Raw genomic sequence first — 119559 nt, forward strand, 5'->3', positions numbered from 1 at the left:
TTCTTGCAAACTGTGCCCAGCAGACCTTCTAATTCTATCTTTTAGTCTTATTCTTTGCTCCTAAAACTTCATTCTAACTCTGTTAAACATAAGAACATAAGAAATAGGAGCAGGAGTAGGCCATCTAGCCCTTCGAGCCTGCCCCGCCATTAAATAAGATCATGGCTGATCTGTCGTGGCTCAGTTCCACATTCCCGCCCTCTCCCCATAACCCTTAATCCCCTCTCTTATCAAGAACCCATCAACCCGCTTCTTAAAAATATTTAGCGAGGCAGCCTCCACCATTTCAACGGGCAGAGAATTCCAGAGATTCACCACCCTTTGAGTGAAGAAGTTCCTCCTCAACTCCGTTCTAAACCGCCTCCCCTTTATCTTGAGGCTGTGCCCCCTAGTCCTACTGTCTTTTTTGAGCGGGAAGAGTCTCTCCACCTCTATCCTATCCATCCCATTCATCATCTTATACGTCTCAATGAGATCTCCCCTCATTCTTCTAAACTCTAACGAGTACAAGCCTAGTTTATTCAGCCTCTCCTCATAGCTCAACCCCCTCAACTCCGGCATCAGCCTAGTAAACCTCCTCTGCACTCCCTCCAAGGCCAAAATATCCTTGCGCAGGTGCGGTGCCCAAAACTGCACACAGTACTCCAGCTGCGGCCTCACTAATGCCCTGTACAGCTGCAGCAAGACCTCCCTACTTTTATATTCAATCCCCCTCGCTATGAAGGCCAGCATCCCATTCGCCTTCCTGACCACCTGCTGCACCTGCAAGCTGGGTTTTTGCGACTCATGCACAAGGACCCCGAAGTCCCTCTGCACCGTCGCCTGCTGCAGTTTTTCGCCACGTAAGTAATAGTCCTTCCTACCATTCTTCCTACCAAAGTGGACCACCTCACACTTACCAACATTAAATTCCATTTGCCATTTCCTGGCCCATTCACCCAGCCTATCTAGATCCTTCTGCAGACTCTCCACACCCTCCGCACAATTTGCCTTTCCCTCAATCTTGGTGTCATCAGCCATTGCCTCCCCTGAACTCCCCTGTGTAAAAATTTATATAATGGGGTCATGGTTAGTCAACGAGCCCAATTTCAATCTTACAGCCCACTGAGATGAAAGAGGGCGACTAGTGCAGCCAACAAATTAGCCTGGTTTGCCAGTCACTTTGAGTCTGGTGCAATACTGAGTGACTGCTTCTCTGTCGGAGGTACCCCATGAAGTCTGCGCTTTCAGAAGACGTAGACGATCCCATGACACTATTTCAAAGGATTCTCTCTGGCGTACTGTCCAATATTTATGCCTCAACCAACATCAATAAGACCAGATTATCTGTCACTACTATAACATGTTTGAGAGTTTCCTGTGTGCAAATTGACTGCCAGTTTCCTGATTTACAACAGTGTCTAGACACAAAGCTCCTTCATCAATTATAATGTACTTTGGGTTATCCAGAGGTCAGGAAAGTGGGTATATAAATGCAAACTCTTTGTTTCTCTAATTTGTGCAATATTTGACGATGTGATGCTAAAGTGCAGTGTGCAAATCGAGTTGCATTCTGCATTACTAACTTGTTTCCCCACAGGTTAGTTCATCAAAAGGACAACGGTCAGGAATTTCCTCAGCGATACGCCCTCTCTGCGGATGTTACACCACTGGAAGCATGGCAGGAACCCTATCAGCTCCAAGAGTTGCCTGGCTACATGTACATTTTCTGCAAAAGGGCAGCCCTTCAAACAGAATTAAAAGCTAAAGCCATCTGGAATGTAAGTTGTTCCGAACTAACTGAAGGCTTCAGCCTATGGCTGAGGTTAAAGGTAGATATTTCAGGCTACATATAACTTGCTAATCCATCACACTCGGCTAATCCCTTCCAATTTAATGAAGACGGTATCTGGTTTCACACTTAAACTCCCGGGAAATCTTCAGTGAAATGAGATTTGTGGGCCTTCATATATACAAGAGAGCAGTCCTGCCAATGGAGTCTTATGCAGCTGTAAAACTATACACCATTTCTCTAATTGTGCTGGCTACACAAAGCCAAATTTTCTCATTCTGCCTGCCCTGGGAATCATAGCGGGCGAGGGTTGGGCCATGAAAGGTCCATTGACCTGGGGCAGGATTTTCCAGCCACATTGGACCCGAAACCAGAAAATCATGCCCATAGAGTCCTAATAAAAGTGTGATGTGATTGTCTCTTCAAGGGCAACACAATAGAGTAAGGGGAGTAATTGGGATTGAGATTAGGTAATCACCCCAGAGGTTGTAGTCCTGTCTGGGGAAATAAATATGTAGGGTACTGGGGCTGCTGACAGCTGTACAGTTTTTCTTATTAATAAATACCTTTTTGTTTCCTATTACAGTATGTGGAAATGCATCATTTCAGAGTGCAGGGATCTTCTCAAACATGTACCCTACCCTCTGGCACTTCAGACGTTCCAAAGCGCGGCATTTGAAATTGCCCCGATTGATTTTATTTAGAATCATAGAATCCCTACAGTACAGGAGGAGGCCATTCAGCCCATCGAGCCTGCACCGACAACAGTCCCAGCCATGACCTTTCCCCATAATTACCCCCAGATATACTCCAATCATCCCCCTGACATTGAGGGGCAACTTACTATGGCAAATCCACCTAACCTGCACATCTTTCCACTACGGGAGGAAACCGGAGCACCTGGGGGAAACCCATGCAGACACAGGGAGAATGTGCAAACTCCACACAGACAGTGAGCCAAGGCTGGAATTGAACCTACGTCTCTGGCGTTGTGAGGTAGCAGTACTAATGATTTATTCCTCATGGGATTAAAAAAAATCTTCAAATGAAGGAAATCTGGGAAAGTAAAAAAGAAAATGCACATGACGTGAAAGGGGAAGAAATCTAACTGGAGTGATCCTTTTCCTTTCCTGATATTACGTACCATCTAAAAGGCATCTCCTTCTCGGTTTCAACTTTCTCTGTAATTCCTACGTTTGCTTTTGAATTTGAATGTAGCATTATTTCCTAATCCTTGCACAATTGAAATGGTGGCAGTCACGGTGAGATCAAAAGACTCAACGTTTTGAGTGTTGACCTTTCGGCAAGACATTGATGAAACACCCAAATCCAAAATATATTTCAGTTTTCTTCAATTTATCAACTACCCCACCCCGCAACCACCCCCACCACCGCCACCCCAGACCCTCCTGGACTCATTTTTATTGCAAGTTTAGCTTTCACTATTTTAACAAAGTCAAGATCCAAATACAAATAAATATTTAAGAGCAATGTGTGAGTCCATAAGATATAGGAGCAGAATTAGGCCATTCGGTCCATCAAGTCTGTTCCGCCATTCAGTCACGCCTGATAAGTTTCTCAACCCCATTTTCTTGCTTTTTCCCCATAACCTTTGATCCTCTTAACAATCAAAAACATATCCATCTCTGTCTTAAATACACTCAATGATCTGGCCTCCACAGCTTTCTTTGGCCATGAATTCCATAGATTCACCACTCTCTGGCTGGAGAAATTTCTCCTCAACTTGGTTCTAAAAAGGTCATCCCTTTACTCTGAGGCTGTGCCCTCGGATCCTAGTCTCTCCTCCTAATGGAAATATTTCCCCCACGTCCACTCTATCCAGGCCTTTCAGTATTCGGTAAGTTTCAATGAAATCCCCCTTCATCCTTCTAAACTCCATCGAGTACAGACCCAGAGTCCTCAAAGGCTCTTCATACATCAAAACAGTAACTGTGCTGAAGGCATTACATTCACAGGATTAAAAGATTCCTTAAATCAGGGGAGTGCTGGCCACTATTTCAAACCACAACTTTCTGAAGAGAAGAATGGAGACCTGAAAGTAAGAAGTTGCCAGATGGATTTCACAAATGTAACTTCTGTTGTTCACATTCCAACACCGCTCTTTCTTCCATCGGGTTTTTGTTCTTCCCGTCTATGGACTTTTCAGTGCTTGCTGCCCTCTGGTACCATTCCCAAGTGACCATTCTTCATGAGTGCGTGCCAGAGGTCAGCAGGGCATTACAGGCAAAAATCAATTCCTGCCCTCAGCACACATTTTCAAACAGAACTCACTGCGTAACAGTCAAGAAATTTCATTGTTCCTTTCCCTAGCCTAGCTTGCTGAAAACACTGCTATTGAGATCAAATGTCTGTGGGGGGGCTTCTTGGGAATTGTGTTTTCCAACTCAATTAACCCCTAACTCTCTGACACACCACCAGTAGATGTAGCTTTATACTAGTCATTAACAAATGAGTGCCTCCAACCTGTAGACACTTAACCTCAATTTATACAATTGACACAGTGATGAATAAATCAATTGGAACTCAATAGAAATGACAATTGGCTAGAATTACTAAAGTGAGATTGGATTTATAGATTAGAAAACTCAAAGTAGGACATTCCAATTATTGGGGACTGATGGCTCTTCCTTCATTCCTCCTTCTGATTGATCCCTCCACGGAGGCAAAAAACATGTCACCACAGAGCTAGCGCTCCTGGTCATTTCCAATTATTGGATTGATAAAATAAAGCTGGGGGAAGGGGGATGGAGAATGAAGAAGAATGGTGCTTACTATCAACCACCTGTTTGTCCTTGAGAGGTTAGTGATGTATGCAAATATGAATTAGCTCTTCAGGTTATGATTGGGCAGCACAGTGGTTAGCATTGCTGTCTCACAGCTCCAGGGACCCTGATTAAACTCAAGACTTGGGTGACTATTTGTGTGGAGTTTGCATGGGTTCCCTGCGGGTTTCCTCTGGGTGCTCTGGTTTCCTCCCACACTCCAAAGATATGCAGGGTAGGAGGATTGACCGTGCCAAATTGTCCCTTAATGTCAGGGGGATTAGCAGGATAAGTATGTGGGGTTATGGGGATGGGAGCTGGATGGGATCATTGTCAGTACAGGCTCAATGGGTCAAATGGCCTGCTTCTGCACTGTAAGAGTTCTATGATATATTATCGAGGCTGCCTACACTGCCTAATGACCTTTTTAGATGATTACTTTCAGTGGTTTTTTTTTTAACTTTCGTTGAGTAACGACAGCTGAACTTCTATTCATCGTGCTGCTGTTTGCCATAAGACATATACACACAGTGTTAATGTACAATCCCAGATAATCCTTTTGTGATTGTAGTTGTTTGCATTACGAGTACACATTGGATGTCAGCCAAATCCAATCCATTGTGACAAACACATCCAGGGATGTGCAGAAACATTTCTGCAGCGTATCTAAGATTCTGACTTCTGATTTTTTCATTAACTGACGTTGCAGGGGACCATTGCAAATCTTCCCAAATAAATTATTTTTAAGATTTGCCACAAAACAAATCACAGGCAGCAGAGGAAGACTGGATGAAATCCCATGGTTTGTCCTCAGTTATAAGCTGTGTCCATAATTGAAATAGCACTTTCACCCTCCCCCACTCCCTGATACCAATGTGTATTTTTAACACTGGTAACTTTGTGCATATCCAAGTATAACTCTCCTACTGTCCAGATAATAGTTCATTTCAAAGTTCTCTGGTACCCTTAAAACAGGATGAGTGAAGGGCATTCTATCCTATTGACTAAGGATGTGATGAAAGTTCATTGATCTGCATTTTAACACATCCAAAACCCATTAATTCACACTGAGTTAAAATCAGGCCTGTAGCTTCCTTCTCTGCAATTACTCCCAGACCTGCTGAGTAAAAAAAATCATAGAATCCTGCAGTCCAGAAGGAGGTGATTCAGCCCATTGGTTCTGCACCAACTCTCTGACAGTGTGTCTTACCCAAGCCCTCTCCCCCTGCCTTATCCCTGTAACCCTGCCCATTCACCATGGCTAACCCATCCAACCCACACATGTCTTGGGACACCAAGGGCAATTTACCATGGCCAATCCACCCCACCTACACATCTTTGGACTGAGGGAGGAAATGGGAGCACCCGGAGGAAACCCATGCAGACATGGGGAGAGTGTGCCACATCTGCATAGTGTTACGCAAGGCTGGAATTGAACTTAGGTCTTTGGTGCTAAGAGGCAGCAGTGCTAACCACAATGTCGCTCTTTTCAGCTTTTTTTGTTTTAATTTCAGGCTTCCAGCTTTTGCAGTGTTTTGCTTTTGTATTAAGATATTCACTTTTTGCCAAGCTGATTGTATTATGACAGTAAACAAAAGTCTGTGTGTTAAACATATCTGCACTTAATGGATGAAAATATTGATACACGCACGTACTCGGTTCTTTTCAACTCCAACACCACCCTTCTGTTCAATTTTTTTAATAATTGGGAACAGCGTATGTGGTCATCTCAAATTTTTTTAAATACATTTAAGTTTTAAGTTTATTTATCAGTGTCACAAGTAGGCTTACATTAACACTGCAATGAAGTTACTGTGAAAATCCCCTAGTCACCACAGTCCAGCAGCTGTTCGGGTACACAGGGATAATTTGGCATAGCCAATCCATGTAACCAGCACTTCTTTCAGACTGTGGGAGGAAGCTGGAGCGCCTGGAGGAAACCCACACGGACACAGGGAGAATGTGCAGACTCCACACAGACAGTGACCCAAGCCGGGAATCGAAACCAGGTCGCTGGTGCTGTGAGGCAGTAATGTTAATCACTGTGCCACCATATGGGATGTGGGCATCACTGGCTGCCAGCATTTATTGCCCAACCTAGTTGCCCTTGGAGGGCAGTTGAGAGTCAACCACATTGCAGTGGCTCTGGAGTCACATGTAGACCAGGCCAGATCAGGGCAGCAGATTTCCTTCCCTAAAGGACATTAGCCAACCAGGTGGGGTTTTTTCCCAACTATCAATGGTTTCATGGTCATGATTGTTAATTTGATTTTTTTTTGTTGAATTCAAATTCTATCATCTGCCGTGGTAGAATTAGAAACCAGGATTAGCTGAGTTTCTGGATCCCTGGTCCAGCGATAATATAACTAAGCTTTCACCTCACCAGATTGATGATCCAGTTCGAACGTGAATAAGCAGGCCACCTTCTATTGCTCTATACATCTGACCTTGACATCTATCAGCTTAAGGTGCGTGTATGTAAGTCATGAGAAAGAAGTAAATCTTACTTTTCTGAAAGAATGATTAACATTTTGGAGTAGCACTCGAGTAAATAACTGCTCAAGATTAAAGTCTTTCCCAAAAGTTATAAATAAGACACAGAATCTTTCACATGGAGAATAAATTAGCGAACATTATTATCCATGACTTGTGCTATTTTTCACCGGCAATGTAAATTTATTTACATTTGCAATATGATCATCCCTAACAGACCCACAGGTGGGGAGGGTAACTTTTCAATACAGACTGTTTGAGTTGTCTGAAAGTTTTCCATTCAGGCAATAACATTTCCTTAAAAGTATTAAATTTGGGCCAGAGAGCCAGTCCAAGTCCAATTAACTGCTGTTTGTCAGAGCCAGGATGTTCCCTCTCGAGGGAGTGCAGCAAAGGTTTTCCAGGCTGATTCCGGAGATGGCGGGACTGATGTATGAGGAGAGGTTGACTAGGTTAGGATTGTTTTCACTGCAGTTCAGATGAATAAAGGGGAAATCTCGCAGAGACTTATAAAATTCTAACTGGACTAGAGAGGAAGATTCACACTGCAACGAAGTTACTGTGAAAATCCACTAGTCGCCACACTCCGGCGTCTGTTCAGGTACATTGAGGGAGAATTTTGCATGACCAATTCATCTAACCTGCACATCTTTTTACTGTGGGAGGAAACCGGAGCACCTGGAGGAAACCCAGGCAGACACGGGGAGAACATGCAAACTCCATACAGTCATTTGACCCAAGCCGGGAATGAAATTCAGGTCCCCAGCACTGAGACAGCAGTGTTAACCACTGTGCCACGGGGGAAATCGAGAACCAGGGAGCACAGTCTGAGGATACAGGGTAGACCATTTAGCACAGAGATGAGGAGACATTTCTTCACCCAAACTATGGTGAGACTGTAGAATTCATTACCCCAGGAAGTAGTTGATGCCAAAACATTGAATGTATTCAAGAGGCAGTTGGATATAGCACTTGAGGTGAGCAGGATTAAAAGGTTATGGGGAGAAAACCGTATTAGGCTATTAAGTTGGACAATCAGCCATGATTGTGATGAATGGCAATGCAGACTTGAAGGGCCTAATGGCCTCCTTCTGCTCCTATCTTCTATGTTTCTATGTAAGCCAAGCATCAGGAGAAGTAATCATCAGATATAGGCTCCAAGGTGAAAAATATACAATGTAATATTCGCGTTGGCATCCTAAATATCTCTTCCATGAAATTATTTTGTTTGCTAAATTGTAGAGTAACAAGATGGCACAGTGGTTAGCACTGCTGCTTCACAGCACCAGAGTTCAATTCCAGCCTTGGATGATTGTCTATGTGGAGCTTGCACATTCTCCCAGTGACTACATGGGTTTCCTTCAGATGCTCTGATTTCCTCCTACACTCCAAAAGTGTGCAGATTAGGTTGATTGATTGGCCATGCTAAATTGCCCCTTAGTGTTAGGGGGATTAGCAGGGTAAATACATGGGGTTACAGGGATAGGGCTTGGGTGGGATTGTTGTTGTGCAACAATCAATGGGCCAAATGGCCTCCTTCTGCACTGTAAGGATTCTCTGATTCTAACTTGCACGCACATTGTATTGAGCCTAAGGAAACATTCTGGAGGTGCTTTACAGGAGCTTTATTTAACAAATTCTGACACCAAACAATATAAGGAGGCCAGAAAAGTAGGTTTTACGTGAGGGCTTAAAGGAAAGGAGGAAGGTGGAGGGATGAAAATGTTGAGGAGGGAAATCCAATGTTTTGGGCCCAGGCTGCTGAAGTGGGTTAAAACTCCCCATCCCCTTGCAATAGTGGGCAAAATAATTTTGTACAACTGATCTAAAGGGGGTACATTTTGGGTGGGATGGTTCTTCTGATCTTCCACTCTTTGTTGGAACAGCAACCCTTCGAAAACATTGAGGTTTCCATAGCTGTTCCTGAAAAATTGGGACAGACAATTATTCGTAAGCTACCACCAGACAGAACAATGTTCCAGTTTACAGCGACGTCGGAATCAGTTTTCCTATTCAGCCTCAGTTCCTTCCACAGTATCCCCACCCCCTCTCTTAACACACATCACAAAGGATCAGTAACTCAGACTGCACAGCTTCTCATATTATGCCTTATCCACAAAATTGGAATAAGAATTAGATTATTGGAACTGTTTATTATGATAGGATAATTACTGTGCTGGTCTATGTCTGGACTAGCCGCTGAGAATGAGACCCACTGTCAACACTGGGTCAGATCCACAAGATTTAAATATCTGCTTCCTCTCGCTCATACTAATTCGGAGAAACTTGATTCCAATCCTAATTTCTATTACTCTCTTGGGGGCAACAAATCAGTTTTCTCCAAGAGGAAACAGTTACATTTTATTTTGCACACTTCCCTGTTATCAGTAACTGTTGGAAGGCATTCCATATGGGCTCTTTGTACAATTTCTAACAGATCGGATTTAATTCATCGTTACATAGAGTCAGATCACAGGATAGTTTTGTGCAAGTGACACATTTTTGGATGTATTTCTTTTTCCCTGCACATTCACCACCATGTAGGCAATGGAGAGATTTAGCTTACATCAGATAGGGAAAGATTTTCCAATTATGGCTGAAATTCTCTGACCTGGCCTGAAGCTGTGATTTTCCAGTTCCGCTGCAGAGAATGAAGATTTGGCTGAGCGCCAAATTCACTGTTCTCGCTGGCTGGGGAAATTACGGCCTTTAAAAACTAATTTTTAAACAGGGGAGTAAATCTGAAGACTCAATTTTAGATTGGTGCATGTGAAAAAGATTCCCTCTTCATTTTAAAAGGAGATGCCCAATATGGTAAATATTCCTGGTTCATTCGCACTCAGGTGAAAGCTGGCTAGATTCCTTTGTTGCTGTTACTAATGACAAATCAGATCTTTGCTTTTCACTTTGACAGCCACTTTGAAATGTTAAGCTGTGTGTGTCTGGACAGTAAAAACTGCAAGCTGTCAACCACAGAAATAGCCAGTCAGGGGTATAACAGAATGAACATAGGTAATATGTCAACAGGAAAATGTGTCACAAAGTCATTCCCCAAATTAATCTGTTTCTAATTTTGACACGTCTCCAGAAGAAACCAAATCTCTACAAAGTACGTTGGGAAGCATTCCCAGCACGTGTTGGAACCTCAGTAATTAAGCACAGACAAGTTCCCCTCCAACTCTCCTGGCGTTGGCAGCTAATTTATCTGCCTGCCCAGCATCAGCTGATCAGTTTGATCAATCCAGCACACTCATCTCACTCTCTCCAGCCCACCTATCTTCACCAGACTGTGCAGGGTGTCAAGAACCCAAGGAAAATGATAGTAAGAAATGTGCCCCTCGATTCTACCACCCTCCCCACTGAGCCCATCACCTGCAAGATGTCCTTGTGCCATTTGGACCTCTACCCACCACTTCTGGAGTCTTTGTGCCATCTCGTTGGCCCTTTTGCTTCGAAGCTTTTCATGCAGCCTTGTCAGGGTCCATCTCCCATCTCCTCTATCTTCCATTGTTCTTCCTCCTCATCCACCTCCTTGCCCCCCGCCTCACCCTTGCCCCATTCCTTGCATAGCCCTTCTTCCACAATGTCCCCCACTCCCAACAAAAGTCCTCATCAAGCCACCCTCCACCAGTCACTTCACACTCCAGCCCCAGTTGAACTTCAAGTCTTTGATGTGGTGGTTACACAAGTCCCGCAGCACCGTGCTGTCCAGATAGACACTGATGCGTGGCACCAGGGGGAAGGAGTCCCCAACTCCAGGTACAGGGCTGATCCAACTCAGGAACACTGGAGGATCCGTGGAGCTAGCGGCACAGTGGTGTCCATGATGACCAGTCAGTACGGAGATGGAGAGCAGGAAGTGGTCTGCTCCGGCAAAATGGTGGACAGCGCATCAGGAGCAGGGCAGCACCATGACAGCAAATTGTTACATTCAGCTCGAAGCCTCTGGTGAATTGAGGACCACATTGTACGCTGCATCAACTGGCCTTGAGGCCAACGTGATTATCCACTGGCATGACACCAGATTGGAAGGATTGATGGGAGGTCAGAGGGCAGCTGTTTTAATGAACACTCATGGATGCAAATGACATTCATGTCACCAGCCAGTGGGAAGACCAACTCACCAGTGGGAATATTGCAATGTAAATTTACACCAAGGGGCTCCTGGCTTTTTGGCTCCCAATATAGTTTCTCCATATCCATCCGCCACCATACCTGCCTCAGGCAGAATGGGAGAATAACACCAAACATCTCGGATAGTGCGGCATTTCCTCAGTTCTGCAATGGAGTAGAAACCTAGATTGTTATAGTGAATTCTCAGAAGAGGTCTTTCATCACGCAACCTTCTGAATCTGAGGCAAGAGTGCTACCAACCCGAACCACAGCTGATGCTGTAATGCTGGCAATGACATTATTAAAAATAGCTGTAACACTAGAATTCCCCTCTATAAAAATACCTCAGCCAAAAAGACACACAGTGTAGAATTACCAATGCGCCACAGATTGTATTCATTACAACTGCAAAGTGGTAAAATGGTATATAGTCAGAAAAATTAACACCAGGCAGGGTGAGAAGAGGGAATTAAAAAGGAGAAAAAGATAGGTCGTTTTACCTCAGCACCGGTAAATCCAAACTGAGAAGCAATGTCATAGAACAATGGAAATTACAGCACAAGAACAGGCCTTTTGGCCCTCCAAGCCTGCACCGACCATGCTGCCCAACTGAACTAAAACCCCGTACCCATCTCTATCCCTCTACTTCCATCCTATTCAGGTATTTGTCCAGATGCTCCTTAAAGCTCACTATTGTATCTGCTTCCACTACCTCCCCCGGCAGTGAGTTCCAAGTACCCACTGCCCTCCGTGTAAAAAAAAACTTGCCTTGTACAGCTCCTTTAAACCTTGCCCCTCACACCTTAAACCTGTGCCCCCTAATAATTGACTCTTCCCCACTGGGAAAAACTCTGACTATCCACCTTGTCCATGCCTCTCAATCTTGTTGGCTTCTACTGCCCCTCAACTTCCGTCATTCCAGTGAAAACAAACCAAGTTTGGTTTGATCGAGAATGGTCAAGAATGCTTTGATCGAGCAGACGCAGCACAAATTCGTTAAGGGGAGGTCATGTTTGACGAATTTATTGGATTTCTATGAGGGTGTGACTGGTGCAGTAGACAGAGGGGAACCAGAGGACGCGCTGTTTTTAGATTTCCAAAAGGCATTTGATTAAGGTGCTTCAGAAGAAGGTTAGGGTGCATGGAGATGGGGGTAAGGTGTTAGTGTGGATAGAGGATTGGTTGTCTAATAGGAAGCAGAGAGTTGGAATCAATGGGTGCTATTCTGGTTTGGCAGTTGGTAACTAGTCGAGTGCCGCAGGGATTGGTGCTGGGGCCTCAACTGTTTACCATTTATATAGATGATCTGGAGGAGGGAGCTGAGTGTAGGGTGATGAAATTTGCTGATGACACGAAGATGAGTGGAAAAGCAAATAGTGTGGAGGGTGTGGAAAGTCTGCAGAGAGATCTGGATAGGCTGAGCAAGTGGGTGAGGACCTGGCAGATGGAGTATAATGTTAGCAAGTGTGACGTTATCCACTTTGGCAGAAATAATAGTAGGAGGGATTATTATTTAAAAGGCAAAAAGCTGCAGCATGCTATGGTGCAAAGGGACCTGGGCGTCCTTGTGCATGAGTCGCAAAAACCCAGTCTGCAGGTGATCAAGAAGGCGAATGGGATGCTGGCCTTTATAGCGAGGGGGATAGAATAATAAAAGCAGGGAGGTTTTGCTGCAACTGTATAAGGTACTGGTGAGGCTGCAGCTGGAGTACTGTGTGCAGTTTTGGTCGCTGCACTTGCGGAAGGATATATTGGCCTTGGAGGGAGTGCAGAGAAGGTTCACTAGGCTGATGCCGGAGATGAGGGGATTAGCCTATGAGGAGAGACTAAATAGACTGGGTCTGTACTCGGAGTTTAGAAGGCCGAGGGGGCATCTTATTGAAACATACAAGATAATGAAGGGGATGGATAGGGTAGAGGTAGAAAGATTCTTCCAGCTTAGAAAGGATAGCAGGACTAGAGGGCACAGCCTCAAGATAAGGGGGGGGGTCAGTTTAGATCTGAGTTGAGGAGGAACTTCTTCACTCAAAGGGTGGTTAATCTCTGGAATTCTCTGCCCATTGAAGTGGTGGAGGCTACCTCAATACAAGAAAAGACTGATCAAAACATAGCTGCCACGTGTCACCTGTCCCATGGAATTTCACACCTAGGGGATGTCAAGGTTGACTACAAACAGGGATTCTCTTAAAAATGCAAAGTGTTGGACTTTGATCAGCAGAAATTCTATCAAGGCAATGAAATGCTCACCAACGAGATACTTATCAGCCATTCGAAGTCCCCTGAAGAGGACAAAGTAGCACCGCTTTCTTTTGAATACCATCTTGAAATGTGTCAAAAGTTTAGCGATGAAAATATTAAAAATGTGATTACTTGACCTACAACAATAACTGCAAGACGTACTAATCAAATTCCTTATTGTGAATATACAGACAGGAATTTTAAAAACTTTCTGCCAAGCAGAATCAGGAGGAAGAAAAGGAAACATCACAGTCATCTGATAACATTGCCGGAACAGAGCAGTAAAGATATCTCTCTCTCTCTCAAGCTAAAAGAGTGCCTTCACTGAAGTGTGGACCTGATCCAAGTCAACACAGGAATTCTACAGGAAACCAGTTGACTTCAAATGGCTGCAACACTCAAAAATCTTTGCCTCAAAGTCAAGCAAAGGACTTCAACATTCTTTAAACATTTTCTTGCACTCTAACTTGGGTGGCATGGTAGCACAGTGGTTCGCACAGCAGCTTCACAGCTCCAGGGATTCGGGTTTGATTCCCGGCTTGGGTCACTGTTTGTGTGGAGTTTGCACATTCTACTTGTGTCTGTGTGGGTTTCCTCCAGGTGCTCCAGTTTCCTCCCACTGCCCAAAGGTGTGTGGGTTAGGTTGATTGGCCATGCTAAAAATTGCCCCATAGTGTTCTGAGATGCTTAAGTTAGAGGGATTAGTGGGTAAATATGTAGGGATATTGGGGTAGGGCCTGGATGGGATTGTGGTTGGTGCAGAGTTGATGGGCCAAATGGTCTCTTTCTGCACTGTAGGGATTCTATGATAACTTCCTTACTTCTAAGGTCCATGTCATTGTATCATTATTTTTTTCTTAGCTTTAGAAACTAATACTTCTTTTTTGACTCAAGGAATCAAGTTTTATTTTCTCATTATCAAAATAACATTTGGATTGGAAAAGTATTTATAGGGAAAATAAATTTTAAAAGCTTTGTTGCAACTGATCAAGGAAATTGAATTGAAGGGGAGCCAATTCACTCCTGCTGACTGCACGGTGGCACGGTGTTTAGCGCTGCTGCCCCACAGCGCCAGGGACCTGGGTTCAATTCTGGCCACGGGTCGCTGTTTGTGTGGGGTTTGCATGTTCTCCCCGTGTCTGTGCGGGTTTCCTCCGGGTGCTCCGGTTTCCTCCCATAGTCCAAAAATGTGCGGGTTAGGTTGATTGGCTATGCTAAATTGTCCATTAGTGTCAGGGGGATTAGCAGGGTAAATATGAAGGGTTAGGGGAATAAGGTCTGGGTGGGATGGTGTTCGGTGCAGACTCGACGGGCCGAATGGCCTTCTTCTGTAGTGTACGGACTCTATACCTCGCTAAATATATTTAAGTCACGGGTAGATAGGTTTTTGATAGACAAGGGAATTAAGGGTTATGGGGAGAAAGCGGGAAAGTGGAACTGATCCACTTCAGATCAGCCATGATCTTATTGAATGGCGGGGCAGGCTCGAAGGGCTAGGTGGCCTACTCCTGCTCCTATTTCTTATATTCTTAAGTTTCTCCCACCTCTCCTCATAGCTAATGCCCTCCATAACCAGGCAACATCCTGGTAAACGTCAAAGAAGTAATCTTTAGAAATTCATGGCAAGGTAGCGGACTGAATTAATTTTTCATTGTATATTTATTGTGGTGTAACCTCAAGAGGTGAATACTTGTTTCTTAATACTCCTGTCTTTATTTTAGAAGATAATGCACAAAATTTATGGAGCACTATCACACTTCAGAGTGCAATTTGCCTTTGCCTTTCCAATAATGCAATAGTTTCAGCCTCTGTTCATTGACTCACTGCTGAGATTGCAAATAAGAGGTTGTTGCCAACCAAATTGACATGTGTTTTTATGGCAGAGTGATAGACATCACAAAGTCCACTGGGACTTAGAATGTGCTGCTCGTTCTAACGGTCTCTTCCTCCCCAGTCATCTCAAGCACTGAATCTCACCTTGGAGACCTTCCAACTGCTGAGGGGGGAGTAGGAACGTATGAAAAACTAATTAGACTAAAAAGATCTAAACACACAGCCCAAAATGATTACATTCCCAGTCTCAGTTCTCTAACAAGGCACACTGCAGTCATCTGAGCAGCCCTGGAATTTTTCTTTTGAATTGTGTGATCGAGGGAAAGGGTTAATTATGTGCCCTCACTTTTTCTTTAAAAGGAAAAGAAAGACAGCAAGCTGGGATAATGGGGCACTGAGCAGATGGGATAGCAGCGCACGGTCGACAGCTGGTGCACAGGCCTGAGGTTCACCCTTCAGCACCAATAAACAAGCAGCCTGCAAAATGCCTTCACCAGCCATGATGGATAGCCTCGCCTCACTAGCAAGAGGACACAAAGCACAGATTATTTGTTAAAGCCTAGAAGGTGGCAATCTTACCGTGGACAGCAAAATCAACCTGTGACACATTTCAGATGGTATCTAAATTTTAAACACCATTCGCCAGCCACTTTCGCATCAGAGCAAAAGAACAGAACACAAAGTTTTCCCGTTATGTGAAGGATACAAGTTACATTTGATGATTGTCCGTTTACCTTGTTTAGCTTCAGAAAGGAGAAAATTCCACCGAGAATTTGCTGAGGAATTGAAGAGAGGTCAGTTGAAGGACAAGATTCCAGCTCCTGAATGAATTATCTCACCCTCTTCATGAATAAATAGCCATGCAGAGCTATGGGTTCCATTTGCTGCTTTTTTTAAAAAACTCTTTTTAAAGTTGGAAGCCAAACCAGGCAAGAGAAAAGGCAGGGAATATTTCATGTATAAACCCTCCATCAGAACTGAACAAAGCGAAACAAGCATTTTAAATGTGGTTGGAAAAAGTGAGAAAGAAAAGCTGAAAAGTGAGTGATAAAATATTAGAGAGGGAGTTTAATGAGGAAAACCGGAAGAGGTGCGGGTTCGTAGAATCTCAGAATCCGGCAATTTGGCCCATTGAGTCTGCATCAACTCTGACAGAGCATCTTACCCAGGCCCACCATCTGTGACCCCACATATTCTCATACTAATCCCCCTATCTACAGATATTAGGACACTAAGCTGCACAGCACCACAGTGGCTCACATTGCTGCCTCAGTGCCAGAGTCCTGCATTCCATTCCTGGCTTGGGTCACTGTCCGTGTGGAGTTTGCATGTTCTCCCCGTGTCTGTGTGGATTTCCCCCCCGGGTGCTCCAGTTTCCTCCCACAGTCTGAAAGACATGCTGGTTAGTTACATTGACCAGAACAGATGCCAGATTATGGCGACTAAGGGAATTTCACAGTAACTTCATTGCAGCATTAATGTAAGCTTTACTTGTGACTAATAAACTTTAAACTTTTACCTTGAGTGGCAATTTAGCATGGCTAATCCACTTAACCTGCTCATCTTTGGACTGTGGGAGGAAACTGGAGCGCCCGGAGAAAACCCAAGCAGACATGGGGAGAATGCTGGTGTGGGGTTTGCACAGTCACCCAAGGCCAGGTCCCTGGCACTGTGAAGCAGCAGTCCTAACCACTGTGCCACCCTCCAACTGCTTTGGAATTCTTTAGAACCTAACCTGTGTATCACCATTTGCTTACTTATTCCACCCAAATACCTTCTAAATTAGTGCCACCCACAGACATGGATATACAGTTTTCTATCTTTCTATCCAAGCCAATGAGATGAAAAACTATACAAATTGGTGGGAAATACTGCTGATCAAACTGCAAATTACTTAGATTAAAGACTTTTATTAAAAAGTTATAAAAAGATCATTGAGGTGATAGATAAACTAAGAACATTGTATGCTCAGAAATAGTGGAATCACAGAATTGTTGACACACAGGAAGAGTCCATTCAGTCCATCGTGTCTGCACTACTTCCCTGAATGAGCAATCTGCCTCGTACCTCTTTCTCCCCACAATGCTAGCACATACTTCCTTTTCAGGTAATCCAAATCCCTCTTGTATTCCTCAATTGAACCCGACTCCACCACGCTTTCAGGCAACACATTCTTAACCACGCATCATGTCAAGAGGTTTTTCCTAATGTTGCTTTTGCCAATCACTTTAAATCTGTTCTTAATCTCAATCCTTTCAAGAATGTGAACAGCTTCACCTCGATCCATTGTCCTGAGATTTTGAATGCCCTTATCAAATCTCCTCTCTTCTCCAAGGAAAACTGTCCCAACTTCTCCCATCTATCCTCATAAGTTCTTCATCTCTGGAACTCTGCACTCTCTCCAATGCCTTCATATCTTTTCTAAAAACCTGTTGTGTTACTTTGAATCTACATTTGTGTTTAAAACCCACAACCCCCAATATAATTAGGACAATACAGCATGGTACCCAGAACTGGACTCAATACACCAACAGAGGCCGAAATAGTGTCTTATATAGGTTCATCTTCCAAAAAAGAAAAAAAAGGGACATTTTAATGGCAAACACCCATACTATATATTACTAATTATTCTAGAGAGCGGAATGCCACATTGATGATCGTGTATGAGTTTAGAAAGTAATTGCGTCTTGCAATGGTAAGTCTGATGCTGGGTTGCTCCAGGGTCACCAATTCACCAAAGAAGAATTGGCTGATGTGCCCTTTTCAGGGCACCACTAATGCATGATGGTCCAATCAAAAACATGCCAGAAATGAACATTGAATGCCAAAATAAAAAGGAAACATTCCCAACTAAACCAAGATTTCATTATTGGATGTCTGTAAGATACTCTATACTCAGCAGTTTCCACATTTCATGGAAGGCATAAAGCTTACCAGTAGACACAGCCGCTCCTTGGTCACCCTGAGGGACAAGACCGTGGAAGGGCACCAGGCCACCAGAGCAAATATCCCTCACGCTCATCCCTGACTAGTAGACCCACAAGAAAATCCACTGACTTGTCCAGCCCCACCACGACTAGAAATCAAAGATTGGCAGAGACTAAACATAGCCAAAGGATGTGAACTAGCTCCCATGGGCAACTATGCAGGGGCTGGCTCATCCATAGAATTGGGCAACAGAATTAGTTAGAACACAAAAAAAATGCACATAGCTTTGGAGATTGTGGAGGCACTTAAAAATCTGTTTCACAGTACTCCATGCAACAGCTCCCACCCCAGAACCCCATGGTGCTAAGGAATTACTTGCATTTAGCAGAGATGTTTCCTTTGCAATACCATGCCCACCAGAAGGCACAGGGGCTCTTATTAGGATGAGTGAAGGCAGCAAGGAAATGAAGAGTGTGCTGGAGTAAATTACCTAAGTGTGGAATAGCACAGAGGATTTCTGGAATATGGTTTATCTTGAGACAGTTTTCCAAAGGGAGATTACACGACTTCATACCATTGAGATATTCCACCTAAACAGTAAAATCCAGTGGAATTGGAGCCTCCTTGATGCAACCAGTGAAGTTTGGGGGGGGCGGGGGGGTGCGTGGTGATGGGTGGCACAATCTTACCAAAAGTTTTAGTTCAGGACAGGCATGAAAATGAGATTCAATTCTTTTTTTAGGCAAGGTCTTATGCACTCAGTGCATGAAAAAAAAGTAGAAAAAGGTGTTTCTTGCCTGTACTGGGCATGGTTAGGACTTAAGTCACCTGAATGCTGGCTGAGAGCAGCAGAGTGCACCATTGCACATGTCCAGGTCTCTGGAACAGAGACATGCCTCTGCTAGGCTCCACAGCCTATCGCAACCCCTCCAACCCAGAATGATCCCCCATGATCAGCAGCCTGACATGCCCACACCCCCTCCACCGATGGCAAGCCCCAATCATCCTCCTCCCTACCAATGCCTAGTGCAGAGTGGCAGCACGGCTCCCTCCCCCATCCCTAATGCAGAGGTCCTTCCTCTCCCCAACTGACTGCCACACCCTGGTCTAGCCCTGCCACTCCATAAGCCCTGCCTGATGCACTAAATTGACTGCCCAACAGGCACCACCCCCCACCTTCCCAGGGGGATCTTAATGGCCTGTGGTTCTACCAGCAAAGCCATCACAACTGGTCCCCGTTGCTGGGGACTGGCTATGATTCTCACCAGACAGAACCTTTCCTGGCAGGCTGGCCTCACACAGGCAAGCTGTCCTGGGACAGAAATCAATGTAAAAGTAGGTTTCAAACATATTTGAATTATTTATTCAGCCTCACATTGGAAATGGGCGTAACGCAGATTGACCAGCCATCCGGTGCTGGTAAGAACACGAGAGGCGAGAAACCCGAATTCTCTGCCCTTTTGATTATACTGCCCCGTCCTGCCCATCGGCCAGCAAAAGGTAATGGCAAGATTGTCCCCAGGGTCTAGCACAATCGTCATTTCCTGCAGGGTTTCAGCCACTGCCAGAACTTCTGGCACACCAGCATATATAAAAATAAATAATATATTCTAAAAATCTTACTCCATTTTTAAAATCAAAGCTTATTTGCTCCAAAAATCAGTTAAATTGAATCCAATATATAATCCTTGCATGCTGGTCAATGGACTTTTGAACAACTCACCAAAAACTTCAGCCACCCTTTCCCACTACAGTTGGATAGTAAAATTCCACCCATGTTTTGTGGTTTAAATTCAGCAAAATGCATTTGCTGTAATGTTGTTCCTTCCACTGCCATCCCAGGTATCTGACAGCTGGCACAATAATTTTAGTTAACTGGAGCAAAGTTTATGTAGCAATTGTCAATGAGCTCCAGCTTGTTTTAATTAGTGTCCCACCAGTATTTCTGGCACGTTTAGACAGATACAAAAAGGGAAAGACAGGAAGAGGTGGGCAAGAAATTTATCCTTTGATACTTGCTCATCTTCCCCTTTTTCCCCCCACCAACTACAATGTTGGACATGAAACTTTTTTTTTTGAAACCAAAATATCTCTTTTCAGCATCAAAAGTTACCACTAACTTTCCTTTACACAGTTTAATTGACAAAATTACCAAGACTCTAAAGATGAGATCAGAAATCCACCTCTTCTCCCCCACCCCAAATCAAAAACCATTTAATACCATGCTAATAATTTTGTCAATGAATAAAGTAAACATGTTACAGACATGAATAGAGATTCATGGCTCTGTCCCAGGGAAGACAAAAATATTATGGCCAGAATTTTACAGCCCCGCCATAGCGTGCTCCCACCAATGGTTCAATCGGCCATTTAAATTGCAATTTACTTCAGGGGGACTGTAATATCCTGTCAGGTGAGGGGAACTGTAAAAGCTTAGCCTAGGATTTATTAGATTATAAGTAGTCAGATTTTTATCATGGAGTTTTAGTTTATTTGCCTTCTTTTAATCTATGATTACACAGCTTCTTTGAGATTAATTGTAGATTCTGAATGAAGGTAAAAAAACACGAACATCTATTCAAGGGCACATCCATGTTTCTTTGTAAAAGTTCGAATTATCTACTCCAAATATATCCCCCTTAATTATTGGGGAAAATGTGCAAACATGTTGCTTTTCCAAAAAAAGTGAAACCCTTGAAAATGGCACTTTAAAATGAATAATTTTGGGGAAGCTGGGCTGGAAATTATACTGAACCAGATTAAAAGATTGCTTTGTTGTGACTGATGAAATAATGACTACAGGATCTGCATTCAATTAGTTTTCTTTTAATTATCCTGTTGTTGGTCCAACCGTGTAATAAAGTAAGTGGATTCTGTCTCACTGCCTCCAGTTCCCTCATCTGTAGTATCACGCTGTACTTGTAGCTGAGTTGTTTCCGTGGCTCCGGTTGTTACCATTACTGTCTGCCTCGTAGTTAAATGGTATATCAGCCATGACAATGATGTTACACCACACATCAGGGTAACTGGTGCACCAATGAGGATTGTGATGACCACAGCAATTTTGTAGAGACCATGCTTTTCGTTATTCCTTTCACTCATATTAGAACGTCTTGGATAAGTGGGAGGTGAACAAGTGTGGTGATTTTCATCATAATTAGAAAATGGAGGACACGTCAGACAGTTATTTACAGAATAACCACTGCAAGAGTAGCAAGACGAATGGCAAGGAGTGCAGGTATCCACGGTGAAACTTGTGTGAATGCCATTCTTTGTTTTATTTAAAGTTCTTGAGATATTGTAATAGTGTGGAGGACAGCTGGTAAGGCAAAGGTTTCCAAAGATGACAAAGGGACCTTGGCATTCTGTAGAGAAAAAAAAACCATGAGTAACTTCAACAAATAAAAATAATTCTAATCCAAATTTCAAATAAATCTGTTAAATTCCAACAGGTGTCCATTTGCAATAATGAACAGTACTTGACAGTTGACTTATGGATAAGCAATGAGTGTGTATTTATTCCTATGACTTGCTATTTAGCATCAGCTCTACCAGTATGCATTGACATCAGTTGTATTCCAATAATTCAGTCACTATAACTACCTTTTTTTCCCCCTACCTCCTGTCTCAGATTCCTTCTAACCCTTGTACACAAATTAATGCATGCCAGGTATATGGACTCTTGAGCAGAAACTTGTTATTTAATACAGCTGGCATTTCTTCACATGTGTGTCACCATTCAACCATGGAGCTTTCACTGTTTGAACCTGACCATATCTGCATGATATCCACAGACACATTTCAAGCAAGAGAGTTCGTGGATAAAAGGCATCGGCAGGAACCATGACAATTTCCTCCCTAGCCTTAGGACAATCACATTTGACATTTTTAAATTGCTTAGTTTTAATTTAAGTGACCCCCATTACCATCAAGCTAAATTTAGCTGAAGAGAGATTACATCCACAAACCAGCCACCTGCTGGAAGCCTTAGATTAGATCTAAATGAAGTAACTGGGGCTTCTCACATAACACTTGAGACAAAAGTCATTAAGACATTTCTGTAAACCTTCAAACCCATTAGGTTGGGTTGGCTCAGTGGAGTTTAGCCTGAAGGCGATTATTACATTGGATTCCCATGGGATTGATTGCAGTTCTATCAGCCATAGAAAGCAGAAATAGGGTCAAAGTCAAGCTTTTTGCCTTCCTGTCTAAGTAAGATTTAAAAAAAAGGGTACAGATGCAAAAGACTTGCAATTGTATGGAAAAACATTCAAGTTTGGTTCATGTTCAGAGCCAGATCAGATTCAAAAAACATCTGGATGAGAAGAATGCATCTAAGTCACTAACAAGACAGTTTTAAAAAATCTCTGTATTTAGAGGGCCAGATTTAGTATAAATGTTACTGATTACAAATCAGCTCATGATTTCATTAAAAATGATCAAGCTGCCTTTCAAAATGTTGGAATAAAGCATGTAGGGGCCATGCAATATTCCAATAACCAGTTTATAAAACAAGAAGATTCATTGTTCCAGCTGCTGGGACACTATTATATGACTCAATAACAGGTAGTAAAGGTAAACCCTTGGACAGAATCAAATTACAGGAACAGCACATGAACCAGAAAGAATATTACATGCAGATCTGATACTTGTATTGGACATCAAAACTAATGATAGTAATGTCCAGAGCAGCTAACAGTACAAATTGTTGACTTTAAGAAACAATTATCACTGTACACCAATACATGACAATAATTCAAAAAAGTTATCAAAGCCTTTTTTCTGAATATAATATGCCACTAAATAATTTAGCAATTAACACCAAGTGGGAGGCAAATACTGTTCTATCAATACATAGTTAACAAACAGGGTTTTAAAAAGCTGAAATCACAAGATCCATGCAAATTAGCTCATTGTACTACTATTTCTGGCTGCTGCAGCCAAGAGAAAAAATATCAGGGGCTGAAATGTTCCTTTATAAATTTGAAGTCACCAGAAAAGGAATTTAGCTCATCCTTGAGTGATTTTAAGCAGCAGCAATTGTGAACCAGAGAGAGAGTGGGGATAGCCAGGGACAACCTTAAAATCTCATTTGAAAAAAAGCCTGGATTCTGCAACAATTTTGCAGCAAAGTAACACACTTAACTGAAGTCCTTATCTTCAGATAAAATTTATGTCCTCTTTATCGTGCAGAAAAGGTAGTCTTCTACCTTTAACTGAAGCCACTGCTTAAATCAATGGTGTGCATTAAAAACAAAGTTTAATTACTCATTCTCTCCCTTTTGTGACATTTAATTACAATTTAATTGCTGCAACCATGTAGGAAATGGTGCAGCATGAAATGCTTCCCCACAATGAGGGGGATGGCAGCAGAAGAGAGCACAGGCCATTGCATGTAATTGGTTATTCAGTAATTAACAACCATAGCAATGGAGGCTTACAAAAATGTAATGACAGATTGGCCAGGTGGATACATGCACAAATGAACTGGAAACTTAGTTTTCTTTGCTCATTTTCTATCAAATTTCCAGCTCCCTTACGCTCATGGCAACACTGGGTTTGCTGGCTCATATTGAGCCCAAATAACTCCTGGCATCAACTGTTTTGTTAACTGTGCGTTGCACAATTCCAACATACTGGAAACATGCATTCATAAATAGTCTTCCCACATCATTTACTCATGTTAGTAATATTTGGAAGATGAATTGCAATCTTTGGACTGCGTATTTTTGGAGGGAGGTGGAGAAGAGAAAGACAAAAACTCAACTAGTTATTGCTGTCTTGATGGTTTCCCCCTGCAGTTAAAATATTTGTCGTCACCTCTCATCCTTTGCCAAGTGCATTGATTAACTCACAAATGGCCTGAGTTGTTTCAGAAGTACGATGAAAGGTATATTCCTTCTAGCTATGCATTTTTCTTTCTAGAAAAGAATTAAAAAAAATCCTTGGTTCCTGTTTTGAAAACCCATGCAGTGATATTACAGTGGGTTCATATTTTCACTGCAAAGATTTCAATGCCCCCATTTGACAAATATGAAGTGAAGTGGAGTACAATAAAAGGGATGTACTACTTTGTATGACAGAAAATGGTGATGATTATTTATTGGAGCTTTGCTTGCTGATTACGTTTGCTTAGCTAATACTACAATTTGTTTTTCGTAACATGTAATGCCAGCTCATGTCTGGTTGATATACACCATCTTCGGAGAAAACTGGGGATGGGTGTAGACTGATTGATTAAATCATTGGATGAGGTCCATCTCACCTCATCATTCAAATAAAGTCAAGCCATTTTATTTAATTCAATGCAACAGAATTCTGGGTCTCTTGCAAATTAGAAATGTAGCTGTCAATCATGCTGGTCAGACAAGTCAGTTTTGGAAGGAAAAACAGGGTCAGGTTGCTTTTCCTTTCAACAGTCTAATTAGTAGTTAGGGTCGACATTTTCCAGCCATTTCCACTGACTGGATCTTCTAGTTTACTGACAGTGACTTCTTCATTGTGGGTTCCCTGGGAGGCGGAGGGTGTGAGTAGCGATAAAACACACAGCAGTGCTGGTGGCCAATGGTGGGACCAGAAGATCCCTCTGCCGACCAATGGTGGGCCACTGATGCGAAACATGTTAATAGGGGAGGGGGTGACTAATCCTACACTAGAGATTGTAGCTTTTTTCCTGGCTACCTGTATTCAGTTCTTATTCCATCTAAAACCAACAGCAGGACTAAAAGGAGAGTGCTCCATGGTGACAATATTATCAAACAAGTGACTATTCCACAATGCAATTTTATCTTGATTTCAGAATAGTGAAAAGGAAACTGTTGTAAATATTCTGTTTGCACTTATGTCATTTTTAGCAGTTTAATTTTTAACAAATTAGAATATTGAAATGTAACTGAACTCAGTACTAACAAAGAACAAAGAAGTACAGCACAGGAACAGGCCCTTCAAGCCTGTGCCAATCATGATGTTTTGACTAAAAAACCTTCTGCCCTTATTCCGTCTGTATTCCTCTATTCAAGAGCCCATCTAGATGTCTCTTAAAATGTTGCTAATGCGCCTGTTTCCACACATCGTCTGGTAGCATGTTCCAGGCAGCCACCACTCTGGGTGAAAAACTTCCTCTGCACATCTCCCTTAAACCTTCCCCCTCACCTTGAATCTGTGCCCACTTGTAATTGACAATTCCACCCTGGGAAAAAGCCTCTAGCTGTCCACCCTGTTTATGCCTCTCAATTCTGAAGGCAAAAATATTCTTACACTTCTGAAGTCATGGGCATCATGTAGTAGAACATGATACATCCTAGTTAGCCAGAATACACATGATAAACAAAGATTTCTATCTGACCTTGAGTCATCCAATACTTAGGTAAGTGTAGGTAAAGGAAGTGAACAATGAACCAAAGGAAAATAGCATTGGGCAAAACCTTAAGAATCAGATACATTTCAATTTTTAGACCTGAGAAATGGTCAACACAAGGATCACAACAAAAGCCAACCAAAACTAAAATTGGATTCAGGCAACATGAATTTACCCTCAAATTCATTGCTTGAATTGTTTCATGTTCAAGTGTCTGAAACTCTTATTTAGGAAGTACAAATTTGAATTGCTGACGATACATCACAAATCCACTGTCTTCCCTTAAACACAGCTCCACAGTTACTGCATTCAGAATCATGTTGCCATCTTGGAATGTATCCCTGGGCAAATGTTCATCTATCATGCAATTAAAAAGGCCCCAATAGTGAGAAACCAATGAAACACCTGTACACCACCACCCAGGAGGAGGAGTAATGTGACAAAAATAAAACAACATTACAATTGGTGATGAACTGAACAACTGTTGCTTTACTACGTTAAATTTTAAATAATTTTTTTTTACCTTCACAGAGTCCATCAGCATTCCATTTGCTACAATGACTTATCACTGTATCCTTTACGTGTCTTGCCATCATGTTTTCAGCAGTACCATACAAGCGCAACTTAAAAAAGGATAGAACTCCTACAGAAGATAGATTGCAAGTAATTTGTTGAGTTTTCTTTGCCATTATATTGGACAGTAGTAGAGGCTGATAGTACAAAACGACAAAAAAAATTCATACATACATCACATTATAATTATTTAGCTGGACTACAAAAAAGACAGATGGTTTTGTCTGGCATTGTGAAAAATCCCAAAAGGAAGGATTAGAGTTCAAAATAATGGATAGGTATTGCCATAACTCTGGTATTTTAATACCTTGTTATGAAAATAGATCTGTATTTTATAAAGTGTGTCACAAGTGACTAATGATAAAAATAAATTGTAGCATTGGTTTCAAGCAGCTAATACCTTCCTGTTTTCAGATCCCTTGGGAATTATTGATTTTTTTTAAATCTATATTTCTGTGCCAATTTAGAAGTATTAACTAATTTTTCAGAGTTTTTGCAACAGGACAGTGATTAGGATTAATTGCTTAATGTTTAGGTAAGTGAAAAAGAAATTATCTTGGACAAATATCCGAAATTACCTCAGAAGAGTGGCAGATGTGATTTATATGGACTTCAGCAAGGCGTTCGATAAGATCCCCATGCAAGACTTACTGAGAAAGTGAGGGGGCATGGGATCCAAGGGGACATTGGTTTGTGGACCCAGAACTGGCTTGCCCACAGAATGTAGACGCCGGTGTTGGACTGGGGTAAACACAGTAAGAAGTCTCACAATACCAGGTTAGAGTCCTACCAAATAAACCTGTTGGACTCTAACCTGGTGTTGAGACTTCTTACTGTGTTTACCCACAGAAGGCAAAGGGTGGTTGTAGATGGGTCTTTTTCTGCACAGAGGTCGGTCACCAATGGAGTGCCCCAGGGATCTGTTCTGGGACCCTCGCTGTTTGTGATTTTCATAAATGACCTAGATGAGGAAGTGAAGGGATGGGTTGGTAAGTTTGCCGATGACATGAAGGTTAGAAGTGTTGTGGATAGTTTGGAAGGATGTCAGAAGTTGCAGCGTAACATAGATAGGATGCAAGACTGAGCGGAGAAGTGACAGATGGGCTTCAACCCGGATAAGTCTGTGGTGGTTCATTTTGGCAGGTCAAATGGGATGAAGGAATATAATATTAATGGTAAGACTCTTAGCAACATGCAAGATCAGAAGGATCTTGGGGTCCGGGTTCATAGGACTCTCAAATCAGTTTTGCAGGTAGAGGATGTGGTTAAGAAGGCATATGGTGTACTGGCCTTCATCAATGGAGGAATTGAGTTTAGGAGTCAGGAGATAATGCTGCAGCTGTATAAGACCCTGGTCAGACCCCACTTGGAGTACTATGCTCAGTTCTGGTCGCCTCATTACAGGAAGGATGTGGAAGCCATTGAAAAGGGTGCGGAGGAGATTTACAAGGATGTTGCCTGGATTGGGTGGCATGCCTTATGAGGACAGGCTGAGAGAGCTCAGTCTTTTCTCCTTGGAGAGACGAAGGATGAGAGGTGACCTGACAGAGGTATTGATCGGGTGGATTCTCAGAGGCTTTTTCCCCAGGGCTGAAATGGCTGCCACAAGAGGACACAGGTTTAGGGTGCTGGGGAGTAGGTACAGAGGAGATGTCGGGGTAGGTTTTTCACTCAGAGGGTGGTGGGTGCATGGAATCGACTGCCGGAGGGGATGGTGAAGGCAAATTCGATAAGGTCTTTTAAGAGACTTCTGGATGAGTACATGGGACTCAGTAGGATTGAGGTTATAGGTAAGCCTAGTAGGTAGAGATATGATCGACGCAACTTGTGGGCCGAAGGGCCTGTTTGTGCTGTAGTTTTTCTATGTTCTAAATATAGGCCCATATTTAGAAAATGCCATCACTCCTTATTACCTCCCATAAAGAGGTAATGTGTTAATAGGATAAGAAATAGGAAGATATGATGTAATTTAGAAAAGGGACAGTACGTTAACAGGTTAAGAAAAAGATGATATGATGCATAGTTTAGTTGGGGCAGTCGACAAAGACTATTAGCAACGTAAAAATAAGAAAACCTTTGTTCCCATTCATTACAAGTGTTAGCTTTATCTAGAGGGTGCACTTGCATCTAAATCAAGGTCATGGATTCAAGTCACAGTTCAGAACTTGAGCACATAAACCTATGTTGGCACTTCAGTACGCACCTTCCTTCCACACACCTGACAAAGGAACACCGTTTCCGAAAGCTTGTGGGATTACTATCAAATAAACTGGTTGGACTCGAACCTGGTGTTGAGACTTCTTACTGTGTTTACCCCAGTCCAACACCGGCATCTCGACATCACTTCAGTAGAATACAAAGGGAGATGCTGCATTGATTTTCAGGTGAAATATTAAGTGCAGTCCCAACTGCCTGCTCATGTGAATGAAAAAAGGTCCAATGGCACTAATCAAAACAGAGCAGTTGATGTTCTGGCCAACACAAGATTTTGTTGTCATTTTTCTCATTTAGGTTAAAGTGAGAAGTCCCACATTGTTTGAAACATAATCATGTTTGCTTAAAGTGCAAATTCTGGTCTGTGTCAGTGGGGAGTGGAGGGAAACACTTTTACCTTGCTTGGGCCAATGTTGTTTCATTTATCACTGTTTCCCTTTACCATCTTACATTAATGGGGTCTGTAATCTCAAGCATTGAAAGAGTCGTTTCTTATGTGACCTGACTGGTGCTATTTTGATGTGTTCTTTCCTCCCCACCTCCAGAGTTGTGGCTTCTCTTCTGTTTTCCCTCCCCACCCTGAAACCTCCCATTCACTGATTCACCCCCTCGCTGCTTTCCTCTTCCAGACCCAACCCAAGTTCCCATTGAAAACCTTGTGCTAATCTGATGCCAGAGCTCTGATGCTGTGGGAATGTGGGATCCGAAGCTTCGACTTTGGATGGTATTTACATCTTCAACAGGTCCAGGAGTGGAATGCAAAATAGCGAGGGTAGACTTGGTGGGGGGAGTCTGCAAATCAGAGGAGGAAGATCTGCAGCAACTAGTAGGATTAAGGAATGGAAGGTTCAGGAAGTAGGATCAACAAGTAGAAAATTACATTTTCTTTCAAAATAAAACAAGTTTAAAACATAGAAGTTATTTCATTTACTGCTGTAAGAATTTAAAGAGTGCAAGATATTTCAACTTGAGTATAATGTTTAATTTTCTTTTCTACGGGAATCGTTATTTCACTTAAAGTCGTGACTGCAAATCATGACTTTGGGACTTCTGTATTTAAAGCATCAACGCATTTCCTTTTAGCAGATTGATTTCCCCAACCCTTCATTATAATTGTATTTGGCAGTTTGGAGTCAGGTGTCATACTTAACACCAATTGACCATACAATCCAAACACACCATTTAAAATTTTTTGTTGAGGTGTGATAGGGTTGGTGGTTAAAAATCTCTCTGTTCTACTTTGAAAATAAGTTTTCTATATTTATGTTTCTCTCTTTTTCCCAAATCTGTGACAGATGAAAATGAGGTAAAGGGAGAGTTCCATCAATAAACAGAACAAGGTACTCTACTTGCACATTGTAAAAAGATTTTTCCAGCTAAATTGCAGACAAAAACAAAGTAAAGTTTATTAGTCACAGGTAAAGTTTACATTAATACTGCAATTAAGTTGCTTTGAAATTTCCCATGTATGCATTCCTAGTTTAAAAACATACCAGAGTTTTTGGAACTTCCTTTATTCTCAATCTCGAGAGTCCAAATTCCTTTTGGATCTTCATCCCAGCAGTGGGTGGTCATGAAAGTCCAGTCTCTATATCCATAGGGTGATGTGTCATAAGGTCTTATATTAAAGAAACAAAGATTGGGTAAGCTGTTTCCACTAATTAAAGCCTCAGACAAATGAGAAACCATTATAAATTTTTAAAAATCAATGGGTGGCATGACGACAGACTGGTTGGCATTGCTGCCTCACTGCCAGGAACCCAGGTTCAATTCCAGCCAACTCTTAGTGCCTGTGAGGAGTTTCCTCCAGGTGTTCTGATTTCTTCCCATAGTTCAAATTTGTGCACGTTAGGTGGGTTGGTGAAGCTAAATTGCCTCAGTCTCCCAAGTTGTCTGGGGGTTAAATGGATTAGCCATGGTAAATAGGTTGATTGGCCATGCTAAAATCGGGGCACGGATTAGCAGGGTAAATGCTGGGGTTCTGGGGAATAGGGCTTCAGTAGCATTGTAGTCAGTGCAGACTTGATGGGCCGAATGGCCTCCTAAACTGTAGGCATTCTAGGATCTGTAGGGCAGACATTCCTGCCCCCTTCCCCTGTTTTGGGCCAAAAAAAAAAAGACCTAGCCTGAGTCAAAATGTTGGCTCTATTCTCCCTCCACAGATGCTGTCAGACTTGCTGAGATTTTCTAGCATTTTCTGTTAGAAGATGTGAAAGTGAAGACAGAATGATAGGATTTTCAGCTATGAGGGGACAGGCATCCAGGATGTGATTTGTTTTGTTTCCACTATCCCACAACCACCAGCTAGGAATCCCATTAAATACTTATAGTACAGCCTTTGGTCCAAACAAAAAAAGTGTTCACCTTGGCAAATAACATTGTGGAATTACAATAGCATCATTAAAGAGATATGAGCTTAGCTGGCTTATAAAAAATTGGAGTGGTATTGTAAAGCATTCTCCTTTGGTTATGAATGCAGTACAAGTAGAATATCTCACCAGCAATGGAAAAATATGGTAGGAATGTGAAACACATTGCTTGTTCTGCAAAGACAAATTATATAAAAATAGTTCACACTCATTAGTGGCAAGATATTTTCTACTTGCACTAATTAGTATCAAATATCCTTGTATGCCCACACTATGCTCCCCTTCATTGTTCCTGTGTTTCTGCTTAAAACTTCAGTTTGAGTTATGGCATGTTATCTTTATATTGAGCCAGTAACATGACAAGGCTTTAATGGTTTGTTCTCAGTTCCAAATAGAAGCTTTGTAATTTTGAATGCACTTTCAGTCATGCTTTGACTCTGTACTAATCCAATCCCAAACTTAAAAACATGAAAAAAAAATTAAAATCCAACCTGAGCTTACCCAATGCTAGAGGCTCACTAATGCTAGTGGTAGTCACTAACATTAGAATAAAAGTTTAGAATGTTGCAAAAGATATTAGTAAGCATGAGAATTGGACGGAATAGAAACCATTGATAGAAGGCAAAATTAAGAGTAAGGTAGTGAAAAATAAAAAACAGACTGTAGCCACTTCTACATGTAAAAGCAAAGCGGCAAAAGTAAACATTGGCTCCTTGAGGTCAAGATAGGAGAATACAGAAATGGCAGAGACATTAAACATCTTATTTGTCTTTACTGTAGAAGACAAAAAGCAGTGGGAAACCAAAGCATAAAGAGAGAGAAGAACTTAAATTAATGTTAGTAGAAAAAAAATTAGAGAAATTAATGTGACAAATCCCCTGGACCCAATGATCTATACCATAGGGTTCTGAGGTGCGTACATTAATTTCAATCTTCCAAAATTCCCTAGATTCTTGAACAGCCCCCAAGGATTAGAAGGTAGAAAATAACATTGCTGCCCAGGAGAGAAAAAGCAGGAAGCTACTGGCCAGTTAGCTTTAGCCTGACAGTCATCAGGAAAATGCGAGAGAGGTGTTAACAAGGCATGTAGAAAATAGGACAGAATCAACATTCTCTGTAATTAATTTGTCAAAGAAAAAAAAGAGACAAAACAAAAATAGATTATCAAATAAGTACACTGACTTTCATACCTTACATCAACCAGTGTGGAATAAGTCCCACTAGGGCTAATGAGAGAAATCCTCAGATCACCTCTTCGCGTGTAGCTCAATGACACTCTAACTTCAACATGCTCAAGAGATCGGATGTAATTTTTAGTTCGAGAACAAGGATCAACATATTTCTTGATAACAAGCTTGTCAGAAATAGTCCTGAAAGAAGAACAGAAAAGCACAATATGTGCTAAATACTTCTTAAATTCAAGGAATGCATGCATACGTGTTTTGGGAAGAGTACATTGGGATTGCACATGCACTCCTCAGCAGGGAACTAGACAAGACAGTGTTAGTTTTGTTTTGGCTACTTAAGTGAATGATGATTTTAGACTGAGGCTTCAGTCAAACCCCTACTCTCCATGTTCTCTTTAGAGATGCTGGTGGGGGAAAGCAGTGAATCTAGGTATTGCTGCAAATTAATTTGGAATATATTATATTATGAGCACTTTTGACTTGATAGCTTTTAGCAGTAGCCATTTGCACCCAAGTCAGAGGAACATTCAAACTCAGTTGACTCTGGGGTACACAAATGTATAAAGTAAGAGAAAAACATTTTTGTGGAAAGACAAAATACATTAATGAAGGAATCAGGACAACTTGGCAGAAAAATATGACCATAAGGCCCAGCTGCTTAGTAACCCTTTCTAGCAAATTAATCCAACATAGGGGTAGGAGTTTCAATTTTTTGAGAACAAAATACACAATGATTTCAGAAGTTCAGTATCATTGAAAAGGGCATTCAACTTAATCTATAAACATTAAAAAGGCACTCCGGAGTGCTACACAAATTGTGGACTTTATTGTAAAAAAAAACAGCAAAATTTCTAATTGAGTTGTGTATACATTATATAAAATAACAGATGACTGAGAATGTGTTACATATAGCAATAAAGGCTAGTGAGAATGCTACAGGATTACACTACTAATAATGGGTTTAGAAGAGAAATGGTACTAGAGCAGTTTAAAATCAGATTGTATTGTGGCATTATACCATTCTCTAGCCAAACATCAATTATTCACACATTCTACTTTGGTATTTAAATTTTTAAAAAGTTTTATTTGTTGTAGTTGTAAGAACGTAGCTTCAGTCACTCCAAAGATCTGGAAGATCACAAATAAAAGAACATGACAGAAAGATATTCTTCCAGCAGGTTATAATAATTTAACCTTTTCACAGGTTTATACCTCAAAATCTCCGAGACTGTGTTAGGGCTTTAAACACACTCCCAGCCAGCCACATTTTCATATAATATACACAATCGTCAACCTTTTGACATAAAGCAGATTCACCAGTCATTTGCCCAATGGTTGTATGAGACACTAATGTAGGTGATTGTTGTGTACCTAACTGTATATACTGCAGCCCAATTGTAACTCACTGCATTAGAAATGTTACAAAAACGAATGTGTTACATCAATGTAGTTATTTTCCTTTGGAGATTAATTTCAAGTTTTGTTAATGTAACTTAAAGTAATCTTGGGGAGCTCACTGAGATTTGTTATTAGGCATTCATTCTTTTGTTAACAGTTTGAATTTGGGTTTGAACTCTACAAAATACGAGAGAAGTTATGCTCAAGTGTATACAACCGGAGCTTGTGACCTACAATTGCACAGACAGTGGTGAAAATATGGAAGTTATCACAGGGAATAGTGGATTCAATGGTATAGATTCATTTAAGGTGAAGCTAGATAAGAAGATGTGAGAAGGGAATTAAAGGTTATGCCAATAGGGTTAGATTCAGTTCAAGAGGAGAATAAATATGGGCACTGACTGGTTGGAAGGTTGGTCTATTTCTGTGTTGTATACATCAGAAGGCTCTCTGACGCATGCCTACCAAGCATACTCTTAAATGACAATTAGAGTTAGTTATGTATCAATTTTGACCTCTGGGTAATGAATGGACTGCTAATGAAAAAAAAATAAAGCTTTGTAAGACATTCCGAGCCATCTGTAATTCTATACACTATATACAACAACAACTCCAATCTGCATGAACATGCTTACTGTGGGGATTTACTAATGTCTATGGAGCATTCCCTCTGTGGGTTCACTGTCAACCACCTTGTTGCTAAATCCACCAGAAGTCCAGCATCTAGTAGTCCATAGCCATAGTGGTGGCTCACTGAAAACAATTAAATCACAATACATATCATCAGCAGCATTGTTCATTTGGGGTGAACCATGTGATTTCAGGAAGTTTGATTATGACAACCAGTGCAAAGCAATCCTATCCAGGCAAATTTTTAAAAAATGTTAATAGCTTCAATATTAAGATACTTATTGCATTGGTCATATTTTTCAATAGACTGCGTACCTGTTACATGAAGGCAAAGTTTGGGTCATAACTGAAGAAAAAACATGTGTCACTCATTTTAGCTCATCTAAAAGTCAGATCTAATCTTGGTATTATTTTGAAACATGATCAGGTCTATGAGTCTCATTCTTTTTATCCAGGTGGAGCTAGAGGCTGATAAATCTCTGGGTCCTGATGGATTTCATCCCAGGGTCTAAGAGGTTTAAGTTTATTTATTAGTGTCACAAGTAGGTTTACAGTAACATTGCAATGAAGTTACTGCGGTGGCTAACACTGGTGTTAATTTGCCAAGATTTGTTCTGGAAAACAACAATTTAACTCCCCTAAATCAAGGGAAGACAGGCAGAAAACTGGAAATAGTAAGCCAGTTAGCTTGACATTTGTTGTGGGGAAGGTGTTAGATTTGATCTTCCATGCCATATTTTAATAAATTTAACCAGGATTACTGGACTTAATGCCATAGCGTCCAACCAAGATGCTTTCCCCTGAATCAATACTTTCACAGGCAAAAAAAAAGTCAATGACCATGTCAGGGATGCGGAGATGACTGTAGACCTGGGGTTGGGCATTGCCCATTGGCACTCAGGCAGAGGGCTGTTACTGTCCTCCATTGAGGAGGGATAGGGAAACTAAAATCCCAGCTTGCTATGTGATCCTTAACAGCACTTAAAAAAAAAATCGCACAGACAGGCAAGAAAAGGTGTTTCTGAAGCCAGCAAGCGCATCTGATCCAGCACTGTGGGGTAAAATGCACCCACGGAATTTCCAGATGGATATAGATAGGTTGAGCAAGTTGGCAAAAGTCTGGCAGAGGCAGTATAAAAATCTGGGAAAATGAGAATTGTTCATTTTGGTAGTAAGAACAAAAAAGCAGAGTATTACTTAAATGGAGCATGACTGCAGAGTTCATAGAATCCCCATAGTGCAGGAGGCCATTCGGCCCACTGGGTGTGCACTGACTCTTAGCCAGGCCCTGTCCCTGTAACCCCATGTGTTTTACCCCACTAATCCCCTGAACCTCCATATCTCTTGGGACACAAAGGGTAATCTGGCATGGTCAATCCACCTAACCCGCTCATCTCTGGACTGTAGGATGAAACGAGAGCACCTGGAGGAAACCCACACTGACACAGGGAGAACATGCAAACACCACACAGGGTCACCCAAGGCTGGAATTGAACTCGGGTCCATGGCACTGAGGAAGCAGTGTTAACCACTGTGCCAGCATACTGCCCCATTGTAGAGTGATTTAGGTGGTCTTGTGCACATGTTGCAAAAAGTTAATATTCAGTTGCAGCATGTAATCAAGAAGGTGAATGGCATGGCATACTTTATTACAAGAGGAATTGAATACAAGAATTATGCTACAGTGGTTAGCACTGCTGCCTCATAGCACCAGGCACCCAGGTTCGATTCTCAGCTGTCTGATCTGAGTTTGCACATTCTCCCTGTTTCTGCATGGGTTTCTTCTGGGTGCTCCAGTTTCCTTCCACAGTCCGAAGGACGTGCTGGTTAGGTGCATTGGCCACGCTAAATTCTCCCTCAGGTGTGCCTGAATATGGCGACTAGGGGATTTTCACAGTAACTTCATTGCAGTATTAATGTATCCCTACTTGTGACATTAATAAATAAACTTTAAAATATTAATCAGTACCTTGGTTTGGATGAGGAATAGAAAGAGACCAGACAGTGCCAGCTGCCACAGAGAAGCCCGAGATAGCATCCTCCACCCCACAGGTAAAGGACAGCCCCTCCTGCAATGGAACTCTTGCACCAGAATGTCCCAAACCTTTCCTTTGGTACTGAAACCATCCTGCAATGTGCTGCGTGCCAGCTAGAGCATTTATACCTTCAGTGGAAATGAGTGCAAGTAGCCCACACGTACTACCAGAACCAAAATTGCATCTGACCAACACCGGATGGCCAAGTCTGAGACGTTCAGTTTAGCTTTAATTTGCTTAGAGGCACTATCAGCAGCACCAGAGGCCAAAACTGTGCTAAAGCCAGGCTGTCAAATGAGCATGTCTTATTTACACACATCCATTTTGTGTCTATTTTATGCTTGTGAAAACAAAGACCCTGGGTAGCCCAATCAGTAGAACATTAGACTTTTGACCAGACGGTCCAGATATCAGGTCCCTGCCCTTATTACATAAGAGAAAAAGAAGCATATTTAAGTGAGAGAAATAGAGATGGTGCCCTGCTTCTATAGTGTAATGGGTGTCATATTCGCTTTACACACAAAAGGTCATCACTTCAAACCCAAGCAGAAATGTTGTCATAACCAGTTTCTTTAAGTTTGAGGAAAAGTTCTAATGTTTTAAAGTGAAATCTTTCACTTGTATTAAAATGTTAAGCCATTATTTTGCTAAAGAGAGGGTGATTCATTTAATGAATTGCCAGTTCATTAACAATGCATACCACTTAAAACAAGCTAGTCTTCCGTACCTTTGCGTCCTACTCCATTTTTGGCCCAGTCTTCTGCTTTCAAATGCAAGGGTTTAGATGCTCTCACCACAAGATGTTGCATATCACGCCAAGTCAGTGTAGGACTACAAATAGAAAACATATTGGCATTTTTTGCAAATCAGTACATTTCTTCAATCATATGCATCTACTATTTAGTGCCTTTAAAATAGAAAGTTGTCCCAGCAGCATCAGAGACAAGGAAAAATATCTCCTAAAAAGGAGATATTAGGATGACACAAAAGTAGCATAAAGGGAAATGGTTGAGAAGCAGAGGAGTATTTAGAATGAACTCTATTACATGGAGCCTGGGTAAATGAAGGCTGTAACAATTGGTAGAGACAATTGGCCAGAGTTGAAAAACAGAATTCTGGGAGATTTGTAGTACTGGAGAAGATTACCAACAGGAGTGGGAGGAACCAATTGTAGGTTAATACAAGAGTAAGAAAGTTAAATTAAATTGGAAACAGAAGGAGCAGAAATAATGCAGCCATTTACACTAGGAATGTGGGTAAATAGGAAATTGTACTCGATAGAGAAAATTGTGTGAGCTGAAGAGTGTGGAGGACCAGAGCCAGCCAATTGGAATAGTTAAGGGTGGGAAGTTTCAGCAGATGGGCAAGATTATGGGTTGCAAGTTCTGTGTGGGATTGAGGAACCTGGTTCAATGGGAGACAGTGATCAGTAATTAGAAGGTGTTGGGTAACATATGGAGTTTGTGGCATGGTTTCAGTTTTCATAACATTTAATTGGATGGCACCTGTCTGAAATTGGGCATCAAACTGCTGCTGGTGCAACAACACAGACAGCAGAAAAGTTGAGAGATAGTGAACAGGTAAAACTTGGTCTCATCAGCAAACATGCAGAAACAAACCCCAGCTTCAGATAATGGAGTCCACTTGACTACAGGAAATAATGATCCCTTAGGAGGTAGGGCATGGAGGTAGTGGTCGAATATGCCCTGGTTATAATTGTATAGTAAAAAATAATTTTGATTTGATTTATTATTGTCACGTGTATTAACAGTGAAAAGTACTGTTTCTTGCATGCTATACAGACAAAACATACCGTTCATAGAGAAGGAAATGAGAGAATGCAGAATGTAGCGTTACAGTCCTAGCTAGGTTGTAGAGAAAGATCAACTTCATGCAAGCTAAGTCCATTCAAAAGGTTGACAGCAGAGGGAAGAAGCTGTTCTTGAATTGGTTGGTATGTGACTTCAGACTTTTGCATCTTTTTCCTGAAGGAAGGCAGCGGAAGAGAGAACATCCAGGATAAGTGGGGTCCTTAATTATGCTGGCTGCTTTGCCAAGGCAGTGAGAAGTGTAGATAGAGTCATATGGGGGGTGGGGTGCTGGTTTGCATGATGGATAGGCTACATTCACAACCTTTTGTATTTCCTTGCAGTCTTGGGCAGAGCAGGAGCCCATACCAAGCTGTGATACAACCAGAAAGAATGTTTTCTTTGGCACATCTGTAAAAGTTGGAGTGAGTCATGGCTGACATGCCAAACTTCCTTACCTTCTGAGAAAGTAGAGGCATTGGTGGGCTTTCTTAACTATAGTGTTGGCATGGGGGAGGACCAGAATCAAGCCAAACCAAGGTAACTCCTACCATCTGGGTTCTATTAAAAGTAAATATGCCCACATGGGACACAAGTCACTGGCTAGCCAGGCAGCATATGGCAAGCACTGCTGCCTCAGTGCCAGGGACCTGGTTCAATTCCAACCTCAGATAACAGTCTCTGTTGAGTTCACAAATATTCCCAGTATTTACGTGGGTTTCCTCTGGGTGCTCTAGTTTCCTCCCACCATCCAAAGGTGGGTGTGTTATGTTGGTTGGCCATGATAAATTAACTTTGTCAGGATTAGCACGGTAAATGTGGGGTTACGGGAGCAGGGCCTGTATTGTGGTCAATGCAGACTGAGCCAAATGGCCTTCTTCTGCACTGCAGGGATTCTATGCAGTATTAAATGCCCTTCCCTAACAGCCCTTGAGAAGGGGTTGTGAGCAATCAACTTGAACTGTTACAGTCCATGTGGTGTAGGTACATCTAGAGAACTGTTAGAAAGAGCCCTTCCCACCCTCTCAGGTGTCTCCATGACAGGACCCACCACAGAAACCCTCCAAATCCTGGAGAACCCAGTTTGGGAATCCTTGCTAATACTCTAATGTTCTCAGTAAGAACATTGTTAATGTAAACTAATAGGTGAAATGTGGTCAGACATTCCACACTGAAACCAAGCAACAAACAACTTCCCTGGATTGCTCATTCCCTGACCAGATGTTTGCTGTACTGCAAGCAACTAGTTTCACTTGACTTCCACATGAATGTTTCCAAACTCCATTCTTGAAAACATGCCTGGAATCTTCTCCCACTCGCTGCCTTCTCTTGGATGCCTTCAAGGATGCACATACAGGGTTTCAGTCTCTTCTTTTGATATTCCTCTGCCCTAAATCACCATATGTAACCTCTCATTACCTAGCCATTCCAACAGAACACCACTGTTTCAGATCTGTATTAAAAGGTGTTCAGATTCTGGTTTTGTGCTTTTGAATTCAGTCTTCCTGGGATTCCCATTTTCATTTCCTGATTTCTGGAACTTTATTATTTAGCTTCTGGGACTTGCTTTGTGGCTCTTCCTTTATTGTCCTGTTTGTACTAGCAGCTTCTAGCTTTTGGTTACCTGGTTCCAAGCTGAATTCAAATGCTTCTGCATTTGTGTGGGCCTCTGCATGCTATGCAACAACTGAATTCTTTTTAAAGTCTGTAATTGGTCTACATTGCAAGACCTGAATTACAATGCAGGCAAAGTTTAAAGTGAAACTAAAACTTACAAACTTGTACACACCTGTGTTTAACATGAAGCTAGCTGAAAGTTTAACCCTCTTAGTACATAAGCTTAAACTTATAACTATACCTTATTTCCAACACAGGACAAATATAGGTGACTTAAGATGATCTATTTTCTGACACTGAAGGAAATTGGCTGAAGACTGACATCTGTCAAGCTGAGGACTTCAGGAGGCCAAAACAGATATCCACTCAGCAGTTCTGGTTGAAAATAGTTGCATATGATCCTTTGCATTGTTGCTGGGATCTCCAATCATTGAGGACGGGGATGTTTGTGGAGTCTCCTTTTCCAGTGAGGTGTTTAATTGTCATGACCAATCACAACTAGATCTGGCAAGACTGCAGAGCTGAGATCTGATCTATTGGTTATGGAATTTATTGCAGAAGGTAAGGGGGCATGGAGTTGGGGGTAGGGTGTTAGCGTGGATAGAGGATTGGCTGTCTAATAGGAGGCAGAGAGTTGGGGGGTCAATGGGTGCTATTTGGATTGGCGGTTGGTGACTAGTGGAGTGCCCCGGGGTCGGTGCTGGGGCCTCAGCTATTTACCATTTATATAGATGATCTGGAGGAGGGAACCGAGTGTATGGTGTCGAAATTTGCTGATGACACCAAGATTGGTGGAACGGCAAATTGTGCGGAGGGTGTGGAGAGTCTGCAGAAGGATCTAGATAGGCTGGGCGAATGGGCCAGGAAATGGCAAATGGAATTTAATGTTGGCAAGTGCGAGGTGGTCCACTTTGGTAGGAATAATGGTAGGAAGGACTATTACTTACATGGCAAAAAACTGCAGCAGGCGACGGTGCAGAGGGACCTCGGGGTCCTTGTGCATGAGTCGCAAAAACCCAGCCTGCAGGTGGTCAGGAAGGCTAATGGGATGCTGGCCCTCATAGTGAGGGGGATGGAATATAAAAGTAGGGAGGTCTTGCTGCAGCTGTATAGGGCACTGGTGAGGCCGCAGCTGGAGTACTGTGTGCAGTTTTGGTCGCGGCACTTACACAAGGATATTTTGGCCTTGGAGGGAGTGCAGAGGAGGTTTACTGGGCTGATGCCGGAGTTGAGGGGGTTGAGCTATGAGGAGAGGCTGAATAAACTAGGCTTGTACTCGTTAGAGTTTAGAAGAATGAGGGGAGATCTCATTGAGATGTATAAGATGATGAATGGGATGGATAGGATAGAGGTGGAGAGACTCTTCCCACTCAGAAAGGACAGTAGGACTAGGGGGCATAACCTCAAGATAAAGGGGGGGCAGTTTAGAACGGAGTTGAGGAGGAACTTCTTCACTCAAAGGGTGGTGAATCTCTGGAATTCTCTGCCCGTTGACGTGGTGGAGGCTGCCTCGCTAAATATTTTTAAGACGCGGGTTGATGGGTTTTTTTTATAAGCGAGGGGATTAAGGGTTATGGGGAGAGGGCGGGAATGTGGAACTGAGCCACGACAGATCAGCCATGATCTTATTGAATGGCGGGGCAGGCTCGAAGGGCTAGATGGCCCACTCGTGTTCCTATTTCTTATGTTCTTATGAATTGTTAACTTGGTTGATCACCTGTTGTCTGGCATGCAAGTAGCCTTGTTTTGTAGCCTCACCAGGTTGGTGAGGCTACAAAAGCATTCTCAGGTATGCTTGGTGCTGCTCCTGGCCTGGCCTCTTTACTGAGCAAAGATTGATCCCCTGGCTCGATGGTAAAGGTAGAGTAGGTATATACTAGGCCATGAGATTAGATCGTGGTTGTGTACAGCTCTGCTGCTGATGATGGCTCACAGCACCTATGGGGCCCAGTTTAAGTTGTAAGATCTGTTTGAAACTCTCTCATTTAGCACAGCAGTGGACAGAAGTCAGAAGGATGGTGTAGTCAACCATGTCAAAAGCTGTATTGTGTCTGACAAGTGAAAAGACATTGATCGTACTGGGTTCATGACTCTTAAGAGGACATTGTGAAAAAGGATGAAACTGGATTGGAAAGTCGGCAACATGAATTGTGGTAAAGATTGACCCAGATTTGGGAAATCAACAAGTTCAAAGAGGAGGAAAAGCAAGGGTTTAAATGGGCAGCTAATCTGCTAGGGATAAGGCGTTTTGAGGTGCACAAACTTCAAGAAGGACAGTACCAGAAACAAAGGAATTAATTACAATTTCAGTGACTATGGAAGGCAGAAAGGAAGTTGGGTGATCAGCAATGTAGTGGAGTTAAGGAAGCAAATAGTAGTCAAAATGAACAGAAAGGTGAAGGGAGAGGAGAGAGAAACTAGCAAGTGATATGGGGTCAGGGACAGAATTGGTTGGGGGTGTTGGGGTGAAGTAAAGCAGAGTATTAAAGTGGCAGAAGTGCATGAGCTCCCCAATTCTCCCAAATGATTCTGAAGTAGTAGGATTATTTAAAGTTTAATTATTAATCACAAGTAAGGCTTACATTAACACTGCAATGAAGTTACTGTGAAATTCCCCTAGTTGCCACACTCTGGCACCTGTTTGGATCAATGCACCTAACCAGCATGTCTGGAGGAAACCCATGCAGACATGAGGAGAACATGAAAACTCCACACCACAGGAGTCAAACCCAGTTTCCTGGCACTGAGGCAGCAGTGCTAACCACTGCTGTCCCCACCTCATGAGAGTGAGATCTCAAGGCTTCATTGAATGCAACCAACTCTAGTAATGGATGGTAGAGCAGTCATCTGAGAGATCACGTGTAAGAAAGGATTAGAATTATTGTAAACCATTGAAATTAATTGCATCATTTTCCTACGTGTATCAATAAATTAGAAGCTACCTTAAGACTGACATTTTTAAAAAAGGTATTAATTACTGCATGTTGCTTAGACACAATTGCCAAGGCATTAGAAATACTTAAATCAATTTATATATCAATAGTTCTTTTCCACCTCCCAATTTACTTAATACACCCAGGAAGATTTTACTGCATTTAAAATAAATTACTTTGCCTCCAGAGCTAGAGCTATGATCCCAGCAGCAAGCGGTGCAGATGCTGATGTCCCAGTGTGTTTCTCTGTGCATCGTAAACGAAGGTCTGTTGTTACCTGGGAAGAGGGTGGAAGGAGAGAAAAAAAAAATTACCGAAAAGGGAGTTAACTAAGACACTAAGTTAACCTTTTCAAAAGATTTTTCACACTATGCAATTTGGCCTTAGGCCAAATTGAACCTCCCCCATATTTGACAGGTCAGAAATGTGGTTAAAAACCCTAATGCATCATTTTGAAATACCTTCCTTGGGTAGTCAAAAGCATTTAGATAAAACGAGTCTATGGATTTTGAGGTCTCTCACCAGAAGATTGTTTTTGTTACCTGGGGTCATCAATAAAGAGAATGAAAACTGGACCGCAGCAATGCTACAGATATATGCCTCTGTGCAAGTATGCAAAAGAATAGAGTCAGCCCTGCACTTGTACTGATTTATGGGAACAGTTCTCCTATAGTCCAGAAGGTAGGATGCCCTACCTTCTGACAAAGAAACATACTAACAAAAAATTCTGCCTAAATAGCCAAAAAACAAATCACCATGATAAATGGCTAAATATAAAAAAAAGGCAAATTTAAAACGTTCTCCTCTTTCCCCTAGCAACCATCTCCCATAACCCCACCACCCAAACAAGTGGTGGATGATAGTTGGACAGGGAATAATAGCATTTTAAAATCTGAAACCAACACCAAGCCACCTCAAACACACCCACTTCCAGTTTGAAAAAAGCTGGAGCAAGTTAGTCTTCTGACTCTCAAAAGGTAGTTAATTGGCACTGACGTTAAAAAAAAAGTCTTCACAACTGAAATATTAGTAGCCTCCCAGAATTAATTGCTAGAGCTTAGCTTTTCCATGGCTTGGGAAACTCAGCAATTAAAGGGAGGTCAGAGTGGATCCAGCAATTAAGTGCCTTTCACAGGAATCCAACTGATCCTGCCTGTCGCATAATGTCTTCAACCTTAGATGAACAATTTCTCCATTGCAAACCACACCAGTCCTTCCTCAGCCAGCCACTACTCCCCCACCCCTCTTGGTCCTTGGCCAAATGCCAGCCTGTCAATTGGCTGGCTACCAGCTTGGAAACAGTAATGTTTGAAAGTTACCCACATTTCCTTGCCACTCCAAATCCTAACCCCTGCCACCACACAAATATCAGAGCTAATGATTTTGTCTTTGTGAACAAACAAAAAGCTTTCTCACGATCTGTTTTTCTGCTCTGGTTCCGCTGCTATAAGTAGTTGTTAGCGTTGAAGAGCAGGCCTCACTGTACCAAGGAACATTCCCCAGTTGAGTTGTGCTGCCTACAGACAGTGTGTAGATACTGTTGGTATAACCATCACAGTTACAATTGTCATACTGGAAGCCTCCATTACCAGATGCCCAGACAAAGATGGAACCAAGACCACCTCGACCCTAAGGAGGAATATGGAAGTCATTACACAATTCTGAAAGGCTTCAAATTTTAGCTATGGCTAAAACAAATCATAGAATCCCTATAATGCAGAATTATCTAAAGGAATGCAGATTATTGATGTTGAAGTAGTTTAACAATGAACATTGTATTAAAGTTAACATAGTACTATGGCTATTCCAATAGTTACACAATTGTTAAAAAGTCGACTTTTCCCAAAAACACAATTATATGTAATTTTGAAACAGTTACTGAAACCTATAGTTCTCCTTCCCACCAACTCTCATGAAACTTCTGACATTAACATGACTTTCTTCAGCCAGCAAAAACAAACATTCTTCTAAGTGCCAAGATGCAAAGATGAATCCAAGTAAGAGGATGAACAGGTGGAATGAATAATACCTTTGAAGGGCTTGAGCAGGTAGGTGTTGTGGGACAGTTCTCTCTGGTTGCAGATTCTTGAACTGGGAGTCATAGGGAAATAATACTAGAGACAATCAAAAATTTACTAATCTGGCACAGACATGTTCAGCTGAAAAAGGTCTCCTGTGCTATAAACTCACACGGTTGATTTTGAATTCTTGGTAGCTCAATGTGTTTTAATATTCTTAAATGGAATTGAAGTACAGGTTAGTTGTAATCTAACTGAATGGTGAGAAATGCTCAGGAGGGAAGAAATAGGCGTGAGCCATTTAAGACTTGAGAATAGGACAGTTTTTTTCTGAGGGTTGTTAAATCTATGGATTCTCTTCCCCCAGACAGCACACCCTAGCTATGACAGTAACACTACATTCTGCACTCTCTCCTTTCTTCCTCTATGAACGATATGTTTTGTCAGTATAACACACAAGAAACAATACTTTTCACTTAATGTTAATTCATGTGACAATAATAAATCAAATCAGTGGTGGCTGGATCATTGAATATATTCAAGGTGGAGTTAGATATATTTTTGATCAACAAGAGGGTTGAAGGTTATGGGGACAGACATGAAAGTGAAGTTGAGGCCACAGTCAGATCAACTATAAATCTTATTGAATGGCAAAGCAAGCTCAAGGGGAAGAATGGCCTATTCCATCCCCTAATTCTTGTCGTCTCAGAATAAAAGGGCCAGCCATTTAGGACAAAGGAGGAGAAATTTCTTCACTCCAGTTCAGAAACCTTCAAAATTCTCTACCCCCAAAAGACCAGGATTCTCATTCAAGGAATATATTTAAAAGGGTGAGGGAATCAAGGAGTTATGCCATAGAGTCATAGATGGAGCTTTTGTATATAGGACATGAAAGTGGATTGGAGATAGACGTTGAGCCGTAGTCTCATTTCAATGAGAAAGCTCGAGATGCATGTGGTCTACTGCTGATAATAATCCTGTTCTCATCTCATATTTTTCAATGAGAGGCCTATCCTGTTCTTGCATCTTTGATAAACTGATGGCCAGAAGCAACTATTTCAGTTCCGTGGCATGATGAAATTTACTTTGTAGTGTGATCCACTCCCAATTGACCTCCAACTAGCAATTCTAAATTGCCAAAACAAAGGATTTCAGAAAGACATTAGTACATTGTAAATTGCCCCCTAATCCCAAATGTTAGAACAGGAACTTTCATTTAAACGTGGGGGAATATGTAAAAATTAGTACTATTCCATTAGAAAAGCTGATCTCAGAAAAATATGTTAATTATAAATAATTACTTGATAACATAAAACAGATCAAAAATCTAGCACTATGTTGTAAAATACTGATCTTACATTTGTAATACCCCGGAGGAAAGCCTGACTTGCCAACATTGCTGGCCCTTCCACAGTCTGCCCATTGTCCTCTGGACCCCAGCTGGCACTGTAGATATGGATGTGCTGAGGGTTGAGACTGAGTGAGCGGGCTTCCACTACATCAGTGATCTCACCATCAAGCATTCGTACCCCTGCAGATAGAAATAAACAAAAATTATGGATGACAAGCCACAAAACAAACAGAGCTGTAATCAAATATAAAAAAAAATTGATTAAGAATAGTTCTAAAATCACCCAGCCAATACTGTAACCAAAGCTAAAGAGAAAACCCTGGAAAATCTCAGCAGGTCTGGCAGCATCCGTACGAGAAAACAGCCATCGTTTTGAGTCCAGATTACCCTTTGTCAAAGCAGCTTTGACAAAGTCATTGAGACTCAAAACATCAGCTCTTCTCTCCCTACAGATGCTGCTAGACCTGCTGAGATTTTCCAGTGTTTTCTCTTTTGGTTTCAGATTCCAGCATCTGCAATAATTTGCTTTTATCCTGTAACCAAAGCTAACTCAGCTACACCTGAATCACTGTAACATGTACATCTATTGAAGTATCAAGGTGAATATTGGATACATTTTAGACATCATACAAATCTGCATATGATAGCCTGAACATGATAGAAAATGCTAAACAGCATGTTAGATTATATGTGAAGACCAATGCAAGTTCATCAGCCAAGAGCAGGCAGTGGTAGAAATGGTGTACTAAACCCAATCATCTGGACTGCAAAAGAATAAAATCTATACCACCAAGACATATCCATGTCAAGGAAATTCCATCCTCTCTTGGGACTGTCCAAGAAAGGAGCACAATAAGAAGTCTCACAACACCAGGTTAAAGTCCAACAGGTTTATTTGGTAGCAAAAGCCACCAGCTTTCAGAGCGCTTGCAGTTCCTTCGTCAGGTGAGTAGGAATTCTGTTCACAAATAGGGCATGTAATGACAAAGTCAATTTACAAAATAATGGTTGGAATGCGAGTCTTTACAGGTAATCAAGTCTCAAATTGGGGTCACATTGTCTGTACTTGTAAAGACTAGCATTCCAACCATTATTTTGTAAATTGAGTTTGCGTCTCTATATGCCCTGTTTGTGAACAGAACTCCCACTCACCCGAAGGAGCAGCAAACGCTCCATAAGCTCGTGGCTTTTGCTACCAAATAAACCTGTTGGACTTTAACCTGGTGTTGAGACTTCTGACTATGTTTATCCCAGTCCAATGCTGGCATCTCCACATCAAGAAAGGAGCAACCAGAGGGCAACATCAACAGTATGTTTCATAGTCAATGAGCCAAGAATAAAATTCAGTAACCTTTTGAGTGCAAAAGGTTTATAAATATAATAATTTGCTGCATCATAAACTCTCCTTCTTGCAAGTCTTTCCTTACTAGAATGCAGTGAACAACCCATTTCATACATGTAGTATTTGATTGCAAGTTCAAAAACGAAAGTGAATAGGTCCCATAATGAATTACTTACTAATGAACATACTGCTAATGTTTGTTTCATACCTCATTGACTCCTTGCAGTTTCTTTACATTACAAAGAAGAGAAAGCAACAGCTATTCAGACCTTTCAGCTGAAGGTGGGGAATTGAAGCAGCAGGAGGGTTAGACTGCAAAAAAGCACCGTCTATGTTTGTATCCATTTCATAACCTTTAACATACACAGGTGTAACAAGCTTCACTTTTCAGAGGGCACAAGATATAAAGTGGAATTTTAATTCAAAGTTGACAGCAGTAAAAAACCTCTGGCCTTGATTGTGTGATATGGAGATGCCAGTGTTGGACTGGGATAAGCACAGTAAGAAGTCTCACAACACCAGGTTAAAGTCCAACAGGTTTACTTTGTTAGCACAAGCTTTCAGAGTATTGCTCCTTCTTCAGGTGAATGAAGAGTTGTGTTCCCAAATAGGGCATATACAGACAAACTCAATCGTCATGATAATGGTTAGAATGCGAGTCTTTACAGGTAATCAAGTCTTAAAAGGTACAACTTGCCTGGGCTTGCAAAATCTCACTGGCCTGGCTGGAGACAATACACACCTCTCTAACTTGTGCTTAACCCTCTCTCCACTCACATTATCTGTACCTTTAAGACTCAATTACCTATAAAGACTTGCATTCCAACCATTATCTTGTAAATTGAGTTTGTAAACAACTCTTCACTGGCCTGAAGGAGTGATACTCCAAAAGTTTGTGCCTGTTGGACTTTAACCTGGTGCTGAGAGACTTCTTATTTGATTTTGCAATCAGCGACAAAGTGACAAGAGTTCACTACTGACCTTGAAGGAAGCTGTCTGCAGAGATCACTGGCATTAGCTATTGGGGCTCTCTAGTATGCATCAACAGTAATGTCAAGTAAGCCAAGGATCAATCACATTGCTGTCTGTGTGAATTCTTCAATCAGGATGTAACAAACATTCAATGGTTATAATTTTATACAATTATAACCAGTGAATGTTTGTTACCACCTAATTAATTTGGTTTATAAAATTATAACCAAAGACTGACATAACACAAGGGATTAAGGTCGAAGCTGAAATAAACTTTTATTTTTTAAATGTATAAATTGGGGGAAATTTGACATTCTACAAATGAAATTAATTTTTCAGAGCCCGAGAGTTAATTCATCCTTGTGACATAAATATACCATTGAAAAACAAATTATATCATATTCAAAAGGTGTAATCCAGATTCAAGTGTGATTATTATAAAAAAATTGAAATTCACGTCAGTTCAGTGATTTCTAATAGACTGCCACTGGTGAGTACTTCAACAGCACTTGAGGAGTGGGGAAATCACTGATACAACTTCTGAATTTTCAGATTTGACTGCACTGTTGCTGCCATGTTTCACAGTGTAATGGTGAACGTTGATAATTCACACTCGAATCACAAAATCTGGACAGTTTAAAAAAATGGTTTGTACTTAGTTACTTAAAAACGCAAACTCTTTTCAGATGCATTTATCTTTACTTAAAATCAGCAAAACACAAATTCAAAATTAAAAATAAAAGCAAAACATGGCAAATGCTGGAAGTCAGGAAAAAAAAAAATCATGTAGACTTGAAACATTAACTCTGTGTTTTTATCTCCACAGATGCTGCCAGATCTGCTCAGTTGATCCAGCATTTGTTATTTTGATCAAAAAAAGCAACATCAGTGTGCTGAGCACTTCAGGAAAACCAAAATGTTATATGCTATCCTTAATACATAACACAATGATACTTTACCACCAATTCTGGCATTGTATGCTACACCAATGCCGCAGAGGTTATTGGCCACAGCAGCCACTTCTCCTGCACACCGTGTTCCATGCCTGTTAAAGATAGAGTTTACTGAACAATCACAGATGCTCAGGGGATTAAAATACGGATTATGATCCTGAAGCCAGGGAATCAACTACTATTGACAACAACAGAGTGTTAATTTGACATTCTTTTGACTAGTATCTTAATAGAATTTGAAATAAATAGAAGCATATTAATTCCTAAAATAGCCTCATAGGAATGGCAGGTATACTTAGTGATAGGAGTAAGCAAACAGCCGACAGCAATATTTTGATTCAGGTATTTTTAAAAATCGTGTTCAGTAATCAAACCAGACATGATTTTAATTAAACACAGTTATAAACAGCAATTTCCAAGTGATAGCATAGAAGTTGGACTCATACAACTATGGCACAGTGACAGTGATTAGCATTGCTGCCTCACAGCTCTAGGGATTGATTCACAGTTTGGGCCATTGTTTGTGTGGAGTTTGCATATATTCCCTGTGTCTGCGTGGGTTTCCTCTGGGTGCTCCAGTTTCCACCTGCAGTCCAAAGATACGTGGGTTAGGCACATTGGCTATGTTAAATTGCCCTTTCGGTGTCCTGGGATGTGTAGGCTAGAGGGATTAGTGGGGTTACAGGATAGGGCCTAGGTGGAATCGTTGTTGCTGCAGACTTGATCGGCCTCCTTTTGCACTGTGGGGTTTCTATGAAATAATATTTATTGGTTTAACAATCTCAGGGAGCAAGTACATAATCATTACAGGTCTTTGCTGTCTTGTTACACTGTTCCGCTGGCAAAAATAGATCCCAACAGAGTCACACAAAATAAGCACTGAATCAAAAATACATTTCCGTAAATAGAGCTTTCACCTAGAAAAGCATCCAAAACGGAATAGAAAATTGGTCCTTTTGAATGTGAAGAACACAAAAGGTATTTGAATAATATATTTTTAGTGCAAGTTCTCAGATCCTCCTCATTTGTTATGTACACAAAGACAAGTTTCCCAGTGGAGAAGGCATTCAACTGGAAACTCCAGTAGGACCAGAAAACACCACTGCCAGCCACTGGACGGCCACCTCTGCCACTGCAAAACATGAGCAGGTTGCGTGGAAAATCTTGCCCTACATTTGGAACACAAACCATTATGTCATTGCCATCAGGTTATTTTCCACTCTTAACTCTGGGCATTTTAGAAATACAATTTTAAAAGATAGCTAAAAATAAATTTTAATCTACTCATGCCATCTGGTGGCTGTTGGTTGCAAAGCAGTTTATATTAATACATTTCCTAAAACCATGGAATAATTTGGTCAGTAGTGCTCTAATATATACAGTATGCACAAACTTAGCATTCGTCAAGGTAGTGCCCTGGGCCCAACCATCTTCAGCTGCTTCAATGACTTTGCCTTCAAATTAAGGTCAGGAGCAGGGATTACATTGTTCAGCACCATTCTCAATTCTTTAGATAATGAAGCAGTCCTTGTCCATAATGATAGTGTAGCTTGTAACAAGTAACATTCAGAACACAAAAAAATGCCAGGCAATGATTATCCCCAAAAGAGAGAACCTAACCATCGTGTTCTTGGCATTCAAATGGTATTACCATCACTGAATCCCCTACTATTAATACGGTGGGTACTATCAACCAAAAGCTGAACTGGGAGCTATATGAAACCATGACTACATGAGTAGGTCAGAAGCAAAGAATTCTGCTACAAGTAATTCAATCCCTGATTCCCCAAAGTCTGTCCACTATCTATAAGGCACAAGTCAGAAGTGTGATGGATGAGTGCAATTCCAACATCATTCAAAAAGCTCAACACCATCTGGGACAATGCAGCCCACTTGATTGGTATCCCATCCACAAACTTCACTCTCCAACACAATGAGGCAACAGTGTGTACCATCTAGAAGATGCAACATAGAAATTCAAACCTCCACAGACAGCATCTTGTAAATCTATGACTGCTATCATCAAGAAGAACAAAAGCAGCAGACATGGGAACACCATCACCTGGAAGGTCACCAACAATCCACACACCATCCAGACTTGGAAATATAATTGCTCTTCCTTCACTCACTGGGTCAAAATCCTAGAATTCCCTCCCTAGCAGCACTGTGTTACCTACACCCTGGCCTGCAGCATTTCACCTCAACCTTCTCAAGGGCAATAAGTGGTGGACTAGGCTATGATGCCCAAAATTAATTTTAAAAATCCCCAGAAATAAGATAACTTCTATTTCTTTCTATTTTATAGCCACTTTCTTTTTCTTTCTACTGCTCATCTCCAAATCTAGGTCAGTGGGGCATTGCACTGTTATATAATGTATTGAAATATAAATAGCACAGTCAATGTCAGAATGGTAAAATTTAAAGAAATTCACAACTCAATGTGGCTGGCTACCGTGATTACTAATTTAGCTTCATTGAGTTATTCTGCATGTGTTAACTGTCCAACTCTGAACAACCATTCTAGATAACAGGTCAGCTGTTCCTTATGTATTTAGTGTTCATTCAGTTGAAACATGAAGAACATCTTAAAAAAAATGTAAACAACTTACCGATTTTCATCATTAAAGTTATATCTAGGCTGGGGGTCAGGATCATTATCATTTATATCAAAGCTTGCTTTCGGGTCCTGCAAATAAAAACGCAAGGCTTTTTGCTTTTGGCTATAAGAAATTTCAGTTTCATATTTGAAAACTAAAAATACATTGGAAGCATTTATTTTACCTCCCTACAAAAGACATCAGCTACTTGCCAAATATTCCACAGGTACCAGGAAGCCTGCAGTATGTCACCCAAGCAGTTACATGCTTCAGACTATGGAGAAAATCTGACTTAAGGGCATCATAACTGAACACAATTACATTTGATAAAGATCAGTACATGAACTTTTGCCAAAAGTTACTGAATAGATCCAGGAGTATTTCTCCTGGCTGAATTATTTTTCCTCTTTATTAACCCAAGGGATTAGAGGACAACTTGAGCACTTTTACTAGATATCAAACTGGAATCCTGCTTGGTCTTCATAAAAACATATTACAAGCTACAAATCCATCACAGCTGTAGAATTCAAAGATACTATTCCAGCTGCATTTGATATTAAAGTAGTCTAAATATTCTGTTCTTTGATATCTTGGCCATACAGAAGAAAACACTTGATGCGCAGAACATTTGCAGTGAACGGTTAGAATCACAAATGAACTGCCGAAGTTTGGTAGTACCAGACTAAACCAGGACTTTCAAAAGGGAACTGAAAACTTATCTGAAGAGAGAAAATTTCCAAGACTATAGGGAATAGATTAGTTGAGTTGCTCTTGCAGAGGGCAGGCCAAATGGCCTCCTCTTGTGCAATGACCATTCCTTTCTCCACTGCTTTAAAACATTAGGTGTTAAAGGATACTGATCCGCTTTAGTTGGTTTTGTCTACACAATGGGATGCATTACATTTTGTTAGATAGTCTACACATCTCCTTTCAATTAAATAGCCATCACAATGGAAACACCCATTTGAATATATATGCTGAACATCTGTTCGGAAGAACTTTTCAAACTTCCTAACAGACTCATATTACTAGATTATTATGCTTCTCATTCTCCAATGCATCCTCCAACACTTTCAGGCAATGGTCAAATGCAGACATTAACAGTCTGTAAAAATTCCAGAGGTAGATGAAAAGGCAAATGGTTTCCATACATACTTTTTTTTAAAATTAGTGAAAAATGGAGTTAAAACCTTACTTAAGTGAAGCCCAATATTAGATTATACTTAAATGATGCATGAAAAAGTATATGCAATTTTATTTTCAGATAATAAGAATCAAGTTTCAGTAGGATGGTAGCGCTGTCAGTCATAAGTTGTACAGTCAAGTCTGTCTCTAGGGCTCAAGTACATAAGGCAAGCAGGCATTTCACTACACTAATGGAACCCTATTCTTTTAGGCAAGATAATAAACATTCTCCATCTACCTAGAGTGAACACGAACTGTGGCAATATTCCAAAAAAGAAAATCAGCAAGGAGTTCTCCTGAAGCCTTGGCCAATGTTTACCTGATTATTTTTGATTCACTTCTATCTGAGCCACTTTGTTGGGATATTTATTTACATATACTTAAACCTATTGCCTGTGAAGCACCTGTGACAGAGTTACAAAGAAAGGTGCTATATAAAATGGAAGTTCTTTCCTTTAGATTATATATTTTACTATTTGATTAACTACACCACAAATGGAAAGTAGTACTACTGACACTTTGAACTAATGTGTGCTTCTCCTGTTTTTATGCTATTTGACAGAGGTTACAATAAAGACTGAAATGGGTTTACAAGGTGCTTCTATTGGATCTTACATAGTTTTCAGCCAAGTCCGGGTGGTTCTTCTCTATTCCATCATCCAGGATGGTGACCACAATCCCCTTTCCTGTGTAACCCCGCTTCCAGGCAGATAGAACATTTAGGTCATTAGGAATCGCATTGTTCTAAACAAAATAGCACAAGCTTTTACTGCAATGTAGCCATTGAAACAGTAATAACTACAATATGAGAAAATCTTAATCTTATTCTGTGGTCCCTAGAACAAGTGGACAGTATATATCCCAAATGCATGAACATTTCAGCCCATGCTACATTTTACCACAGCACTGAAACAAAAGTATGTAATTAGTCACTTTAGGATTCTGTGCTACTGTATAAATTCATACATATGACTTAAATTGCCAAGTTATTATATTGAAGCACTGATCAGAGTTCACTCCCCAAATAGCAAGAACCCTCAAAAGTTTAATAAGCAATCAGAATTGTTGTTTTGACATACATTGGGTGGGGAAGAGAAAGCATGGTTCAAAGCTGACATTTACTTCAGCAACTTAGACCAGAGAACCATGAGCCTCCATTTTGAAGAGCAGCAGAGGAGTTATCCCCTGGTACCTTACCAATATCTATCCTTCAAAATCAATGTCGCAAGATCAGCACAGTGGTTGGGACTGCTGTTTCACAGTGCCAGATACCTGGATTCTACTGGGTGACTGTGTGTGGAGTTTGCACGTTCTCCCTATATGGGTTTTCTCCCACAGTCCAAAGATATACAGACAAAGTTGATTGGCCATGCTAAATTGGTGTCCCCCCCACTGAGTGTCCCAAAATGTGTAGGGTGGGGGTGGGGGTGGGATTAGCAGGGCAAGTACATGGGTTACAGGGATAGAGCTTGGCTGACGAAGAGTTAGTGCAAACTTGATGGGCCAAATGGCCTCCTTCTGTACTGTAGGGATTCTGTAATATCATCATGTTGCCGTTAATGGGAGCTTGATGTGCACAACATGACTGTGGCATTTCCTACATAATAGCAAAGTACTTAGTTAGCTGTCTGAGAGACAATTGATGGGTCATGAAAAATCACAACACAAATGCAAACTTTTCCTTCTTTCAAATTTTGTCCATGATAACCATTATTTTAGATGGCAAGTCATTTGTGTCCACCTCCTCAGAAAGGACCATGATACACAAAGTCTGCCTCCATACTAAAATGCTCTGTTTTCACACAGAAAATTGCCAAGTTTAGTTACAAGTTTTAGCCCCAAAAATCAGGAGTTTTGAATAATAAAAGCAGAGTTTTATCTACAGATTACCCAACATGCTGCAAGAATTCCATATTAGCTTACTGAACAATATGCTGACAGTGGTGCATTACAAGCTTCACTGCATAGATATTATTAGCATTTCTTTAAAATTAGGAAATTTATTTCCCATGTATACCTGTGATGGATAATTAACTTTCACTCCTCACGTGTTCTCTTTACAATCGTACTTTTACTACATTTTTAAAGTGAAAAGTACCAGTTGAGAAACTCTGAAAAATTGAACATTTCATTGCACATTCAGGCTTTACAAGCCTAAAAAGCATTACCAGATCTGAGTGAACATTCCTCCTTCCCTAAAGCACCCATGTGTACTATATTATTTTAGGTTTCAAGAAAGACAATAAGCAGCATTGAGTTTCAAATTCATTTGAATATAAATGCCAGCGTGATTAAAGAGGGAAATACATGCTTTAATTTTAGACTAATTATGGTCCTCTAGATTAAAAGGCACCACTAGCATCTTTAGCCCATATACTTGCCAGCAGCAGGATCCAATTTTATTTGAAGTATTTTAATATCATGTTACACTAAACTCGCGGCAAGAAAGCATACTTCCGTGGAGCCCCCCAGAAGAACCGGACAGTTTTAAATAACGGAGGGCAACCATATTCTTAGTGACTGAATGGAGATGCTAAACTTGCATGCATCTATTAAACTAATTCTTACACGAACCATGTATTTTTAAAATTTTATTGAATAGTAACACAGCGGACAAATATGATGCTTGCAATTGAGAGGTCTTGTGGTACTGGGGTCCCAGAAAACCAGCTGATGCTGCCAGCATCAGGCAAGTACTTGGTCAACTTTTACCAAGTTAGACAGCTGCCACTGTCTTCAGGTGTGGGTGGAGTAGTGTGCACTGGGATACATTTCATATAATGAATTATCCACTGGTACTTCACACCAACTAGTTCTCCCTCAAAACAAGTTGAGAAAAATGAAGCCCTATTGTGAACTATAGTTTAGGTTTGGAGCACTGTAGCAGAGTCCAGAACTACTTTGAACAGAAGAGTTTCCAATGGCAATGCAAGATAAATAAAATTCTGAGACCATATGGGAGCAAAAACTGCAAGAATTCACAGAAAACACAGACACTAAGAGACTGGTAACATGGTTGTAGCAGTTCCCAGTTTGTGCAGAGTTAGCAAGACATCTATATTTGACACAAGAATCCCATAACTGGAGAAAGTCAGGTTTCCAGTGTCCAACATTCTGAAGGATGAAAATTTACTTTAAAAAGTTGCATTAGCACAACGAACGCACAAAACAAATAGCAATGAATAACTGATCTGGCAATTAAATACATTTCTTTTAATGTTTCCAAAGCTACAATAAAAGTTATCATTTCATTTTATGTATTTGCAAATCTTTCACTCTTGACTGGATCAGAGATTCAAAACCTTTTTCTTCATTTGTGGGCTGTTGGGCATCACTGGCTAGGGCAGCATTTATTATCCATCCCTAGTTGCACTTCAGAAGATGGTAGTGAGCTGACTTCTTGAACCATTGAAGTCCCTGAGGTGCAAGTACAGGGACTTGCTGTTTGAGGGAATTCCAGAATTTAGACCCAGCGACAATGCAGGATCAGCAATATATTTCCAAGTCAGGACAGGAAATGACTTGGAAAGGAAGCTGCAGGTATCTGCTGCTCTTGTCTTTCTAAATGGTAGTGGTTGTGGGTTTGGCAAATGCTGTTTAAGGAGCCTTGGTGAGTTCCTGCAGTGCACCTTGTAGATGGTCCACATGGCTGCTACTCCAGTTGGTGGTGGAGGGACTGTTCGTGGAAGGGTAGCAACAAGCCAGCTCCTTTGTCTTGGATAGTGTCAAGCTTCTTGAATGTTGTTGGAGCTGCGCTCATCCAAGCAAGTGGAGTGTATTCCATAACACTCCTGACATGTGCCAATGGCCTAGTGGTATCATCACTAGATTATTAATCCAGAAACTCAGCTAATGTTCTGAAGACTCGGGTTTGAAACCTGCCACTGCAAATGGTGGAATTTGAATTCAATATACAAAACTTAAAAAAAAAATCAGGAATTAAGAATCTACTAATGACCGTGAAACCATTGTTGCATGTCTGAAAAACCCATCTGGTTCACTAATGTTCTTTAGGGAAGGAAATCTGCTGTCCATACCTGGTCTGGGCTACGTATGACTCTAGAGCCACAGCAACATGGTTGACGCTCAACTGTCTTCCAAGGGCAGCAAATGCTGGCCACCCAGAGATGCCCATGTCCCATAAATGAATAAAAAAGAATAACCCCAGGACATTGATAGTGGCAGATTCAGCAATGGTAATGCCATTGAATGTCAAGTAAGTTGTATTTGCTCCCCCACAGTTGTCTCCCCAACAGTACTTGTACTTACCAAGTACCACTGCTTATAATATAAAGGATCTGAAGGAACAGCAAATGCCCGCTTCTGCCGTCTTTTTACCACCTGCTGTTCCAGCCATTTCACCTAAAATAGTAAGATAGTGATACAAAAGTTCTCATGTTAGAGGACAAAGGCTAAAATATTTAAAACAATTGAAAAAGCAGAACTAAAGGAAATAGTGCTTAATAAATCCCTCAATATTTGCTATTAAAAATGTTGGCGAAATCAGGCATGACTTCCATTTTGCCAAATATCACCATAACCTAGACAAATACAAATAATGTTATTTTTCATCATACTTTTAACCCCATCCTGCTGTTACTATCCAAAGTCATTGAATGTAGAAATCCATGCCCGTCTTTCCAAGAACTCTGTTTGAATTGTTCAAAAAAGGTTTCGACCCTGCCACAGGACTGAATTGGTTCATATAAATGTCACAAACGACATGCAATGTGACAGACAGTTTACCATAGTCACTCTGTCTGCAGGCTTTAAACAGTTGGCAGTCAGCCTCCCCCAACACCTCTCCTCTTACCAGCTGTGTGGGACTGCATTGGTCTGCTTCCATTCTTATTACATCATTACCATTGGCATCCCCCAAAGATCTATCCTTGACCCTCATCCATTTCTGCTAACTAAATGTTCAAAAGACTGTAGCCAACGGTCTTTAGTTCCCACCACCAACTCCTCATTGGGTAGGATTTTATCTCAAATACCATCCCCCCGCCCTATCCCACCCCCAACCATGGCCTCCCAGACCATTGGTGGACTGTTAGTTGGACCACCTTATCTCCCACAGCATACCTTGTCACAACAGGGCCAGAAAAATCCTAGCCTTTAGCTATCATCTATCCACCCCCTGGCAGTAAGACGAGCAAAGAAAATACAAACATTTATATAAGGTTTTCATGACATCCCAAAGCATTGGCCATGCTAAACTGCTCCTCAATGTTTAGAGAGTAGCAAGGTAAACATGTGAAGTTAAAGGTGGGATTGTTGATGGTGCAGGCTCAATGGGCCAAATGACCTTCTTTTGCACTGTACGGTCTCAATCTGAATAACTATTTTGTAAGTGTGCATTTTTGAAATGTAGTCATGGAATCACAAGAGTAGTCACAGCATAGAAGGAAGCCAGTTTGTGCGTAGAAACAAAGATAGGAGGAGGCTATGTGGCCCCTTGAGCCTGCTCCACCATTCATTACTATCATGGCTGATCATCCAACTCAATAGCCTAATCCTTCCCCCGCACCCACCACTCCCCCCCACCCCCCCGACCTACCGCCCATAACCTTTGATCCTATTCACCCTAGGATTGTGCCAAATCTGTGCAAGAGCACACTGACTACTCCTTACCCTTTCCCCACAGCCCTGCAAAATCCCTCTCTTCAGGTGCTTACCCACTTCCCTTTCAAAAGCCATATTTAAAAACAAAACAGGCAGCACCTTCCAGTCACCGTGTAATAAAGTTTCTCCTTACGCTCTTGGTTCTTTTGTTTCAAAATGAGGAGAATTTCTCTCTATCTTGTTGTAGGTAATATCTTCTGTACCTTGAAACTTAATTACTTTAATGCACTCCTGGCCAGCCTCCCACATTCCACCCTTCAAGCTTTTCCAAAAAACCATTGCATGTATCCTAATTGCACAAAGTCCAATTCAGCCACATCCCTGCTGACTCACCAGCACATGCCTGATGCACACTGTCCCAAATTTAAAATTTGTACCCTCAATTTAAAATCTTATAACTCACCTTCAGTCATGTTCTATGCAACCTTCTCCAGCCTAAAGCATTGAAGAATTGGGTTTCTCCAACTCTGGCCTCAATCATTCATAGTCATGTCTTCAGCCACCCAAATAAAGTTCTGCAGTTCACTCCCTAAAACTCAGCCTCTAATGATGTGCCTCCTCAACCAAATTTTCATTCAAAACATTTTTGGCTTGATATTTACACTGCGATTTTAAGGAATGACATGTTAGTCCATTCTCCTCCAAACTTCACACCAGAATTCAGGAGGAAGAGGAACCAATATTATAAAATATAAATACCTAGCCACAACATTGAAGATTCAAGCATAACATTAGGTACATTACAGCTCAACTATCCAGCTCAGCTTATTTACCTTGGGTTCCTTTTCCAGCCGTCGATGTCGCATTTGGTGTGGCTTGATGGATCGTTTTGCCATTCCTTTATGTTTAAAGTAGTAATAATGCCCATCTTCAAAAACCTTATTACAAAATAAAAGACAACTCTGAAATGGCTATTTCCAGCATTTACTGTTTGATTGAAACGCTTGATATCACTGCTGAAGGAAGAGGAAAACAAGATGTCTAATCATCAAGAAATCTCACTAGTCATTGTACATTCGCCCAAACAGAAAACAGCACCATGCAATGTTGACATTCATGAAACTACCTATGTAAACAACCAAGTTTCAGTGGTGGGGAATTAAAACGTTTAGATCTACCCATAAGCATCCACATAAACTGACACATATTCCACAATTGTACATCCACATAACTAGCCCGAAACTGTAAAGCTGTAGATATCATTTATTCTTACCCATTCTATCGTAATAATTGATTGTATAAATTGGGCATAAAATCATCTAGTAACTGTTGCAATACAATTAGTGTTAAAACCAGAAATCCCAGGACAGAGACTGTGCTGGATTTCAGATCAGGAGGTTTGGGTTAAGTGGCAAAGAACATAACTGGTCAGGCACCACACTGCATTAATGTGGGTGGCACGGTAGCACAGTGGTTAGCACCGCTGCCTCAGAGCGCCATCGACCCAGGTTTGATTCCTGGTTTGGGTCACTGTGCGCATTGCATGTTCTCCTTGTATCTGCATGGGTTTCCTCCCACATTCTGAAAGGCATGCTGGTTAGGTGCATTGACCTGAACAGATGCCGGGCTGTGGCAACTAGGGAAATTTCACAGTAACTTCATTGCGGCGTTAATGTAAGCGTTACTTGTGACTAATAAACTTTAATGCAATGTCTAACCAAATTGTCCAGATAAGATTTCTTTTAATTTTACTCAAATGCACAGGTGCACACCATATTCTAAAGAAAATCTGGTTTTTGACAACCCTGGATTTTGGACAGAGGGATGCACTGTACATCATGCAAGCCATATTACACTGTGCATTTCACTAGTACATATCCCATGGAACATGTAGACCAATGAGAACAGTCACTACAGTATTCTGTTTTCATGTAAAATCATGTAATTACAAATTACAATGCTCGACTTCAAAAAGGTTAATTGTGAAGGTTGTGGGAGTGGAATATTTAATACTCTTGCACTGACCCTGTTAAGTAGGCATCACAAACCTAAACTGTTCTAGGTTTTCTGTTCCAAATGCTTAAGAACTTTGACACATTTATCGTGCTGCTTAAATAGTTTCAATTCACTCCACTAACTAGACTTGTGCAGCTATTTCTTTACATAACACAAAGACAACACTCATTATTCTGCACACAGCAAAGTCCCACAGAAAATAATTGTACTAGTGTTAATACTCTGAATCCCTAAAGTGCAGAAGGTGGTAAGTTGGCCCATTGAACCTGCACCATCAACAACCCCACCTTTAATTTCACGTATTTACCTTGCTAGTCCCCCATTAGCATGGCCAATCAACCTAACCCACACATCTTTGGAGTTACTGAATAGCAATGGCCAAAGTGGTAGTTTGGGCCAAACTTAGTACTCTCATCTTTGATGAAGAGGCACATGGAATCTTTGATCAACATCTCAAAAGAACAGTAATATCATCAATTCCTGAACACTGCACTAAAATATCCACCTAGATTGTAATAAAAAGACATTTTTATTCTCAATCAATCTCAGAGGCAGGAGTGCTACTTTAAGGCAAGCGCAGTGTTCATATCATAAATATGTAATGGCGAACACGCCTTCAAACAGCGATACTAATGCTGTGTCCAACTTGTGTACTTTGTTGAAAACAAAGCAATGAAAACTTCACTGAAATATTACATTACTCTCCCTACTATATTCCAAAATTTGAAAATATATTTCATGCTATCACTAATTTATTCTGGGTATTAGTACCAAGACACTGTAGTCAGAAAAATTACAATTATGGCAGCATTTGTTAAATTTGGGGAAAAACAATTCAATCAAGCTCCTATCCATTTCCAATTGCTTCCAGACCTGGAACCAACAACACTCAGTTTTGTTAAGGAGCTCCTTAGAACCCAAGGTGATTAGAAGATTTCTACACTAGAATTAAATTATTTTTCTGGATTTCTTGACTTTGGTGTTCCTGTCACACAAACAATTCAGCAGCTGTTTTTTTTTTCCTCTGTGTAGTGGAGATTTGTCTTTCAGATACTTAGGAGGGTAAGTATGCCAATATCTAAAGAAAATCACTTTCCTTCAAAAAAAAAGTTTGAAAACATTAGCTGGTGTTACACATTGTAAATTCAAACCAAAGAAGAAAGGGGAACAAAAAAATTACAACAGAGAACATCCACATTTTGAGTGACACCATAATAGGAATACTAGACAAGCACCATGTCACTCACACTACTAAAATCATAAATGACTAAAGCATCCTGGCCAATATTCTTCTTCCAATTAATATCCCAAATAACAGTTTATTAGGTTGCTGTTTACAGGAGCCTGTCATGTGTAAATAAGTTGGCTAATTCCTGCACGATAAAATTATTACACTCCAAAGTAGTACTTTGCTGGCTGCAAAAGCATTTTGGGATTTCCTGTGGCACTGAAAGGCACCATACAAATGCAAGCCCCTTATAAAAAAAATTATTTCAAGGGACCTGAGCATCACTGGCTAGGTCAACATTCACTGCCCATCCTAACTACCTTTGAGGAGGTGGTGGTGAGCTGCCTTTTTGAACCTCTGCAATTTATAAGGTGTAGGTACATCCAAAGTGCTGCAAGGGGGGGAGTTCCAGGATTTTGAGCCATTAACAGTGAAGGAACAGCAATGTATTTACAGACAAGAAAGGTGGGTGGCTTGGAGGGGGAAATTCCATCTAGGAGGGCAAGGGCAGCATGATAGCAATTGTGGGTTGGGAACATGCTGTCTCAGAAGGCTTGGCATGTTCCTGCAGTGCATCTTGTAGATGGTACACATAACTACCACTGATGCACAGTGGTGGAGGGAATGAATGTTTGTGGATAAAATAGAAATCAAGCAAGCTGCTTTGTCCTGGGTGATGTTGAGCTTCTGGAGTGTTGTTGGAGCTCCAGGCAAATGGAGAACATTCCATCACACTCCGGACTGGTAGATGGTGGGCAAGCTTTGTAGAGTCAGAAGATGAAGTTGCTCTCAGCAGGAATCCTAGCCTCTGATCTGCTTGGTAGCCACCAGAATTTGGGTGACAGGTCCAGTTTAGTGTCTGGTCAATGGTAATTCCTTCACTGCCACTGACCATTCCAGCAAGTGAGCCATACCCGTCCTAAGTTGATGAAGCCGTGTTTGAGAGCTATCCTCCTGGCATCTCCTGCTCCAGCAGGGATGTGGACAGCCCAGGTGTTGGTGTAGAGGCGCCTGTCACTGTCAAGCTCACCAACAAAGCTTGTGATGAGAGCAGCCACCAGGAGCCGGCAGATACGGACCATAACGGCGCGATGAATCTTACTGCAATCTCAGCTTGAGCCTCAAACTAGGTCATTTTATACCCAGTCTGGTCCGGAGGTGCGAATAAAGCTTCCTGCAACTCATTGACAAAATGACATCCCTATCCAATGCTGGGGAGGGGGGGAGGGGGCAATAATCAGTTCATGTGTTCCCCCCCTCACCTCCACACAATTAAATCAGGGACCCCGCCCAAGGTGTGCGGGCACCGGGCTAATTGTTATTGTTCAAGTTGGACGGCGGCGCTCACGGAAATGGCCGAATGTGGCCGAAGTCCCCTCCGCTCCCGGCCGCCCCCCCCCCAGGGAGCGGATCGTGCGGAGCGCGTGCAGCTTGGGGGGCGGTGCCACGGAGGAAGGGGCGGGGACACACGGCTGTCCCGCCAATGACAGCCGCGCTCGTGCTCGACGGTTGGAGGCGGGTGATGTCACTCTCAGGCGCGCTCGAGCTCAACGGCCGCCGGAGGGTGACGTCATGGGCAGGTGCGCTCCAGCTGGCGGGTGGTCACCTGGGGAGGGGAGGCAGAATACCTGGGGAGGGGGAGGGGCACACCTGGGGAGGGGCACACCTGGGGGAGAGGGAGGGCGGACACCTGGGGATGGGGCAGGGGAGGGGGGGTACCTGGGGACGGGGAGGGGCACACCTGGGGGAGGGGCGGGGGAGGGGGAATACCTGGGGAGGGGCACACCTGGGGTTGGGAAGGGGCCACGTGGGGATGGGGACACAGGGGGATGGAGAGGGGGAGGGAGGGGGGGGACACAGGGGGATGGAGAGGGGGAGGGAGGGGGGGACACAGGGGGATGGAGAGGGGGAGGGAGGGGGGGACACAGGGGGATGGAGAGGGGGAGGGAGGGGGGACACAGGGGGATGGAGAGGGGGAGGGGGGGGGACACAGGGGGATGGAGAGGGGGAGGGAGGGGGACACAGGGGGATGGGGAGGGGGACACAGGTGGATGGAGAGGGGGAGGGAGGGGGGACACAGGGGGATGGAGAGGGGGAGGGAGGGGGACACGGGGATGGAGAGGGGGAGGGAGGGGGACACGGGGATGGAGAGGGGGAGGGAGGGGGGGACACAGGGGGATGGAGAGGGGGAGGGAGGGGGACACAGGGGGATGGGGAGGGGGACACAGGTGGATGGAGAGGGGGAGGGAGGGGGGACACAGGGGGATGGGGAGGGAGGGGGACACAGGGGGATGGAGAGGGGGAGGGAGGGGGACACAGGGGGATGGAGAGGGGGAGGGAGGGGGACACAGGGGGATGGAGAGGGGGAGGGAGGGGGACACAGGGGGATGGAGCGGGGGAGGGGGACACCTGGGGCTGCACCGTGGTCAGCAGTGCTGCCTCACAGTGCCAGGGACACCCTGGTTTGATTCCCAGCTTGGGTCACTTGTCTGTGCAGAATCTGCGTGTTGTCTGCGTGGGTTTCCTCCAGGTGCTGTTTCCTCTATAAGAAGTCTCACAACACCACGTTAAAGTCCAACAGGTTTATATGGTAGCAAAGGGCACTGGCTTGCATTAGCAAGCGCCAAAAGCTAGTGGCCTTTGCTACCAAATAAACCTGTTGGATTTTAACCTGGTGTTGTGAGACTTCTTCCTGTGTTTACCCCAGTCCAACACCAGCATCTTCTCATCATGCCTGTTTCCTCTCACAGATCTGAAAGACTGTTAGCTGCATTGGCCATGCTAAATTCTCCCCGAACAGGTGGCAGAGTGTGGTAACTAGGGGATTTTCACATTAACTTCATTGCACTGTTAATGTAAGCCTACTTGTGACAATAATAAAGAAACACTAAACAAAAACATTGTCTTGACGTGTTGGGAGTGATTTGACTCAGCAGGTGATGGCAGAATGAAGATCTGGCACTGATATGTTGGGCGCCAATCTCTCTCCTCTTAGAATCATTGAATCCGTACAGTGCAGAAGGAATCCATCAAGTCTGCACAGACAACAATCCCATCCAGGTTCTATCCTCATCTTCCCATGTATTTTCCCTGCTAATCCCCTTGACATCAATTTAGCATAGCCATTCCACTGAACTGCACATTTTGGAGTGTGGGAAGAAACCAGAGCATCTGGAGGAAACTCAGACAGACATGGGGAGGACGAGAAAACTCCACACTCACCTGAGGCCAGAATTGAACCCAGGTCCTTGACACTGTGAGGCAGCTGTGCTAACCACTGTACCACCGTTCAGTCCATATGAGTTATAAAGTTCACATAACCATCTTAAACCACATCCAACACCTTCAACGTTCAATTTGCTCCACTATCGACCTACAGTGGCAGCAGTGTGGACCATCTACAAGATATGCCGCAGCAAGTCACCAAGGCTCCTTCCACAAAACCTTGCAAAAGGACTAGGGCAGCACATGGCACCACCCCCATTCCCCTCTAAGCCACGCACCATCCTAACTTGGAACTATATTGCTGTTCCTTGACTGTGACTGCCTCAAAATCCTGGAACTCCCTCCCTAATAGCATTGTGGGCACACCTACATGACATGGACTGCAGCAGTTCAAGCAGGCAACTCACCACTGCCTTCTCAAGGTCAATTAGGTATGAAATACAAAACCAGTCTTGGCAGCGATGCTCATATTCTGTGAAAGAATGGAAAAGGTGTATCCTCCCCACATAACTCTCAGTTATTGTGGGCTCAAGTTATGATCTAATGGTTTCTTGGTTTCTACTATGAATGCTTGCTTTACCTTATCTGATGGTAGGTTTTTAAGTTTCACCCCAAATTTTTGCCTAAGTTGTCACAATTCTGTTATCAAAGGGACCGTGGAATCAAAGAAAGCACCTTAGAGATTATAACCATGGACAAAATGTGAATGGGCAGAATAATGATGTGGAGATGCCGGTGTTGGACTGGGGTAAACACAGTAAGAAGTTTCACAACACCAGGTTAAAGTCCAACCAATTTATTTGATAGTAATCTCACAAGCTTTCAGGGTTTGCCCTTTCGTCAGGTGAATGGAGAGTTCTGGCCTCAGACAGAGCATATAACAGCACAGACAGTTTACAGATTACTGATTAGAATGCGAGTCTTTACAACTAACCTGCTATTCAAGTCTTAAAGATGCAGACAATGTGAGTGGAAAGAGCATTAGGCATAGGTTAAAAAGATGTGTGTTGTCTCCAGACAGTACAGTAAGTGAGGTTTTGCAAACCCAGGCAAGTCACGGGGGTTACAGATAGTGTGACATGAACCCACGATGCCGGTTGAGACCGTCCTCACGTGTACACAACAGACGAATGAACATCGCTCGACAATCACCAGGCAAGACTGTTCCCTTCCTGTTGCTGAACACTTCAGCAGTCACGGGCATTCGGCCTCTGACCTTCGGGTAAGCGTTCTCCAAGGCAGCCTTCACGACACACGACAGCGCGCAGTCGCTGAGCAGAGACTGATGGCCAAGATCCGCACACATGAGGACAGCCTCATCCGGGATCTTGGGTCCATGTTGCACTATCTGTAACCCCCATGACTTGTCTGGGTTTGCAAAACCTCACTTACTGTACTGTCTGGAGACAACACACATCTCTTTAACCTATGCCTAATGCTCTTTCCACTCACATTGCATCTTTAAGACTTGAATAGCAGGTTAGTTGTAAAGACTCGCACTCTAATCAGTAATCTGTAAACTGTGAGTGCTGTTATATGCTCTGTCTGAGGCCAGAACTCTCCATTCACCTGACAAAGGGGCAAACCCTGAAAGTTTGTGAGTTTACTATCAAATAAATTGGTTGGACTTTAACCTGGTGTTGTGAGACCTCTTACTGGGCAGAATAATAACAGATGAATTTTAAGCCAAAAAATTGTAAGGTGAAACTTGAAAGCAATGTAAGATTCTAAGAATGTCAAACAAATGCGGAGCAATGATTAACAGTGCAAAGAGGATAGAAAAACAGAAAATGCTGGAAATATTCAGCAACTGAGACAGCATCTGAAGACAGAGAAAACAGAGTTAATGTTTCAGGTTGGTAACCTTTCCTCGAATGCAAAAGGATGCTGAACAACTGTTAAACATGTAAGAAATAGTAATGATTAAACTTTATAGCCCACTGGTTAGACCACACCTTGAATATTATGACTAGTCTGGTCACTAAGAAATAAAAAATGTAAAAGATATAGGGAAGAATAGATAAACATAAGTATGGAATTTGCAGGAGGGAAAAATAATTCATGATTCAATTTAAAGACAAGTGAGGAGGGCGCTAAGCAGAGTGCAAACGTCCATCAGCTACATTGACTCAACAGGATTACAATTACACTTATACAATTCTTCCTTGAATCTTTTCCTTGCCTTGTTGATGCCCTGTAATTAAAATGCTGGAATATAAATATTCTGATAAGAGTTTCTATTTCACTGAGGAGGCTTTAGGCCAAACCACAAACTGCTCTGAAAACTCTGTTTACCTTTTGAAGCAGTGCCAAATTCTACCATAGTGGCTGAGGTGATCCACAATATCCTAAAACAATCTATAATATTCTAAGTCAAATCCATAACATTCCAAAAGAAGAAGCCCACTTATCTTATCTTCCAATGTTAACAGATGGATTGTTAAAAACATTAGAGGATCTGAATCTTGATCCACATCTTTACCTGTGTACCAAGTTTCATTGAAATCTATCAGTTAATTTTTCGGATATATTGTTTACAGAAAGACAGACTTAACAGGGTCAGAAACATTATTTCCGTTCAACTTCATTGGCGGAGATAACTAAAAATTCACAAAATCAAATGTTTCTGTTTATCTGCCACATATAAGGCAGCCTCGTGATTTTTTTTGTGAAAGTACATTGGAGTTAGGAGTTGCAACAATTGAAGTCTTACAGATTTTGTGTTGCATGAATTTGTTGCATAATGCTCCTCATTATCCTTTACTTACATTGGCAGCCAAATCCTTTCTGTGCCCTGGCTGTGCCTCTCACTTTGAAAGCGTTCATTTTCTTTGGCACAGAAGTCACTGTGAAAGAGGGTCAAAAGGAGAAAGTGTATGGAATAACAACATTGATATTAGATTTGTTTTCGACCTGTTTCACTTTCGTTTTTGCAGATGTCTTAGTTGTAAATGTTTTGCTCATATTAAGGTAAATGATTCATTTTGAGGGTAACAAGTTAGCTTTCTGGATTGTGCAATCAATTTTGCTAAACATTTAATCTGTCAATAATAAAAACAATTAAAATATTGGCAATGCGTATAGATTGTGTTTACATCATTACTCCATCATTTTTTTGATACTGTTAGCATATTTGTAGCAAATGCTATGTTCTACCTATTTGCATTTTTGTCAGCATCTAGGAAATATTTAATGATATTTATGGTCACAAAGGATACAATGGAAGAGGTAATGGTAATTTGTATCACTTCTTCAAAGATCTTGTACATTTTGCTTTTTGTGAATTATCCAAACTGTTTTGTCTCTCAAAAATATTCCACAGTGCTCTGAAAATTATATAATTCAAAATAATACAATATTTAAAAAACTGCAAATGTTTGAAACAAAGCGAAAAATCCTAGAAACACACAGCAAAGAAATGATAGGTTAATAATTTGGCCAGGTTCTTACAAAGCAGAGGCTATAGCAATAGAATCAGGATTTCATTTCTAGCTGCATTTCTAGCCCTTTTTGATCTAAATAGATCTTGCATTCCATTGACAGCACAAAAATAAGCCATTTGGCCCAACTGGCCAATGCCAGTGCATTTGCTCCACAAAACTACCTCCCCCATTTCTTCATCTAATCCCATCAACACATCCCTTTATTAATCTTTCTGTCATGTGTTTAACTAGATTCTCCTGATACCGGAGTTGAGGGGGTTGAGCTATGAGGAGAGGCTGAATAAACTGGGCTTGTACTCATTAGAGTTTAGAAGAATGAGGGGAGATCTCATTGAGACATATAAGATGATGAATGGGATGGATAGGATAGAGGTGGAGAGACTCTTCCCGCTCAAAAAAGACAGTAGGACTAGGGGGCACAGCCTCAAGATAAAAGGGGGGCGGTTTAGAACGGAGTTGAGGAGGAACTTCTTCACTCAAAGGGTGGTGAATCTCTGGAATTCTCTGCCCGTTGAAGTGGTGGAGGCTGCCTCGCTAAATATTTTTAAGACGCGGGTTGATGGGTTTTTGATAAGAGAGGGGATTAAGGGTTATGGGGAGAGGGCGGGAAAGTGGAACTGAGCCACAACAGATCAGCCATGATCTTATTGAATGGCAGGGCAGGCTCGAAGGGCTAGATGGCCTACTCCTGCTCCTATTTCTTATGTTCTTATGTTCTTATGAAGTTATCTATACAAGAGCATTTCAGATGTCCCATCCTTGTTCAAAAAGGTGCATACAAATATGTCCAGCAACTACAGGCCAGTTAATTTAATCTTGTTAGTGGGGACTCTTTTAATTACTAAACAGTGCAAAATACAGATGCAAAAGTACATTACAAGTTATAAAGATTGCATTTAACAATCAACAGATAACCATGTTAATTACAATGGTACAAACAAAGCACCATGACGGACAGCTGACATGTGTTGCGAGTTGTCCACAGCCCGTTTTCAAAGCTGCAGACAACTTACAACAGCATGTAAACCAGCAAAATTCTGTATAAACATTACTGATGACTAACGCCATCCATTAACCAATAAAGGTACAAGTACTATCCTTCATTAAGAGAGGGTTCATCATATGTTATCTTTTCCAGGGCATTGCCCTTTAAATACAGCCCTTAAATTATAACCATCAAATAATATTATCACAGTATAGCAACTAATTATTACACAAAAAAAACAAAAAAATTAAAGCTCAATGTTGTTAGTGGGAAAACTCTTAAAATTGATTAACCGGGACAAAATTAACAGTCTCTTGGACAAACGTGGATTAATTAAAGGAACTCTTTTCTTTCCCAACCAAATCAAATTAACTTAGGGACAACTCAAAAGAGGTTTTGAGTTCCTAAAAGGCGGGGAACCACAAAAAACAAAGCGGAAAGTAAACTTAAAACATCAAATTAAAATGTGATTAAAGGGGTCAATAATACACCCCAATCCCTGCGGTGCCCAACGGGCATGGAAGGCATCAACACTGCCCTCGAAAACCGCATGCACCCTTTCCAGGGACAGTTGGTTGTGAACGTAGCCGCAGTAGCCTCCTTAATCGCCCTCTACCTGGACCTGTAGATGGCTCACCTCGCTTGGCCCAGGAGCAGGTTCACAAGGATGCCCTCCAGCTTCCCCGCCTCCCTCTGCATTGGGTGCCTGTAGATCAGGGGCATGGGACTGAAGTGCAAATAAAACATCAATAAAAGGTTTTTGAGAAAACTGAAAAGGTTGAGCAACATATAACATGAAACATAGACATGGTTCATGGATTCCACAAGGTTGCAAAAAGGGCACGCTTGTGAGCCCGTGAATCGATACAACCTACGACTGGACGATATTGCTGCGTGCAACACCCTCTATCCCAGGTCCCCAACATAGTGGGGAGAGATACCACCGTACAGGGGGTACAAGTGTCTGAAGATTGAAAATTTGCAGGGATATGGGGAAAATATGGGGAATGTGAGTAGTTAAGTTGATCTTGTGGAGAGCCAGCACAGACACAACCGGCTTTCCCTCTGTGCTGCTGCAACCATTCTAGAACTGTCATCTCACTTATTCCGTATAGAATTGCTACAGTGCAGAAGGAGGCCATTCAGCCCATTGAGTGCACCAACTCTCCAAAAAAGCATCTTGCCCAGCAACTGAACTCAAGGGCAATTAGGGGGGGACCACAAATGTTGGCCTTGCCAGGGACTCCCTCATCCCACAAAAGAATAAAAAGACATAATATTAAAGACTTCTAATTAGGTCACAATGCATCTTTTCTTTTCCACAGTCAAGTGTGCCAGGTTATCATTCTTTCCTGACAAGTGTAATCTCTCAGTTCTTGTTTAAGGGGGCAAAGTGGCACAGTGGTTAGCGCTGCTGCCTCACAGTGCCAGGGACCTGGGTTCAGTTCCCGGCCTGGGTAACTGTGCGGAGTCTACATGTTCTCCCCGTGTCTGAGTGGGTTTCCTTCGGGCGGTCTGGTTTCCTCCCACAGTCAAACATGCTGGCTAGGTGCATTGGCAATGCTAAATTCTCCCTCAGTGTACCCCGAACAGGTGCTGGAGTGTGACGACGTGGGGATTTTCACAGTAACTTCATTGAAGTGTTAATGTAAGCCTACTTGTGACATTTAAAAAAACTTAATTCTAATTTTTTGCTTTGCACCTATTTTTATGCTTCTCAGCACTTCAATAACATGGAGACCAGAATTGTTCACTGTCCTCCACAAATGAATAACTCCCAACCAGTGCCCTGCTGTATCTGCTTCTTTAAGTCTTTTCAAGGATAAATTAGCCAAGAGCAGAATTATTTATCCACAGCAGCTCCAATTGGACTACTAGCACGTCAATCAGAGGATAATGCCGGAAACGTTGCATTTGCAAGCGGATTGAGTGGATATTAAGCGGATCGGTAGAAAGGAGTGAGAGTCAGCAGTGGCTTTATTAGTAGGAGTGCTGCTATTAGCAGAAATTTTAGCGCTGTCTTGAGCGAGTGCTGAAGGTGGGCAGACACAGATTCGTAGCAAAATGCCGTCCTTGCGAGAGCGCTTTGAGAATTTTCTGAACGAGAAGAACTTTATCACCAACATACTGGGGAAAATTGAGGAGAAGACTGGCATTCGCAAATACCACCTGGCTACAGGTAGAACGAGGTTTCCTAGCAGCCGTTGTAATATGTAAATAGTAGTATTGCAGTTAAAATATTTAAATATAAGGCATTTATTTAAACAAAAACAACTAACCCAAATTGTGGGGCTGTTTGTAATAATATGCAGCCAAGGCTAAGGGCTCACTCCTGGTTCACTTTAACACACCTGTTAATTCCACATTATCCATTCTGTTGCTCAGCGCTACAGGTTTTAATTGTGTTTGGAGGGGCGAGGGAGGGGGGGGCGTAGTTAGAGCATCAAAATTCAGTGTCTTTTACTGAAGTTTCATCTGATGAAGGAGCAGTGCTCTGAAAGCTCATGCTACCAGATAAACCTGTCCAGCCAATTGGATTTTGTCCAGACAATTTAGCCAGCTGGACAAAATCCCCCAGTGTTAGTCAGTGACTTCATTGCAGTGTTAATGTAACCCTACTTATGACACTAACAAATAGACTTAAACTTACATTTCTGTGGTCAATGTAAATATGGCCACCTCTTCCAGCCTTCTGCTCAAATCCCTTCCACTTTATTCCACTTCCCAGACCTCCAGCTTCAAAACCTGCTTTTTTTAATCCTGTTTCCTTTTGAGTGCTTAGCCTGTCAATCTGAAAATTTTCCCATTCAAATCCTGAAGAATAAGCTTTATATTACTGATACAACAAGACTCTTCCATTACCTGCATCACAATGCATGATTTTTATATATTTCAGACTTCTGCAAATGCACTAGCTCTGCCACCTGAAGTTAACAGGTTCTTGACACTAGTTGTATAGCATCTCTTACAGGAGACTTATTAGTTTTTCATTGCAAAACGGTTTGCGCATGGTGGAAACACGTTTGCATTTTCAAAAAGGAACAGCAACTTTTATGTACGTTATGCCTTTAATGTAATAAAATGTCCCAGGAGCATTAGAAAACGAAATGACACGGCCACACAAGTGGGTATTTGGTCAGGTGACAAAAAACATGGTCAGACGGATACACTTTAAAAGGGGAGGATTATCCTAACGTTTAGGACCTACAGTGCAGAAATTTAAAAGCAGGTGATCGAGAGGCCAGAGTTGGAGAACAGGAACCTCTCTGAGGATTGTGAGACTGGAGCAGATTAGAGAGGTAGTGAGGAATTTTAAAGTAGGATAAGTTTAATATAAAGACAATGCTTTACCAGGAGCCAGTGAGCACAGAGATGATGGCAATTTTGGGGGTAGTGTGACCACAAAATCCTGCCCAATCAGTGAATGGGACTTGAAGTATGCTAAGACATGGGCAACAGAGTTTTGGCAGACCTCAAGTTGATGGAATGAAACAGAGTAGCCAAAAGCACATTGCTTCCTCAAGACCTAACTGAGGGTTTCTGCAGCAGGTGAGCTGAAATGGACTAATGCAGGTGATAGAGGTGGAAGTGGGGCAGTCTTAGTGATGGAGTGACTCTGAAGTCGGAGGCTTATTTTAGGGGTTAAATGTGACACCATAGTCCTAGTAAATAACCAACCAGAAACAGAAATTAATTAACCATTGGATAGTCCTGGGCCAAGTAGTTGTCTGCCCCCAAAATGAAAATATATATTTGTGTGGCTTTCACTGTTAACTTTTTAAACTGCTGAGGGCACTAACATTTTGATATGAACTTAATTAATATTTGGGATAAAAATCTGATGTGAAAGAGTATCCAAACTCTGACTTAACATCAATATAATAATTCCTTTTACTATACATCCCTTTTTTAATGTAATTAATTCAAGGCAGGCTAAAATCATAACTGGAACCTCATTGTTTATATAGTGGCTCAGTTACTTGCTGGACACTGAATTGAACAAACAAAAGAATATTCAGTAACTGCGCTGATAACATTGTGTGATTGAGAGCTTTAACCATTAAAACACGTACGTGTTATATAACAGGAGCAAACTGTGATGCAAGTTCATAAACTTTAACTTGTTTTGCCAGTTTGTCTTACACTTAAAACAATAATATTAATATTGAATCGTTCAAATGAACCTTGAACTTGCATGAATGAGCAATAAAAGTATTGCAGAGTACTAGCTGTACAGTATTCTGATAAAAGCAGTGGCTCATTGCTGAAGGCTCACCAAACTAGCAGACTTTTCTTGCTTTTAGCTTGCATCATAATTGATTTTATTCCAATTGCCCAGGGCCGTTCCATCGAGCAAATAATATGGAGGAAAAAAATTGGATTTTGATGTGCAGCATTTCCATACTGTTACTAAGGTGTATCCCCCATTGCAGGTTTACGGTGCATACACTGAGCTAATGTAATGCGTAGTGATGTTGATTTACAAATGTAGCAGAACTTAGTGCCTCCTAAAAAGCAATCGCTGTTTTTTGTCCAGCTGGCTAAATTGTACATGTGATAAGATCACTGAGGTTAAGTGAAGTCAGCTGTAGTCAGAACAGGTGATACTGAGCTCAGTGGCTGTAGTGTTGATCCAGCGTGGGTTTTCAAACACTACTTTGTTTGACAGTTTGGGTGCTAGTGATTTCCTGCATTTTATCCAGACTCCTAATTTGATACAGGGCCTGTGTAATTCATATTTCCCTGGAAATGGGCTTTAAGAAGGAAGGATTTCTAAGATATCACTGAAAACTCTCCAATACAGTCTGTCAAGGCCCAGGAAAGAGTAGGGCAAGAAAATGAAAGTGTTTTTTGTTCACCATGCCAGACTGCATGTGGAATCTTGTGCTCAGACTGAGATGAAATTTGTAAGGTGTTAAGGCTAGACTGGAAGATTCACCTGACTTGAGCTAGAGGGAGAATATTCAGTAATAGAATCTATGGCATGGAGACAGGCCCTCCAGCCCAAACTGATCCATGCTGACCAAAAAGCTCATTTAAGCTAACCCCCATTTGTCTGCATTTGGCCCAATCCCTCTAAACTTTCCTATCCATTGTTACTGTCCAAATGCCTTTTAAATGCTCTTGATGCCCCTGTCTGAAATACTTTATCTGGCAGCTCATCCCACATACATACCACTTTTTTTGAAAAAAGTTGCTCCTCAAGTTTGTATTAATTCTTCCCCTTTTAGTTAAACCCACGTCCTCTAGTTCTCGATTCTCCAACCCTGGGGAAAAAGACAAAGTGCATTCACCCTCTCCAGACCTCATGGTCTTACACACCTAATACTCTGAACAAGGCCAGGCTGAGAAAGGAAAATAACAGGAGTGAATCCTTGAGAGCTAAGAATACTTTTGGATTGGGAAAACCAATGTCTACTGTTTCAAGCACAATGTAACGTGGGTTTTTTTTCAGTTAAGTGTTGTTCAGTAGTTGACATACAAGTTGCCCACACAAATATTTGTCAAGTGCTTTGTGCTTTCTGCCTTCTTGTTATAGTCTTAAAGTGAGTAATCTTGTCGTTCTTTTGGCTGCTAACTGAATTTCAAACTTCCTTTTCTCAATGGATCCATAATAAAAATGTAAGAAATCCTACAAGTTAAAAACAAATGCTGGAAATACTCCAGGTTAGGCAGCATCTGTAGACAGAAGCAAAACTCAATGTTTCAGGTTGGTCTTTCATCTGAACTGGACAAAGCAGAGTGATTTGTAAATATAAGGAAATAAACATCCCACCACCAATTAGCTGGGACAGTATTGTTACCCAGGAGGCAGGGGAAAGAATAAGTCCTGAAATTAATGCAAAACTTTTTAATAATTTTGTAATACAACAGTGTGAATTAGTCAGGACATCAGCAAATAAACAATACTGACATAGAAACAGGAGCTTACTGCTTGAAATGTAAGATCATCTCAAAACAATTTGGATATTTTATCAGTTCCTGGACTCTGCTTTTGAAGTTTATGATCGAGCAGGTAGTTCACCCCAGGATGGGGCTAACCCATTGCACTTTGGGTGTGCTGATGCCTGCAATGCCCCTAAATGTGGGATACTCGACTGCAAAATTGGAAGTTTAGTAGCTTCATTTTACAGGACTCTGCTACCTTTGTGTTGTTTCAACTTTTTTTTTGCAAAAAATTTCTTTGTTATTGGGAAGCATGATCAGGCTTGTCTCTTTCCTGGTCCCACTCAACAACTTATGAGCAGCTGCTGTTGAGCTAAACTTGGTATCCTGTATTACTGTTTCCATAGTCGTAGTGAGAGCTCAGGAACTGTTTCTCTAAGGAAATCTGTACACTTTTGAAATGTTAACATTACTGTGTATTTAATTGTCCTTTTGTAATCTTTACTTTCATACATCAAATACATTGGACAGAGGCACTTTGGGTGTTTGGTTTTGTATAGCTGAGCAGTGGCCAGGTGCAGGGTTGTTGAGAGCTGGAAGTGGAATGTGGCAAATGTCTCACCAGGCATGGCCAGACCTGGACAAGATCCAGGCTTGCAATGACCATCTCCAACAAAAAAATTTAACCATTATGCTCAACATTCAAGACATTGCCAGTGATGAGTTCTTTTCTGTAAGTGTCTTGGGTTATGTTGGCTAAAAACTGAACTAGTCATAAATACTGTGGCTGCAAGGACAGGTAACAGCTTGGAATCCTGTGGTAAGTTACTCAACTTCTGACCCTCACCCCTCAAGCCTGTCCACCATACAAAGTGTAAGTCAGGAATGTGATGGAATACACTCTACTCACCCAAATGAGTGCAACCCCAAAAACACAAAGCTCAACATCACCCAGGTTAGAACAGCCTGCTTGATTGGCAATCCAGCCACAGACATTCACTCCCTCCACCACTAATGCACAGTGTAAGGAATATATTCCTTCAAGATGCACTACAGGAATTCACCAAGGCTCCTTTGAAACCTGCAACCTCTGCCATCTAGAAGGGCAAAGGCAGTAAATGAGTAGCATTTTCACCACCTGGAAGTTCTCCAAACCATACACATCCTTACTTGGAAATGCAGCCCTGTTCCTTCAGTGTCACTGGGTGAAAAACTTCCTAGCAGCACAGTGGGTGTACCTACACCACATGGCCTGCTGCAATTCAAGTGCCACTCACCAACACCGCAGGGGAACTTAAATGCTGGCTGGGGCAGCAATGCCCATATCTCAAACTAATATTGTTGCATTGCAAATAGTGGTAGTACATTGGTTTTCAAATATTTTAGGCTAAAGGATTTGTTAAATGGGTTTCTAATTATGAAGTCACCAGCTGAATTAAAATGTATAACATAAATATGAAAGTGACTAAATATTTAATACTTTTAAAACAAGTATTAGGCATACTACTGAACTGTATGTGCCTGCTTCTTGCTGCAAAGTCTGTCTGTCCTTGGTGATGTTTGCTGCATTCCACTCCCAGATCGTAGCAATGTTGCCTCTGACCATTGATCATCAGCTTACCCTTGATCAGGATGACTATATCCACCCCTTCCCTGGCCACAGCAGCTTGGCTGGTTTCCCAGATTTGCTGACCTGACATTGCTGGGTAAGCACCTTTTCTCAGTATTTTGCAGACCCTTTGGGTAGTGGGGATCAATGTCTGCAGATTCCTTTTGGATTGCAAATGTAAGAATTTGGAGCAGGGTTGGCCACTCACCTGCTCCACAATTCAATGAGATCAGACTGTAACTTCAACCCTGCATTCCTGCCTGCCCTGATAACACTTCCTCCCACCACCACCACCTCCCCCACCATCTAGCTCAGTCTTAAAGTCAAAGATTCTCCTTCCACTGCCATTTTGAGTAAGAGGGTTCCAAAGACTCATGATCCTCGCAGCAAAAAAATTCCTTCATTGCCAGCACAGATGAGTGATCCCTAGTTCTAAATTCTCCAAGGTAACATCCACCTTGTCAATGACCCTTGTGATTTTTTTTTGAGGTTTTGGTCAAGTGATTGTGACTAGCTCTTAGAATGGCCTTTGTGTATTCATCAGGTATATAGTGCATTAATTCTTTTGTATTTGGACATTTTGGAGCTTATTTTACAATCTAATGGATAAATTGGTTATCATTTATCTTTACTGTCTAAGGTATTTGTGTGAAGTGATTTTTTTTAAATCAGCAAATTATTTTTGGAGGCTACCAAATTGGAAAGGTTTGCAGTGGAATTCCAGGGACCCAATAACTTGTGCCAAATTCTTGGATAAACTATATACAACTCTTTTAGACTTGGACAAGTGCACATTACAATAAATGGATATTTTCAATCAAGTAGTGCTCACTGTGTTTTGAAACTTTTTTAACGTTGTGCATCAAGTAATTTGGCAAAATGCCTTTCAGTAGCAAGTTCAGAAGAAAAAGACCCTTTTCATAACTTGGTGCCAAAGGATTTGACTGCTTAGTTTGAGAGTCTAATGTCCAGTTCATTGGTCATGTTAATATTTTGGAGGTAAATCCTGCCAGAGCTAAACATTAACTAGAAAATGAGATAAAAGATTCCAGGCTGTTTTGGTTCCATTTTAACTTTAAGGGGTTAATGGCTAGAAATGTAAGAATCATGGAATCAAGGTGGGCTTACTTGGATGGAGATGTGTTGTCTATACTGCTTGCAAAGAAGTGTAGTGTAGAGAGATGTTTTGTTTTTGGACTTAGCACTAAATTACTTTAAAAGCATTCAGTGAACCCTGAAAGACGACATAAGGAGATGAGTGAAGCTTAAACATGTCTTCTGGCTTCAATTGATCTGAATTTCTACTGCAGGAGAAAAGGCTGGATATGAAAGAACACTCAATCCTATTAACAATCCTAGACAGTCAGGGCTCAGCGAAACCCTGGGGAACTGAAGATGGTGGAAGGTCTTTGATTCTGTGCTGTTAAAGTTAGAGCTGAAGGGAAGCCCTGGGCTCCATTATAGCTCGATGTAGCTGGGAAACTGCAGTTTGGCGCAACTGAAGGACAGTGCCAGCTTAGTGAGTCTGCGAGAATTGCAAGTGTGCTAGTAACTAGAAGTGAAAGTGGCAATTTTGTGAATCACTGGAATGCAGACTCGAAGAGATTGAACCATCAGAGTAAACAGTCCTCAAGGCACTCATTCTATCAAAAATTATTTGGACTGTTTGGAGGCTAATCTGAAATCCCTTGAGACTGAGTTCTAACAAGAATCTGAGTGTCATGGTGGTCACTGATGTCTGGATGGTTGCTGAGAAATCCATGGGATCTATCTTGGTTGCATTTGCCATTTAATGTGTACTGTGGTTGTATTCAGCCACTATCTGTCTGTTGATATTTATTTCTTAACTATATTCTAACATTCAGAATTATGACCATCTGGCAGTTGTTACTACATGATAGAGGTATATTTCCAGATCTTCTTTAAAAAGAATGACTGGTTTGAAATTTTCAATTTAGTGTGCTGAGATTTGAACTTCAGTTTTAGATTATTAGCTCAGTCCCAGTGTTACTAGACTAAAACTATACTAAGACAGTTGTCCCCATTAATATCACAATTACTATTTAAGAGTTGAGTTGAATGCTGGTTATGTAATTGGACAAGATTTGATGGAATCTCTGACTATTAAGGCAAGTGAGCAAGCTTTAGAAAACCATGTCAAAATAGAACAAAGTCTTGTATTTGCATAGCCTTTTCTCAGGATTTTGGTAAGACCACGTCTAGGATACTAAGTACAGTTTGGATCTCCACATTTAAAGGATATAGTTGCATTGGATGCCATGGGCAATGGAGAGCACTCCATCACACTCCTGACTTGCACCTTTGCAGGTTACTCTGCACAACCATAGCTTATTGCAAAAGTGCATTGTCACTATCCTTGATATCAGATAAGTTGATTAATGGCACGTCACTAATAATAAATAACATTGCTTTTCCAATGAAAAGAATTGGGACGAGACATACGCTTTTGTATATCAGAGTGGACTTCTTGCCTCATGTTCCTTCATTTTCCTTCCCCCCCCCCCCCCCCCCCCCCCAACCCAACTGCTATAAAATTCATCCACTACCCCTTCTGAGCTAATGACCTAAGCCTCTGCTGTCTGCCAGAGTGGAATGCTGCTCAGGTTATTATCTTCTGCTTTGATTCACCTTTTCACAATTAAATGTAAATTCTTGTTGTTTTGTTATGGAGTTGTGGTTCTCAAACTGGGATCCATGGATGTCTACAGAGGGGGTGCGGTCTGTGAAATAAATTCTCTTACCAGTGGGATAGAGCAAAACCCAAAAGGGAAAAGAGAAGGGCAGAGGAAAGAAAGTTAACCTTCTGCTTTGTATAAATTAACTATAACCAGTGCTTGTCCTGTACAGATGGATAATGACATGGCCACTCTAACTCAAGAATTACACCAGTAGGAGGAGTGGACTGAGTCTATTCTCACCAGGAAGCAGGGTGCTATTGCACATGCATCCTGATCTTTTTTTCTCTATTTTCCTCCCCATCCTGATCTGATCACCATTTGCAAAGTGTGTACCTCCTTCCCATGAAGTCCTGCCCTGGCACTGTCCCCAACCACCAGGTGAGATGGGGGGGGGGGGTGGGGTCTCAATGGCCTCTAGTCCCTGTTGCTGGATCAAACCATGGTCACTAAATATGTGAATGATACGAATGCTGATTTACATGACTGTTGCTGGTGATGGCCTCCACCGAGGCCACTCATGCATGTGAGCCTAGACAAGAGCATCCTGGGCTCACAAAACATATGAATCTAAATATTAAAATCAGCCTTGCACTGATTGCACAGGTAATTCAGTGCCAGTAAGATCATGAAGGGATGAGGAAGCCCTGGGCACTAACTCGGTTTTTCACTTCTCGTGATCTTACCAGCTTGCCACACCAATTGCCTGGTGTGACGAGCCAGTGAGATTACCCCCCCCCCCCCACTTCTCGCAGTGATGAGTGCCTTGGCCACCATGGTTTTCAACACAGTCTTGTGTTTAATTTTGGGGGAGGCAGAAGGCATCTGCTGCTGTGATTGAAGGAAGCATTCAGTTTGGACTGGTTGGATCACTGGCACCTGTCAGTTATAGCACTCTTCCCTCAGTCAGAAGGTTCTAGGTCCAAATCCCACTTCATGTATCAGTCTTTATTGTAATAAATGACTGAGCAGGTTACTTTCTGACTGGGTCCTCCATGTGACTCACACCATTACCATAAACTGATACACAACTATGAACCAGTGTTCTGAGTTGGGGCAGCCTCACAAATAACACCAGTGGGGTTTGTGATTTTTTTTTTAAAAAGGGTATGTGTGGCTTGGAAGGGAACTTGCTGGTAGTGGCCTTTCCATGTCTCTGGGTGAATGGGGAGTTGGCTGTGTGGACAGATGGGAAGATAAGTAATCAGGTCAGGGTAAATGGGTCAGACCAGGGGGGTGAAGTGATCAGGGTGATTGGTGGCTTGGTTGTGGAGTTATCCAGCTTTTTACACCATTTCCAGGATATTTTGCAATTTCTTTTTAAAAAGCTCACCACCTCAGGGATGAGTGGATGAGCAAATGTCTGTTGCATTGCAAATGAAGTGTTGGCTGCGGTCCACAATGCAGCTTTTTATTCCAAAAGGAAGTTTGTAACTTTACAAAGGCTGCCCATACAGATAAGGAAGCCTGATCCAGACCATGAAGCAAATAAGATCTGTGTATCGAGACCAAGTGCTCAATCTAACCTCCCAAGTCAAGGACATTGGCAGAGGGTCTTGGGTAGCGGGACAGCCAATTGAAGTTTTAAACTTCCCTGGACAATTTCCACGTGACTGCTCACTAGGACTGCCACAGGGCTTTGGCATATTTCCAAACATGTCCCATTCCCAATGATGCAAAGACAGGAAGATTTGGATCATAACTCCTTGTATTGGATTGATCTGTGCATGTATGCCATTAAAGAGGCAATCCTCATCCACATTGAAAGCTGTTAAATTGACAAACAGTGGAATGTCACACTTATTCACCTTAATCCTCATCTCTGATCACATCAGCAAAGTAGCCCTCAGTCTTCTCATTAATAACTGTCTTTGAAGTTTTTTAAAGTAAACGTTGCAAGTAGATATTAATATTTTTGGATGCATATGGGCAAAGCGGATTGAAGGAAGTACACACTTAGTCCATTCCAGATGGTGTGTGACTGCTGTAAGGAGCTTTTATACTCAAGTGGAAAAATACAAGGACTAACTGGATTATTGAGATATTTATAAAACACTTTACCTATCCTATAGCTAGTTAGATATTTTTATGAATATACTTTTTTGCTTTGTAACTTTAGATGTATGATTACTAGGTTATAATTTTGCACAAGATGGGCTTAATTTTATTGACTGATTTTATTATTTTCCACTTCCTTCTAGGTTCAATGACCTTCCTTGGTCTGTATCTTGTGTTTGGGTATGGTGCATCCCTTTTGTGCAACTTGATTGGTTTTGTATACCCAGCTTACTTTTCGTAAGTATGACCTTGTATGCAGTGTAAAAATGCATCGCTGTATCTGCTGTAAAACATAGTTTCAATTAAATTCATGACTACTTTATTTCCAACTTTTTTTTTGTCCCTTCCCCTTTTTTGTTTCTTTTTTGCAGTTTTACTTTATTTAGAAAGCTCCCCACCCAAGGGATGAGCAAATGTCTGTTGCATTGCAAATGAAGTGTTGGCTGCAGTCAACAATGCAGCTTTTTATTCCTAAAGGAAGTTTGTAACTTTACAAAGGAAGCCTGATCCAGACCATAATTATTCTGAACTAAATTAAAAGGTGTCAAACTGAGCTTCTAAATCTGAGCAGAAAAATCTTTTGCTGTCTGTCCATGTATATTTATGCATCTCCACCTTTAAACATGTCTTGGATGCAAGTCAAACCTCATTGAGACATTGCAGCATCTTAACTGTATAGATAGGTATTCCATGGGATGGATTTTTTTTAAGGCCTCTATCCCACTGGGCATGTTTTTGGTGAGCGGGTGCTAAATGTGAAATACAGCAAGCCCACCCCCAACCCAATCATCATTTATGTGGAGGGGTGGATAAGGTGCCTGCTATCCCACTCTTTAGCACAACTGAGGGCTTAAGTGCCTGCTTGATGCCCTCAATCCAAGTCCACTGCTATAATTAACTGGGCAGTGAGAATGGGAAGGCTGTTTTTAACAACTTGGGAAGCAAGGGTGAATCCCTCTTTTTTTTTTGGGAGGGTGCCCTATGCACATCAGCATCAGCATCCACATGGTACCTCACACCTGATCTTCAAAACCCTTTTTCCCCCACCCTATCACCCCCTCCTTAGTTTGCCTCACTACTTCCACCCCCCCTGCAAATAATCACACCCCCCACCTCCACCTCCTTTGCCCTACATTTGGGAGTTACCTGGATCCAGTATCCTTCAACCTGTTCCAATGTTGGATGATGTTTAATCCGCTCATGTTCTTAAAAGAAAAAAGTCTTATCACAGTTGAAACAACAAGGATTTGGGTAATTTATTAAATGAGCTGGTAGCTATAACTAGTATATATCTAACTAGTGGAGTAACCTTTTTATCTGGTGGAATTAATAATACCTAAGGATTTTGAGTGAGCAAACATTTAACTTGACTGCCACAGAGATTGATTATTAAGGGAGATCAAGGGTTATGGGGGTGAGGGGGGGGGAAAAAGCCATTTTTGAATGGCAGAACAGACTTGATAGGCCGAGAGGCCTAATTCTGCTCTTATGTCTTATGGTCTTACAGCATTATATAAACTTAAGATTCTCAATTTCTGGTGTCGGCACATTCTACCCAACTAGAATTCATGTTAAAATTTGAAGTTAAACTGCTTTATATCTGTGCTTATTGTTTTGTATGCATCCCACATGAGTGGCCCAGTGCTCTTCTCCAGTGGCCCTGGTGACTGGAACACTGTTTGTATTGTACATTTGTTCCCGTTTATCTACAGCAGCCTTGATTCTGTTTCTAAAGTGGCCATGAGGAGGTCAGACTTGACACAGACACAATTCATCAATAAAAGGGAACTAAAAATATTCCCTTGCTCAGTGTGTAAGAACATGTAGAGGGATGCTACTATGAAATCCAATAATATGACCAATTGAGAAGGAAAAACTCAGATTTAGCAATTTTATATAATTGTTCCATGTTGCTATCAATTTTATAGCTGCAGAATTGTATGTTTATCTTTGAACAGCTGATGTCCCTTCTCTCCAAAGGTAGTTTTTAAACAGGGATCTGTGGAAATCGAGGATCATTTGAAACAATGCATTTAAATGAGAAATGGAAATTCCACCCATTTAGCAAACAAGGAAAAGGAGCACAAATCATTTTCGATCTGACATTAGTGGACTTGCCAGTTTTGCTGTGAGCATATCATCAAATTAGAATTTAGAAAATCAACTTTGATAGTCTGCCAAGCTTTTTGTTTGAATAGAATTTGAATGTTTAATTGAAAAATATTATTGCATTCTGCTTCACCAAAAATTACTTGTCTAGCGATAAATAAAAAATCTCAATGGCACAACTTACCTGGCAGGGGTGAAACAATGACCAGGCAGATGGCACAGCTAGCCCATTGCACTTGGAGTTTGCTGAAGTCTGTGGTTCTCCCAGGATAGGGTGGAGTAAAAGATCCGGTTAGTCAATGAGTTTGAACTAATGGTGCAATTGTTCAAAGCCATCTCAGCCTTTCGGTGACAAATGAAGCATCAGATCAAGCCCAGGATGGGATGCAATGTCTTATCTATCAGTTTATCTCTCTCATGGGTTCATGAATTGACTTCAATTTGTTTTTTGGATGGAATAAAAATTTGAAGGAAAAAAACTACCCCCAAGTTAACAACACCACCAAGCAGCTGTGCACGTGGTCATTAGGGAGAGAACCATTTCTAATGAGCCTAGAATGGATGAATGTGGGAGAATGTAAGGAAGAGTTGAGTTGGTTTCCATGTACCTTTTTTGAGGCCACCTAGGCATTCAGCTGTCAAAGAAAATTACTGCACAGGAACAGGTCCTTCAGTCCACCAAGCTTCAACCATACTGCCCAACTGAACTAAACCACCTATCCCTCTGGGGACCATATCTCTCTATTCACATTCTATCCATGTATTTGTCAAGATGCCCCTTAAAACTCACTATTGTATCTGCTTCCACTACCTCCCCTGGCACTGAATTCCAGGCACCCACTACCCTCTATGTAAAAACAAAACCTTGCCCCATATATCTCCTTTAAATCTTGCCCCTCACACCTTAAACCTATGTCCCCTTGTAATTGACTCTTCCATCCTGAGAAACAGCTTCAGACTATCCACTGTCCATGTCCCTCATAATCTTGTAGCCTTCTATCAGGTCACCCCTCAACCCCTCATTCCACTGAGAACAAACCAAGTTTTTCCAACCTCTCCTCATAGCTAATGACCTCCATACCAGGCAATGTGCTAGTAAATCTTTTCTGTACCCTCCCCAAAGCTTTCATTTTTAAATTTAAGCTCCATAGCAATTTAAATGCATTTTTTAATTTACTGTACTCTAGCAAGGCAGAACTTTCAACCTGTGATTAAATCATGAAATTTATATTTAATCACCTCCATTTCCAGCTGGCAGACACTAGGGTAATTGACATGACATTTTTATTTGTTCTGAGATGACATTTTAAAGAGCGCAGCACTGCATATGGATTTTTAAATAGTTTGGAATGATGTTGGTATGAACCTTTTTCAATGGCAGTATCTTAATTATCTCCTCCAGAATCAAAGCTATTGAAAGTCCAAATAAAGAAGATGACACAAAGTGGCTGACATACTGGGTAGTATATGGGATATTTAGTGTTGCTGAATTTTTCTCAGACATCTTCCTTTACTGGTTCCCTCTTTATTACGCTGGAAAGGTACGTAGAGATTTGGACAACCTCTTTGCTAGCAAATTTTTGGCGCAGTGATAATGGCAACATATCCTAATGACATCCTTTAAGCTTCACCTTTAGCACTAATTCAAAATGTCCCCATTTTCTGCAAATGATTGCATGCTGTAAAGTGTTTGAATTTGGGCTGCTTTGGTGGCTTTATGGCAGTGGCTAACACTTTTTTGGGAATTTGCTATCCTGCAGTGTATGTTCTTGCTCTGGTGCATGGCACCAGTTGCGTGGAATGGTTCTCAGATAATCTACAATCGAATTGTTCGCCCCATGTTCCTCAAGCATCATGCTGCCGTGGATAGTGTTGTCAATAAACTCAGCGGAAAGGCTCTGGATGCTGCAGAAAGTTTGACGCGGGAAGGTCAGTTGAACGCTTACTGGTGAATGGAGACCTAGAATATTATAACAGTCCTTGAATATATTTAAGCAGTTGAAAGTAAAGATTTTTTTGATGGGAATCTGGGAAAGTCAGAGAACCAAAATTATTGTCCTGATTAAATGTTGGCTTTTATAAAATCCATATTTAAATGGTGGTGATAAGACTGAATTCTGCTGTTGACTCAGACTCATTTGGAGATGGTCCCTGAAACATGTTTCAATCTACATGTTGAAGCTGTCACAAAGAACACTTACCAAAGAAACACTGAACTCCTGCCCTACAACTGTGCAAGTGCTGATTTTTCTAATGTTGAATGGGGTACAAATACACTATAATTTGCTCAGGATTTCTGCATGTCTCAACTGATGGTCTAAGAACAATAATTCTTTCAATAAGTATTTTAAATCTCCCTAACCTTAATTTTGCAAGTACTCAAGTTCTGGAGCAAGTCATTTTAGTGCTACTGTTGATCCTTTCCCTCTTAGTCCCAGTCTACCATACCTGAAAAACATTCTCCTCTCAGCACTAACTCATTTGGGTACAGTTGCATGTCTGCCAGCAGCTTCTGTATTTACATCTAAATAATCCCCAGCACTTGTGTGAGCTCAGTGACATGGTGACTCTGGTTAGCACTGAGCAGTGCTCTGAAAGCTTGTGCTGCCAAATAAACCTGTTGGACTTTAACCTGGTGTTAGACTTCTTACTGTGCCAGCATCTCCACATCATGGCCTTGCAGCACCAGGGATCTGGGTTTAATTTCCAGCTCGGATCACTGGGCAGAGTTTGTACATTCTGCCCTTGTCTGTGTGGGTTTCCTCCAGGTGCTCTGGTTTTTTCCTGATGTGCTGACTAGATTCAGTGGCCATGCTAAATTCTCCCTCAATGTATTCAAACAGGTGCTGGAGTATGGCAACTAGGGGATTTTCACAGTAACTTCATTGCAGTGTTAATGTAAGTGTACTTGTGACATTAATAAATAAACTCTTACGTTGCTTTGTTTCAGCAGACTGTTCAACTGTCTGCAGTATTTCATGTTGAACCAAGTCCTGATTCTGTTTTGTTCAAGTCACGGAGAGGTACTCTCTTTACTCTTCCCAATCCATCTCCTTAAAGCATCAAGAAAGACATTGATGCCAATTGGAATGATCACTAACATTGTCTGGACCAAGTTTAGCTAATTCAATGCAAGCCAACAATTGAACATATGATTGGCAAGAAGCCATGTCATGCTTGGTAAAGCATGTCAGCATTGAATCATCAGGAGAGATGTATAATCTTTAAGATATTTAATGTTTTCACACCAAACATCCTGTATGATGAGGAAGGCAGTTAAGGTCTAGTAGTTTGCTGCTAGCTTATTTTTCATAAAACCTGCACCTTTCATGAATTGCAGAAAAGATTGTTTGTTTGTTTTTGCTTTTTTTAGGATAAAGGATTAATCCTTTTTATAGGTTGGGGGGGTTGGAATCTGATATGACACTCCATCAATTTTGCATGCTTGCACAACATTGTGGCATGGACCACATCTCTTTAAATGCTGTCATTCAAAAACAGGCTTCTGCAAAAAATGCATGTGTGTATTAACATAGCTGGAAGATTGAAAGACAAGGACAAAAGTTTCCCCTTTTTTCCAGAAAATGTATTGCCAATCGATGTTAATATTCATAATCTAACTAGTAGGTGATTTTGGGAGTGTACCTTTTTGAGATTTGGAACACTACTCAGTATAATTGTACAACTGCTGACTAGAATAAACAAAGTGCAAACTAGGTAAATAACAGGTGTATACAGCTTGGAGAATAGGTTAGTAGTAATATACTAATTTTTAGATTAATATTGTACCATTTGAGATTCTGCTTTGTAAAGTGCCCACCTGGCATTGTGTTCCCAAGTCTATGCAAAAGCTACTCTGAAACAGGCTCCAAAGATCCCTGATGACTGCTGTCTATTTGGCATTTGTCATTTCAGTGACACAACTGATGGCAGCTAGACCACAGGCAGAATTGTCGATTTTTGTCTGCCCACTTCACAATATAATGCATTTTTATAGAACCTTTTCAATGTAGGAAAATATCTCGAGGTATAATATAAGAGCATGTCCAGACAAAGGACAAGTCAGGTGGTTTAAGATATTGAGGGTGATCAAGAGGGTAGGGCCCTAATGGAGAAGGGGGATGTAGAGGGGTTTAGAGGAAGAATTTTGGAGCACGGTGCTTAGATTAGATGGTTCGAGGTATGGCTGCATTGTTAACAGTTTGTGCTGATTTGTAGTGTCAGCCGTTTTAGCAGTAAAACTTGGCACTGAAGTGGTTTAAATATTTTCATGTTGCAGCCTGTTGAAACAATATACATGTTAACTTTAATTACATATTTAAATCAGTGACTTAAAAACAGGAATTCAGCTGGCCAGCTGCAGAACCTGATCAAACAACTCCAGTCTGAGCAACAGTGTTCTGGGTCTCTGGAGTTTACTGTGACACCACCTCACCACGAGGACATGGTCCTACTATAAAACTTGGTCAAATTTATACAATGGCTTATTTTGTAAATGGGAATTTTTTGTCCAAACCACAGTTACTTCTCTTTTGAGCAACAAGATTGACTGCAAGACATTCCACGGGATCAAGGATTTCTGTGTGTTTCATAAGAATAGTTACTTTTGTGGTACTGGCCATGTGACCTTGTGTAGAGGCTGGCTGGTGCCCTCACCATACTCAAAAGAATGGCATTTTAGGATCACTAACAATTGTTAAGCTGTAGTTTAAGGAGATGGCCATTGAAAGGGGTTATCTTAGACTACATATGTTCACAATGTATCCATTTCAGAAATCTTGTAATTGATAAGCTTACATGGGCCATTTGGACTTCTATCTTTAAATGTATGTTTGTCAAACTACATGAAATCTAGTTTGAGGGCCTTTTATAATTTGCATTTTTTAATTTTGTTTCTTGCTTTAGTCTTGCAGACACTATGTAGCAGCAAGAAGTTCGTAACAACAGATGCAGGACCTAAACCATTACCTAATGTGTCTGTATGTAACAAAACAGACCCGGCTTCTGTTAGATCAGAAAATGATGATACAATTGGTTTATCGTGACCTTTTTTAAATTTGGATTGCATGCTTAAGATTGGATTCTTTTTTGCTTTTTTATATTTTGTGGTATTGAAAGAGGCTGGTGTATTCACACTGATTTCCCCCACCTACACAACAACCATATTTAAGATGGTCAATGTTAGATAGTTATTTGATTCCCAAGGACTCTTGCATTGAATAGAAGTATAAAACATTTTGGCTAAATTGATATTTACTACAGCAGACAGAAGGATGCATCTTGATTGGATACCATATTTACATGATTGACTATCCTTCCTTTATATCCAGTGCTTTCCCAGTGTCATGATAAACCAAGATTCCCTCTAGCTCAGGACATAGTGTCCCATTAGTAATGTTAGTAGTTTTCCCTTTCTCTTGTGGCTTACATTTGTGACTGTTACAATGCCAACTGTCAGATGTCCTAATGCCTGATAGTGTTCAATATCATCTTTTTATTGCATTACACTGACTTTCCAGAAGTAATATCTTTGTCTCATTGAATAGTTGACAACTGTACACTTGGAGTTCCCAGGACTAAATTAGTGCACTATCTGCATCTTTGCCAAAATTGAAAAATATTTGAAAGATCAGGACAAACATGTTTAAAATGGCTATTGCACGCACAACTGCAATATTATTTCAGTTTTCTAAATAGATCATGTTGCACTCTGAGGAGCTTCAAATATAGTGAAGAAATGTGACATATTTCAAAATGCACCATTTGTAATGGTCAGTGGTATTTGGGTTACTTGCATTGATCAAGTGGTGACACGGGGTGCCTCAGCCCAGGGACCCAGGTTGAATTCCAGGGTAACCATCTTTGTGGAGTTTGCATGTTCTGTGTCCATGTGGATTTCCTCTAGGTGCTCTAGTTTCTTCCAACATGCCAAAGATGTGCAGGTTAGATTGGTTGTGTTAAATTGCCCCCTCAGGATAGGTGGGCACTTTTGCACTGTACAGCATGAGTAATTTTCCAGTTTATATTAGAAGTCAGCACATCAATGTCACTATAATAAGGTTTAAACTGTCACCTTGGAGAAAATGGTTCAATGAATTGATAGAGAACAGAAAATGCTGGAAGATCTGTTAGCAGCCTGTTCTGCATTCATTCCAATTTTCTCAAATTCATTTGAATAACATTTGGGTATAAAAAGGATGCTGATTCACATTGCGTACATCACACTGCTGCTCAAGACCAATTTCACCCACTTAATTGCGAGTGAGATACTAAAAGCAGAAAATTTTGCTTGCGTAGTATGTGGAAAGAATTGTTATGAAATATTCAGTCTCCAGACATTGAGGAGGCTGATGCAGGTATTTACATGAGGCAGTGCAAAACAGGACTTTGGGATTACAGGCATGTGATGGGATATTTAAATAGGACTATTTGTTAATCAAATGATTTCTTAATCAGTTAATTAAGATCACTTCTTAGAAGGTGTAAGCTATTAACATTGGGTGGCCCACTTAATTCTGAGCCATTTTTTCATCTGATTAGCACAAACTCAAATCCACCCATAAGTGTCCATTGTTCAAAAACAGTTTAAAGTTTCAGGCCTAACCAGCCCACCACACATTTTGCCATAGATGTGATGAGCTTCCTTGAAACAAATTATTTCATTTTGCCCCCATATGAAAGTGTGATTATGAAAATTCTTAATCTTGTGGGGTTTTTTTTTTGTTTCATTGAAACAAGTTTGTTTTATGACATTTTGGGATGTTCAAGATAGATTCTTCACTGATTGGGGTGTGGAATGCACTGCCTGCTGTGATAGTGGAGTCAGACACTTTAGGAACTTTCAAGCGGTTATTGGATAGGCACATGGAGCACACCAGAACGAGAGGGAGTGGGATAACTTGATCTTGGGTTTTGACATAGCTGGGCACAACATTGAGGGACGAAGGGCCTGTTCTGTTAGCTCCAACTCCTGAAGAAAGCTTTGCATAATTGAAGCTCTGCTACTGCAGCCTTCTAAGACTAGCAGAGATTTTTGAAATTGAATTGCCTTTGCCCTCAAAGACCACATTTTAAGCTTTGTTTTCCCCAGTGCTGTGCTAGTCAAGTTGATCTCCTTTTGAGGAGAATCTCGATTACAACAGTCTACGTTTGTGTCATAGTCTCAACCAATCTTGCAATATCCTTGTTTTCCTTGTATCTTGTGACTGAGCAATACACACTCAATAGTCTTGTGTTCAAGCAACACAGAAACAGGCCCTTTGGCCCAACATGTCTGTCAACAACCAAATACCAATCTATACTAATTCCATTAACCAGCACTTGGGACCATTGCCTGTGATGCCTTGGCAATCTTGAATCATCTCCTGTGATGCCAAGGAGAATAAAGTGTTTGTCCAAATGCTGCTTAAATTGGCTACAATGAAACTAGTAATTGATCAGTTAGCCTTGAGAAGATGGTGATGCTGTGGAATGGCAGATGCTTGAAATCTGAAATGAAAACAGGAAGTACTGGGAAAATTCAACATATGCAGAGGGAGAAACGGTTAACATTTGAGTCCCGTGTGGTTCTTGCATACACTAGACTTGACTCTTTTCCTCACTATAGACACCAGATATGCTGAGTCTTTCCCAGTGTTTTCTGTTTTTGCTGTGAGGGTGGGATGCACATGCTTTCTGTCCTTTAATCTGTCTTTTTTTTTTCTTTCCTGCTGCTTATAACATTAGAGTGAGCTGTCAGTAGATTGACAGGAAGGTACACAAGATGATTGTTGGTCAGTGGGTAAGTGGGACTTGGTGTGTAGTACAGCTGTTTAGTAACCAACTGCCTTTTGAGCCTTTCATACTTAATTCTGTATTCCCTTCCAGATCATCCTTAGCTGCGCATCAACCCCTCTGTTCCCCCTGCCCACTAATTAGATATATAGTATTTGAATAGTTTGGTTTCACTAGCCAGAATAAATATTGGTATCTTTAGCCTAATGTAGCTATTAAACCAGTACAAACTCTACTTCTGAATTAGTATATGGTAAGTGTTGGCAACTTGGGTCATTGGTCTAACATTGTATTGCATTTCACAAATATACTATAAATATTTAAACATTTTCATGAATGATTTAAACTTCACTGCCTGGTGTTTTCTCTACAGTAGCATCCTGTACACTGGCTGCAAACAGATCAAATGGCCAAAAGAATTGGGATATTTTGATGTGTAACTACAGTGCACATAATTTTTCTCTTTATCTGTCCATCAAATCACCTTCTGTCAAGTGAATCTCTGCTCAAACTAGCCACCCTGGCAGCTCTGCAGTATGAGTATCCTCTAATTGAACCAGTTCAGGGAGGTCTCAACATTGCAATAAGATTTTCAGCTATGGGTTTTTGAAATTTTTTTCTTTCATTTATGGGATGTGGGCATTGCTGGCTGGCCAGCATTTATTGCCCATTCCTAGTTGCCCTGAGGGTAGTTGAAAGTCAACCACATTGCTGTGGTTCTGGAGTCACATGGGCCAGACCAAGTAAAGATGGCAGATTTCCTTCCCTAAAAGGCATTAGTGAATGAGGTGGATTTTTCTGACAATCAGCAATTCATTTTATGGTCAAATAAAAGGTGTCAAGTTTTAATTTCAAGCTCGGTATTTTGTTTCTTTGGTACTTTTAAAAGCAGATGTATAAATGATTGCATTTTTAAACATTCTATGGTAAGTCTCTCAAATGTGCTATTACTACTTTTCATGGGAAGTGTGCACCAATGGCTGGGCCAATGTTTATTGCCCTTGAACTATGTGGCTTGCCCAGCCATTTCAGAGGGCAGGTAACAGTGAATCACATTAGTGTGGATCTGGAATCAATGTAGGCCAGACCAAATAACAGTGGCAGATTTAATTCCCAAAAGGACATTAGTGAACCAGATGGGTTTTTACTACAATTGACTGGTTTCATGGTCATCATTGAGCACTTAGTTCCTGATTTGTATTGGTGCATTCTCATTCCCTTATTCTTCAATTGTTTATACTGATTTAATACCAGTTTAAGTTTGACCATATACCAAAATAGGGGGATAACTTGCCAGATGTTACCAAAAGGAATCTTCAAGTGCTTTTTTTCTCTGGAAGATCTGCCAAAAGTATTGCAAAAATTTATCCACACCCAACAATGAGCTGCTAGGCCCTGTGTGTAGCTTTTGGTTAACTTAATAGCATAGTTCTGTCTCATACTGTTCCACACTGTTTTTTGATAGTCTGCATTTCAGTTGAAACAAAACTTTAATCCGTATTTAAACTTAGCCAACTTAATACTTTAATGACATCAAGATTGAGTGAAGGGCAGGATTGGCTTGGCCCGATTTTTAATCGGGGGGGAGGGGGGGACACTTGTTTCCATTCAAGCACAAACATTCCTTTAGTGCCTCCCACTCCCCCCCCCCCCCCCCCCCCCCGCCCCCAACAAAAATATTCTTGCTGTCCCATGTTTTCAATATAGTTATTAACTTTCCTGCTCTCTTTCAGCAATGAAATTGAATTCTGACAAAGACAAGATTAACTGAGGATTATACCAAGTGAAGCAGACCACTGGCAAGGTCAAGCTATTCGCACGTTGAAAGTACAGAAATGCTGAGATTCTGACAGAAGCAACAATTCACCGGAAAAGAAATCATCAAGCAAATTATTCGGCATCTAAAAGCAAGAGACCTAAGTTAATTTCCCAGGCTGTACCTTTCTTTGGAACCCAAATCTTTCTTTTTTTTCAGGTGTTGATCCTCTGCCCCTGTTTGCTTTTTGTTTCAATTTCAGATCCATTTCAATCGGAGTTACATAAGTGGCCTGTGGCAAAACCTTATTCTATAAAATGCCTGAACTGTCTGAAGATCCCATTTTTTGAAGCAACTTAATTTGGGCTGGCATTTCCCATGGAAATTGAGCATGGCTCTGTACTTCCATTATAATCCTCAGACTTGGGTGGGGAGGTGAAATAAATGAAATGCAAGGTGGAAATGTGACTAGTTTAGCATCCTTTAAATCTTATTATCTCCTGCCACCACCCCAACACTGCCATCTCTTGAGCTCCTCTAAACAAATTGCTTAGAAACAAAGAACATTTTTTTCATAATATCCTTGGTTTAGCAATTCAGATCTACACATACCACTCTTGTGGATCATATGGGTTGTATCCTGCACCAAACTGGTGACATATGGTAGAAATGCAAGTCTGGATTTGGAAGGGGGATGTCAAGGGGCAGGGGGGAAAGCTAGATGTTAATGTTTGGTATCAATTCATTTCCAGCTAATTTGCTTCAAGATTAGAACTGTTTTTAAAGTGATTTAATTGTGGCTGTTTAGCTAATGGCTAGAATGTGTTCCTAAATGGCACAGGTTCCATCACTGGCTGTGATACCTCATGATATTTGTGGAAATGCCAGCCCTGGAGCAATATAACCAATTGTCCTTCTCTACTGGGGAGAATTGCCTCTAGTCCTCTCGGTTATGGCTAATTATCTTGCATCCCAAAATGAACCCTCTAACAGCCCAGGCCAGTGAGCATAAAGTCAGTTGGATAATGAAACTAATTTTTTAGGATCAGTTTTTGAATATTTGAAATCTATACTCCACTGATATGCAGAATGACTTCACTTAATTCTGAAACATTTCTGGATAAGGTTTTGCAGCCAATTTATTGTCACTATTGGCTCAAGATAATAAATGTAAAGACCCTGTCAGAATCTGTGGTTTGGCACTCTTTCCAATGTGAACAATTACTCATTTTAGAATTTGTACAGTTAGACTGGAAAATTTAAGTAAATTTTTTTTGTAGAAGATGTTTCAGCACATTCAGGTCTTCTATCTTGTTTACCAAATTTTATACACTGGATAGTCAGTTTTTGTACATGGTGCTCCAGTTGTGTCCTCTAGCAAGGTGACTTGATCTTATCTTGCTTATGCTTCTCTTGAAGAGTTTGTGTGTGCGCAGTGTATATATGGCCTAGTGATGCATTTGATTTTATGTCTCTCTTCACCACCCCTGCATTGAGAACTGGAATTGTACTAAGCCAACTTTCTATCTTTTGGTTTAAAGCTCTCAACAAACATTGTCTCCATTATTATTGTTGCATCGCTGAGTGGTTTTTAATACTGCGCAGGGGAGGGAAAAGGCCTGTTGGGACCAACTTTGAGAATTCAATTGCCTTACACTGCCTCGGCTGAAAGAACCATTAACTCCGTGTAATAGTGATTTTTAATGGGACCTTGAAGAGTCTGAATAACAACTCCACTCTGAGGGCACGAACTTACTGGCCATAGTCCTGCTGCAGCAAGGTCAAAGAATTTGGCACCCACCCAAATCTCCATTCCCCACAGCAGGATGGTAAAATCCTGCTGGTGTGAGCAGCCATAACATTCTGGCTTGGTCTGTCTAATTTGGGGGAGCAGAGGGGGTGGGTTAATTTTGGTTTAGAAATGTTTCAATAAAAGTTTGTCATTTTGATGCAAGGAAAGATGTGAACTGTGAAACTAAAATTGAGTGAAAGTTTCCAGAGCATTTTCTTAAGTTGCAAGTAATCAATACAAGACATTAATTTGGAGATACTTTAGGAACCTTTAGACAATTCCTCTTGGGCTTTCGTGTTCTTTTCCTTGCTGTATTTGATTAGGATAATGCCAGATAGCACTAAGTACAGCCCTGCGAAAGGGAAACTAGCACATGCACTGCACCCTGATGTTTCTACAAGTACTACATTAGTTTTGATAAATTGCTTTTTTTAAAAGTTGGGTCAGATATTTATATAGTTCTGATTAAAAGAAATAATTGTCTTCAGAGGAAATGGGAAGCACATTTGATAAATACAGTAAAGTGGAATTGTCACAGTTTTAGAATTTAGTGAGACTTCCTTTTAAAAATCAATATTGCATTTAGAAAAATTAAATCTGACTACAGAAAAGTGCAAATGTTAAGTGCAATTCATTGAAGGGAGTTTTTGACTGCACACTAATTATTGCAGGTCTTAAGGAGCTAAGTGAAACTGACTCTGGAGACTGAAGGCAATGCTTAATTTGTTGTTTTTATGGGGACCATGCTTCATTTGATTTGCAGGGTCAGTTGGTTTTAATAACTTGTGTATATTGTGACTACACCCTGTGTTGCAGGACAATGATTGATTCTGTTAGATGCACTACTTGTTACTTAAAATAACTTCATTAAAAATATTGAACTAGCTTCTGTTGTGTTTTATTTTTGAGGGGAAGATTTATCTGTCAGTGGTTAGCACTGCTGCCTCTCAGTGCAAAGGACTTGGGTTTGATTCCCAGCTTGGGTAACTGTCCACTGCACATTCTCCCCATGTCTGCATGGGTTTCCTCCCAGTCTGAAAGATATGGTGGTTAGGTACACTGAGGGAGAATTTAGCATGGCCAAACAGATGGCAGAGTGTGGCAACTAGACTTTCACTAACTTCATTGCAGTGTTAACGTAAGCATATTTGTAACAATAAATGAACTTCAACTTTTAACTTTGGGAAATTTTTATAAGGGGGTCAAGTTAGTTTGTATAATACCACTAATCTGTAAAGTATATTCTTTTCTAAACATAGATAATTAACATTTTACCAATGGGTCTTTAAGAGTTTGATGTAATTTTTTTAAGCCAATAGTGTGTGGAAGTGGGGGGGAAAACAAAAAAATCTGTTTGCCTCATACACTAACTCCTACCTTTGTCTAGCATGGACACCACCGTCTTGTTTTCTGCTGCCATAATATTCAGACAAATGCCTCGACGTAAAGGCTGTAACCAGATCTCGGTTCTGACTACATAAATCCTTCTGTGATGTCACCAGATTCGTGCTGCAACCTAGTAACATACACCCAGCCCCTGGTCATGTGGTGGAACCCAATGGAGCTGAACAGAGGGCACTACATGAAGAACAATGTCACCATATGTCTCCAGATTCTTCCAAACTTTGCTCGCTCTGTCTGCCCTGTGCATTGTGCTTGGATATGGAGATATCTTGTTCCCCCTGATCAACGTAATTGTTTTTCTGTACCCAGCCTACTTTTCGTAAGTGTGATGGTTTCTTAACACAATATCAAGCATTCTACAAGAAGAGATTCTCACTTTTTGTTTTTGCATTCTTGCTCTTGTTTCTAAATCCTTTTCTCAATCTCTCCTTTTTGGAGAAGAAACTAAGTTTTATGTTTTTTGTGCTTTTTGTAGGATGTCACTCAAGGCCTTCCTTAAAGGACATTAGTGAGCCAGATGGGTTTTTATGACAATTGACAATGGTTTCATGGTCATCAGTAGGCTTTTCAATTTTTCTGATTTTTTTTTTAAATACTCAGTTCAAATCCCACCATCTGCCCTGGTGGGATTTGAACCCAAGTCCACAGAGCATCACCCTGTGTCTCTGGCATACTAGTAAAGTAACAATGCCACTACACTACTGCCTCCCTTATGTCCAGTCTCCTAAACTCCTCATACCTCCAACACCTGCCTGCATTCACTGCTCTTATTCCAAATTCACCTTTTGCCTTCCCGTTGAAGTTCAGTTTGGTGTGAGGCATAGTTTGTTATGAAACATTCAAAGGTCATCTGGAGAGGGATAGAAAACTATAATGCATGATTTATTCAGTTAACACTTTAAACCTTGGCACTGTTAATGAGTTTGGCCCTTCGTAAATTCTTCCCAAAGTTTACTGATTAAAATCTGATACATTTGTATTGTGTAGTTTAATAAGTAATGAATTGGTAAATTATCCCATGAACACTTGAAGCATAAGCAAATCTGATACTCTGCCTGTTAAATGAAAGATATGAGACTCAGTTCATTGATCCCTAATCATAATTTTATTCTTTTTTGAATAAATTTTTTTTGTTATATCCAATCAAAGTCTTGACCAGTGAGCCATCACAGATCCAAGCTGACAGGACAGGCCTGCCCTTTTCCTGTCATGGGCTCAGTCTACGTGATCCAAGCTGGTAGGGTCAGGCATTGCACTCCCTCCAGTGCTTGATCTCATTTGTATCTTTGCCAAAAGGCCTAACCTGTTTGGTTGTTGGCAAGGTGGGCAATTAGGGGAAAATCCATACAACAAATTAACTCAGACTGGCAATGTTGAAGTGAGTTGGGCAAAACTTTTACTGCTCTGCCCAGCACAGGCCTCTCAGCAGGTGAGAGGCAGACAATGTGAAGGTCTGTTGACCTCGTGATTTTCCAGTTTTATGGACAAGCAAGGGCATTAAATCCCACTTTCTAGAGTGTGATGGAATGTCTATTTGTTGATTGTGATTTACATATTCAAATTAAAGTTGACAAACCACACTAAAGAAATCATTGTTTTCAACTTATGGGGTTTTTTATTCATTTGTGGGACATGGACATCGCTAGCAGGCCTGCATTTATTGCCCATCCTTAGTTGCCCTTGGGCAGTTGAGAGTCAACCACATTATGGTGGGTCTGGAGTCACATGTAGGCCAGACCAGGTAAGGATGGCAGATTTTCTTCCCCTAAGGGCATTAATGAATCAGATGGGTTTTTTCAATAATGGTTTCATGGTCATCAGTAGATTCTAATTCCATGTTTTTTTTAAATATATTGAATTCAAATTCCACCATCTGCCGTGGTGGGATTTGAACCTAAGTCCCCAGAACATTAGCTGAGACTAATATTCTAGTGATAATACCACTGGCCGTCATCTCCCTGCTCATCCTTTACCAGATACTTTGTCCTGTAAAATTCAATGAACGCCTCTGTTTTGCTGGATTTAAAAAAAAGTAAACCCCAGTTATAATGCAATCTGAGCAATAGCATTTGCAAAACTTTGTACTATGCACTATATATTGTCTAAGACAAAGGTAGAGATTATCTAAAGAGATAAAATAACTTCCAGTAATTTCCAGTATTCGTGGGCAGACTTGATACAACTACGTAGTATTTCTGTAGTACTTTGGTCAGCTTCCTAGTGTGACTGTTATTGAATTTTACAGAATGTGAAATGAGGCTTTTCCAATGTTGAGGCCGGAATTCTCTGAACTTGGCCTTGGGTGAGATTCTCTGGTCCCGCTGCAGTGAGTGGAGTTTTGACTGTGCCAAATTTTCCATTCTTGTTGGCAGTGATGGTGGAGAATGGAGGATTTCAGCCTGAGCATCCCAAACAAACACAAGGATGCCTTGTGGCACAGTGGGTAGCACCCCTTCTTCTGAGCCAGAAGTTCCAGGTTCAAATCCCACCCCAGGACTTGATGGGCAAGGAAGATGCTTTCTAATGTAATCAAGCAAGTTGAGTGTCAACCTCCAATTCCTTCCAACACGCCAATGGCTGGCAGTAAGAGCAGTTAAGTGTCCTGATCAGCCATGTTTGATGGGAAGTGACACCCCTCAACCTATAAGCCCCTGGTGACAAACTAGTGACCTGTTCCAGGGAATTACTAGTTATGGAAAAAGACAAAAGTCTGCCTTAGTGCACCACTAGGTGTGGGAAGAGAATTGGAATTGGAAAACAGATGTGTCACATGATCCATTTCACTTTGTCCATCCTCTATCTTGAACCAACGCCAGCTAAGATGAAAATGCCAATCCACTTTTCTGTGGGCAGGTTATTGATAGTTCCTCACAAGAGCTATACTTCCATAATCCTTTAACTTTTGGAACATTTGAAATGGTTTCGTTTTGCCCTGACTATCGTGTTACTGACCCACTCTTCTTCACAAGCCAGCTGTCCGGCTTACTGACTCAAGGTTATTTGTGAAGGCCCCGCTTTCTCAACCTTGCCCCTCCCTGAGGTGCAGTGATCCTCAGGTTAAATTACCTCAAGGGGAGAGTTGCCTATGGTCATCTGCAACTGTACTTAATCTTTTTTACTGATCCACAACAGCCAGGAAGGTCTCAAGTTCAATTCCTGGTCTGTGCTGAACAGAGGAATAGCTGCAGAACACTTAACTCCTGGAGCTTGTTCTGCCTTTCATTGGGATCGTGGCTGATGTGTAACCGAACTCCATAAACCTTTAACACCTTTGGTTAATAAAAATTTATCAACCTCAAGTTTAACATTAACAATTGAGCATCAATTGTCATTTGCAGAGGAAGGGTGAAATCTTCTAACACCCTTTGTGTCTAGGACTGTTTCTTAATTAAAATCCAGAAAGGCCCGGCTTAGCCTTTAGTCTACACCCCACATAGGCCTGATACTCCCCAATTAGTGGAAATAGTTTTTTCTCTATCTATCCCATCTGTCATCCTTATCATCTTGAAAACTTTGATCAAATCACTGTGTATTTCAGTTAAGATGATGCAATTCACCACCGTACTATCACACAAATGAGAGAAAAAAATCCACATGATTTGTATCGGGATCAGAGAATCCCTACAGTACAGAAGGAAGCCACTCACCCCATTGAGCTTACACTGACAAAACTGCCACCCAGGTCCTATCCCCATAACCCCACATGTTTAGTCTGCTCATCCCCCTAACACTAAGGGTCAATTTAGCATAGCCAATCAACCTAACCACAAGCTTGGACTGTGGGAGAAAACCAGAAGTCCCAGAGAAAACCCGCACAGATACATGGAGAATGTGGAAACTCCTGATCAATTTCTCCAAACCACTGCCGGTCAGATAGCTGTTAGTATTCCTCCATTTCATTAATGGAAAGTAGCACAGGTCCATGTGTCAGTCAGACTGGTGGGTGTAGATACCTACAAATCATGGCCAAACAAGAGTCAGCACCCCCAGGAGATGATGAGAGAAAGGGGAAAATTGTAAGATTAAAAAGAAGAAATATTTATTGCACACACAATCCAATAAGAGTGATGTAACTACCCTGAATCTTTGACTTTCTAGAATTCTAGCTATTGAAAGTGAGAATAAAGAGGAAAAATTGAAGTGGCTTATGTACTGGGTGATATATGGAGCATTTGCAATATTTGAATGTATGGCAAACATCCTTCTCTACATCTTCCCAGCCTATCGTAAAGTTAAGGTATGAAAATGGTTTTATCTCCTCCCTGTAACGATCAATTATTCCATCTTATTAAGGGCAGACTGTAAGGAAAAAATGAACACATTGTGCGGAGTTCAATTTCTCACTTTTAATATAAATAAAATATTAAAGCTGGATAAACAGGATTTTTCTCCTTTTTGCCCTTATATGTTGTATACATTATATAAGTTCTCCAACTTCACATCTGACACAAAGTTGGGTGGGAGGGTGAGCTGTGAGGAGGATACAGAGATGCTTTAGCACGATTTGGACAAGCTGAGTAAGTGGACAGATGCAGTATAATGTAGATAAATGCAAGGTTATTCACTTCAGTAGGAAAAGTCCTGGGCAGGACAGTGGCAGACATAGTGGTTAATACCGCTGCCTCGCAGTGCCAGGAACTCGGATTCAATTCCCAGCTTGGGTCACTGTCTGTGTGGAGCCTGCACATTCTCCCTGTGTCTGCGTGGGTTTCCTCCGGGTGCCCCAGTTTCCTCCCGTCATCTGAAAGACATGCTGGTTAGGTATATTAGCCATGCTAAACTTCCCTCAATGTACCCAAACAAGCACAGGAGTGTGGTAACTAGGGGATTTTCACTGTAACTTAATTGCTTGTGATTCTAATAAATAAACCTAAACCTTAAAATGGGAAGGCAAATTATCTGAATGGCTATAAATTAGGAAATGAAAATGTGCAATGATTAACTTAATGCAAGGTAAGTCCATTCAAATGTCTGACAGCAGCAGGGAAGAAGCTGTTCTTGAGTCAGTTGGTGCGTGATCTCAGATTTCTGTATCTTTTTCCCGAAGGAAGAAGGTGGAAGAGAGAATGTCCGGGGTGTGTGGGGTCCTCAATTCTGCTGGCTGCTTTGCTGAGGCAGAGGGAGATGTAGACAGAGTCAATGTTTGGGAGGCTGGTTTATGTGATGGATTGGGCTACATTCATGACCTTTTGTAGTCCTTGTGGCCTTGGGCAGAACAGGAGCCATACCAAGCTATGATAGAACCAGAAAGAAAACTTTCTATGGTGCATCTGTAAAAGTTGGTGGGAGTCGTAGCTGACACGTCAAATTTCCTTAGTCTTCTGAGAAAGTAGAGGCATTGGTGGGGCTTTCTTAACTATAGTGTCAGCATGGGGGACCAAGACAGGTTGTTGGTGATCTGGACACTAAAAACCTGAGGCTGAAATAAAGCACGCAGGTGCAGCAGGTGGTAAAGTAGCACAATGGTATGTTGGCTTTCATAGCAAGAGGACTCTTGCTGCAATTAAATAGGACCTTGGTGAGGCCACACCTAGAATATTGTGTGCTGTTTGGATCACCTTATCTGAAAGAATGTTCTTGCTCTAGAGGGAGTGCAGAGAAGGTTTACCAGACTGATTCCCAGGATGGCAGGACTGATGTATGAAGAGAGATTGAGGGAATTAGGATTACATTCATTGGAGTTCAGAAGGATGAGGGGGACCTCATAGAAACTTAGAAAATTCTAACAGGACTAGGCAGAGGAGATGCAGGAAGGATGTTCCCAATGGTGGGGAAGTTCAGAACTAGGGGTCATAGTCTAAGGAGATTGGTGAGCCACAGAGAGCAGTGGAGGCCGAAATAGTGTGGCCGGAATTCTCCAGTTTTGCATGCCTCACTCCCGTTGCCAGTGAGAATGGAAAATTTGGCACTCAGCCAAAACTCCATTCACAGCAGTAGGTCTGGAGAATCCCAACCACAGGTGAAGTCGGTGAATTCCAGTCTCTGTGTTTTCAGGAAGGAATTAGATATCGCTCCTCTGATAAAGGGGCTCAAAGAATAAGGGAGGAGGGGAGGTGAGGGGAAGCAGGTTCAGGATATTGAGATGGAAGATCGGCCATGATTAGAATGAATGGTGAGAATAGGTTCAAAGGGCTGAATGGCCTCCTCCTCCTATTTTGTGTGAACCAAAACGCAAAAGGCTGATTTAAAGTGTACTTGGAGGAGGTACCCAGATGTGGGGGGGAGGTTTTCCCATCCTGCGCGCCATGGGAATCGTAGTGGGTGTGGGGTGAACCTTGTAAAGGTTCATTGATCTCAGGGAGGATTTTCCAGTTTTGTGGCGAGTGTGCTGGAAAGTCCCGCCTGTTATTTCTCGTGTGCGTTAATTGGTGTGCGCTGTGTTAATTGAAATTGTCACTTCATAAAACCACAAAATAAAAAAAACACACCGGGAGCTTCCTGTTGTCACTAAGGTGGAAAGAGCAATGTCAACAATGTACAATAACCATAGCTAAGTTCTCTGACCCTTCACTGCATGTTGATATGAACTGATGTTCTGACCCCTTTGTAAAGTTGAATTGTTTTTGTGTTTGACTGTAGGTGTCTAGTAACTGATCTATGCTTACTGTGCTTGATTGGTTATGCCTGGGTGTTGATTCCTGTAATCATGAGACACACACAAGCTGAGCGCTGTGGTATGGACATTTTAAAACATTATATAAATCTCTGTAAATAACAGTCCAGCGCACTTAGAAAATAGTTTCATCTCTGCATAACTCTGAAAAATGTGAAGTACATAAAACATTTCACAAGGTCTCAATACGTATAGGAAGGAGGAAAACCATTTGCTCCACTTTAGCTTAAATGTTTAAAAGTTTATTTATTAGTGTCATATGTAGGCTTATATTAACACTGCAATGAAGGTACTGTGGAAATGCCCTAGTTACCACACTCCGGCACCTGTTCGGGTACACTAAGGGAGAATTTAGCATGGCCAATCCATCTTTTGGACTGTAGGTGGAAACCGGAGCACCCGGAGGAAACCCACGCAGACACGGGGAGAACGTGCAAACTCCACACAGACAGTGACCCAAGCTGGTCACTGAACCTGGGTCCCCAGCGCTGTGAGGCAGCAGTGCTAACCACTGTGCCACCCTGTCCAACCAGAATTAATATTTTATCAGACTAAGTTAGATTGCATCCCAAGACCAAGACAGACACTGTTTAAGCCACTGTGTTATACAACCCCAAACTCCATTCCATTGGTAACAGTCTTAACTTTAATCTGCAGAGTCTCTTTCTGTTGTGGTGTATGGCACCTGTCGATTGGAATGGTTCTCATGTCATTTACATGAGCTTCATCCGCCCCTTCTTCCACAAGCACAAACCCGTGCTGGAGAAACTTGAGGAGAAAGTTACAGAGGTTATAGACAATGTGAAGACAGAAGGTAAAATCAATACCAAGCTACATAGTATAATGAGGAAATGGATAGAATGTGTAACACTGTAATGGGAAGAGTTTAGGTTAGCAGGTACCCTGAGCTAATGATAGGAGTGGAAAAACTGGGAAGAAGACAAAGGAAAATGTTCTAACCGTCCCGTAAGACAATGGGTGGAATTTTCTGCCTCTCAACTCCGTGGTATGTTTCCAGCAACAGAGGTAATTTATCATTGACTGGGATCTTAAGGGCCTACTGATGTCTACGGCATTGTTCATGGCTGGCCCATCACGTGGCTGAGGAACCCGTCACAGGGTGGTGGGGGATGGTCACCTTCAGCAGGACTGGAAGATTCTGTCGGCATGAAGGTTGGAAAATCCCATCCTATATAAACAAGCATATCTTAACTATAATCAAATGTGCTCGTTAAAATGCATAAAGAGAAAATGCTTGAAAATCTCAGCAGGGCGTTTGTGGAGAGAGAATAGAGCCAACATTTCGAGTCTGGATGAGCCTTCACCAGAGCTGCCGAAGGGTCATCCATCCTCGAAATGTTGGCTCTACTCTCTCCCTCCATAGATGCTGTCAGACCTGCTGAGATTCCCCAGCAGTCTCTGTTTTTGTTTCAGATTCCAGTGCCTGCAGTAATTTGCTTTTATCTATTAAGGTACATGTTTGAAATCATCCCCTCAAGAAACCAGTGAATATAAGAAGCACTGGGATCTCACTAATAATATTATCACCTTGAAAATCTCAACATTTCATTTAGAAATGTCTCCTGATAGCTATAGCCAAACAGAGACTTCAGAAGGAAGCAATGTTATATACTTGTCTCAATATTGTTGCTAACTCACTGTTCTGTTTCATTGACAAAATTTAAAAATTATCATTGGAATCACACAAGGCGTCAAACAGCAATAGGTCTCCGCTGACTCAATCTCAGCTTACTTTCCAGATCAGATCCCTAGTAGACATAAAGTTATTGCTTGTGTCATTTAGACACCCCATTACCTGCAATAGTCGTAGGTCACAGAAAGTTCCCAGCATACTTGGTGTACACACCATACACACCCTCCAAATTCAAGTGAACATTAACAAGGACAAAAGAAAATGCAGGCAGCCAAATCGACCAGTGTGTGACATTAGTGTGGGTTTAAGAGATTTTGTTTTAAAATCATGATCTCTGCAGCTCTCACAATCAGGGATTTCTCAGCTCACGGCTTTGGTTGATGTAATTATGTTGCAGGGTTGACTACAATGAATCCTTTTATTGCTACTTAAGTGGTTTAAATGGGGTTATTTGGTTCATTTTACGATCCTGCATTGTTAGGAGGACGGTCATGTGTTTTTGGACAGGTTTTTTCCCAGTGAATTTAAAGTTTCATTTTCAGTTCTGAGCTGCAGGCAGGTTTGAACAGGGATGGCAAGCTGAATAGAACCCTTTCTCTCTTTCCCCTCCAAGCCACTCACCATCCTGACATATTGCTGTCCCTTCTCAGTTGCTGGGTCAAAATCCTGGAATTCCCTCCCTAACGGCATCGTGGGTCAACCCACAGCCCGTGGACTGCAGCGATTCAAGAAGGCAGCTCACCACCACCTTCTCGAGGGCAACCAGGGATGGGCAATAAATGCTGGCCTGCCAGCGATGCCCATATCCCACAAATGGATAACAAAAATAGGGTCTACAGCTGCTCACAAAGAAAAGAAAATTACAGGAATAGGCTCTTCAGCCCTCCAAGCCTGCAGATCAATATCAGGAGTGGGATTCAAACCCAAGCCTCCAGAGGAGACTGTGACCTGAACGCAGCGCCTCAGAGCACTCGACCATCCTGATTCCTCACATTCCATATAAATGTGGAACTCATCCAGACTGCAATAAATTCAAGTGGCCTAAAACTCTGAGAAATAACTTGCAAATTTGTTGTAATTATTTCTCTGTGCATCTATCCAAATCCCAATGGCGGAAAGACCATTGTATCAGATTCTTTAAGTGTGCTTATCTCAATAGAACTCGCCTAACTAAAGATTGAGAAATCTGAAATGAAATAATTATTAAAAATAAAAGGTTTATTTATGAGGATTTTTAAAAATTTTTATGATCATGTGACCATATCATTGTTTATGTTTCTATCGCACTTGGGGTGAATGGGATCAAAGGTTATGGGGAGAAAGCAGGATTAGTTGGATGATCAGCCATGATTGTAATGAATGACGGAGCAGGTTTGAAGGGCCAGATGGCCTCCTCCTGCTCCGATCCGCTACGTTTCTATTATTATTGTAGAATTTTCTTACCTCAGCAGATTATAGTAACTCTCAAAGCTGATTGTTATTGTTGGCGTGGGAAGGCAATTTAATCAGTTCCTATCACTTTACAATGGCAAAGTCACGCGTCTGTATGTCTCACGGTGCCATGCAATCAGACCGCGTTACATCAACCAAGCTTCAACTAAGCTTCAATTTTAGAATCCAGATGTTTGTCAAAGACTTTAACGTAGAATATGTTCTCTTCAAACACACGGGTAAGAGGTGACTGAGATTTTAGTGAAATAAACTGCTTGCTACTTGTCCTCATCACGTCGGTAAGATTAATGAAGGAAAAGAGACACCTTTAAGGACAGGGATTTGAGGCTGATGTGACGTCTTCTATATTACACAAACTAGTTGACAAATCATGCATGAAGGATGGGAAATTGGCCAAGTAGCAAAGTGTCACTGACTCCTGCAGAATGAAACCCTCTGCAAATGTCCCAGCCTGCAGGAGAGTAAGGGAGGAAGAAGGAGAATAAGTGCAATGGATTGCAGCATGCCCTAGATGGCAATTTTTAGGGAATGGTAACATGTAGGGTAGCAGATTTGCACAGTGATTAGCACTGCTGCCTCACAGCGCCAGGGATCTGGGTACAAGTGGATCTTGCACATTCTCCCCATGTCTGCGTGGGTTTCTTCCAGATGCTCCGGTTTCCTCTCATAGTCCAAAGATGCGCAGATTAGGTGGATTGGCCATACTAAGTTATCCTTTAGTGTCCCAAGATGTGTAGGTTAGGGGGATTAGCGGGGTAAATTTCACAGTAACTTCATTGCAGTGTTAATGTAAACCTTACTTGTGACTAATAAATAAATAAAATAATGTAAATAAATACATGGGGTTACAGGGATAGGGCAAGGGTGGGATGCTCTGTTAGAGAGTCGGTGCAGACTTGATGGGCCGAATGACCTCCTTCTGCACTGTGGGAATTCTATAAGGTATAAAGAGAAGCTGTAACCCAGAGACATGGGCTAATGACCTGGAAACATGAGCTAGGTCTTAATGGCTCTGCCATAATGTATCTTCTGCCAGCAGATGTAGTGGGATATTTCAATTTCCATTTACATCAATGGGAATGTAACATCCTGCCAGGCAGGAGGGGCTGTAAAATCCTGCCCATCGAGTTCAAAACCCGTCGTGATGACAAGTATTTAAATTGTGTTAATAACAAAAAGCTTTACTACCTGATTTGTAAAATAAAAACCCATCTAGTGCATTGATGTCCTTTAGGGGATGGGATCTGCTGACCTGACTGATAATTTAATCTAGGCAAATGGCAATGTGGATAACTTCAAATAGTCTTCCGAAATGGCCTAGCTAGCCATTCAGTTGTGGAGAGTAACTGCTAGCCTTGCCAGCAACACCCACATCTCATAGACAAATAAAGGAAAAGTGATGACAGCAGCATGTGAAGGTCTGTTGCAGATCCACAGCAGATGGATATTGCAGGTTTTCTCTGAATATGTTTTAATTCTCTCTTGCAGTTCTCCCAGCACCAGAGACTGTCATACCCTCAAGGCAGAAAAGTAAGGAAGACTTAAATGATGGGCTTTGATTGGAACATAAAGTTCATTTGGGGTATATTTGGTAATGTGGAATTGACCCCAGCATTCAGAGCTTTCAATGAAATGGAGGTTGGTGTTAAATGGAAGGTGACTTGCACACATTGGGATCATGGAGAGTTGGTCTCGTGGTATTGTCACTGGACTAGTTATGCAGGCTAGTGCTCCTGGGACCCGAGTTTAAATCCCAACACACCAGATGGGGGAATTTGAATTCAATAAAAATCTAGAATTAATGAGTCAGATGCTGACCATGAAACCTTGTTGATTATTGTAAAAACCCATCTGGTTCAACAATGTCCTTATCTGGTCTGGCCTACATGAGACCTACAGCCATGTGGTTGATTCTTAACTGCCCCTCTGAAATAGCCAAGCAAGTCACTGAGTTCTAAGGCAATTGGAGATGAGTAACAAGTGCTGGACTTGCAAGTGCTGCCCACGCCCCGTGAATTAATTTTTAAAAATATATTGTTTGTATGAGTGTCTTCCTTGTGAGAGACCTCGAGTATTTTTCAATTCATTCTCAAGATGCAGCGTTCACAGGCAACATGCAGGGCGGCACGGTAGTACAGTGGGTTAGCACTGCTGCTTCACAGCTCCAGGGACCTGGGTTCAATTCCCAGCTCGGGTCACTGTCTGTGTGGAGATTGCACGTTCTCCTCGTGTCTGCGTGGGTTTCCTCCGGGTACTCTGGTTTCCTCCCACTGTCCAAAGATATGCGGGTTAGGTTAATTGGCAAAGGTAAGAAATTCCCCCTTAGTGTCCAGGGATGCGTAGATTAGTGGGTATAATATATGGGGGTTTGTGTTCAGTGCAGACTTGATGGGCCGAAGGGCCTCTTTCTGCACTGTAGGGTTCTATGATTCTATGAACATCTGAGAATCAAGCTTCAGACCTAAGTTGGAACATTCCCAATCTTCAATTAACATGCTTGAACTTAACAAACTATGAAAGCTTTTAAGTCTTGATGACCTTAATTTATAATGTTTTTTAAATGCAATCCATCTGATCCTGAGCTCAGTGAACATCGAAGCATTCTATTTTTTACATTATTAAATATTTTTACTAATGTTACAATGACATTATTTCTTTGCCATTCAATGCAAAAAGGATCTCCCACTTAACTCACATCTAATAATTAAAAATCATCTCCTTTGGGTCCCTCAAATATCTGTCGTAATTTCTAGTCTTACTTCTTATAATATTTGCAATCTTCAGTGTTGCTCACACTTAGGATTTTATTAATTCGGCACTATTATTCAAATGTGTAGAATTGATTGGAGAAGAACTAGAGAGATTATTTTCCTTTACCTTTCTCTCTATACCAGTGAATTGTGCAGACTCATATAATAGTGCAAAACAACTAAAACTCTAGCTGTGTGTAGATGCCACACAAGTAATAGGGGATATCCGTGTTGTTGGCAAGGTCAGCCTTGTTGCCTAGCCTTAGGTATGTTTGAGAGGTGGTGAATCTTTCTCCTGCATTTCACACAGCTCCAAGGTACTGAACTAGAACGATTGGCTCTCTAGTTTTGTTTGCCTCCATTTTTCCACAAAGAAATGCTTGGCCTCCACTTGACAAGCTGTTAATAGTGGCTAAGTTTGAATTTGGGAACTTGACATGTGGGGATATGGAAGAAAGCCAATCATCTGGTCAGGCTACATATCATCGAATTCCTACAATGCAGAAGAAGGACATTTGGCTCATCGAGATTAGACTGACAAAGATCCTACCCATCTCCTATTCCCATAACCCCAGCTATTTACCCTACTAATCCCTCTGACACTAAGGGGCAATGTAGCTCAGCCAATCAACTTTATTCACACATCTTTGGGGTGTGGGAGAAGCCGGGGCATCCAGAGGAAACCCACGCAGACACGAGGAGAATGTGCAAATTCCACACAGTCACCCAGAGCCTGAATCAAACCCGGGTCCCTCATGCTGTGAGGCAGCAGTGCTAACCACCGTGCCACCCATATCGCAGCACTCTGGGAGGGTGACTCTTGAGTAAAATACCATTTGGACTGCATCCCTCCACAAATGTCAGAAACACGGCATTAGACCTAATGATCACCTCTGGCTTAGTCACCCTACCCCGGGTTAAAATGAAATTCCAAATATTCTTGTGTTAATTCCATGAATACAACCAGTCCTCTATTAAATCTCCTTAACTCAGCTTTTAAAGAATGCCTCTAATCATTGTCCTTCTGTATTTCAGCAATCAGAAAAATCAAAAGTAAAATCTGCCTAAAAATAAAGAACAAGTGAGAATCTTTCAGAGAATGGGCAGTGTCGAAGATGATGTATTTCTGCATTAGATACATGGAGAGGCCATGGATGTTCATTGGTGAAACTTGTGAATAGCCTGAAGTTGATCTTCCTTGAAGAAATATGCTTTTTTAGAGTAGACTGCACTGGCATAATGTTTATAAACAATCTGATAATTCCAGATCTAAATAAAGATACGTATATTATAATTACTAACGTTAAAATCTCTCACAGTCTCCACCTTCCTTTCTTTCTGAAGTTTCTTTATTCTATCCAATACTAATGGGATTTTAATGGCCTCACTTGTCTCTTGGCATGGTGCACAGTGGTAAGCACTGCTGTCTCACGGGACCAGGTTCAATTCCTGGCTTGGGTCACTGTCTGTGTAGAGTTTGCACGTTCCCCCCGCATCTGCATGGGTTTTATCTGGGTGCTCCGGTTTCCTCCCATAGTCCAAAGATGTGTGGGTTAGATTGATTGGCAATGCTAAATTGAACCTAGTGTCAGGGGGATTAGCAGGGTAAATGTATGGTGTTATGGAATAGGGCCTGGGTGGGATTGTGGTTGGTACAGACTCGATGGGCTGAATGGCCCCCTTCTCTACTGCCGGGATTCTATGTCTTGAAACCATAAAATCCCACCCGAGGTCCCTTTGCCTGCTCTGATTCCCGTGGCGGACAGGGGGGTAAAATTCCAGTCTAAGACTTTGTTCCCAATTAATAAAGCTGGAACCTGTCAATGGTAAAATGTTTAATTACATGATGGCACAGCTCATCACGAATCCTGCAAATGTTTGAACTCGTCATTTATGACTCAGATGACCGCCCCAAGCATTAACAGCAGTGATGGAAATACCAGTTGCTGGATAACAATAGATCCACGTGCCCTATTTAAGTCTGAAATGCCCTACTTCAAACTTGCTGTGAAAGTGTGCCGTCGCTAATCGTTGTCCTTCTGTATTTCCACTAAGGGACAATTTAGCGTGGCCAATCAACCCACTCACACATCTTTGGAGATCTTTGCAGACACGGGAAGAGTGTGAAAACTCCACACAGAAAGTCACCCAAGACTGGAAGTAAACCCGGGTCCCTGGCGCTGTGAGGCAGAAGTGCTAACCTCTGTGTCACCATGCAAATAACAAATGAGAATGCCACAGAGAATGGATTGACACGAAGATGATGCATGTCCCAAACTTTTTGTATTAAATACTTGGAGGAGGCATGAAATTTCATCGGTGAAACTTGTAAATCTTCCTTGAAGATTTTTTTAGAATAGGCTACACACCGGCATAATGTTTACATGCAATTTGATCATTCCAGATCTAAAATAAAGATACTTGCACTATAATTGCTAATGCTGAAGTCAATGTGATTAACCTGCTGACATGGCATTTACAATCTGAAATTGCAAATACAAATTTTCTCCAACAGCTCCGCCTCTCTGTGTCTTGCTCCCTGTGGTATAGAGCCAGGAGGAGGTGAAGTATCTGCGGGTATGTGTACTTCTAAACTATGGTTCAGGCTTTCTGTTATGTATGTTGAGGCTTAGCTCTTTTAAGGGAATGGGTCAGTTGAACCTGGCTGTGCGGTGATCTACTCGGGAACCACCCTGGGAGGACAGTTGTCATTTGGAGTGTGGATTGGGAAAGACCTGTAATAAATACCTGTGTTCCCTGATGCCTGTCTGTGGAGTGATTTCTTGAAGGTACACCACAGTAGTAAAGAATTTAATAGTTTCCAGGTGGATTGCTTTCCAGTAAGGGCATCCCGGGAAGTGTGTTTTTGCGGACATTGGGATTTGCCCAGTTACGAAACCCACAAAAATTAAATTGCATGCGGAGGTTCACTCATTGTAGTCACTTGCCTAAAGTTCTAGAGAAATGCACGGTGACACAGTGGTTAGCACTGCTGCCTCACAGCGCCAGGGATCTGGGTTCAAATCCAGCCTTGGGTGACTGTGTGGAGTTTGCATGTTCTCCCTGCGTCTGTGTGGTTTTCCTCCAGGTGCTCAGGTTTCCTCTCATAGTCCAAAAATGTGCAGGTTAGGTGCATTGGCAATGCTAAATTGCCCCTTAATATCAGGGGGGTTTATAGGGTAAATACATGGGGTTTTGGGGATAGAGCCTGGGTGGGACTGTAGTTGGCACAGACTTGATGGGCTGAATGGTCTCCTTCTGCACTGTCAGGATTCTACATTAATTAGTAGTGCCCACTAAACACTGCCTCAGTGGGACACAGTGCCCTCGGGAATTGGGAGAAAATTGGAGTGGGAGAAATAAGAAATTGCGAAGTTTTGGAATTGCAATATTGTATATCTACCAGTAGAGGCCATCAGAGTATTTACATCGCTAGCTCAGCTGACTGTGGTTGTGGAAATTAAATTGGCAAAGAGCCCAGTGATGTGGGAACCATTGTCCCAATACAGGGATCGGTGCTCCAGGCAAGCTTCCTGTTCCTTTCTTACTGAGACTGGCACATCGACACCAGGGAAACTTTCAACAGGGCGGGAATTTTAACCAGACTCACTCAGTCCTCGGGATTGGCTGGATGTTTGATTTGATTTATTATTGTCACATGAACCAGGATACAGTTATATCATAGAATCCCTATAGTGCAGAAGGAGGCCATTAAGTCTGCACCAACCACAATCCCACCCAGATCCTATTCCCATAACCCCACATATTCATCCTGCCACTCCCTTTGACACTACACTCAATTTAGCATGGCCAATCAACCTAACCTGCACTCTTTGGACTGTGGGAGGAAACTGGAGCACCCGGAGTAAACCCACGCAGACATGGGGAGAATGTGCAAACTCTGTACAGATGATGATCCAAGGCAGGAATTGAACCGGGTCTCTGGCGCTGTGAGGCAGCAGTGCTAACCACTGTGTCACCCCAGTGAAAAGTACTGTTTTGCGTGCTAGCTTGCAAAATGTCACCACGCCCCAATGCCATTTTGAAACATGAGTATGGTCAACCCACAGTGAAGTCAGTGTGATATTCACACTCTCTCCCCACTGCCTGAGCTGTGGGAGCTGGCTGCAAGTATTTAAAGGCCATGTGTTGAAGTCAGGTTTTGTGAATTAAAGGAACACAATCAACAGCAGCCATCAGAGAATTTCAGACAGAAAATTTTAAAATGAACTAAAAAAAATACAGCAATTTGCACAACAATTGCTGCCCTACATGAATATACAATAGAGAGACAGAGATTGTAAACATGTCAGAGACTCAGGGGGTGGACTGTGCATACAGCTCACACAGGCTGATTTGCAGTTTGAGAGATTTTACTATACCCACACTGGAGTTCAGTGTTTGGACAGTGTACAGGGACATTTTCAGGGTGTTACAGCGCAACCCAATATCACCTTCTTCAGGTAAGAAAAAATCATGCAAGGTGCAAGATCGACCTCCCACCTGACTTGGTGAGTTTCTTGAGAGCGGGTTAGGTTAAATTCACCCTGGGCACACCTGGTCTTGTTGGAAAAAGCTGTTAACCATCCTGGAACTGAGAAAACATCACTTTTAACATGTGATCAGCACATGAGTAGAAGGGCTACAGTTGAGCCTCTCTTTCCCTTTGAGTGCCGCTGGACAGTGGGCACATGGATTCCAGCTGAGGACAGCAGTCTGGTGCCGCCCCTCAGAGCTGAATATGCTGCTGACGCTCAGCGTCCTGACTCTCTGCCAATTGGATGAGAGCAGCCAGTGCCAGTTTGTAAAGTATTGCAACAAAAATCCATGTACATTTTCCGATATCTCACAACCCCCATCACTGCAGCCAGCGAAAATGGAGAATTTGGCAGTCAGCCAAATCTCCATTCAGAGCAACGGGATTGGAGAATCCCAGCTGGGGACGAGGTCCGAGAATTCTGACCCTAGAAAAGGAGGGGAGGAATGCATTTAAGGGATAGATTTTCCCGCTGCCTTGGAAAAGCAGCCAGAATAATCAAGGAACCCACACACCCTGGACATTCTCTCTTCCACCTTCTTCAGTCAGGAAAAAGATACAAACACCTGAGGTCACGTACCAGCTGACTCAAGAATAGCTTCTTTCCTGCTGCCATCAGACTTTTGAGTGGACCTACCTTATATTGAGCTGATCTTTCTCTGCACCCTCGCTGTGACTGTAACACTATATTCTGCACTTTCTTCCTTTCTCCCATATGTACTCGCTTGATCGAGTTAGTTGGTGGAGAAGAGCACAGGTGGACTGGTTGGATCGAATGGCCTGTTTCTCTGCTTCACATCCTCTGTCATTCTGTGAGTTCTTACGTAGGAAGTGCAATTGAATGAAAAAAAAGTCAAACTCCATGATCACCAGGGCCAGAAGATCCTTGTAAATTGCAAAAAGGTTTCTGAATGTTTTGACATTATTAAGCCCTGATTGGAACCTTTGAGAATATGACCATTAATTTAATTGCTGAGGCAGATCTTCATGAAGCAACTGCATTGCAGTGGGTGAGAAGGGTGAATGAAGGGCAATGCAGAAAATGATTACTGTCAGCCTGCCATTTATTATAACAGCTTTAAAGCAGAAACCTCAGAGACCGTGGGCGGTGAATGGCCATTAATGATTGTGCAGAGAACTCCCCTTATAAAACATTGGTTTAATCTCACATTTCGGATAAACTCATTTCAACACAAATTTATGGTCAGAGTCTTTCAAATAAAAACCATTCCATGATGGCTTACTGGAGATAAGAGGGCAGCGAGAAAGGTTATGAGGTGGCTGATTGTGTGTCAAAAAAAGTAACAAGAGAGATGGTAGGTTCATAGAAGTCCTACAAAGCAGAAGAGGCTATTCAGCCCATTGAGTCTGTACCGTCTCTCCAAAAGAGCATCTTACCCATGCCCTCTCCGCCACCCTATTCCTGTAACCCCACACATTCAGCATGGCCAATCTCCCGAACCTACACATCTTGGGACACTAATTTATCATGGCCGATCCACCTACCCTGCACATCTTCGAGAGTGGGAGGAAACCGGAGCACCCGGAGGAAACCCACACAGACAAGGGGAGAACATGCAAACTCTACACGGACGATCACCCAAGGCCAGAATTGAACACGGGTTCCTGCTGCTGTGAGGTAGCAGTGTTAATCACTGTGTCAGCAAGTTGGAGGGGTCCTGAAGGATCCCCCCCATGCCAGATGCTAGTTTGAGAAGGAGAAGAGCTGTGCAGGAGACCAGAGATCGAAAAGCAACAGGCATGAGGTGAAACATGGGGCAGGAAATGATTTCAGAGATGGAGGAGGTTTGAATAAGAAGATTTTGGCTGTTCACTAATTTTGCATCTTTAAGCAGAAGGACTGGAAAAGCTGTAATAAAGGTCATTCAGGCTATTCCTATTTCCACAGGGATTCTGCCAAAATGATGACAGGACCTCAAAAAGAACTACTGCCCTCCATCTTCTGCAGAAATTGTAGGTGTTGTTCTTTAATCACAGGACTCATTTCCTGACCTGTAACTTGTGTGCCACTGACTGATACAAACCTGAACTTCCCTATTTGTAATTCAAATAGAGTGAAGGTCATTCAACCTAAAAAAATTCTCATGCTGTAACTTTAACTATCGTAATCAGCTATTCTCCTTACAGTTAGGCCTTGTTATCTAATTTGTCCCAGTTGCATTTGCAGTCATGGTCTCTCACAGCTGTACAGGACTTCAGTACACTAACCATGGAGCTCCTATCGTTTGTTTTTTTAATGATTCTGGTCCAGATCTTTGTCCATGGCAGCTGTTCAATTGAAACTTCAAAATAAATTAGATAAGGCTTTTCAGAACATTGCTACTAAGATACCCACCATCCTGGTAGCACAATGGCACAGTGATTAGCATTGTTGCCTCACAGCACCAGGAACCTGGGTTCAATTCCCGACTTGTCTGTGTGGAGTTTGCACTTTCTCCCTGGGTCTGGGTAGGTTCCTCCAGGTGCTCCGGTTTCCTCCCACAGTCCAAAGATTTATGAGTTAGGCTGATTGGCAATAGTATCAGGGTGATTAGCAGGGTAAATACATGGGGTTAAGGGGATTGGGCCTGGGTGAGATTGTGGTCGGTGCAGACTCAATGGGCCAAATGGCCTCCTTCTGTACTGTAGGGATTCTATGGATCTACGATATTGGGAATCTCATCATTGCTGAGTGAAGATGCTGGAATTTCCTGTCTAACGCCATCCTGGGAACACCATTCTCAAAATGAGTGCAGTAGTTCAATATAGAAGGCACACCACTACCTTCTCAAGGCAACTGGCGTTCTGCATTCAGTGTGGCTTTGCCATGGCCCATCCACACGCCTATAAGAAACTTCAGAAAGGGGTTTTTAAATATTTCACTGGTTAAAACAATCTTGTGACAGTTAAGTTGCGTTTGCGTAATCCCGACCCAGTGAAACAGGAATTGTGACCTAAAAAGTAAAGTTAATTTATTAATCACAAGTAGGCTTACATTAACACTGCAATGAAGTTCATTTGAAAATCCCCGAGTCTCCATACTCCGACACCTGTTCAGGACAATGCACCTAACCAGCATGTCTTTCAGACTGTGAGAGGAAACCGGAGCACCCAGACGAAACCCACGCAGACATGGTGAGAACGTGCAGACTCCGCACAGACAGTGACCCAAGCTTAGAATCAAACCCAGGTTCCTGGTGCCGTGAGACAGCAGCGCTAACCACTGTGCCACCGTGACCTACTTAAAAATCATATAACCTGTCAATACAACAAGTACATAAAAATGTTGCTTTGCGCAGAAAAAATTTCAAGGTATAGAATTCTCGGCCATTGAAACAGACTGCATCAATCTTTTTAAAAGAGAGATGAATAGTTGTTTAAAATATTGAAGAGTGTGGGGGCAAACAGGAAGGCAGTAGAAGGTCACATGGTCAAGCTTTTAACTTTTATTTATTAGTGTCATAAGTAGGCTTACATTAATACTACAATGAAGTTACTGTGAAAATCCCCTAGTTGACACACTTTGGCACCTGTTCAGGTACACTGAGGGAGAATTTAGCATGGCCAATGCACCTAACCAGCACATCTTACAGACTATGGGAGGAAACCCACTCAGACACAGGAAGAACATGCAGATTTGGTACAGACAGTGACCCAAGCCAGGAATCGAACCCAGGTCCCTGGCACTGTGGAGCAGCAATGTTAATCCCTAAAGAGTATGCACTATGTTCTAAAAGGATCTTCATTTAACGATACTTCAGTCAGAGCAGCCCAGGAATTGTCAATTGCATTTGGCCAGTACAGGGATCAAACCCAAGACCTTATCATTTTCAGCACCCATCAGTCAGGCTGGATGGCCTGTTTGCTTTGGGTGGGAAATTCCGGGGGCAGGAAAATCCTGCCCTATATTGCTACGATGTGGCATCTGGATGTCTAGAACAAAAATTCCAACCTCCTGATTTTGTAGCAAGAACTTGCTTAAATCACATTGTGAAATAATTTCTGTCAGTAGGGTCGTCTTGAAGTTAATATATCTAACTCAGATGCATACATTGAATCCCACATTGCTCCTATCTCTGTTAGCGCCAACAGCACAATAACTCTTCAAGAATTCTGCACTCTTCCAACAATGGTTTCTTGTCCATTCTCAATCCTTCCCCCTTCATTCGTGGCTGATTGGTTAAGCTGTCGAGATCCTGGTTTCTGACAATCCCTCCCTAAATACCTCCACCTTTCCATCTCTCTCTAATCCTTTAGGATATTCCTCAAAATCTACCTCTTTGATCAAACATTTAACCTTCTGTCCTAATGTCTTCTTTTGTAGCTCAACGTCAATTTCTATCTGGTTGCTCTCTTGGAAAGAACTTTGAGACATTTTGGATTGGAAGAAGGCCATTCAGCCCATTGAGCCTGCTCCGCCATTCAATTAGATTGACTCTCATCATTTACCTCAACTCTACATTCCTGCGTTATCTCCATAATCTGGGAAATATTTCCAGTTAAGTATCTGATCGTAATGAAGCAATGCTGCGTTTTACAATTTTTATAATTTATAGGGAAGGTGATGATCTAGCAGTATTATCGCCAGACTACTAATCCAGAAACTCAGCTAATGTTCTGCAGACCTGGGTTCAAATCCTGCCACAGCAGATGGTGGAATTTGAATTCAATAAAAAATATCTGGAATTAAGAATCTACTGATGACCATGAAACCATTGTTGATTGTCAGAAAAACCCATCTGGTTCACTTTATCCTTTAGGGAAGGAAATCATAGAATCCCTACAGTGTAAAAGGAGGCCATTTGGCCCATTGAGTCTGTACCGATCTCAATACCACCGGGTCTATTCCTGTAACTCCACTTATTTACCCTGCTAACCTCCTGACACTAGGGCCAATTTATCATGGCCAATCAACCTAACCTGCACATATTTGGAAATCTGCTGTCCTTACCTGTCCTGTCTCCCAAGCCACAGCAATGTGGTTGACTCTCAACTGCCCTCGGATAACTAGGAATGGGCAATAAATGCTGGCCAGTCAGTGATGCCCTTGTCCCACAAATGAATAAAAAAAGACAGGAAAAGAAGTGGGAATGAATCACATGGAAAAGATTCCAGCCACGCACACTGGAAAGGCCAGAAATTCCCTTTAAATAATTCGCCAAATTTTCTGTCTCGCCCGCGATGATTCCCATGGTGGGCGAGACAGGAGAACTTTCAGCGTATGTTTAAATTAAAGTCTATTCACAAGTTGCCAAGATGAGAGAATATTTTTCGCAAGTTCAAAAATTATTAACAATAAGGAAACAGCCATTCCCAGCCTCCCCGAAGAATCCAAGGTAAAGATTGTAAGCAATTGGCCGGAAAATTTACAATGGGCAATTATCCTGCACCGGGAGCCATCCGAGAAAGCAATTTAAATCACAAACTTTAAATGGTTCTGACTGTGCTACGTCAATAGTTACTCAGAAAAAGTTAGAAGAATTCTAGATTCTGGGTAACTACAGACCCACAAGAACTCCCCACAAGACTCATCCCACACCTTGACGCCCTCAAGGGACTCCTTCCCCCACCCCCTGACCAACCCTTCCCCCCCATGTGGTCTTCCCACCCCCCATGGCACATCCCCAACCCTCCCCTGAGGCCCCACCCCCTTGAGGCCTGACTCATCGCCCTCTGATCATGAGCCGGCCCCACTCAACCAATCCGCCTCAAAATCCCATCCCAAACCCCCGAGTCGTACCTTCTTACCTATAGACACTTAACTTCTCCCTGACCTGTCAAATACCTTTGATCTAGGCTGGAGCTTTAACTTATCTGGTTTATGGCAGCTAGTCCTGTCAATAAAATGTTCTGGGGACCCAGGTTCGAATCCTGCCACGGCAGGTCCTCTTACATTCCATTCGAATTCAATGAGAAAAAGGAATTAAGAGTCTACTGACGACAATTAAATCATTGCTGATTGTCGGAAAAACTATCCAGTTCACTAATGTCCTTTAGGGAAGGAAATCTGCTTTCTTTACCTGGTCTGGCTTACATGTGACTCCAGGACCACAGCAAAGTGGTTGACTCTCAACTGCCCTCAGGCAGCTAGGGATGGGCAATAAAAGCTGGCCAGCCAGCGACGCCATGTCCCACAAATGAATAAAAGAAAGTAGGCATGGATTCCTCACATCTGACTCTCAACTTAAGATCTCAGGAGTGCGTTGCATTGCACAGAGAACACTCATCCTGAGTCAGAAGGTCAGCTAAGATAGAATTGAAAAAAATTGAACAGAAGAAAGTAGGGGCAGAATGGCAATTCGACTCTGATTA

General features: G+C 41.7%; 2 protein-coding genes across 6 annotated transcripts; one reads left to right on the plus strand and one right to left on the minus strand.

Annotated features, from left to right (window-relative positions):
• Positions 1 to 20965: 20965 nt before the first annotated feature.
• On the minus strand, positions 20966 to 113962 carry LOC145358886 (proprotein convertase subtilisin/kexin type 4-like). Of its 3 annotated transcripts, XM_080213260.1 has the most exons (16): positions 113885 to 113962; positions 67499 to 67576; positions 59095 to 59199; positions 56969 to 57061; positions 53315 to 53443; positions 51527 to 51603; positions 48924 to 49009; positions 45658 to 45830; positions 43698 to 43910; positions 42458 to 42558; positions 36651 to 36754; positions 33893 to 34010; positions 31863 to 32042; positions 29797 to 29921; positions 26040 to 26159; positions 20966 to 21524 (listed from the first exon to the last, which is right to left on the minus strand). In XM_080213260.1, the coding sequence occupies exons 3-16, from the start codon at positions 59155 to 59157 to the stop codon at positions 20986 to 20988; spliced, it is 2121 nt and encodes a 706-aa protein (XP_080069386.1). In that variant the 5' UTR covers positions 59158 to 59199; positions 67499 to 67576; positions 113885 to 113962; the 3' UTR covers positions 20966 to 20985. The 3 variants fall into 3 exon arrangements, with proteins under 3 accessions (XP_080069386.1, XP_080069385.1, XP_080069384.1); XM_080213259.1 differs by lacking the exons at positions 67499 to 67576; positions 113885 to 113962 and adding an exon at positions 62420 to 62676; XM_080213258.1 differs by lacking the exons at positions 67499 to 67576; positions 113885 to 113962 and adding an exon at positions 61826 to 62530.
• LOC145358870 (receptor expression-enhancing protein 6-like) lies at positions 71113 to 95722 on the plus strand. Of its 3 annotated transcripts, none has more exons than XM_080213223.1 (7): positions 71113 to 71337; positions 81551 to 81644; positions 84919 to 85057; positions 85277 to 85445; positions 88422 to 88495; positions 91242 to 91296; positions 93023 to 95722. In XM_080213223.1, exons 1-6 carry the CDS (start codon positions 71223 to 71225, stop codon positions 91260 to 91262), a joined length of 612 nt encoding a protein of 203 aa, XP_080069349.1. In that variant the 5' UTR covers positions 71113 to 71222; the 3' UTR covers positions 91263 to 91296; positions 93023 to 95722. The 3 variants fall into 3 exon arrangements, with proteins under 3 accessions (XP_080069349.1, XP_080069350.1, XP_080069351.1); XM_080213225.1 differs by lacking the exon at positions 71113 to 71337 and adding an exon at positions 83388 to 83535 and having other exon boundaries at positions 81571 to 81644; XM_080213224.1 differs by lacking the exons at positions 88422 to 88495; positions 91242 to 91296.
• Positions 113963 to 119559: the final 5597 nt, after the last annotated feature.

The sequence above is a fragment of the Carcharhinus amblyrhynchos genome, chromosome 26 (genome assembly GCF_965287045.1).
Source record: "Carcharhinus amblyrhynchos chromosome 26, sCarAmb.v2.hapA, whole genome shotgun sequence".
NCBI classification, from domain to species: Eukaryota; Metazoa; Chordata; class Chondrichthyes; order Carcharhiniformes; family Carcharhinidae; genus Carcharhinus; species Carcharhinus amblyrhynchos.

Bases quoted from the DNA above. Each gene is read 5' to 3' on its own strand.
- LOC145358886 (XM_080213258.1), bottom strand. From the start codon at position 62,044: ATGTTCCCAACCCACAATTGCTATCATGCTGCCCTTGCCCTCCTAGAT. The intron at 57,062-59,094 runs GTAAATAAGCTG...TTACTATTTTAG, and splicing joins GGCTGGAAAAGGAACCCAAG to GTGAAATGGCTGGAACAGCA. The intron at 45,831-48,923 runs GTAAAGTATCAT...TTCTATCTGCAG, and splicing joins ATACAATGCCAGAATTGGTG to GGGTACGAATGCTTGATGGT.
- LOC145358870 (XM_080213223.1), top strand. From the start codon at position 71,223: ATGCCGTCCTTGCGAGAGCGCTTTGAGAATTTTCTGAACGAGAAGAAC. The intron at 71,338-81,550 runs GTAGAACGAGGT...ACTTCCTTCTAG, and splicing joins CAAATACCACCTGGCTACAG to GTTCAATGACCTTCCTTGGT. The intron at 81,645-84,918 runs GTAAGTATGACC...TATCTCCTCCAG, and splicing joins GTATACCCAGCTTACTTTTC to AATCAAAGCTATTGAAAGTC.